Below are 144,179 nucleotides of genomic sequence, written 5' to 3' on the forward strand. Positions count from 1 at the left end.
TTTTTTGATCCAATCACTAAGCTGGCTTTTTTCACCTGGCACGCTATTGGCTGGTTAAGCACGATGACGACAGAGAAGTTTCGCAAGCAGTTCTTTGTTTACGACACACGAAGCGCAGCATCCGCAACTCTTGTCATAGCAGTTTTAGATGATTTCAGTAGTAAGCTTTTCTTTGAAAACTTAGCAGAAACTTGCCCTGGAGCAATTCCTCCAAAGAAAGGATGTATTTGCTTTACTGCTGAGTGGTTGTGGTAAAATTTTAATCTACCAGTTAGACCCACTGGTGGCCAAAAGAATCGAGTCATCCGGATGGGTGGTCTGATTGGTGGTAGGACTGTCAAACTGCGCGCAGCCATTTGAACTACGCCCCACTTATGCTGAAGAAAATGACAGCAGCCTTCCCAGAATAACGTGCAATCAATGATTGAACTTGGTCTGGCTATAGCAGGCAGAAAATGACTGTAATGGCACTGTTGCTATAAGTTCTACTATATATAGTATCATAATGTGACATCACAGCTGTACAGAAGTCCTGACGGCTCGTTAAAAGACAGTTTCTCAATAAATGCTGGGTGCATTTCCCTTTGGATTCCTAGCATTTGGAAGTCTTCTCTAAAAGCTTAGGTGCCATTACCATTAAATTCACTTTGTGGCCACTGGCCTCTGGCTGTGCAAGCCAGTGCGGTTTTCAGATGTGCATCACCTAGGGCAATGGCTTCACTCCTGTGTGTGTGTGTGTCTGTCTGTCCTGTGATGCTTGCTCTCAGACTCTGTGATTTTGTGGGGAAGAGGGACTGCAGGATTGACCTTGTGGAGTTTTCGCTCTGAGCACAGTGAAGTTACATTATACACTGAGACCTGTTGGGATTTAACACATCCATCAAACTGTACAGGTTTTAAACATTGTTAATTGAAGCTGAAGTACATGCAATGAGCAGCGTGGACAACCGTTATAGCCTTGTGTATTGTTTGTCCAAGCAAACAGTTGCTGCCTGATTTCACATTAGCATTCCACTGTCAACATTCATCCTTGCAAAAGTGACTCATGTGCTCCAAGGAGTTCCCAGCATCCTGGGTGTTACACAACGCTGTGGCCCTTTCACCATCTCTCTGTACCCCCCTCTGTACTACACACTAACACATACAGATAGAAACAGATCCACAGAAACAGGAAGGAGACGATTACAGAGAGTATAGACAAACAACCTCCATCTGACCCTCGTTCTGACCATAAAATGACCTTTGAAAAACTCAAATCCAAATGTCAACAAAAGATTATCCCCACAGAGTCCCGTAAAACAATTTCCCTGTGACTGATTGACACAGCTCTTGATCCAGCAGGACACTTGACAGGGAAGCATGAATATGAAGCGTATTTTGTAGCATTTGAACTGCACATTATTTGATGTTGATTGTAAGATAAAAACACATATGTTCAGAAATATGAATGGAGTATTTATTTACTGATCATCCAGTAACCTGCATGACATAAAAAGTTCTCTCTCTATTCTGGTTCCAGCTTTGAATACCCACTAGCCCAAACCAACAGATGCAAACACTTCTTTTTTCCCTCATCCATTTCGATGCTAAACTCAGACAGAAAAAGGTACAGTAATATCACCATGACCACCTAACCCTACTCATTTAATATTTGCGTTTTTTTACTTTATGTTTTTTATTTTTTGGAATTTAAAGGTTCTGTAAAGGTTGTGTAATGCTCAAATAAACCTTGTTATTAGCAACAACAGTGACCATTTGTGAACTGCACTCAGCATCCAGTTGCTAGCGTACTCGCACTCCGTAGGCGTAGGAAAGTCCGCCAAACAGTGAGACTGAACATGATTGGCCGCCATCATGTTAATAGAATCCTTTAAAAACTAATAACAGACATTTAGAATAACATTAGCTTGATGTTAGAAAAATCATTTCACTAGCCAAAGCCACAAAGCAACCAGCGGCTGATTCATGCCACGCAGTCAATCCACAGCCAGCTGACCAACCTTAGCTTAGGTAATGATGAGCTGACATTAGCGAGCAAGCAAGGTTAGCAAGCAAGCTGTAACTTTGCTATGCTGCATGGATCTGCGTGGCATGCTCATTGGTTGTTTTGTAACATTCGCTGATCAACTTAATTTGCAAACGGCAAGCCAGGCAGATCAGCCCTGGAGGTCTGGAGGAATTAGCTGACGTTATCCAATCAAGCACTTTTTTGCTAAGTCAATTAGCTAGCAGTTTAATTAAGCTACCATTAGCTAACTTTAGCCAGCTAAAACCACAATATATTTCACGTCAGTGTTTCCTCTAGAATTTTTATCAGCACCTGGGTTAAGGGGTTTAGCTCTACCACCAGCATAAACCCCAACACAGGGTTTCGGATCCCAGTCCGACTCCCCGTTGGATCAGCAAACTAGTTGCTATTGTTACATAGAACAGCCCCTAACCTCAGGCCCATTGATGGACCGCCGCTACAAAATGTATAACGGAAACACAGCATGTGTGGAATCTGTTTCTAAGCTAACGTTAGCATTGTTCCACACTGCTGGCTTAAGTGGAGCTGAAGAAAGGCAAGGGACTCTGGAGTTTGCAAAACATCCCATCCTTTGGATTCACCCGCAAAAATTGTCCCGAGTCCTTAGCAAAGAAGTCAGTCCACAGGCTATCATAAGCAACTGAGAAAGTCGGGGAAGGTCTAATTTTTTAAGTTATATTACAACCCATTTTTCCATTGGCAATACAAAAAAAAAATACATGTTCAAAGTTACACACAGAACCTTTAATTGATCGTGTCCTATTACTGTTGTCACTGCTGCACAACCAATTGCTTGGGGACAAACAACTTGATTCCACATCATCCAGAGTGTAAATAAGTACAGTAAAAATAACAGTAACACAGTCATATCATAAAGTGAATGCTATTCTGAGCCATCAGTATGTTTCATGTTTCATTTATTACTTGATTTGCTTCCATGAGTGCACACGCCGCTATTGTGACACGTGTTTATATATTTCATTTCCTGTACGCTTTTGAGGCCCTAAAAATACTCATCAGTTCATTAAGTTTAAATATTTACCCAGTAAATGCATTTCAGTGTTTTGTAATACCCTGTTCTGTGTCTTAGACTTTTCATTCCTGAGCTCTATACTAACACAAAAGATACTTTGTTTTTTGTTGTTAAAAGATTTTGTGCATCTCAAGCATTTCACTCTGTGCCTTCCAAGGTCATTGTCTAATTGTTTCTTGGATTTCAATGTGGAAGTCTTATGAGATCAAAGCAGATCTAGTTCATTGTCCCTGGAAAACCCCAATCTGTTCAAATGAGGTATTAAACACTAAAGTGTGTGACTATTTGTTCCAGCATTTGTGAATGTGAATGGATCCACACAGTTGAAACGGCACTATTGTTTCTATATGATGGAATGAATAAGTGTATGTATACAATTCATGTCTGCACAGGACCCTGCGCGCTGTTTGACCTCCTAGGACCTCTTGATCCGGTCATGTCCATTACGAATTCTCTGCTGTCATGGATTATACTCTGGCTCCACAAATCCTGACAACACCATTCCAGTGTTTGCCAGACTATGAACTCTCCTCCCACTTTCTGAGTTGAGGATCATCTGTGGGTGAGGTCATCACCTCCGTAGGCCCCACCCATTGTTATAAATGGACGGAATTTAGACCAACAACTTAAATCCCACTATATTTCCTCTAATAGTTTTCTTACAGGGTTGCTGATGCACATCCACTTGTTTGTGTGCAAGGTTAAAATTGCTAGCAGTACTATGTGTTAATTATTCTCTACGATATCGACCATGCCGTTAATAATAAATATCCATTAGATTCAGACTTGTCAAGTCACAGCTCAGCACATTTCCTGAAATCCCACGGTGATGCTAACACAGACATCTCAATCAATGAAAGCCACACTATTGCAGATGGCAGATGGCTTTCAGTAAGTCCTATTTGTCTCTGTGGTCATTATTCTGAAATGGGTATAAAACCACATACACACACATCTGCTGTAAGTACACATACACATGCAGCGGACACATACACACTCACGCACACAAACACGGTCGCGTGCAAAGGTCTGTCCCAGCAGTTATAGCAGAGCTTAAAGCCAAGCTAATCTGGAAGGCAGCTTGGATAGTGTTGCCAGTGGATTTGCATTGATACTAAAGCACCCTGTAGCTTTAATGGCAGCCACCGACAGTGTTAACAGGACCTTAGGACCTCTTCAGATCCCCAGCTCCACCTGTCACAACATATAAAACATCCCGCTTGATACAATGACATGAGATTTTGAAATGACTGGTGCCATGTGACTGTAGACCGTCTTGCTATCTTTATAAATGAAGATACAGAATAATAAAATTAAAGGAGAATATATTGTAATCATCCAGGTGGGATGTAGGTTAAATTGTTCAGAACTGAATTTAATGTAAGTTAAATTTTGCCTTTAACTTGTAATTATGAGACATTTTGTAATGCAGCCCTTCTAGATACTATTATCTGTATTATTATACTGTAACTTAGAGCTGCAAAGATATATCAAAATGGCAGAAAATGCTGTTTTCAGCCTCTAAAATATGGAGATTCCTGCTTTTCTCTGTGGCAACCAGACAACTCCGTCAGCAAAAGAATACTTGTACATGGACTGGGAACAATAAACCCCACCACCACCACCACCACCCTTAAGGGTATTTACCTATTTCTGGAGTCTTATGTTTGACATCACATGTGGCACAACATCACCAAGGGGATTTTCCTCTACTATGTCATCTTTATTTAAAGACGAAAAGTGTATCTCAGTCATGAGCTTGAATAATTTACTACACATAAATACACAATGAGCGGTGTGTCCTCAAATGATGTAGGCCTCTCGACTGTAGTGCATAAATGTGCACACTAGGGTGCAGTACAGTAGGATGTTGTACAGACAACATAATACGAATACAGACTCAGACTATTCCTGTTATTTCTGTGACAAGACACAGCATCAGCCTCATCAGCATGGACCATTTCAAAAGCAGGATTAAGGACTTTTTGAATACAGTTTTGCACACGTACTGTTTCTGAGCACTGATTTGTTTGTTTATTATTATTTTAATGTTATTTTATCATGTTCAGTTGTGTGTGTTAATCTGCTGTCTGGGCCAGGACTCGCTTGGAAAATAGATTTTAAATCTCAATGGGAATATTCCTGGTTAAATAAAAGTTAATACAAAAATAAAACAAACATATTATCGTGGTACACTTTATTAGTTCAACAAGCAAGCAAAAACAAAATGGAACATTTAAAAGTCAAAGGATAAAATTCGTTCATTTTTTTAAAAACTAAAAGTACACAGATTACACAAATGAATGATGGTTAATCAGCTGGAATAGATCACAAGTCTTAAAAAAATATTTGAAATACACCTGCCATGCTTCCTTTATACAACACCATAACATCTTCAGTGTAAAATCATCAGCACGGTGGTGAGAAACAGGATGACTACGACCTCGATCAGCCCTGTCACACTCCAGAGAATCTACAGATGAACCCAACTACACTGGGTCAGGTTGTAAATTAGAGTCTTGACACTAATGCTTTTGTTTTGAAGGAGTAATCTCATTTCCGGCTCATTTCATCTGCGCCGAGCTTTACGCTGCTTCTGCTGCTGCTGCTGCAAATCTGTCCCACAGAGCCAACTTGATTGTGAAAGCTACATCCACTGAACTCATTATCCCCGTCCAACGCAGTGTTATATTCACTCACGGCAGGTTTCGGTGTAAAAAATGTGTGTTTGTCTTTTAAGAGGCCGCTGTGGCTCAAGCCTCCGGTCCGTGAGCGCCGACGACCGCGGGTAGCCTCGGTGTGAAGCTGGAGATTTGCGCTTCTGCTGCCCTTCGCGTGTGATCCCTCCCCTCGGGTTAGGTTGGGCTACTGCTGCTTTCAAGTACCCCTCGGAAATATACAAACTAATCACACATTCAAATGTATTTAAGTAAAAAAAACGCATGATTTAATGCAGTAGACCCACTAATATGCTGCAGAAATTTCGCATACGTTTTTGAAAAAACATTTGAGTCAACCAAACAGAAGCAGAAGCCACAGGATAAAGAGAAATTGCATGCAGACACACAGCTTTTTAATGCTGACTAGTAGGCTAAACATGCAAAAATGAATAAAACATAAATAATAGAAAGGAGAAAGCCAGTGTTTGTTATTACACTATGCGTAAAAGCGTAAAAGCAGACGTGGCACATAAATATGAAAGCCTAATACAAGTTGGAAGATGATAACGCAAATAAGCAGACAGTACCTGAAAGCGGCGTAGAGCAGTGTGTGTGCGTGTGTCTGTGTGTGTGTGTGTGTGTGTGTGTGCGCGCGCGTGTGTGTGTGTGCGCTCGCCCGCCCGCTCGCTCTGTTTGTGAGGCAGAGAGTTGCGTGCGAAGAGCTCGACATGTCATTCAGAGGAATCCGCCACCTGAAACGCGAGGAAGTGAAGGCGACTCAATTGGGTATAAAGCATCAGCCAACATCTGCCCCGAGCAGTGCAAAGCTGATGAAAACATCAGCTCGGAGCACACACACAGGACCTCTGCGATTTATTTTATTTCCCTTGGATTTATCATTTGGCATCACCGAGTCGGTGCACCCGGGGAGACGCATCTCTTTTTCTGCACTTTAATGTGACTCCACAGCCAGCACTATACTGGAATTAACTGTTATCCCCAGGGATTTTGGGTCAGTGATTTTATTCTTTGGCGGGTTTTTTCTTTTTGTGTGAATGTATTTTATTGATTTATTCTTTGTTTTTAGGGATCCGGCATGTCCTCTTGCGTTTATAAATATTAAGTTGCACCGGTGTGTGTTGTGTTTTGTACATATTGTCAATTATGTGTAAGCTTTCCTGTGCCACACATATTAATGCTTCTTAATTTGTTTCAATTGAACTACAGCTTAATTAGATAATCATTTGCTTCATTAAGGGATGCAGGGATTTACCCCCCAAAGGACTTTCAATGACATAATGTGCAACAACCAGTCTTCCCTGTGTGAAGTTTCTCCTCAGCCGCCTTTAAGTTAACGTCCTCTCTGTCTCATCCGCAGCGCACCTGTTACCTCCACGGAGCGCGAAATCATGATCCCTCCGGGAGACTGCATGTATGCGGGCAGAAAGCGGAGGAAGCCCGTCCAAAAACAGTTAAGGAGCAATATGTTATATTTAAATCCACGCTTGCTGACAAATGGTTGCACTTTTTGTTAGTGTTTTTTCCCCCATATGACCCTGCAGGGACACGTCATCAGCCTTATGATTTGAAACATTAAAGAGTGGTTAAATTAGGCTATAATGAATCACAGGAAGTTACAGCTGCAACACCATGAATGTGTGAAAATAACGGTGTGAACGTCTGTTTGTATTGACTTCCAATGGCACCTAACATCTTAAAAATCACACAACACACTGGGATCATCAGAGCACTGTGGTTGCAAACACTATTATAATAATATAATGGCTGTGTACTATTATAATTTCACAATACAATAATATTTATTAGACCATAACCTGGTGATTTAATTATAAACCTACTAATCACTATAGGTTAATAGTAGAAGCCGCAGCCTTTTGATCCATAACTGTTGGCAGTGGAGTAACATTTAGTATTTACCGCAAGCACAGGAGTCAGTGTGTTGAGTTGACAGTGTTTTTAGCCGTCCATAGTTCTCACTGTGGAGGACACTTGTTTTTGGGGCCATCTTGTCAGCTGATGTCATGAATAGTGAATATATGTTATATAAGATTTGGAAGAAGGAAGTGGTAATTTAACAAGGCCTGCGGCATTTATAAAGTTTTCATGTTTTGCACTGCCTTCGCTGCTCATCTGAAAGGAAGTCTTTGCCACATCAAGTCACTCACACTCAGTTTAAATATATGAGAAGTCTGCTAGTTATGACACTATATAATGGCCACTTTGAATTATAATTCAGTGCCTCCAGTTATCCATTGATTTTTTGCTGTTTAATATTGAAATAATTATGTTGTTTTGGTACCTTTTAGTTCCTGGTTAATATCATTTAACTCACAAGTGAAGTAAACTTTAGCTGAATGATCAAACCATGACGTTGAGCTGTTGCTTTTTTTTTTGTATATTTCTCAATAGTAACCTGTGTAGATTATGGGATTATTCATCCATCAGAATAAAGTAAAGTTGAAGCGTTCATGTTAAAGTTGTCTGTCTTTGTGATGGACAGAAACTCTCAGCTGTGGAAATTGGAGCTGACCATTACACATGCGGTCAAGTTCAGCTGGTAACGCTGCAGAAGCCCATACTAAAATACTGAAATAACTCTGTGCCTCTGAGCATTTTACATGTTCTGTGCCACTGAGACGTATAATGCAACATGTCCAATACCTTTAATATCAGGAGTCGCTGAAGAAACCGCAACAGTGGATTAAGGGAAATAGAGATCTGTCACTTAATATTGTAAACCTACCGGATGTATGTCTGCAGGGAGATAAACAAAAGTCTTAGCTCATTTGTTTTGTCGCGTTGTTAAGAAACAAATGGTAAAGAGACTTGTCATTGGAGGAAACGCAAATCAGTGTGGTGCATTGTGTACTGGGGGAGGCTGAGTCAAAAGGAAATAAAGTTTAAAGAAAGAGGGACTTGTGTACAGTGTGGTTTATTGGGCCGTATGTGTCTACTGGGTTGGCATGGCAAGTCAAACACAACATAGTTATATAGATATTATTATAAGGAAGAACAAATGCTAAACAAATGCTAAACGTATTATTAACGTCATATTAATGTTCCATATAACAGAAGTGTTTGTTTATGTGTGGCAAGATACATTAAATACAGGATATTAGCCAGTTTAGAATTTAGAAAATGTTTATCACTAATAGTTATAATTAATAATAATAATAATAATAATAATAGACAAGGACCACCAGGGCAAGCTGACCGTGTGAGCTTTATAAAAAAAAAGCCTGTGTTATGTAGTGTGCATGAGATTTAACCTGACTTTAACAGTAGCGTGACTCCAACAAGTGAGGCCTTTTCTGTGCGCTGCTGTCATTTACTGCCTGTTGAGTCAATGTAGTCAAGTATGTCCCGACGAACACACATGATTTAGTACGGATCATTTAACCGAAACTATTCTTATTTTACAGCCGATTGCTTGCCTTCTGATTGTTGTTAAGGCTTTACGTGCACACATTCGGATGCCCATTTAACCCCATCTATCTCTCTCCCCTCTGTCCGTCTCATCATCAGGAAGCCGTCCTCTGCCAGTGAGAAAACCAACCCATCCAAGCGTCACAGAGACAGGCTGAACGCTGAGCTGGACCGGCTGGCCAGCCTGCTGCCATTCCCCCCGGATGTCATCTCCAAGCTGGACAAGCTGTCTGTGCTGCGCCTTGCAGTTTCCTACCTCCGCGTCAAGAGTTTCTTCCAAGGTAAAGGAGGTCAAAAGACAACAGTTATAGTAGCAGGTGGAGGGGGATTTGATTTATGTGTGTTTGTGTCTCTGAGTTCATAGGGAGTTGTTGAGTTGATGCACAGGGTTGTTTATAGTTGCAGTAAACTAGCATATGTTGTCCACCTCTGATACATATTTATTATAAAACTCACCCACTAAGGAATGTAAAGTGCTTCTAAGATATGATGCTACATGTTATTAGTAGTAATGTATTTGTAGCAGTAGTACTAATACCCTTGTTTCAGTATAAAATAAACATAAAAATATTTTACGGGGGGATTATCACTTTAAAGATATTCTTTACCATTTCACAAACATTGTCATTGTTGCTGAAAAAGTCTTCTGTACCCCCAAACTATATTAGTCAAACCCTTGTGCTGAATGGGTAAGAATAAGAGGTACTCCCTGACAATGCAATGGGCACAGAATAAACTGCATAGTTTGCATTATAGAGGGTGTAATCTTCTGCATTGTCTGGATACATTGTCTTCGAGAAAATGCTTTCTTTTTCTATTTTTTATTTATTTTTTTGGCCATGCCCCATTAACTGACATAGCAGGGAATGTGTTTCTTGTGTTGTCTAGTTCTCCTGTGTTGCTGCCTTTCCATTGGGATGTTTTATAATTTAAATGTTATGAAGTTAGCAAGGATGATTTAAGACGATGTGAAGGTCTGTGACAGCATTACTGTAGATACGAGCCGCTGTTTGTCTATTCACCCACCCCAAATCCCTATCCCCCCATTGTGTCTTGTAGTCACATGTAATTAAAAAGGTATATTGAGGCACACTTGTTTTCCCACCCTCCCGCCATCCCCTGAATGCCTCACGTCCTCTCCTTGTGTTGCCCCACAATGCACTTCAAATATTCATAGGTCGCTTCAGAACGTATTTCGTTGCCAGTGGCCTCAGCAGCCTCAGCGGCTGCCTTATCAACTCGGAGGCTACTAGCACAGCTGGATGTGACAGCTCTGAGCTAAGAGGTATTTTCTTATATATATATAAAGAAGGAAAGAATAAGCATCTTCCGGTATCTGCATCTTCCAGAGGTCCTGTGAGGCTCTCTGAGTTTCTAGCCCTGGGGACTCACTGAAAGCTGTTTTCGCGGAGAAGTTGGCAAGGGCTTTGTACGGTTCTGACCAGCTGAAATTTTTACTGCCATCTCCTCTTCGACACATGTGGCTCTCCTCTTTCACCTTCTGCTCCTCTGATCTTTGCGGTACCCTTAATCTCCATCATCCGCTGCCTTGGTTTGGCATGGCACCAAACAACTGGCAACTGTTGGCCGGAGTCATGCAACTTTACAAACACGCACACACACACACACACACACATAAATACACACACTTACTTGTTTTACCCTAAATGCTCATGTAGCTTAGCCATCACGCAAAGTTGCAGTACAGGTGCTAATTGGACTTATCAACCGTGCCTTTCCCGGATAAGAGATCACGCAGAGATAACGACCGCAACCGCTGCCTTAATGAAGGAGCACCTGTGCCAAGAGAGAGCTGCAAATGGACAAGGCCCAGTCATGTGTGTGAAACTACTGTATTATCTAACAGTGTAATCTAATAGCTTTCTGTGCTCCTCTTCCGGAGTTACAGAATGTTTCGTAAGGTGCTAATATTAACAGCACAGGTGGCATTTATCAGGGATTATTTTAGGATCTTCTATTCTGAACCCTTTAAACATGCATTAAAGCCAATGCTGCTCTGTTTGCTCCACCTCTGCAGGATGCCTTGTTATCAGTGGCAGTAGTGACCAGCTTAACTGGCTTTTGATGCTACACTAACGAGATTAATCAGAGTAGAACACGAGGGATTTGGTGCTGTATACATCAACAAGCTCCGCCCTCCCCCTCTTCGGTCAACTCACTTGACTCTCACAGTCGCAGTTTTTCCACTGATATTTAAACATGGACTGTGGCCAGAGCCCTTCCAGATAAGTCGAAGATGAGCACATATCCACATCCTTCCTGTGGTTTGAAACAATCATAAACGTCTTTTCTTTTCTTCCTTTTTGTGAGTGATTCACTGAAAACAAGCTATGAAACCACAATCTCAAGTGTCCCGTGCATTTATAAACCATTTTAAAGAAGAGGAATTAAGACTTATGTAGTCATGGTGATGCAGTACTTACTTTTGTCCACTAGGGGGACTGCGTGAAGTAGCACTCAGTCATGACTGATGTCGAACTCAGCTGTGATTAAGTGGGAACAGGATTTGGCTACAGGTTGGACTGTTTGCTTTGTCCTCTTAAAATATAGATATACTGACTTAGTTTTCTCCGTTGTAAGACAGTTGCAGGTTTAGAGACAGAGGAGGAGAAGTAGAAACTGATGTGGCAGGTGGTTTTGGGAGCACACTGAGATTCTGCCCGTTTGTCTGTGTTGCGTGACTACTCAAGGGTGGAGTACAGTGAACAGTATGTACCTATGTACTTTATGCAAATAAACCCCAAGGCTGTGTGTGTCGGCGTTCTTTTATGTCTGTCTGTGTGTAAATAGAAAGTGACTTCAGACAGAGATTCACTACAGCTAGTTTCCCTTATTCATCATATTCCTTGGGATTCAGCTGTGATGTGCTTGCGGGCACAATGAGTTACATGACCTGAGATGACTCCATGTGCTATTTCGGACCTCCCAAGCTAAAACATAAATATATGAACAAGATTTGTCTTATTTAATTCACTTTATTTTAATAATAATAACAATAGAAAATATAATAATAATAATAATAATAATAATGTAATTAAGTTTAGTCTGCCTTGTGCAGTTATCCACTGATGTACAAGAAAAATACATTTTTGACATGGAAAATATATTTGAATGTAATAAAAAAATTAATCATATTCCAAAACTTACAATCCCTTTGCTGACCATCCCTAGGTGTTCAGTTCTAACTGTCATAAAGTTGAACTACCTTGCAGTTGAGCCATAAAAGCTGATTTTATTTTAAATGGACAGCCCCGTCGGACAAACATTTGTCCTATATTTGTATATAGTGATGCTGCTGCTGCTGCTGCTGCTGCTGCCACAGTTATTATCTCCAGTTGAAAAAGAAGTGGGCCACACATCCAGAGGGCCCCTTCAAAAACATAAAATAAAATAATGATAACAATAATTAAAATAAAATCCAAATCATCAGATCGGAGCCTCCAGGCTTTGTCTCATGTTGTTTGTTTAATCTTTATTTTAGGTCAGGGTATCTATATTTTCAGCTTTTTTAGGCCGATGCCTAAGCAAGTAGGTCTGTGTGTGTGTGTGTGTGTGTGTGTGTGTGTGTGTGTGTGTGTGTGTGTGTGTGTGTGTGTGTGTGTGTGTGTGTGTGTGTGTGTGTGTGTGTGTGTGTTGACAGTCAGCAGGCTGTAATTCCCTTCTCTTCCATGTTAGGGCTCTGCCCTCGCTGTAATTGCTGAGCTTGTTAAATATTTACCCTAAGGATTAACTATCTCTCCTCCTTTGTCTTTCTGGCCGATTTGCCTTTAATTCTCCTCCGGTGTATATTTGGAGTTTCGCAGTCTGTTTTGGGCGATTCTGTGCCACTGTTTTTTATCTCATTATTTAAAACTATAATTTGCCTTGTTTTGAATAATTAATCAGGTTACGACCTTACATTCAGAAGGGATCAGGTATCTAAAGCAACTGGATTAATACAAAATGTATATCAAGGAAATGTGACGTGCACCTTTCCTTTCTTGTGCTGTGTTTCTGGACTAATGTGAAGTGAAAATGACTCTAACAGAGAGAGCAGAAGCCAACAGGGCTCGTGATGAGAATCAGATGGGAATTATGAGACAGGGGACCTGGAGAGACCACATAATAAAGGACAGACTCTCTTCCACAATGTTCAGCCTGTCCTCTTATTTAAAAGCCTAGGGTATTGCACTGCTATAGGCTCGATAACAGCTGATGTAATTCATGCTAATACATTAATATTAGCTGCTGGCGTGAGAGGAATCACGATAAATCTAAAGCGATGTTGGCGCTGCTTTTGTGAGCTTTGTTCACGTCTAATGTGGTCACATCCCGGGTTGGTGTGCAGCTTCATTTTACCCTTACACTCTCTGATAAAGCACAACATTTTCAAACAAGAATGCTTTGACAAAAGTAAATTGAAAAGCATGTAAGCTTGTGACTAGAGGATCAGCTGTTCAAATCCCTAGAATAGCTGGGAACATTTCAGGTGATAATCACACTCCCCTGGATGGCTACTGTTGAAGTCGTAAGTACTGTACTCTGAAAAGAGCATGTCCGTTACATCGACATGAAACCCTGACAGCTTCACTACAATGTGTTGTATATATGAAATTTGGGTGTGTGTGTTTCCATGTACATGTACTTTTCGTGGTTGCTATTTTGACTGTGTGCGCGATGAGGTGTGAGACTAGACTCTTATTTTGACAGCGTCTGACACCAGCTCAGGTCTTAACCCTAGTGGGACTGCGATCAGATTCCCCATCATACCCTAGGGGGAAAGAAAGCAGCATTGGCAGTAATCCATATGTATATCTCATTGCCCATATCCATCTATCTCTTTCTCCTCATCGTCATTCTTTGGATCTCACACAAGGAATGTGTCCTTCGTCTCTTCCAGCACACCAAATTCTCCACCCTCAGTATTTATTTATTGACTGACATGAATATGCTTTTGCGGACCTTCATTGCTTTCTGTTTTTGCATGTTGTGCATGTTCTCTCAATTTTCTTTTTTGCCACTGCCCCAGTTAGAGGGACACACACATAAATTAAAGTTGATTGATGCATTTCGTGTAATAACTTGAAGAGGGTGTTGGCTTTGATTCTGGGAGAATGGTGTGACCAACATCGAGCTTCAGTGGTATCACCAAATTGCAACATCCTATAACAACCCCCCCTTAACCCGACCATATTTGGCAGTAAACTTATAGACTTCTGCAGGAATGAGTCAGCATTTTTGCACTCAATGCCAATTGGATTTTGAATAGGTTTTTGGTTCGATGCCTTAAACAAGGTCTGTGGTTAACACAAACTTAAGACTTAGAGATTTTTACGTTTTGTTCTACAAGATAAAATACCTGAGTAAATACCCCACTCGTGATTTTGAAACGTGTACGCTTCTTTAAAAAGGAGGTTGCTAACAAGGAGCTAAATGAGACTACAAACGTCATCTCACCGCACTTTCAAAATCAGTTAGTGGGTGGTGTGGTTCATTCATAGCCTAATGTTAGCTTTTTATTTCTTGTGGTTCCATTAATGCTTCAAAAGAATCATAAAAGTGGTGTTCAAATGCTGAACTAAACAATTATGCAGCATAAACTTTTAAGTTTTATTTCCTGCAATAATCCAAAATCCAATTTAAAAAATCTCATTGGCTTTTTGTCGAGGCAGCCCAGAGCGATGCTAACTTCTGGGTCGGCCTACAAAGATTCTTCAGCCCCGCAGCACTCTATTGTTGCTTGTTTCATTATATTTTACAACTACAATATATATACAGTATATAAGTGGAATAATTGTATCTCATCCTCAATTGCACATTATTATTATTATTGATTTTAGATCAACATGCAACAAGTTGTGTCCTGACTGTCAGTTGGGTTGAAAAGGTTTTTGCCTTCCTTTGTAATATTGCATGTACTGTATCTAAACACCTTCAATGCATAATAATCCACACATCCAGCCACACGATTCAACATGCAGAGAGATCATCCATTTTTGTCCTTACTGTATATGCATTGTTTTTTTTCTTTTTTGAATGAAATAGACCTGCACCCTGACCTCCGTGAGATATCAACTACCTGGACACCATCTCTATATGACTTCAGTGCTGGATTGCTTTGCTCTCCGTAAATGATCCACACTGAAAATCATCGATGTCTTGCAACATATCATAACACCCCTGAATTTACCACTAAAACTAATCTCATGCCCAAATATAAATGCCTGTGGTGTAAATGTATCCACATCGCAGCAAGGTGTATTTATAAGTGTGTCTGGAAGGCTTCAATTAAAGCCCCGCCTTCTCTCATAGCTGTCAGTCCAGTCAGGGCGTTGACAGGGTATGGAAACACACACACAGGAACACACACACATACACACACACAGACACAAAGAAACACAAAATGTGATGAGAGACTCAAGTGCAACTCTACCTATCATGCCAAGTATGGTGACTTGACATGCAGACTGCCTTACAGCTATGCAAAATCCATACAACGGTGTTTAGATGTGCACTGTGTATCTGCGGTTTCAGTATGTGTGTTGTCTGCCTCTTAATGCTGGGTGAGCTATTATAAAAGAGGAAGAGAAAGGCCACAGAGCCCACAGACTCACGACAGGCATACGCCACATGTGACGTCAAACAGCAGACAGGAGACGGTTTTGTAACTAACCCACCATCGTGCAATAGAGGAAGAAGGGAACAAGTCAAAACAATCAGTCTAGATCTGTATTTTCTCATCTACAGATTTTAGGAGAATGTCATGGTTGTAAGCCCCCTCACTCAGACTATTTGGGTTAATCCCTTTCATGTCAAATCTGTTTCAAATCGAGTCAATACAAGTGTAGACTGTTCAAACTCCCAAAGAGCGAAGTGCTGCAGCGTGATAGCTGTTTGTGAATGGAGTCTTTGCTCACGGGTGTAAATGTGTATCAGGTCACATTATAGACAGACTTTGTGTTTACTAAACTCTCAGTGACCCCACATTTTTTCCTTCCCTACACTGTGCAACCCAAAGGCCAACCAGACTGCAGGGCAGAGACCAAGGCAAATCAGCGGGCAGCTTGGACGTGAAAAGGAGTGAAAAGGTTTAGCATGAGAAAGGTCAACATCTGGTCAATTCACAGTTGTTTTGAGTTTTTCAAACAAACTGTCTCCGCTCTCAAAATTTCCTGTAAATCATAGACTGCCACTCGCAGTTGTTCACATTCTTATATGTCGCGAGGAGATAGTATTGGCAGCTTGTTCACCTTCTCTTAGTCTCCTGAAGTCTATGCCAGTGCAAATCAGTACATGTTGTTACCCTGAACTCGTTGTTTAGTCTGCCCTCTTTTATTTGTTCTTTAAAGCAATAGAAATATGCTTTTCATTTTCTTGCTGAAGAGTTGAATAAAGAACGCTGAAATTATACTTTTTTGCATCCATGAGTGTGCAAGGGTCCGCTAGGGTCTACGTGCCATCAGTGTTGTCATCAGAGGGTGCATCATACAGTCTATGGGGAGTACCTGTAGGCTCTGTGCAGACACTGCCAATTTGTTGTGACAGCGTGGACTTGTCTGGACTTGTCCGTACAGCCGCTCCGCTGCAAGTGGTAGCAGAGTGATGTACTGTGCATGTATGGAACGTATCCTCCAAGCTGATGGAGAACTACTACGCGTCTGTGGTGGCTGTGTGCGCATCCGTTTGGGAGTTTCATCGAGGCTTCAGCAAGCAGCTGGTTAGCTTAGCTTAGCACAAAGGCGGTTTTTACACATCAGTGTTCATACAGATTAAACATCAAGAATTTTGTAGGTGCTGGTTGGCAGATTTTGTTACCTTTTAACACAGCCAGGCTACCTATTTCCCCCTGTTATCAGTCTCTATGCTAAGCTAAGCTATGTGGCTGCAGTGTATTTCTCAAACAGATATAAGGATGTCTTTAAAGGCTTGTAAAATCAGTCATGCGTTACTGCCTTTTCAAAATTTGACATTTGTTTAAGTCAGGGCATAGCTATTACGTCCTGAAAGTGTCTGCAGAAATTGGTGCTTGCACTCTGCAAATGTGTCGATTTTACATTTGTTGAGTTAAATTTCTGGCTTATCTTTACACAGACGGGCCCTTAGTACTTTTATGCATAAAAAAATAAAATGCTGCCAACAGTTGAAAATGAAGAAAGCTTTCTTCTCATGTGGCCGGGGAGTCTCGTTCACTGACCATTTCATTACAACCCAAATACTTTTGGTCTTTTCAAAGCGCCTATTGAGGTTGACCTGTGGCACTAGTATCATTCACTCCAAGGTTGTGACTATGCACTGAGTGCACAGCTCATTAACCCATTTGTTACATCTGTCTATACCTTTTTTAAAGTGAACACTCAAACTCACCGAAGGTCAAAGCCTTTGACCTTTTCTTTCGCTCCTGTTTTTTGACCACAGTCTTAGAGGGATTAGCAGATAGAAATCACCAGGAATCAGTTAAACTTCTTGGGTAATTAGTATCAACTTGACGAGCTGTGAATCAGTGCTTACATGCAGATTTCTTGATGCCTTAGCCGTAGGGGGATTGCATATTTACAGTCCTGCAGCACGCAATGCTTTAAAGCCTAAAGGATGTAAGGACTTTAGCCCATCATATCAGTTAAATGTCATATGTCACAACAAGCCTGAAGACAGATCCAAGCAGACTGACCAGTGCTGTTCTGGTGTTGGTGGCACGACATCTCCAGTTCCCCCTGAGCTGTTACAATACAAGACTTGCACATTAAGTAATAAAAGGTGCTGCTATGAATGACATATTTTTCTTAAAGTGGACCAAAGTGGCGTTTCAGCGTGCATGTTTTCTTGAGTAATCAGCCCTGTTGCTAGCAGGTAACATACTTATGAATTCTTTTGACAGTAAAGATCATTTGATGAAGCGTCTCATCCTGATTCACATCAGTTTTAATCATCAACACACATCACTAAACACTTATAAGACCTAGTGATGTGTATTGATTAAGGGCATCCAGTGAGATAATGGATCACAGCATACCAGTCTGTGTGTGCGTGTATGCGGTTGAAGCAGGGAAAATGTGCTCTTATGTGTGATTATCATCATCATGAGATGGGAATACAAATTCCCTCTGTCACCCCATTTCTGTCTACTTGATTTTATTAACTATTTGTCTTTGACCGTGGCTAACATGTGTCTCTGTCGTCCTCCTCCCTGTGGGGTTCTGCCCTTCTGTTTGTTTCACTGACCTCTGTGAAAGAAAATCACCTCTCATCTCCATGTGCTTCATGAAGAGTGCGTGATCAGGCTAAATGCCAGCGCTCAGGCTTTTCTCCTTCCTCTTTCCTCCACATGCGATGTCTGTAATTCCGTGCTACGGGTTCTATATACAAACGTAGATGTATGGCCGCTTAATACATTTCCAGTGTAAATGTTAATGTGTTCTCGCTGTTATGACTAACCTAATACCAGTGCTCAGGGTCTTATCATTCCTGTCCTTTATTTTGGCATGCTGTAACCCTGTTCATTTGTTGTCAGTGGGGTTGGACAGAAATAGGTTGATTGAGTATACAGTATATATTTTAATTTAAGCTAAAGACAAATATTTGTGCAGTATTTTAGCATCTTTAAATTCGGCCATTTTCATACTAAAAATACCCAGCGATAAGGTCAATATACTGGAGCAATATTGGGTCAATTTTACCTAGGACCCATGGGTAGAACCACTGGGAACCACATACACCAATCAAACCCAAGACAATGGGTTGTTTTGACAGCATTGGGATTAACTAAATTATTTTGTATGGCTGTGAGCTCTTATAATCTACTCTTTTACCCCAAATCTGTGACAGTTTTAAGGTCGAACTTGAGCTTTTTCTGCCTAATACTGGGTCAAAACCACCCATTATCTTTGGTTTGAGTAGTTAAGTTTATTTTGGTCATTTGTAACTTTTGAGATTTAATACACTGGTAATAAACAATACAAACATTAAGTCAATGCCTTTCTTGCATTAAAAAAAAAGACCCATGTGTCCTAGGTAAAGTAAACCCATTGTTGTCTGTGCTATATTGACCGAATGCGTATGTGTATACATGTTTCCTCTGTTTTTTTTCAAAGTGGAATAACTTTTGAAATAACATCAAGATCTTCATCATAGTCACTCTAATCCTGCATCACCACAAGAAAAGTCAATACTGTTGTTATATTTCTATTACATATTTCTATTTCCTTTGTTTGGGCTTACATTTAGTCATTATCCTTCCAATGGTTCCACACTAAATTGCACATTAGTTGCATGTCGGCTCACTCTCCCACCCTCTCCCATGTGTGTTTGCCCCCTCTGCAGTAATCAGCCACACAATAGCTGTTAACTAGCGCGACAGGACAGCCACGCTAATCCCTTGTATGTGTCGAGAACCATGAATGGAGAAGCCGCCTTATGCATTTAGGATCCTCACAGCTAACTCATTAGTTGCTTGAATCAAAGGCATGACACTGGCTTTGTCCCTGCCTGGCCTCTCGTGCCACAGACACTGAACTCGCTTGAGTGGAGTTGTACTCTGTTGGCCTGGGGGGCCAACGGAGCCCCCTGGGATCACAAAAGGCCATAAGTGAATTACTCAAATCAGTGCCGAGGGGGCCCCCAGTTAGACGCTAACTGTAACAGCTAGTGGCGGCCGTGCAGCAATGAGAGGTGTATTTGTGTGCAAGTGTGTGTGTATGTGTGCGAACAGACGGGTAGAGTGTGTGTTTGAGTTTGAGTGAGTGTGAATAGACAGCCAGGACTCATGCAGAGGGAGCAGAAGCCTTTGTTGGCCCAACACTATTGTTGGAAGCTGTCTTGTGTAATTACTGCCACAGCTACCGCCTAGCGCGCTGCTCTGCCTCACCAAGGGAAGCTCAAAGGGACAAGGAGGGAAGCAACAAGCGCAGCGAAGCCCCTGGAGTTCGAGTTGATAATTATATTATGGAAGCACTTTAAGCATGCAGCGGTGCTACAAACACACTGACAAATTCCAGCTGTTGTTTTACATAGTTTATAATATCATGGCATTCAATTAGAAATCTCACATGCTGCTCTAAAGTTCATAGGGTGTGCAAACTGTAGTTAATCTACAGCTATTGAATGGTAATGTTATTGGCGGACATATTTGTTCTGGTATTAGTTTGCAGTTTGTAGCTGTGCTATTTTTATAAGCACGCACTGTAGCATGCTTAACCCCAACTACACCCCTTTTGGCTTAGATTAACGATTTTCACATTGCCAATTTATATTCATCCCCACACACAACAAACAAATAGACTTTGTTGATCTCCATGCAAACATGCAATATGGCTTACACATTCAGGACCGCCCAAAGCCACATGTTGAAAGCCCATTTGATAACTCATTAAGCCTCGGAACATTCATTTTTTTTATTTGTTGTGGCATGCGGGCACTTCTGCATAGAAACAGCCTCCTGAGTTTAGGAAAAAAAAAGTTTTGCGACTGTTTATTGTGAGATCACTGAATTTGTAAACTGAATCAATTTTGCAACAATGCTGGAATGTATATGACCAAAGAAAAAGTCTTACATGTGGTATTTATTGGAATTAAGCCTTGTAGAAGTAACCAAATCAATAGTAGAATCCAATAATCTGATGTTATCATTGTTAAGCTTGTCTGTATCACTCAGTCGTCCAGTTTGCATGCTTTAGAGGCAGCCCACAATGGACTGATTGATGGCGTAACATAGATTCACTCCCCGTTGCCTCCAAGTGAACACCCAAGGCCTATTAGCTACAGCACAACCAATTTAACATTGCCACCCGCAGAAAAAGCTCACTGTTGTCAGTAATGCGATCTGTTGATGGCTAAACCGAGCGAGTGGAGCGGCTATTCACGGTGGCTGATGAATGAAATCAGCGACACTGCTGCTCTGGCACGTTGCTGATCAACATCTCACCGAGACAAACCATTTACCAGCAAAGTGTTGGTGTGAAAGGGAAAAATCACAAGAAAGGAATGACACAAAGTGTTCAATCCTAAACCAGTTATGGCTGTTACCTGCATACAGTGTTTGCTTAAAGGTCCCTTAATGTAAAAAGTCTGTCTTTAAACAAGCCTTCGGGACTTCTGTACAGTTGGGATGTCACAACTATATTATATATAGGTAGAAAGTGCCGCTAGAGTGCTGTTGCAGTCGTTCCCCGGCTGCAATGATGGTGAAGAGACAGCGAGAGCTTTTTCTGGGACGGGCGCTAAAACGTAGCGTTTCAGACAGAGGGTGAACACAGGTATATTCACACAGACAGGATGGGAAAAAATAATGTGTTTTTTGAACATTAAAGCACGTAAACATGTTTTAGTAGGAACCCAAAATACGAGTACGAACCTGAAAATAAACTAAATATGTCCCTTTTAAATACCAGTACTTATTTGAGTGATGGAATGACTGCAGAGGAACTGAAGCGTAAGCCTTTTATAAGTAATATTACTGATTGAATCAGGATCCTGTTTGTTCTCTGAAGACTCGCGTGGCATGAATTCCACATGTACTACATGTCGTCAGGTTGTGTCTGTATGCTGCCTGGGCACAGCGTACACCAGACCGTTTGTTCTGTCTGTCGCCTCCATTTATCTTAATTGAAGCATGCTTCAGTGTGCTACAGTGGCCAGGCCCGATCCCTGTTGTTGTCCCCTAATGTAAATCGATATGTTTCCATGCGGTTGGAAAGATCACTAACCAAAGGTGGCATCTGACCCGATACAGCTCAATACGCTAACTACCGTCAGCCAGATGAGGTCCCCTTTCATCAGCATTTGATATAGGAAAACAGGAGCACGTAACTCGCCCGAGCAAAAATAGTTCCACAGATCATGTCATATAAAGTTAGGGTTATTTGGAGAAGCTTTGGAGGGGAATAGCTTGTTTTTTTATTTTTTATTTTTTATTTAAATCTGAGTGTTTTGTAGATCGACCAACTGATATAAGATATATTGCTGTGCATGTGGCAAATCCTGACTTTCAGCGAGAAAGTAGTATGAGCTAATTAAAGATAACTAAAGAATGTGATGTAAGATGATGTTTAAGAGGGTTTGCTTGTGCGTTATTGGCAGGCAAGCCCTCGCTGCCCTCTGTGCCCCCAGAGCAGTCTGAACTCTGTCTGAACTGCTGCTCTCTGCCGAATTATGATCGAATGAGTGAGCCTAACAAAATATTTTTAGGGTGGAGAGAGAGGCAAGCAGAGGGCAGAAAGGGTAAAGAGAATCCTTTCATATCACTCACACACACACACACACACACACACACACAGACACACACACTCACACACACACACACACACACACACACACACACACACACACACACACACACACTTAAACTTGGGCGCCACAAAGAAAGACAAAGTAAAGCATCAGTTAAAAGCAGCAGGATGGTCTCTGACTTGACAGCATCCAGGCACATTGTTAAAGAGGAGCAGCTCTGCAGGGGCAAATGTCTCACCCAGACAGTCAGGTATCAAGTGAGCCAGGATGGCCAGTGTGTGTGTGTGTGTGTACGGGGAGGACTGAGCGAGAGAGAGAGAGGCAGTTGCGTGACTTGTGCTTGGCTCAGCCCTTCAGCCCCCCAGGCGTTATTTGTTCGCTAGGAGAAAGGAAGGTATATCTCAAGTGTTCAACAGTAAGCAGAGCCATGACGGGGCCCTAATGCTTACTGGGATTTATTTGAGATGTGTGCATTTGTGGGTGTATGTGCATGTGTGCACTGCAAGTAAATAATGGGCAGGGCGAGGGATTTCATCCTGTGTCCCCTCATGTATCAGCCTCACTTGAAATGTCATCACACTGAGTCAAGGAGGAAAGTGGGAAGTGATGATTTAGCATAATCACACAGGTGGAAAAATACACACACACTACAAAAAGGTTTCTCAAGACGCTATTTATTGCAGACTCATTTAGAAGGGTTTCCTTTATTTATAAATGTGTTCAATCCATTTATGTGTGCATGTGTGTGTGTGTGTGTGTGTGTGTGTCTGCATGCTGTATCCCTGTCCCCCCACTGGAGGTTTTCACTAACATCACCAGCACTAAAGGTTCGTGGTGAAAGCCCTCCGAGGCGTTCTGAGTGGCTTAAACTTTAGTTTCTTGCAAAAAAGAAAAAACAGGAGGAGAAAGAGTAAAAGAAGTATTGAGTGTTGTAGTCATTAATGTTGCAGTCCTTACTTGAGATGAGTTGTGGTTGTGTTGTCTGTTCATGACATGCTTTGGGCTTAACTGCACAAGTGGTGAAATCAGTCCGTCATCAGAACTGTCTTCAATTGTGTAGCGTTATAATAATCTACCATCATGTTCCTTTTTATTAAAAACAAATACAGAAGCAACAGTCCCATAACTGACACAGTCGTAGAAGTCTTTTATAAAGGTCAGTGCATATTTGATCAGGCAAATCGGTGCATTTTCAGACGTCCATCGTGGCTTCTGTCAGTTCTAATTTGATCAAATGAAATAGAAATCTTTCTTGCTGCAGCCCTGATTGAATCATGTACACCACTTAAGTGTCAGCTGGCATTTTGACTGCATCCATCTCTTTCTGTTCCTCACTGGTATTTCAAGTCCTTTCAGTGCTTCCTTTAACCCTTGCAGGTCTCAAATTTACAGCAACTGCTTTCGGTGCTTATACACCTCCGCCAACACTTCATCTGACATCATGTTTCGTTTTATACACTTCAGCTGGCACTAATCTCTTTTTAGCCTTTCACTTTAACTGGCACATCCAGCTACGGCAAAATGTATCCTCTGCACTTCAGCCGTCATTTCAACTGACGTCGTCTTTCAATTTCTACACTTGAGCTGGCACTAATCTCTTTCTATCAGGCTTCCACTTTGACTGACACCTCCAGCTCGGTTCATCCCCATCACCTACGCCGGCTGATATTTCACCTCCTTTCAGTGAACTTCAACTCAATCTTCCTCCTCACTCAGTGCTTAATACACTTACAACTCAACTTCATCTAGTGCTTACACTTAGCACACTGACGTATCAGCACTTTCGCATTTGGAATTGAACTGATTCAGTATTTCTCTTTTTTAAGAATATTTTTATGACTCTTTTTGCCTTTATTGTAGTGCAGCCGAAGATTGATAGGAAACAGGGGAAAGAGAGAGAGGGGGGAGACTGTCAGCCTCTGTATATGGGACACCTGCTCTAACCACTGAGCCACTGGGTACCCCAAACAGATTCAGTATTTCAAATATATCACTTATACTGCAACATTTCAGCAGCCAGCTTAGCCTTTTCTAGTTAAATATGACCTTTTTTTCTGTAAAAATGTCCAAAACTTTTATTTATCTGCAAGGATCATGGCTGAGCTGTCTGTCACGGAGGTTCCTTTGTGTTTGTGACCTCATTAGAAATGGAGCCACAGGCACCAAGCCCCTGGACCTTTCAGCGACGAACACACCGTTGATCTAATGACTTATTCATTAAGCAGAATGACACAACCACGTAAGAGATGGTACATGACAGAGAGCAACGGGATCAAGTCTGATCATCCTATCAGGTGCAGGATCTCATCACGGCTAATGCAGTGAAAGAAGTGAGGTCTGAGTAGAGTGCAGGCTGGGGTTGTAGTAGACAGCATGGTGTTTGTTGAATTCAAATTAAAAGTCAACTCGGAGGCTGCATTGCGGATATTTGCAACAAAAGCGAGAAGAACGAGAAGGAGGGAGAGAGAGAAAGAAAAGTAGAGAAAGAGAGAAAATGACAGAAAGAGGTGGTGGAGAGAAGTGTCAGACTCTGTTTCTGTCCCTGAGGATCGTGTTTAAATTGGCATGTTGCAGAGAGAGACTGAATTTAAACAGCTGCTGGCTTCACCCACAGCAACTCACACTCTGGGGCCCTCCCCTGCTCTAGGTTTGCGTGCGGAGCTGGGAAATTCTCCATGCTAATGTGCCAGGGTTTGTTTTCATCATCAAATTGCAAATGTTTTAAATATGCATCACACACGCACACACACACACTCACATATATACCCACATTTATCCAGTCAGAACAGTGACAGTCTAATCCTTGTTTTCACACAGTGTCAACTGTCAAATATAGAGCTGGAAGTGGCTTTTACCCATGTTTATTTTTCATACACCACTCCCATCATTTTTCAATCGTATTTTATTTCTAACGCGGTATTTCTTGACCTGTGATGGATCTCAACGCTTTCCCTGGCAGTGTTTCCAGATTAACACATGCAACAGCTTTTCACAGCGCGGGATAACAATTAGCTGGAGAGCAGAGAGATTAAAGAGGGAACTGAGTGGAGTCTCAGCATGTTTATATCTCGACTCTACAGCCTGGAATATAAAGCTTCCACACACAACACTTTTTTTTTTCAACATGGGACCTTTAGGCATGTTACCACAAAGGTCTAGTACAGTATCGATTCTTATAAATCTTAATTTCCTGGAAAACAAACTCAGCAAAAAGGAATTCAATAATTTTTTAATTCTACGTGTACTTTCGCCTGTCTTGAAATTAATGTAAAAACATTTATATATATTTATTTTTAAAGAACTGCTACACATGTCAAGAAAGTGTGATTTGAAACAGAAAAAAATCCATTTATTGTACAGAGACTAAAACTCACAAAGCAAAGTAAGTGTTATTCAATTCTTTTTCATAATGAATTGACAAATTAAATGTGAAAAAATTGTCATTCTAAGGTCTTACCCAGCTTGTCACTGTCAAAAGTCAGCCCGGCCCGGCAAACATCCTGACACTGAAAAGATGTTGATATGACAGCCAGCGCCGATGTTGAAAGCCTGTGTAAATATAGCAACAAAATCACATCTGAGACACATCCACTCGTCGTCCGTAGCTGCCACCTGCGTCACGTTGTGAAACCAGGACTTCTATCTGTCTGATATAAGTTCAAAAAAATCTGTTTTCTCTATTATTTGTTTTTACTGTGCATCGGTTTGTAAAAACTTTGAGGTTGCATGGGATGATGTTGAACTTTTCTACCTCTTGCATATTTCCGCCTGTCAAATGTTTGCTGGGAGGCCTTATTTGATTTTCTGGGGGAAAACAGCAAATCTTGGCTTAAAGATATGGATAACCCAGTTAAGAATGAAGCAGTGTGAAATGCTTGTTTGCTCAAAGTGGGAGCAAAGTCAGTGTCGGATTATGACTTCAAAAGTTCTATTAGTCAATTGCTTATTACTATAGTAAAAGAGTCTTTACATGCCGCAGAAGGATCCTCTTTTAGCGACCTTCCCTTTGACCTTTTTATTTTTTAACAAGGATAAGTTTCCCCCGAAACTCCCATAATTACTCTTTGATATCCAGTGCTCTAGTCATCCTTTTGTTTAATAAAGTACATATTGTTAAAGCACTTCCACCTTCGTCATTTTCAACAGGGTAAAATAATGACAGCTTTGTGGATAGTTCAATCTCCCTTTTGAGGGGGTGATAACAAAAACATCTTTTTTTAAACTGAAATTGAAGCAGTGATTTGTCCTACCATGAATAATATGAGGGTAAACAACAGATCGCTGGAGACTCCTTCCTTGTGACTCATGAGCAACTGGTTCTCAGAAAGGAGAGAGAAAGAGAGAGACAGGCTTGAGAAGGAGGAGGGGGGGGCGACCATAATAACATCATTGTGGCTGTTTGAAGTCGCATCAGGCCTATTTCCCAGATACAGTAAGTACAGGCTGTCTGCATGTCTACTGGCCTCTCGCCACTCAAAGGCCACATTCATGGAGGCGCTGCCGCCCTCACAGAGGGCAATTGGATCCACCGGATACCCTTCCCTTCTCACGCAATGTTGTGTAAACCCAGGGAAAATGACCTCAATATGTCCTAAACGAGTTAAGGATGAAGATGCCACACCCGCTCACATGTCTCGGGCATGATAATGTGGTGCTAGTTTTATAAATACCCGCTCTCATGCACACACAGAAGCAGCAAATGCTGATTGTCCTGTGTCTGTCAATGTTTCCAACTTGAGCTGATGTGCTGTTGGATCTCTTTAAAGATAAACAGATCATCCATACCATCTGTTCATATTTTAATCCTTTGTCTTTCCTGTTGGCCTAAACAAAAGAGTTGTCTGTGTCTTCTTATGGGAAGTTACAAACTCATGAGTGCAGTCTCCCTTGGAGAGTTTAAACTGATAGTGATAAATAATGACAGAGATTGCCCTACAGGTAGATTTATTTAATTTACCTTTACTCTTGGGGCTCTACTTTTAACGTACGTTTTTCACTCATTGTCACTTTATTCCGCTGTCATGGCAGCTGTGTACTTTTTTGTACTTTGTTTTGCCATCTCTGAGCTTGTTAATCTTCCATTTAATCCTTCCTCTCTTGTGGTGCCACCACTCCTTTGCCTGGAGGCCTGGACAACCTCAACCTGACTGAAAGCTGGTGTGGCTTCAGCCTGCCTCCCACTCACTTGTTATTGTTTTTGTCTTAGTGACCGAGGCTGCTGTCTCTTTACTTTTGCTGCTTTACTTCCCTCCAGCTTCATGTCGCCCTGCTCCCACTCTCACTTTCCCCTGACCACGACTTAGATGTGACCACGGTCATTAAATGTCTCTATGTAAAGCTTTGCCACTACTAAAAAGACTCTTTGCAATGAGGTCAACGTGTCACGAGAGGTGTATTCCATGAATGATTTTAACACGGTGCCGTGATAAAGAGGTGGATGGGGGTTGCAAAAAGGCAGAAAGGAGGCATAAAATAAAAGGACAGAAACCCCTTTGCATAATTCATTGGGCCATCACAATACCAATTCTCCATCCATCCATCCTTGGACCAGCATCTTTGTTAAAATGTCAGATGGGCCAATTCATGTAGAAAACCCTCAGACTTGACCTAATTGGCAGAACCAAAGATGAGGCTGAGGCTGCTGTGGTAGATAATTAACTCTGATTCAGATTTTCCAGCAAAATAATCATAGTCATTTTGTCAATAGAGTGCATATGGTTGACTCTTATCTATTTGGACAGACAAGCATTTTTCCACATTTGCAGGATTCTTAAAAATTAGTGAACGGACAGAATATTACAGAGATTCCAGCCTGTCTGTACAGCTAATAGATTCTCATGTAACACCTCCCATGTTTTAAGTCAGCAGCTGGATGGATAGCAGAGTCGAAACACCTGCCAAAAGCCTTCAGGCCTGAGCCTTTACTCTTGGCAAGCCTCTCCTCCCGCTACTTCTAGTCCTTCTCCTTCTCATGCAACCTCTACTGGCCAAATTCTCAGTCAATTTCCAGGCCATATTGAGGCTGTTTTGTGGCTTCCCCCTCCCCTGCTAGTGATGTCATGACAAAAAACACAAACTGAGATTTGATGAGCTGGAAAATCTCATTTCAGCTTGTAAAGAATTATTGTCCCCTCTGTGTAGACTGAGTGTCAAAATGTCAGCTTTGATTATACAGCTAGAGTGCAGGTAATAATATTTGAAACTGAGGTTTGTATGTGCTCATACATATTTACAGTACATCCGTGCATTTATACTGTTTGGGAATATGAATTTTGCAGGTCGAGAACAGAACAGAAACGCACACAAACCATATTCAGAAATGCGCCTAAACGAGTTGTGATGTCACAACTATACTATATATAGATACAATGTACTGCTACAGTTCTGCTAAAGTAATTCCCCGGCTGCCGTTATGGTGAAGAGACGCAGAGAGTGCAGATGCGGAAGACCCAGAAACACTGACCAGGCGAACAGGCGCTAAAACGGAGCGTTTCAGACAGAGGGTGAATACAGGTGTATTCAGACAGACAGTATGAGAAAAATAATGTGTTTTGAACATTAAAGCTTGTAAACATGTTCTAGTAGGAACCCAAAATATAAGTGTGAACCTGAAAATTTGTACAATATGGGACCTTTAATATTGGTATCAGGCTTCTGACACATCATTCCTCCAACAAATTCTTTTGTTTCCCTATCTTTCTAAACCAGCTCAAACCACTGGTACTCACTTTCTCTCTGCCCATTGTCTTTTCCTCTGGTTCCCTGTCATCCCCAGTTACTGTATATTCCTCCCCCGGCTAAACAGGTAGAAAGGTGATGAGTGGATAGACAGGTGTTGGGACAATGAGACAGAAACAAGAGGACAGAAAGGAGGAGACAGAAAGACGGAAAGACCTGGTCAGGACAGGACACTGTGAGGCTCCATCCCCTTCTTAAACACACACACACACACACACACACACACATAGAGAGACCATCGGGGACTCTCACCTGCACTAGCAACCGGCATCTTTAATTCACATGTGGTTTATGAGGTAAAGACAAAGCAATTACTTCCTAAGTATGCACCAACCACATAAAGAGATTGTTTTTATGGATTCCCATGGCAGAATGTTACCAGAACAGAACTACCGAACTGTTTTCTGCAATTGAAAAAAACAGTCATGTGAAATTTTCAAAGAGTCAAAGGTTTAATCTGAAAAACAGCTTTAGCCTGTGTTGCATTTCCACTCGGCAGCCACAGGTTGCATGTGTGTTGCCAGCAGCGGAGGAATGCTTTGAGCGCAGAGAGCCAAAAATAGACATGCTGACCCTTTAAAAGCGGAGTCTGTAACATGTTGTGGCTGTTAGGAGAGAGCCGCACACTGTCTCTTTAAGACAGGCTTTTGTATAGTGTAGTATTTCTGTAGTAGTGTGTACGTGTGTGTGTACATTTACTGTGTGTGTGTGCATGTAAAGCTGACTGAGCAGGCGAGGGGTTGCGTGACTACTGCAGACGAGGCTGTGACCTCAGGAAAGTGGTTATGAAAACGATCTGTCAAAGCGAGCGGAGAGACAGAGTGAGAGAGTGAGTGAATGGAAGAAGAACGGAGGAAGCGAGCAACATAGAGCGAGAGAGATAGAGAGAAAGAGAGGGAAATTAGTTCATTTACTTCCTATACTATCACTGGATGACACTGGGGAGCTGCCACACACATATTCCTTAAGTAATTCAATGCATATGCACTACTATGCTCTGTTTCTCTGTACTCTACCTCAGCAGGTGGAGGTGCTATATAAATACAGTTAAAGTATCAAAATGCTCAATCCACAGAGAAATGCACACAGCCTGTATTCAGGAACTGTGTCTTTAAATGACCTGTCATCTGTACGGTTGGGATGTCACAACTATACTATTTATAAGTAGAAAGTGCAGCTAAGTGCTGTTACAGTCATTCCCCGGCTGCAGTGCAGAAATGCTGAAAACACAGATGCAGAAGACTCAGAGATTCTGACCAATCACTGCAGACTGTGCTTTTTCGGGGGGTAAAAGTATGAACTATCACAAAAAGGGATCCTAGACAGAGCCACAAGGGAACGACACTGAAGGCCACTTCACACAGGGGAGCAGACGCCATTCAGAAATGTTTTTGTCACTGAGACTCAGAGTCGAGGAGAAAGATAGAGAAAGAAATTCAGGTGTCATATTCCTACACTGGCAGTGGTATGCTCCGAATATCCAGGAGAGATTCCTGAGGCTGACCACATGGAAACAATTGGAGACAGACAGGAGACTGTTGAATAAATCATTGATATATGCATATTTCTCCCAAGAGTGGCATCAGTCACCAACATTTTCATACATATTAAAGCACAAAGACATTTTATATTTCTCCTAAATACAGAGTGACGTGATGTGTTTTATGTTTCCGGTACATTTGGAATAATTAGAGGAAGAACATCAGGTTAGTTTCCATAAAGTGATTGTGGTGAGACCAGCGACTGTTTATGCTTATTGCTTGGTGAGCAAGAGAGGCTGTAAACCTGTAATCAAAGAAAGATGTAAGCCGGTCATTTTCAGCACATAGTGCATATTTTGTGAACCGAGCTTTCAGGACAAATGAGGAATAAATGTGTTTGAGAATGTGTGCATCAACAAATATAACAGCGGGACACATGTATTAGAAACTTGTAAATGCTAATTACAGGATGAATTTAATTTCTTACATGAAGGGATTTACAGTTTTACTTGAGTAAAAATACAACTATAAAAATTCCTGAGAGTCTTACAGTTTCCCCAGCTCTGTCTTGAAACAGGGGTAAGAAAAATAGAGAAGGGATAAAAGATGAGAGGGAAAAAAGAGAGAGAGAGAGAGAGAGAGAGAGAGAGAGAGAGAGAGAGAGAGAGAGAGAGAGAGAGAGAGAGAGAGAGAGAGAGAGAGAGAGAGAGAGAGAGAGAGAGAGAGAGAGAGACATACAGTATCTGCTATTGGTGCAGATTGCGTGTGAACAGTAATGCTAGCCTTCAAAGAGCACAGAGGAGCACATTGTATCCATGCATGAGTCGCTCAACAGGGACAGCGGCATGACGGAGGGAGGGAGGGCATACCAGGACAAGGGCCGGGCGAGAGATGGAGGAAGAGGGAGAGACTAGAGACGAAGGGTGAACGAGTCTGTGTCATGACAATTGTGATCTTTGTAACGAACAGGGTTGCCAGCTCTCACGCTTTTGGCGTGAGATACACGCTTTTACGCTCTGTCCCACAGTCTGAGGCTCCACATACCAGTCTTGCACCAAGTTAAGTGTATAAAGCAAAGCTGCACTGTGTGAAAACATATATTTTTCTATTCCGTAGCCTGCAGGTTTCCTTGTTACCGTTCGGCATTTTGTTGAGTGTGAAAGAGAGTCAACAGCAATATCAGATGTACACTGTAAATATCCGTAATTGTAACCTTATGCTACGGGCATGTGGAATCATTTCAGTGAAAATTAAGACTTTCTTTTTCTACGCTAAATAGAACCACCCAAACTTATGGTGATGATCAATTAGCATATGTTAAAAGCACACATATAGAGTGAAAAATATATCCCAGAATCTGTTGTGAAAGCTGGAAACCCCGTTTATGAACCCTTCTTACAGCAGAAAGTGCTTTGTAATGAGGTGAGAGCAGGTACAAGAGTAGCTCAGCATCTGTTAAATCCTGGGCAGCTCTGAGTATCTTGGTTCATGAAAAAGTAATATCCCATAATAGCTCACTGCTACAAAGTTATAATGCTATAATACCTGTCATCAAAAGGCAAAGTGCTACAATTTTTAAAAAGCAAAATAGACATCAGTTAGCCCAATGGGACTGAAAATGGCAGGGTGAATTATTCTCAGAGCCCAAAACAAAACAAATGCCTCTCTAAACTAAAAGGTTTTGAGGCCTCTTTTAAAGAACTCAGGATTGTGCAGTGCATTCCAAAGCTGGGGGATAGTTGAGCTAAAGCCCGATTTGCCACAGTATGAGGATTAGTAACGGGGTGCAAAAGGTCAAGGGGTCATCTGATTTGAGGTTGTGGAGTTTGGGAGATTTGGGTCAGAGCCGTTCTTTCAGGCGGGCTTCTCATAATGTACATTGATAGGTATTTAACTCTGTTCCAAAGGTGGATACAGTTACAAAAAATACCTTACTTCATTGTTTTTCCTGTGACTTTTTAGAATAATCTTTCAATCTTCAAAAGTTCTTAGGAAAATATCCAGATCTGTCAAAAAACAGTTTCTGTATCTGGTCTCAACAAGATTCATAGCTACCACATTTTCCAGGCCAGTGAAGAACTTGAACTGTGCGTGCGTGTGTGTGTATGTGTATGCGTGTATGTGTGTGTTTCTGTGTGTGTGTGTGTGTGTGTGTTGTTGTTATCGTGATACCATTTGTCTGCACCAGCAGGGAAACAATATCACACACGCATTCTGCACACACATACTGCCCTCCTCTCCAGGGTCAATATTTACAGTTCATCCTCTTCTGCAAAATCACTCTGTCACACTGCCTAACCATCACCATCACCCCCCCTCCCTTCCTCTCTCTGTCTCCCTCTGTCTCTCTCTCTTCCTCTCTCTCTGCTGCCAGTCACTTTTACTGTACGTCTCAATGGCTGAGCGTGATCAAGGCCAATTATGGTTTCTTTTGAGCGTGCAGGGCATCCTGTGGAAGCAATACATTACAGGCAACTCGTGCCAATCCATCTCTCCCTCCATATGTGTATCCTCCCCTACTTCTCTCTGCCTCTCCATCCCTCGTGCTTGTACTACATGTAGTAATTCATTCTATACACAGCTGTTGCATCCACTTGGAATGTGGGTAAATGGGAATTTAATGGTGTGTCATTCGGTATGTATATAGGGGCGTTTCTCTCCTGTCCTGTGGCATACCAGAGGATGTTTGATACCCCACTCATGCTTTCCAAAGAGGATTCTTGTGTTCTTGTCTTGCACGACAGTAAGTGGAGTTGCACCTTTTATAAATTGTCTCCTTGGATAATGCAGTAAACATATGGAAGTCATGAGATAAATTTGGTTCAGAAGGAAGAAAATATCATCTATTCAACATTAGGAACACTTGGCTTGATCCTGGCACGGGTCAGAAGATGAAACCGCTGCAGCCTCGGAGACCGGATGTTAGAAAGCAACATGGTATAATTCACACATCGGCCAAAACTAGTATTATTAATCATTTAAATCAGTGGTTCCCAGCCTTTTTTGTCTGATGTACCCCTACAGCCCTGTCAGATAAACTCAAGTGAGCCTTCATCCAGACTCAACATGCTCCAAATGTATATTTAAGTTGATTTTAAATTGGATGATATTCAACAATATTAATTATTTAGTAGTTTAATTATTTATGTAATATTAATTAATCATGTTATTGTTGCAATATTGTTTTGACAAACTCAATCTGTCACTTTTTAGGTCACATTGGACATTTTAAACCTTTAACCACTCCTTTTAGCAAAGTATTTTAACCTTTTTCCATTATGTGTAGCTATTTTAACACTTATCTGTTAGGTTTAGCTTATTATTTCTACCGTTTATTACCACTGGCTAACAATTTCTACCATTTATCTGCCAGACTTCTCTGCTCTTTTTACGCACTCTCAGTTGCGTTCAGGTGTTACAGCTAAGTCAACAAACAATGTAAATACAAAGCGTATGATTCTTAAAATGTTAAAAATATTTTACAAAAGGAACATACAAAATGTTATTTGAAATCTCAACAGCTGTTAAACAAATATGTATGCATTTATTGATGTGTGTATTTTTGGTGATACAGCGATGCAGATCTATAAATATTACAAAGCACTGACCTTCAAAAGCGAGTGTATAGGTTCAAAAGAAAAACCCACTTTCTATTGTTGCACGTCCGTTTCTGTTGAAGTGTTGGCGAGGCAGGAGGTAGGAAGGAGGTGTCGACACACAAAAACACAATGGTATGGTTTCCCTCTGCTTCTCCACAGGATGCTGACTACATATACAGACATGTGCAACACACACACAACGAACACAGAAGAATGGATCCACGCATGGTGCTTTTACTTGATTTACTGCTGCTGCCGTTACTTCCTCGTAAAAAGTACGATTCTGATCACCTGTTGAATCCGTTCTCAAACTTCCCATCAAACAGGATATGGAAAATGAGTGGAGGAAGTTTGGCTTTTTACGGTGTCTTCACACTTCTTTATTCCTCCATAATGTGTGGATTATATTCATATTTGCTACAATTTTCATTCTTCCTGTACTTTATAGGCATTTTAAAGCATTTCCATATGATCTCCATTCAGTCTTCTTTATATTTGAATCAATCAATATTTATATCGGACCAGGACGGTGGATAAGCTGTACAACAACCCTTCCTATCTGATTTCTTCTGGTTACCATCTTCTGGGTATTTTAATGAGATAATTCATGCCAAATTCAAGACGTAATGCCTATAAAATCTGAATTACATATTAATACCAGCTTCCTAAGATTAGTATAATCAAATATACGGCTTTTTGTGCCAGATTCTGATTCTGATTCTGACTTTTTAACAGTGTCTGGCGCCTAAATGAGCTGGATTTTGCATATTATTTGTCAATAATGCCACGTTTTGTCTATTTACAGTGATTCACGCATGTTTAAAAATGATTTGGGACGAAAAGATTGTTGTCTCTTTGTGAAACGCCGTTGGTCAATGAGGCTCGGGTGTAATAAAGTAGTTATAAATTCTGCAAGGCAACTCTCTGTCTGGCTTCCTGCCAATCCACTGTAGTAGCGATTCCAAGTAAAATACACAGAATACCTCAAAGGAACCGTCACATGTTTCTTATCAACCATTAAGTACACGCTTTAGTTCAGTTGTCTCGGACCATCCCCTTATCATCAGGATTGGTGCCGTTTTATTTTGTTTCATTGTCATGTTCGGTTCCCTTTTCTCATTCGTTCCAACTTATTTGCGGATCGCCACTATTTCCAATCAATGGCTCTGAAAGAAGAAGACATTGTGTGTCTCTGCTGCAGTATTAAGTCTATTTCTGACCTCAACTTATGTCAGGAAAAACACAGTGGCATGTTGCTGAGCTAATAATGTCTGACCGCTTTCCCTGTGAGCTTCACAAGTGCTCCTTTGGGAATAAGAGAGAGAGAACAGGTTGAGAGAGATTCAGAAAAAGAGGAGGGAAAGAGCGGAGCAGTAAGACTCTCCAGTGTATGAAATGACCTCGCTGCCGTTGCGTGCCACGGTTTGTTTTCAGAGCTGGCCACATGTTTGAACATTGCATAACTTCTCAGATGTGGTTTGTAAATCATGAAGTATTTTGGGCCGTAGAGGTGTGCGAGTGTGTGCGCGCTGACAGCCACCTTACCTAACAGCTTAAGCATATTTATCTTCATGTAAATATTATCCTTCATTAAAAGATCTTGCATCATAATGGATGCAGTGCTCATAACTGCTGATCACACCATTATAAAATGACTGATTGCAGACTGGTTGATGTAGGGAAAATGAATTATCCAGCCATTCATACAGTTAATCTCCCGTCTCTACTCCTGTTCGTTCCACAGCTGTCTGGTTGTGTCTCACTGTCCTAACTGTGGGAGCTGTGGCCCAATTAAAGGCTAATTAAAGGGCCAATCCATGAAAACAGTGAAGTCTTTGTAGTGCTGTTTGCACAGGTGGTGTGCATCACATGTTGTAATGGTGTCAGGTTTACGCATCAAGGCTGCACACATGGGCACGCATTAGCCGGTATGCACTGTATGCTTGTATGAACACACTAAAATGAGGCAGGCTGCAAGCTGTAAATAGCATGCTTTATTTTATAGTGTTAATTTAATGGATCTGTCAAACTGATCAACTAAACAGTTCAGAGATGTTCCACTTTGGCTGTGAACTGCTATACGATAAATCACCTCCACTGGACCTCCTTATCTCTTCTACTTGTTACTGTGTAGTTTAGCAGGATGTCCACCACATTATATATCCAGATTATGGAGTTGTTTGTTTTGGTATTAGTCATTGAGGGTACAGAATGCCAGGTTACAAGCTTTCTGGTTTTCACATTATTCATTTACTAGCAGATTCACTAGGGACATTAACACCAAATGACAGGACGTTATCAGCATCAAAAGCAATGCCTTGTTGTTGTTCTGAAGCTCCTGTTCAGGTGTTATAAACCAAAGATCAGCCTTAATGTTTCTCAGAGGGCTGGCATCAGTTGGTCCGACTGACCCATCCCAAAATAAAAATGCCCAACCACAGCATTTTAGACATGACACAAGAAATATGGTGACATTTAAAGACTAAAGTTTCCAGAACAGCTGCCATGTTTGTGAGATTTACAACCTGAAGCCCAGCAAGTGGTGCACTTGTCTAGTTCAGTTTAGGATGAGCTCTTCTAGATGTGGGGGTGTAAAAAGCCGACTTTCTACTGTGCAGTGCATTTGAAACAATGCTTGTGTCGAGACTTGCCAGACCACAATGAGCAAAGCAAAATTTGGGAGCTAGCTCTGCAGCTGTACTGTCCCGAAAGCATAACAAGTTGCTGATCAGTCCTCTCGAACAGTAAACCTCGGCGCTTGTAGAGTTCCATTATCCCGTTGTTAAAACATGGCTCATCTAAGCCCTGTTTTCTCATACTGTACTGTATGATCTACGGATAATGTCCGACGGAGTTTCTCTTTATCCCATGTAGCACACAAATGGAGATTCTCTGTGTCAGACGCACTCTCATTTACTAGTTGATTTAGTCGAGGGGTGGCGCCTGGGTAGAGCGTGCAGGAGGCAGACGCCGCAGTTATGTCGCCAGTTTGTAATTTGCCCATAAACAAACAAGTCTCTTGTCATTCCTTGAATTTGTCTGATGATTTCACTGTGGGCCCTTAGCGACAGAAGCTCTTGTCGTTTCTCCAGGTAGACATTTTCCGTTGCCGTCTCTGTGTAAATGAGCCTTCATCTTCACCTTTTGATGTTTGTTTTCATCCGGTTTAATGCTAGCATGATAGCAACGTGATCAACAGGCTTACTCGCTTACGGGGAATTCACACGCCTTGGGTTCAATCGGACATTACACAGACTTTGTACGAAGGAGCTGGCATAGTGAAGTCAGTTTAATGTTCGGTCCAACTGATCTGGACATTCTCACATACAGCTCCTCCGGGTAATGTCTAGATAATTTCATGTTTGCAGTGCATGTGTGAAAAGGGACACTACACAGTATAGGCCAACCTGATGCGAAATTACCCACCCAAAAACTCTCATTCAGATTTTAACACTCTCCAAATTGCAATATCCAGTCAATATCACAACAATCCAAGGAGGAAGCAGACTTTGTTTGTCTGCACGTTTACAGTATAATTATAACAATGTTCAAAATGAAAAGCGTTTCACTGAAAATAGTTTGGAGGTGGAGAACCAACCATTTCTCAGCAATGACATGTTTTGGGTACAGTCGACCATAATAAGCTGCACTTTCACCCTGCACCATCCACCAACACACACACACACACACACACACACACACACACACACACACACACACACACACACACACACACACACACAGTTCAACTGGTTTTTCCTGTCAGTGCTCTGATCTAATGTGGACTGACCACCCACACTGTAACCAAAACCTCCTCCACATGTGAGGCTCATCAACCAAACCTGCTCTTTAACTTTAAAACCACATTTGTCTTCAGGTGATTCAGCAACGACACAAGTCACAAACACACTGAGGATTAATCTAGAGGTATATTGGATCATTGCTTTCATATTTACTTGAGTTAAGTATCATTCTGTGTTTCCGCGAGTGCTGCCACGAGCATACAGGGGATATGCATTTCCACTGACACACGCTGGAGATACAACGCCGGGGTTGAGGTTAACCAGATGAGGGCTGTTATAGAGATAAGAGGTCTCATTTGGTCACGGAAGGACCAGCTATGGATTTAATGGGGATGACAGGTGAATAAATGGTTGAAATCCATTAACCCTCCCACGACACCAGCTTCAGCCTTGCACCTAACATTACACCGGCCTCTGTTACGAGCTGCTGTCTACTGCATGTGTGTGTGTGTGTGAGAGTATACGTGTGTGTATGTATGTGTACAGAGGCGTGGTTTAGCTCAACAGTCCCACCCTGCTGCACGCGATGCCTGGGAATCCGTGCCGGTTGAGGATTTACTGAACACGCTTTAGGGAATCCCAGTTCTCTTCCTCCCACACAGGCTTCACACACTCACACACACACACACACACACATACACACACACACACACACACACACACACACACACACACACACACACACACACACACACAACCTTTAGGATATAGAGATACAGAGTCAACACCGATCAGGTGGAATCACAAGATGGCATTCATACACATACACCACTTATAAAACACTGATGTGGTGCAGTGCAGCTCTCCCCACCTCCTTCAGGATGCAGAGCTGTCGTACCTGACACTGATCAGATGAGATCACACACAAACACAGCCACTCCACAGAAATGCACACATGAATCTGAACCTGGAACGGGCAATCAGAAGCAACGTCTCTCCCTCTTCTCTGCTCTTCCTTTCCTTTGTCAAATCCTTTTTTTTCCCTTTTGCTCCTCATAAAAACACTGAAGCATATAATGCTGTGTGATCACGCGCCAGACAAAAAATGTAAACTCGGCTCATATGTGATTTAACTTATAGTACAAAAAATACATACTGCATGAAAGAAGCCAGAAGCATAACAGTTTATGTTCCAGTTGGCAGCATATCAACCAGCTTGTTTGGCTTGGAGTCAAGGAAATATGAATATGAGACACAGAGAGCCAACTATGGTGTGTTAGCTGTCTCCATCCAACCGTCATGCTCCTTTAAGCAAATGTTTAGTATCAGAGGAGAATTAGCTAGATATAAATCTGTATAAGTTTTGCTTCCAGATCAGCAGAAAATGAAGTCTTAATTGCATGTCAGGATTCTTACAACAACAACGACAACAACTGTAGCGTCTGTCTATTTGCTACTATCACCAGAAGTCAAAGGGAAGGAGAAAAAAGTATTAGAAGTAGATCTTTTTTAAATTCTGAATATATAAGTCAGTATTCACATACATAATTTACTATTAAAATGAAGACTATTAAAGGTCTAATTTTCAGGTTTGCTTATATTTTGGGTTTCTACTGGAACATGTTTACATAGTTTGATGTTCAGAAAACACGTTATTTTTCTCATGCTGTCTGTCTGTATATATCTGCAAGCACCCTGCATAGTGCATAGTGTATAGTGGGCGACTGTGGCTCAGTGGCAGAGTTTGAGAGATTGGTGGTTCGATCCCCACCTCCCCCGGTCCACATGTCGAAGTGTCCTTGGGCGAGACACTGAACCCCGAATTGCTCCCCGTGCTGCGCATGGGTGTGTAAATGTGGTGTGAATGGTTACAGTAGATTAGATGGTATATAGATGTCCACTGCCATCAGTGTGAATGTCTGTGTGAATGGGTGAATGTGACAAACACTGTGAAAGCGCCTTGAGTAGTCAGAAGACTAGAAAGGCGCTATATAAGTACAGGTCCATTTACCCTCTTCTGAAACACTCTGTTGTAGTCTCTTGAAGCCCACCTCCCAAAAGAGCCCAGTCTGCTTGGTCAGGATCTCCGGGTCGTCCGCACTCTTGCTTCCTCAGAAATAGCACGCACTCAGTCACTCACCGTCTTTCTTTTCTTCTCTCCCCTTGCTGTCGTGACCTTTACCCTGCCCCCGTGATTCACCACTGGTGATCGGAGGTGAATTTCTCCATCGTGGCATAATAAGCCTAAATGTTTAGACAGGGAGAAGCTGTGACCGTCAAGCAAGGGGAAGAGGAGAGAGAGACAGGAAAGGAGAGATGATGTCAGGTGCTGACTTTCACATTGGGTTGTGAACGTGATGAAATGAGGGAGGTGTTACAATATCCTTTACATTTGCTGGAACATTTTTTACCTCAAAGACACACCTAAACGGCACAATCATGCAGCAAATACATACTTAACAACTGCGTTAGACTTTATTTCTTATGAGGATACCACAAAGTGATCTGAAAACACATGCACAATAACTCTTAAAACATACTTTTAATGGCCCATTTTGTAAAAAGTGAGACTTTCTGACTGTCTTTTTTTTATTATTAAGCAGGTCGAGGTGCTGTATGAATACTTTGACGTATCAAAATGCTGAATCCACAGAGAAATGCACAGCCTGTGTCTTTAAACGAGCCGTCAGAACTTCTGTATTGTTGTGATGTCACAACTATATTATATACAGGTAGAAAACGCTGCTTCGGTGCTGTTACTGTCATTCGCTGGCTGCAATTATGATGCAGCGATGCAGAGAGCACAGATGCTGAAAAACCCGGAATCGCTGACCAATCAGAGCAGACTGGGCTTTTTGAGGAGTGCTCTTAAAGAGATAGGCGCTAAAATAGAGCGTTTTTAGACAGAGTGTGAACACAGCTATATTTAGACAGACAGTATGAGAAGAGTAATGTTTTTTTAAACTTTGAAGCATGTAAACATGTTCTTGTAGAAACCCAAGTATGAACCAGAAAATGAGCATTATATGGGACCTTCAAATATGCAGTAATTATGAGGACTCAAAGCCTCCAAATTGGCCCAAAAACGAACTTTGGACAGTGATGGTGGTTCAGAGGAATGGTGTTCATCATCCTATTGGAAGCTATAGAACAAATCAACACGATACAGTCATTTGGTAGGTGGCGTGTACAATTATCTTAGAGATAACTGTACAATTAAAGTCAAAGCTGTTGCTCTTTATCTCTCATGTGCTAACCATCTGGCGCTGCGTGAACATGGGCCAGACTGGATTGGGTTTAACTCAGGGTCTGCTTCACTAAGACCCACTAAGTATCACAATGAAACTTGAAGCATGTTTAAGACACATCTGGAGCTCTCTCTGACTCTCCTTCACAGTACAGTGGAGCCACAAAGGATTTCGCCTTCCTTCTAACACGTACTTTTTCATGTTTTATTGTCCGGTGGGAAAAAGACTTTGAATCCCATTCTCTGTTCGTTTTATGACAGTTCCCACCCTGGCTTCTCTTTATCTTTTCCTCTCTTTCTGTCTTTGGATTCCATTCGTTTTTTTCCTCCCACCGTTTCTTTGTTAGTTCAGGACAATGGCATGCGAATCGGTGCTTCAATTGCAACACCATATAGAGCCACCCTTGGGTCTAAAGTATTCTTCCATAAACAAGTTCATGATGGTTATTAGCCCACGCCCAAACAGTTTGTCAAGTCATTATCCTAAATGAAAACAAATTAAAAGCATTTTGTTCTGTGCAAAAACACACAAAGCCAAGGCGGAAAGCTGCCTGGCAGCATCTTCCAAACGCCATAATTTTACTTCATTCATGAAATTACAGATGATCTCTTATTGAATTGAATTGTTTGAAAAGAAAAAAGCACTATGCTTGTCTCCTCCTTTCCCATTCTATCATTGAGGAAACAGTGTGCCATTTAAATTCACTTTCACACTAGTTTGCTCCTTTTCCACTCATGTTAAGTCTCCATCATCAAGAGCACAACCCCTGCAGCAGATCTGGATTCAGATCTCCCGGTCTGCACTATAAAATTTGGTCTCAAACTAGATGTGTCTGTGCTTGAAAGGACAGATTATAGCTGGCTATTTAAAGACGAGAGGCCACACTGGCAACAAATACCGAACGACAAGACCACACACTGTCAGGGGAAGAGAATGGTAAAGCGCTGTCTGTGTGTGTGGCACAGATATCTCTTATACGATGTCTAGTACTGTGTGTTTGTGCCAATGCAAGCATGCATGTGTGTGATCTGTCACTGATAATTTGCTGCAGGATGCTGAAACTTTCGTTATCTCCAGCTTTATTCCTCCAGAGACAGTGATATCATCAGCCTCATTTAAACATCCCTACTGTGAGCGCATTAGGAAGCCCTCCGTCTGAAGTTACACACCAGGTGTCCTCTCGGATCATCCTAACCGCTTTGGACTGAGACAAAGGTGTTTTGCAAGCTCTAAATGGGGCTGTGGTGCTGGTAATAATCACTGGTGTCAGTGAGGAAATGGATCAGCTGACCGCAGAGCTTTTGCTGAGCACTTCCTGCTGTAATAAAATGTGGATTGTGAGTGTCGATAAAGCCGGAGGGTGCCCTGTGATCCCTAACATCTCCTGCAGTTAACCTATTCCTACTAAGTTTCCATGAAATGCCCTGATGTAAGGAGCAAGCTCTGTTTCTTCTTCTGTTTCTTCTCTTCTCTTCTCTGCTCTACTCTTTTCTTTTCTTCTCATCTCTTCTTCTCTTCCTCCACAATGGAAAAACGACACACAGTAATTAATAATTATAAGCTGTGGCAGGCGATAAAAAGAAGCACGGGGGAGAAGAAAAAAAGAAGAAACAGGTTTCTCTCTTTTTCCCCGTGCCGTCCCTTTTGACATGTAAAGCGCGTAAACTTGGCAGGGCCAAATTTGTTGATTGCGGGCTACTGATGTGACCCATCTGGGGTTGAAACATTGTATTAGGTCTTCGCACGCTATTCCCGGCCACTCCCTCGGCTCAACAGTTCACCCCCCTTCTGTCACATGAGTAACAGTTGCAGTACTGTTGTCGGGTGAGGAGGATGTGGGTATTTGGTGTGTTTATTTTGTGTGTGTGTGTGTGTGTGTGTGTGTTGGTGTGTGTGTGTGTGTGTGTGTGTGTGTGTGTGTGTGTGTGTGTGTGTGTGTGTGTGTGTGTGTGTGTGTGTGTGTGTGTGTGTGTGTGTGTGTGTGTGTGTGTGTGTGTGCGTAGAGTGTATGTAATGGGAGACTGGCCTCCAAATGGACGGTCCAGACCCAGCAGCAGCAGCAGCAGCAGCAGCAGCAGCTGTGTGTCCTGTTGAAGTATCCTTGAGCAAGACACCACATCCCTAACTGTCTAAATTATAAAGGCATCCATGTTTGCAGTGTGTGTGTGTGTGTGTGTGTGTGTGTGTGTGTGTGTGTGTGTGTGTGTGTGTGTGTGTATTTTTAATTGTAATGAATGAGGATCTAGATAGGTGTAACAAATTCTCTAAACTACGCTGTAACTCTCTCTCTCTCTCTCTCTCTCTCTCTCTCTCTCTTCTGTGCTCAGAATAAGAAACAGCATTAATCAATTCCTAATTGAGATCCATAAAACACTTATTTAAGTCGTATTAGAATTGATTCAAATGATGTTATACTTAAGAGTATATAAAAATATAACAGATATAATACAAGTTATCATATCAGTCAAATACTGGTCATTGTCTCGTCTATTCCGATGGAAAGTCTTCAGATTTCACAGCAGAACCGATGAGTAAAAAAACGAAAACACACCACAATCTATGGCCTTCCTTATGTAATGGAGAGGGAAAGAGGCATGCCTTGCCTCGCGTGAGTTGAACACAGTGACACAGCAGTGTTTTGAGCTGCTAATACTTTCCCAAATCAGAGATATTACTGTTATTCCGGAGACATCCTGAAGCTATTGCAGAGGAATTTCTGTGGTCCTGCTCATAAATCAGACTTCAGCTGCAGGGAGAAAAACCTAGAGGACAGGCCTGCGTAGTGGCACACAGTATACAGTGCAGTGCAGCTCCGGATAAAAACACATGTTCTTCACTTCTACCTCAGATTTGAGGTGTCTCGGTTGTGGTTTCTCTGCCTGGAAATCACATGCTGTGTTCATGTGTTCAAAAAAGACATAATCTGTCTCCAAATCACTTCAAATTGCCCATTTATTTGAACATTTCTCTCAGCAAGAATGAAGAGTTATAATGTGTGATTTATGACGATGCAAGCTGAGTTAAATGTTTGGTTAAACCAAGCCGCCGCACTGAAGTTGACTTTGGAGCTCTCAGTGGACAAAGAAGCTTCAGTTTCTGGGTTTGAAACCACACGACTCATGAAAGCCTCCATCTCACGTCTCACTCAGCACTGCAGTCCGATGTGATTGGATGGAACTTTGATTATTTTATGGTGAAAGTAAGAACATCAGAGACTAGAAGAGATAAGAAAAATACAGTAGAGTAGAAGCAGACGATGCCAAATTGTTAGATGCACAAGTCGTAGAGCTGTTTCTCCACTACGGAAGGAAAAATGTATTCTATATTAAACAGCCTTGATTTTAATTTAATGTTAAGGCAATTTAAGGTTGAAGAGACTGTCTTAGATGTAGAGTACACCTTCAACTGAAAATAGCCAGAACTGAAGGTTCAGACAGGTGGGTACAGGCCCTGGTCCAGCTGTTTTACCCACCAGGATTTCTCTTTGAGCCTTTTCTGTACCTTGACCATTGTACTTACTTCTTGCTGGTTAAACTGAATGATTTGAAGTACAAAAACTTCCAGAAGTCACGTCAGAACTCTGCGCCCTAGCTAAGCATTGTTGGTTTGGAAGAGATGACAGATACAAGCATGCATTTCTCTTTGATTACATTTCTATCTCCAGCTTGAAAACAAATATCAGATGCACATGATCTCATCTTGTGTTTCATCCAGGATCTTTGAAAGCAGCTGTCTTTATAAGTAACATTAACCATAACAAATCAAACGATATAATGACTGGATGTTACCTACTATTTACATAAATCAAATTAGCCTGTGTAATCTTCCCTAAAACTTTTTCCACATTTTATGCCTCAGCATTGCAGTGCTGCTCTCTACCATCTGTAGAAGTACAGAGACATGAAGGCGTGCTTTAACATCTAACTCGATCTATGGCTCAGTACTGTCCCAGCTGTAACTAAGTTATTTTAGAACCTAAACTATATCTGCTAGTTTGGCTAAGATGCATGCCATTTACCCTAAATGTCTTGTATATTGTATAAAGTGAGATGCCTTTTTTGTCAAAGTATCAAAAGGCTCCATCCAAAGAGAAATGCACACAGCCTGTATTCAGAAACTGTGTCTTTGAACGAGCCATCAGGAGTTCTGTAACATGGGGATGTCACAGCTATACTATATACATTATACAGTAGGTATAAAGCGCTGCGACAGTGCTGTTACAGTCATTCCCCGTCTGCAAGGGAGATGCTGAGACTGGAGATGCAGAGGGTGAATACAGGTATATTCAGATAGACAGTACTAGAAAAATAATGCATACTCTCCCGATTCACGCAGGAGACTCCCGGTTTTTAACCCTATCTCCCACGGTGCTCCCGGTCAGTAACTTCTCCCGCTAATCTCCCGATTTCACAGTGAAGGAAACAAGTAAGCCTGTGGGGGATATTTGTCACAGTATCTGGCAACCCTGTAGTAATGCAGAGGAAGAAGAAGAAGTTTCGGGCTTCCGGTTAAGCCTCTCGGACTACACAGGACAGAGATCGTCTATGTCCATGACAGAGATGGATGAAGTGACACCTGACACACCGAAAAAGAAAAGAAAAATTTAAGAAAACCAAAATATGCAACACAGGTTTAAAATACAAGGCAAGAAATGACAAACTACACCTTGGGCTGATACAGTGATGAAAATAATCTCCCAATTTTTCACAACCCAATGTTGGCAAGTATGATAATGTGTTTTTTGAACAATAAAGCATGTAAACATAGTAGTAGAAACCCAATATACAAATATAAACCTGAAAAGGAGCGTAGTATGGGACATTTAAATGAAGGAAGTCCAAATTGTAAGGTCAAGGCAGTGGAACATACAGGTCCAGGTTTGTGTCCGTATGTGTGACTCAGGGACACAGAAGCTTTTGGGTCAGTGGACTCGATTCTGTCTGCTGACCCTACTGTGCCCGACAGTACTCTGCCATAGCTGTCCAAAACAATCCCTCTCATTCTCTGGTCTAAATACCCACATAAGCCCACACATCCTCTAACTTTGCTTCAGTGAGAAGCGCTTCATCTTATGGGGCAAGGAGATTTAAGCAAATGAGATCATCACCAGGGGTTTGACACACATATAAACACAAACAGTTAGTGTGTCACACGCATGCTCACACACAGAGAGTGAAATATAAAGGCACAAAATATAGACTCACAAACTTGTGCACCCCTAACACTAACCTTTTTGATTAAAGGTATAATTCAGGCACTCTGAAGGGAGACATTTAAAGAAAAAATGAGTGCATTAAGTCTCCAATATGAGCTTTAAAACATCCAATCCTACATTTTCCCATAATACAACTGAGTAACATCTTTTTTTTTACCCTTCTAGTTTTGGCAAAATCCACACATCCAGTTTGTAAAACACGATTTTTGTTCTTAAATTGAAGTCCGGGCTGAAATAACCCTGATGAAATTGCTATGACATCACCGGGGCTATCTTTTCAGACTGGACAACGCTCCTCCAGAATCAACTCAACAACAGTTTTACAGGCTAGGAAGTGTTTTCAATATTCCCTCGAGAGGGAACATAGCGGAGTGTGCGACAGTTGGCAGCTTGAGAAAATACTTTTCTTATTCAGAGCGACAGCCTGTTTGGAGAGGGCAGACAAGTCGGTGTTTGTTTACACTCTGAAAATTTCTTCAGTTGGGTGGGAATTACACATAACACACACACGTACATATATACACTCCTAGCATCACGCTAACACCAGATGCCAGGAAGTACAGTGGCGACTGAGTGGCATCCACAGCAAAGCCCCACCATGCGTGACTCTCTCCTGACTTTGCCTCTTTTAGCAAGCTTGCGTGATCCCACCATCACTCCCCATCCAGCCCTCCACCCCCACCCCCCTATGCTCTTCCCTCACACACGCACACACATACACAGACACACATACACACACACAAACATATATACACAACCACACGTATCGCCTGCTGGGTGATAGTGCAGGGGGGTATATGTGCTCCCTCCCTGAGCCAAATGAAGTGATCGAGGCAAGCACTGTTCATATAAACAGGCTTGGATTAGAGTGTTGTGATGACATGCAGGAGACACAGATGGGAGAATGTGAAGTGGACAGTCACGATATGTCCAGACAAAGGATATTTAGCCGCGCTCACCTCACTTATTTCTAACCGCGCTCCCGGTGCGCACATCTCCAGCAAATACCAGGGTGTATTTCTATTTTTTGGAAAGCTGATGCAACTTTGTCTCAGTGTATTAAAACACACTATTAAACTCAAACACCAACCACCTGTTAAGATGGAATTAGTTTTTTGTGCTGTACATGGTTGTAAATCTGTCCACACTTTTCACAACATTTTCATATTTCTTAGCGAAACTTCATTTCACAGGCAACGTCATGTTTGATGTTTTCGGGATGCCTCTGGGACATTTCCAGTGTTTCCCTGCTCTTCTGGCTCTTGGGACAACACAGGGACAAGGTGTTAGGAGAGGGATAATCAGATTACTGTTGAGTTGGCGTGTCCCTTAATGAAATTGCTCTGTCAGAGGCCAAAATGTTGCGTGATATTGTTGGTGAGAAGAAACACGGGAGATGGGTCCCTCGTGTTAAAGTAAAGCTGACAGGGGATGTGAAGTTAGATCAAATCAGGCTGAAACTGTTTGGCCCTGCACCACAATCAGGATTGGTCTTTAACCTTTGGGAGTTTTTTATTTTTTATAAACGTATGCTAACGTTATGCTACTGCTCGAGATTACCTGCTCCACAGATTGGACCTGGTCTCACACACACACACACACACACACACACACACACACACACACACACACACACACATGCACACACACACGCACACACACACACACACACGCACACACACACACACACTAGATACATAACACCTCTGATAGTGTCCACTTACTGACAAGTTAATGGCTGTCATGCATAAGGCATGATCAGCATCACGGCTATCACTTGATCCCCCTCAACCCTGAACACATTAACCACCTCACACCAATTTAATTACACATTGGTGGGCCTTCTGTGTGTTTGTGCATGTGTGTGTAGTGTTGTGGTGTGGATGATGTAAGAGAAATACTGTATACACATAAAAGTTGTTAATCCGTTTTTTTCAGCTGGTGTTTTTGTTGAAAGAAAACCATATCGCCAAATTTAGCATGAAAGGATTTTGTGTTTCTTTACGGGCTGAGTAGAACTTCTCTAAATAAAATAAACTGTTCAAAACCCCAGTGGATTAGCTCAAATGCATTGTCACAAGGCTAAAAACAAGTGTTTTCTTAGCTCATGCAAAGTTGATGTTTTTTGGATACATGTTTTTTACAGGACAGGGACATTTTGCCCCAGCAGAGTTTCAGCAAAGTACTTTGAGATTCTTTCCTTCCATTTAACTTTTAAGTACAACCTTTTTTTCATTAGTACATTATATCAGCCACTTCATACTCACATTTCCTCCACTAAGATGTTCCCTTCTTGAGTAAAAACTCAAAATGGACAAAATAAAGTTGTTGATGTCGTAAAGCACTCCGTGGTTAGCATTGGTTTAGCATTGCGTGCTGCAGCAGCATTAGTGTAGTTTCCCTCCCATATGGATTCAGCCTGAGGGACCATCTGCCCGTTATTATTTGCCTCAATGGGCCGAAACGGCACCATAATCTGTTTAACAGATTACCCTCTCGTTATGGAGGAGTTTCATGGATAAAAAAAAAAAGAAAGAAAGAAAAGCTAACAGGATCATATTCATGAAAGGTGTGGTTCTTTTTCCAGAAAACCTGTTGACTGTTCTGCTGTGACCACAAAACAAGTGATGATTGTTTTTGACTGGCCAACAGGGAGGAGAGGGATAATCTGAGGCTTGTTGCGCTTCTTTCGCCCTGTTATTTTCAATTACGTGAGTGACACTCATTGGCATGCAACACAAAGAGAGCAGCATTTTGTATGTGGAGGTGCACGTAGCACAGACTGCAAGCTCTGCTCTTTCTCCCGAGTTGTTGTTATGGATTTCTTTTTTCAGTATGAATGAGCTGGAGACTCAAAGGCACTGCTGCGTTTTCTAATGACAAACTCTTCAGCAGTGGTGAAGAGTGCAGGACTGCTGAGTGAAATGAGTGAGCTATGTAATAAACACTGTTTATTGTATACATCGTGAGCCAACAGTCCTGTGCTCTGCAGTATATTTGTTCCAGTCTAAATTTTGATGAATTGAATTTAGACCTTTTGGATCAAAGTCTGGACCCAAATAACTCAACCCTTGAGGAACCTTTGTCAGTCTTTTATGGCTCCTCTCCCTCTTCATCCCTCTTTTTCCCCCTTGCGATTCCATTCATATTTAACTCATTTAAAACATCAAATTCACCATCTGTTTCCAAGCATCTTGTTTGTTTATAAACCACGAGAGGTTTTCCTTTCAAAAGTACCTCTAATTAAACTCAAAATCAGCGAGATGGGCTTTACAGCAACGAGCAAATGTTCACATAAACTTTACAGTTTAAGAGGACATGCTGCACGTTCATTTTGAGCTCTTGAATCTCAGACTGCTCGTGAAAACGGAGATTGTGTGAGTACAGAAATAGAAGGCTTGTGCTTTATTGTGGCCAGGTGGGGTTCCTGAATGCAACTTTTATTAACCACCAGCTCCTTGAGAGAGCAACAAGCCACAGCCATGCTCATCAAAACAGGAATCCAAAGAAAAGCTATTTATAGTTGAACCACGCAAACACATACATGCATGCAGGAGCTCTTACAGTGATGCAGTGTGTGCATCTCACATGACACAAAGATTCCATTATTTTATACAATTTCTGCATCAGGAATGCATCAGTTCTTAGTATCACTTTCACAGTTGGCTGACCAGAAAGAAAAATCACTTCCTATCCACCAACAATCCAAAAAGAAATGTGTTTTTGTGCTCGAGCGTGGTAGAAAGTGAACTCTCTGTCTGCATCCACAGTTTTCCCACAAAAGTCAAAGTATGTCTCTCCTAATAAGGACAGGAAGTGTGTCTATATTCAAATGAGCCTTTCAGGGGAAGTTTGAGATAAATATAGAAGACAAGCTGAAGGGAGTGGAGAATGAGCCGAACTGTACATGCAAGCTTCGGAGCCTGCACACGTGTGTTGTCATTCGGCCTCCAGGCAGGGTTGTTGCCGGGCTAGATGTGACTCATGAGGGAGTTTGTATCCTGATTTCACCCCTGCTGAGCAGACTGAAGGCCAGGGTCGTTGTTTGTGCTGGTGGAACATGTCGGATCCCTGGCAACTGCAGGAAAACTGGAGCGTCTTGTTGTCTTCAATTAGAAAATACACTGTTGCATTCATTTGGGTACAGTCAAATTAAAAGCTTTCCTGCATAACTGGCCCATCTCACGCAACACATGCCTGAATGCAGCCTGTGTGAGTAAGCAGAGAGCACATCATTTCACGCTGAAGCACATTCTCCTTGGGCCTACATCCATTTGCATTCTGTTAGTTTTTCTAATTGTCTGTATAAATATTGCACCATGTCGGCCTTATGTTGTGGTTAATTTTCCCACGGCTCGGCGAGGGAGATTTAGTGTTTAGACAGCCTTTTAGCTGGCTCTGCATGTGTGTCTCTCCTTCTACGGGTTCATCAGTACACCAATTTTCTCAGCTGACAAACATCATGCTCACATTAAACATGTGCCCCACACAATAATTCATGTTCTCTATTTATAGAAGCAATTAGACTGACTTTCATATGATGATTGCTATAATAGTCCTCCAGTGTGTGTGTGTGCGGAGAGTGCACGGCGCCAGTTTTTATGATGCACCATGTAGTCAAGCCACATACAGTAGCAGCATACACACTGTCGAGCGGTTGCCATACAAGTCTGTTTTGCCCAAGGGCTCATGTGTGGAGGCACGTCATGCCTGTACAAAATGGTGACGAGTGCGTCTGCTTGCCAACCAAAACACAGAAGTGGAAACAATTGAGTTTACATCCCAACCACCAACCGGTGTGATCCCATTTGCTTTGTCATAATATCACTTCCCCTTCATTTCAGTATCTAGGCGCACAACCAAGGTTATTGTTTAAGTCGTGTTCAGGAATTGATTTCTTTCCTTCTTCACAGATAGACTTCCCCTAGCAACTCCACGTGCACACTCCCCTCGGAAATCACTCGCTCATGTTATAATCTCTGAAAGATGAATTTTTGTGATTCCTGCCCTGCCTCCAAGAGAAGTACTATTTGTAGACGTTGTTTGACTAGCAGACAAAGGGAACTGCTCTAAGCCCTTGCAGTCTGTCCCTTCAATTGTAATATTATATGTCACAGTGGATGCAAAACAATCGCTTCCAAAACAATACTGGAAAGATTATAGACTTTAATCCGACGTTAGTATTGGTATCAAGGGTGATTTACGAGGGAATCAGTGTGCGTTAAAAGTCTCATGTTGTAAAAAGTGAGATTTCCATTTATTTTTTGGTTATAAAGCACGTTGAGGTGCTATAAAAATACTGTTAAAGTATCAAAGAGCTCAATCCACAGTGAAATGCACACAGCCTGTATTCAGAAACTGTCTTTAAACGAGCCGTCAGGACCTCTATATGGTTGTGATGTCACAAATATACTATATATAGGTAGAAAGTGCAGCTACAGTGCCGTTACAGTCATTCCCCGACTGTAACGACACTGTACCAGATGCGGAAGACCTGGAAATGCCGACCAATCAGAGCAGGTTTTTTAGGAGGGGGTCTCAAAGAGACAGTCGCTCAAACGTTTCAGACAAAGGGTGAATACAGGTATATTCAGTATGACAAATATAACGTGTTGTTTGAACATTAAAGCATGTAAACATGTTCTAGTAGAAACCCAAAATAGAAAAGTACAAACCCGAGAACGAACGTAATATGGGACAGTTAAAAAAGTGGAAAAAGGCCGCTCTTCATTACCTTCAGAAAAATATGAAAATGGCATCAACTTTCTTCCAGTCATTTTTTTCCTCTTTGCCACATTGCAAAAACAAGAAACAGTTGAAATGGTAAGGTTTGGATTTGGACAGGCCAAGATCCGGACACTTGATCTGTGGCATAATGAAGTATTAGCTTCCATTACAGTGCAGGCTTAACCTTTTTGCGGAGCACCATTGAGCGCTTGCCAGCAGTCATCAATATTTAACAGCTGTTGCTATTATGAAATTCTTTATGGGCTAATGTGGCTCGCCGGCTTGCACGCAAGGCCTTGGCCGGCCGCCAGCACCCTGTCAGGAGGAAGGGGGGGGAGATTGACAGACGGCTCGCTCGCGTGACAACCAGCCCTTGATCAGCCAACTTCTCTCTCTCTCTCCCTCTCTCTCTTTTTCTATGTGTGTGTGTGTGTGTGTGTTGGTGCTGCTCTCTCTGCTGTGGATTTCCTGTGCCTGCGGAGAGAGAGAGAGAGACAGAGAGAGAGACAGAGAAGAAGAGCGCTGAGGGAAGGGGGCGGGAATAGGCAAAGGAAGTGGCTGTAAGCCAACCCAACCTCAACACACACATATGCACACACACTGTTTTCTCTACTCACGCAAGCCTTGAGAGAGGGGAGGGACTGCTGCGCTGCGCGGCGTTCACATGTTCAGCTCCAGAGCTCTTCTTTACAAGTTAAACACACAGGAGAGCATCAGCTGCCAAAAGGTGGCACCCATGCTGCTGAAATCAGGGCGATGAACACAGATATAGATAGCGTGGATGTGTGAGGGTGTCACTCAGATATTTGGCAGAATACATTTCTCCTGTAAGTTTGGACAAACTGTATTAAAAGTAGCAATATTGCATTATAAAAGTCTTACATTCAAATTGCGAATAGTAAACAATGGATGTATTATCAACAAAATATCAAAAGTAAAATAACTTATAATGCAAAAGTAACTACGATATATGCAGTGGTGGAAAGTAAGTCTATTTTCTCAAGTACTGCACTAAAGTATAGTTTTAAAGTACTTTATTTGAGTATTTCCATGTTATGTTACTTTATTCTTCTACTCTACTACATTTCAAAATGAAATATTGTACTTTTTACTCCATTACTTGTATATGATAACTTACTAATTACTTTACATGTTTAGAATACTAATGCAAAATATAGTCAACACTTAAATTATGATGTATTACAGATTGGACAACCTAGCAGTATATAAAGTAATTAAAATGAGCTCCACCTTGACAAGCTGCAACCTTGAAGTGATAAACACACATTAACGCATCATAAATTATAATACAATCATATTATATAATTCTGTTATGAGTCATTCTGCATAATGAGTGCTTAATATTCATGTTATGCACTATGGTTTTACTTTAACAGAGTATTACTGCACTGTAGTACTTGTATGCAGTGTGTTTTATTGTTTTTGTTGTTGTTGTTCAGTATGGAGCTGATTTTAACTGTTAAAGGTGTAAAACTGGGGAATTCCAAGGAGGATGAATTAAAAAGTCGTCTGAATATCTTTCAATTTAAAAGATTGTTATCATATCATCATATTGAATCATATAAACTTGACGAGTAGCTGGATGTACGTACTGTATAAACTGTTCTATAGGTTTAGTATTTAACTTGGTGATAACTGTGCGAGGGTCGGGGAAATCAGGGGAGGTCATCACGTGTTTGTGTTATGTTGAAAAGGGGCAGAAAAATATAAGTACTTTATTCTTCTTACCTGCTCCTTTCCATTCATGTTAATGTTAAAATGCATTGTCATTGTGAATTTAATTTATCAGTGTGTTTACAATGTAATGAATAGGCATTTTCATGAAAGGAACAAATAAATACCAAAAAAAACACTATACTGTTTGGCAGTTAAATCAACAACATCATCACCGGTTTTGTATATAAAATGAAAATGTAAACTAACTTAACAACAGCTATGAAAGGATTTTTATTCAGTAAAGTATCGGACTAAATGTTCTCAGTTACTGTCCACCACTACGTATAACATATGAATTAAACCGGCGGAGTATAAAGTCATAAAACAACTAGAAACACTTAAAAAAAGCAGCAATAACCACCTGTTTGACTGGATATGGAGTAGCATGTATGCATGCAGGCGGGCTGGTAGGTCCCAGGTTAAAAGCACGCAGCATCTGGTGTTGTGCCTATGAGCAGTCATGTATGAACACTTACCTGGAGTCTTGTAGGCTCCTACTGCTCTGGATAGGACCCCGAGTATCACCTACCATTCAGCTCAAAAATGCATGCTACTCTTGTACGCACGATCTATAAAGCGCTTCGAGTCATGCAACCCTCTTCTGCGGTGCTCTTCAACATAATCTCATGACTTTCCATGTTTGAATCTAATACTCTAATGTACAGGACTGCGCTGAAATATTCATCTCTGCCGTTCTTATCATTTTGCGAAGACATTTCATTGCGTTTCATCTCCATTATCTCCAGAATAAAAGCATGTCAGTGACATAGTGTCATTGTGGGTCCACAGAGATCTCTCTCTCGCAGAGATATCTCCCCCCTTTTAACCGCTGCCTCCCCCTCTTCTGTGTTTTCTCTTCATTTTTCTCCTTTCCGACTGTTATTGGTCGTGTGGGAGGAAGATGGTGTTGAAAACCCAGACTGTGCCATACAGATCCAAACTCACCTCACCCCCTAGAGGTTGCAGAAATGAATACCTGATTGGTGTGGACTGTGTCCTAAACTCACACATACATACACTCACACACACACACACACTCTTTCTTTTCTTATGTGCTCATTCCTGGTCTCTGGCAGCAAGCAGAGAAAAAGCTGCTTTTCCACCCTAACAGGAGCAATAATTCTTCTGGCACACAGCAACCGTATCACATTTTACAAGCGGTCATCGCGGATCGTTTTCTCACTTCTATTGAACTTCTTTGAACATATTAAGATCCTTTTTTAGGTTCATACGTGTATTTTTTATTTCTACTAAAACATGCTTCAACGCTGCTTTTTTTCTTATCCAGTCCGTCCGAATACCTGTAGTCACCCTCTCTTTAAGCTCTTTAAGCTCCCCTCCTGAAACAGCCCAGTCTGCTCTGATTGGTCAATGTTTCCAAATCTACAGCATCTGCGCTCTTGGAATCTCTTCCCCATCATTGCAGCCGGTGAATGACTGTAGCGTCATTTTGGCGTCACTGTCTACCTAAATACAATACAGCTGTGTACAGAAGCCGGTACAGAAGTTCTGATAGCTCGTTTAAAGGCACAGTTTCTCTGGTGATTGGTTTTGGTACTTTATCTATATGGCACCTTGACCTGCTTTATGATAAAAGGAATACATGGAAATCTCCCTTTTTACAATATGGCTCCTTTAATATCAGATTGTCTTGTCATTTGGGCGAATCAAACTCGTCTGATTCAATCATACACGCCAAAGTCGCTCTCTAAGCCAGTTGTGACTTAAATGGCGCAAAGCGAATCCTACTGCAGCTTGATATCGGACGGGTGGTCCTAACATTTTGTGTACTCAGTGGAAGTGGAAAGACAGACCTGGCCGAGTGAAGGAGCGAGACACTTTCAGCCTCTCCCTTTGGCAGCATGTACATCCCGCTACTTGTCACTTTTTACTTAACACCCTGTCCTCACACAGAGCACATAAACGCCTCACCATTACCTACTCTGTTTTCCTTTATGGACCAGAGAGGGAGAAAATAGAGGCAAAGAAAAGCAAACCTGAAGACACGGGCGGTGATGAATAAAGCCTGTATTGTCGGCAGAGGAAGTGCCTGTGCCGATAATTAATCATCCCGAGTGTTTGTCTTTCCTGACGCCGCATCCTCTCCAAAAGCTGCCGTAAGAGAGAAAACAAAAATACATGAGGCGTTGAAGGAGGAAAATAAAAGGCTTACTAGATTCATTTCCCTCTACTTTCCACTGGTTGGATGATATTGCGGTGATTGAAGAGAATGGTTTTGGTGTGTGTGTGTGTGTGTGTGTGTGTGTGTGTGTGTGTGTGTGTGTGTGTGTGTGTGTGTGTGTGTGTGTGTGTGTGTGTGTGTGTGTGGCTGTCTGAGTCTGTTTGTTTGTATGTGTTTGCACCAAGCGGAGGTGATGACAAAATACTTAACATTATTACTGGCATTGATGAGTTCACTAAGCTGACTGTCAGTGCAGTCATCAACCTGATTTTCAGCAGCGGAGGCACACTTTGCGACCGTTATTTTCCCAAATTAATCTGATGTTGCAACTGGGGAATGTAAAAAAAAAAGTTAATCCAGACTAAATGTATGGATGAGGGGGAGTGGCATTACTTTAGCGAGGGGATTAGCAAGGGGAACTCTTTCAGCATCACGAAATCGGTTGTCGATCGCCTGCGATGTCGAGTTGAACAAAGAAACGGTGGAGTGATGAGGAGGAGGAGGGTAGAAGAAGGGTGGATGGGGGAGGGATGGACAGAGGACAGGAGATGGTAGAAGGTTAAAGGGGGAGGAACGAAAGAATGGGGTTATCCGATGGGGGTGGGGACTACACGAAGCATCGGAAGATACATGCATACATACTTAGATCGTTTTTCGTAATGAGGCTATGGTGTGTGTGTGTCTGTGTGTGTGTCTGTGTGTGTTGCGTGACTAATCTGTGCCTGCTACAATGAGTGACGGAGCGAAGGGCTGATCTCTGGGAGTGAGCCACATGCCCCCTGACAGCACACCCATAAGAGAAACACGCAAACATGCCTCCAACACGCAACGCACACGTCACCAATGCACATGTGACAGTTCTGCACGCCACAGTCTTGTAGGCTAATTGCATGTATACACACTCTGGTGTGGTAGTAAGTAGGCCTTACTCTACAACATAGCATATGTATAGTGACTGATGGAGTGTGAGTTGCTTATGATATTTTTATAACTAACTTTTTTTTTCAAATATCAGACAGGGGCAGGGGGAGTGATGAAGACACAGGCTGACATGATTTCAATCAACCAGTACGACTTCACCGCACCAGTGTGCTTTGCATGTGCGTGTGCCTGTATCGTGTGAGAAGAATCCCGTAAAGTCACAAAATCCTCCGCTGTTTTGTCTTCTTAGACGGCCCCACCACACAGACTAATACCTGGTGTTAGCGCAGTGCCAAAGGAGACTGATGCAGTTAATGTGTCGGCCACATGTCTGAGTGATCTCTCACCGCCAGATCATAGAGGTTGAGGAAGAATTGGCTATACTTTAAATGTGATCTTCGTTGTAATCATCCTCAACGTTTCCTTTGTTGACAGAACTGTCTTAGGCTCTCTACCCTGAGCACAATATATTAATGTCAATGACCTTAAACACAGCATACAGTATATTAGCACAGCCCAGCTTGCTGAGGGTTCATAACTGAAAGAGTTCTTCTCTTGATTGTGGCTGCTCTTGTATTTCCACCTGCACTTGTAACCACAGACCGAAACATCCTTAAACCAACCGGTTGCATTGCCTAAGCCCCCTCGTCGCAACCAACTGACGCTTTTCTTTTTCTGTTTTTATAGTGAACCATGAGAAGCCCTCCAGGAAGCACGGCACAGCATCCTCTAACCCCGAACCCAGGAAAGAGAGCCTTCCACTGGGCAACGCAGTCAATGAAAGCAGCCTCCTCCTTGAAGTAAGAAAAGCACATGGCTGTTGTGTGTATGTGTGAAATAATTCTACGAACACTAAGTAGTATGTGTGCGTGCAAAGATGATAGCGTTTGATGATAGCGTTTTGGTTGTACGGTCGATGAAATGCTCGCTCGCTTGCATTTACGTGCCAGTCAGGAGACCATTTGTGTCTGAGTGTGACTGAGTGAGTGAGTGTGAATTGGGAAGGGGGGAGGGAGGGCTTTTTTTGTGTGTGTGTGTGTGTGTGTGTGTGTGTGTGTGTGTGTGTGTGTGTGTGTGTGTGTGTGTGTGTGTGTGCCCTTCGCCCTTTGCCCTGACCTCCTTTGCGGGGCTGTGGTGTTGCGTGACATAAGGGTGAGACAGGGGTGTCAGAGCTGATGAAGGAGGTGGGGACTCACACACGCTGGCGGCTTCAGCAGCCAGTCAAATGTGTGTCTGTGTGTGTGTGTGTGTGTGTGTGTGTGTGTGTGTGTGTGTGTGTGTGTGTGTGTGTGTGTGTGTGTGTGTGTGTGTGTGTGTGTGTGTGTTTGTGTGTGTATGAGTGCATCTCTGTCTGAATGCATGTGGTCGTGTGTGAAAGTGAGCAGAAGAGAGTGAGAAGAACACACCAAGCCTGTCAACAGTAATCAGAGCAAATGGGGGATTTGTTTTTTGTCAGTTGACCACGACCCTTTAATCACATTTTAAACACAGATTAATTCTAAGTGCATATGACAAGTCATTTCTTGTTATGTTGACATGATATCAGGACACCTAGTTGTACTTGGCTATGACCAATGATGAATATGCTGAGTATATTTTACACAAAACTTGCTAAAATATGTTTTTTTTCAATCCCTTGAAAGGCAAATGTTTTTGTTGGAGGCATGAGAGCAGACAGGAAGTGATAATCAGCATCACGCTACATGGGAATTACCTTCGCATCAGATCATTGCTGCACACTCAATATCCTAATGGCTATCTGTCGAACAACAAATGACACTGATCGTCGGCCAACAACTACGTGCCCACACACACATAAAGCCGAGCCGATCCACTGATGCTTCTGTTAACGTGTTAGGTTGTCTCAATGGGGCGGTAAACAAAAGGATAGATTGACCGTAGTGATGTGCCGCCTCCCGTTGCGTGACTCAACCTGCACCAGGGCCTCACGGCAAACTGTGCATTAGTTGTTATGGTGATGGGATCCCAGGAGTGGAAGCGGCGGATGTGTTTGCGTGATTGGTGGGAGTGCATGTCTTTGTATATGCTTGTGTGTTTTTATTAAAGGTGCACAGTTGGTCAATTAATCAGTTAGTTGTCAACTTAAATTAATAGCCAGCTATTTTGATAATTAATTAATTCTTTTCAGTAATTGGTGAAGAAAAAATGTCCAAATTCTCTGATCCCAGCTTCTTTAATATGGATATTTTATGCTTTCTTTCCTCCTCTATGACAGTTAACTGAATATCTTTGAGGTGTGGACGAAAAAAGACATTTAAAAGACATTTAAAACTAAAAATTTCACTTTTTTGGACATTTTATAGACCAATCAGCTGATAAATTAATCAAGAAAATCATTGGTAGATTAATCAATAATGAAAATAATCGTCAGTTGCAGCCTTCATTTTTATGTGTTGGAGCATTTTGTGTGTGTAAGTGTTGACATAAAGGAATTTTGAAAGGTTGATATTCAATATAGTATACCGTATATTGTATAATTTATGTAAACATTGCATTTGCAATATTATATATACATGTTCTATAAAATATGTAATAACTGATTAGGACAGATGAGGAGACACAAATGAATAAATGAGACAAAATGTAAATTATATATTTCCATCACGTTTCCATCATAGATTTTATTAACTTGAGGTTGACACTCTTTTAATAACGTCGTCTAGTTGTACTAAAATGTGACAAGTTCAGCTTACTTTAAAGAATCTAGGAAACAGATACTAAAAAAGTTACTTACGTTAAGTTTACTTCATATCTACTTGTTAAGTTTACTTTAAATCCTGTTGTATTCACTTAATTCTGTGAAGTTAATCAAACTTAAAAACAGCAAGTGTAATAAACTCGATCTTAATCTCAAACTTGATCCGCCCTGCTCTCCCACAGGGTAAACAGATGCTCAAACGGCTGCTCGAGCGGCTCACATGCAAATTAGGGGCGTTTCGACGAGATAGACCTGCCTCATTCTGGGTATTTGACCCTAATTGACACGCACCTAGAATGTTGCAAGTCCAGTTTACTTAGATTAACTTAAACCTCTTTAAGTTAATTGAGTACATACTTATATCAACAGGATAGGGACAGATAAGTAAAGTACACTATTATGATTAAAGTAAAAAATAGTTATTACCTTTTAGAGTGTACAATATTGGAGTACACTGTGAATCTTTACTGTTAATACGGATAAACCAATACTTGGATGTAACTACTGTGGTTTAACATGTTCCCAGTCTTAGGTCAGCATGCACACATTTGATAACTACTTCACACAAAGTACAGTGTCATTCGTTTTGCATCTATTTGCTCACAAACAAAGTATTGACCTGATGTACAGTGCTGCAGTGGTGGGCCGACCAACTGAGCCACACAGCTGGCTGTAATTTGTTTCTTATTTGTGACTGTGGTTTCACTCAAATGTCATCAATAAATCAGAATCCCGTATTATTCTAACCTGAGTATACGTGTGCAGGATGTGAGTGTTTTCCCGATGGCAGAAGGTCTCCGTGTTCGTCGCGACCTCATCATCACTGCTTTCATCTCACTCTGACAGCTAGACAGAGGGAAAACCAAAGACAGCCTGTCGAAACAATGAGACAGGGCTGCCACACCACCACCTCCCACCTCCTTCCCTCCTCTCCCTTGTTTCCAATTCCAGGGAACCAATATTTTATTTTGGGCTCTGCGTGCAAAGCGCCTCTTAAGATTCGTAAGTCAAAGCTTTTAGTCTCCCAGGGGCGGTTATGGGAGCCGGGGGCGTTGTAGTTGCAGCTATGTGGTGTAGCAGGCCAGCAGCAGGTGCCTATTTCCATTACCTAAAGGCTTTAGTATGCAGGGAAGAGAGGGAAATGTGAATGGAGAAAACACACCAAAACAGCATGCAGCATAGTGCAGCCAATATTTATACAATATTTCTTTCTTTCTTTTCCTTTTTTTCTTTCTCTCTTTCTGTTTATCTTTCCGATATAATAGATGTATAAATGTCTCTCTCTTGGTCTTTAGTTTGGTTGTTTTTACATATAAAGTATTTCATATTATTATAGCTGTATAGGCGTTTTGCAAGTCTTTCTTTCCAGCTCTCTCTGTGAAATGCATTGTAAATGGCCTATTCCAACTTAAATGATGGGTGTTCCCGTAAGAGTTTTGCACATGTGTAAAATAAATTCCTCTATAGTTTATTTGCCAAGCATTTCACTTTGGTAAGCCAATTACAGTAATCAACATACAAAATATAGTATTTTACCCGCACACACTCTTTCATGTCTCAGGACCGAGGCCTATTTGTTCCAGGAGAATAAAAATGTCAATGTCCTTAAAAAAGAAAATGGATTGCAGAAATTTACTGTTGACTTTGATGAGGACTGGAGAAAGGTGAACTGGCTAAAAAACAACTAAATGAAGCCAAATTGTAAATGTTGGCCTTTTTCCTACAGGCAATAAGTACAGTCAGGCTGTTTTCATGTCTATTGTTTGAACACGCAGGTTCTCCTAATCCCACATCACTGAGTCATTTATAAGAGTTATATACATTCATTTTAACTGCTTGTTAAAGACAAGCTCTGTAACTGGTTGTAAATTCAAAGTACTCTATACTGTATATGAATGAATTAGATAAAGTATCTCAAAGGTCCCACATTATCCGCAGAAGTCCTGACGGCTCGTTCAAAGACAAAGTTTCTGAATATGAGCTGTGTGTATTTCTCTGCGGACTTTCACAGTATTTAGATCGCACCTCCCCCTTCTTTATAATAAACAAAGACATGGAAATCTCACTTTTTACAATATTGGACCTTTAATTGGACAAACAGTATCCGTCATTACACAACAAGAAGTTACGCCCCCTAAACACCTTGTCTTTCCCTGGACACATGGTTTCTATTGAGTAAAGATCCCAGAAAATCACATTCTTGGTTTAAAAACCAGACATTTTTAATATTTTAACACTGACATGTTGGATTTGGACAAAAAGATAAGATTTTAGATTTTAGCTCCGACATGCTGTTTCCAGATGTTTGTACAGCCCAGAGTGACGGATATATCGAGTTTGAAAAACTATACTAATCTATATTGATCCCACTTCATGTTGATCATTTCAAAAGCTTCAGAGCAGTTCAAGGCACGCACACACACATCTTTGATGTCCAAAACTTGCTTAGCAAGCGTTGAGACAGCTTAATAGTCAGAACAAGTGCTTGTTTGCAAAGCAGCTATGTATTTGTGTATGTATTATCATTTATTTTTCAGTGCTTGCTGCAGAGAGCTGCGTCTGTGTTTCTGTATCTGAGTCTGTGGGGGATCGCCTTCCCCCTGACCATGTGCCAGTTGAACTTGTCAAACAACATCTGCATCTACACCGCTGAGCACCTGAGTCATCTTCTCATCTGGGCTCTCCCTCCCCATCATACATGCTTCCCACATATTGTCATATCATAGTCTAGATACTTTTCTGTCACAGTATGACTCAAATACCTCTGGGACAAATCGCTCTATTCACAGACAGGTATCAGGGGCTATTATGTGGTAAGGATGGAGCGTGTGCAGTGTGCAGTATTTGCTAAGGCAATCAGATCAATGTTGGGAGAAAGTGAGGGAGTGAGTGTGAATTTAGAGGCCACAGGGATACACACACACAAGGGAAGACCTGCGTAGTCTCGCAGTAAAATAGAGATGACAGACTCTGGCAGCAGCAGTCACGCAAGTCAAATAGCCTTGCAGTTGTCACGCTATCACAGCTGCGCGCATACACACTGCACACGCACACACACACACACACAGACACACACACAAACACACACACAAACACACTGGAAGACCCCCCCCCCCCCTCATCCACGTCTCCTTCCCGTGTTTTGTATTTTCTCTCACTTTCTCACTTCCATCTCCATCCCTCCTCATTTGACTGAAGCCAGTTATGTATTTATTTGAATTTTAATCAACACTTGTCTCTGTAAGCTGCGCTGGCCTAACATATGATTCCCCCATGTGTTTCACGGGTGTGTGTAAAAAGGGAAAGCTGTGTTTGTGTCTGGAGTGCCTCTGCTTTTAATCAAAGTGTTTTTTAATCACAAATCAAAGCATGTTACCAGTCAAACAGACTTAATTATCAAAGTTATGATGTACATAGATTCAAAGGGGAGCAAATTGGTGTGTATGTCTGTCATCTTTAAGTTAACTGCTTTAAAAAATTACCCTGAATCTAAAGAAAACACCATAAAAGTCTTTCAAAAGCAATATTTTGCATTTGCATATGAGCAAGTTTTATTTGGCCCACTCCGCTCCATAACCATCTGTCTTTCATTCCTGCACCACTGTCCAGTATTATTCAATCTTTCGTTCCATTTTTACTCTTATTTGCAGTTCTGAGAATTATGGAAAGAATGATATAAATTGAGCATTGTGCTATAAAAAGTCTGGCTGGAATCAAATTCTGGCTGTGTTTCGCATTCTTAAAAAATGTACAGTAACGACTGGAACCACAGTTGAGTCGTAAATAAAATCATTTGACTCTGTTGCACTTGTGTTTCTGCTGGGGGCAATCGTGGTGTCTAAATTTAGCTTTGCAAAGAAGGCTCCGATTGAATGCGGTTGTTTGTGTTTGACAATTATGTATTTGTTGCACTTGAGTTTATTTGCTGCATGAGTTGCCCTGAGTCACTGCTTATTCGTGTGTGTGTGTGTGTGTGTGTGTGTGCAGTCTCTTACAGGCTTTGCCTTGGTGGTGAGCAGTGATGGGATGGTATTTTATGCCTCTTCAACCATTGTGGACTATCTGGGATTTCATCAGGTGAGTTGAACATCTCTAATCTATTTCATATGACCACAGTTGTAAGCAACAGGTTATATAATGAAGGTTTAATACTCTATGATGAACATTTCAACAGAGAGACTAGTAGGTAGTGTCATCTTCCAAGCCACAATGTGTAACATTTGTCTGCGGGAGGATGTGTGTTGTTAGTTCCTCCCTGTTTACTCAGCTGGCCCAATTTATCATGTTCATAAGTAATTGTCTAACAACCTCCTGCCTGAGGCTAAGATAACCTGGATCCATAAAACTATCTCTGGATACATCTGATAGCAAACACAGCCAATAATAATATTCATCAGTTTCTTGTCTGGGACTTGTTTTCTCGTAATCATGATGACCAGATGTTCAAATTGTTGTATTTACTCTAAGATTTCCATACAAATTCAACAAATGAGACAAAACATGGTAATCAGTGAGCTTTAGAGGTGCTGATAGTTGGATCTTCTTACCTTCGGAGATGTATCCCCTTGTTTACAGTCTTTATGCAAAGATAAGCCAAGCTAACCAGCGGCCGGGTCCAGAGTCATTGACTGTATTGAAAATGGACGTAGCATTGTCGTCAGGGTCTGTTCTCTAAACTTGATCCAATCGTACTCGCCTACGGGAGTCTCCATCTTGTCAGACTTTAACTCTGCCTCAAGGGCATTGAACCGACGTTGGGGGGAGGGAGATGCGGCCGTCTGGCTGACGTTTACCTCCGAGGCGAAGTGAGGACCAGCGGCTAGCTGTCACTCAAGAGACCGTGCCCCTAATTAATTATAAACTTTAACCTCCAATAAAATAAAAACTAGCCTAACAAAAACGTTCACCCCCTCAGTGTTGTCATGGAGATATGACCTAAACATAGAGACTATAATGTTTTTAAATAGGTTTAATTATGCTGTGAAAACGGTCTGTTTAACATGTCAATGAAAAACTGCTCTTTTGTGCAAACCAATACTGAGTGGCCACTCGGAGAACTGCAGTTTTTGGCACTTCCGTACTGGATCAACCAGGAAGTCGCTGTGGTGGGGGCTGGGTCCAGATTCATAGTTGCTTGGAAAAATTAAATTAATGTATCATCAAACAGATGTCACAATTTTCATATTGGAGGTGTGCAACAGGTTAAGGATAATGTAGAATGAGCGACTCATTGTTGTGAATTAAACCTGACAGGGTTTGTGTTGGGGTCTTGAATCAGCCTGAAGGAGTTTCATTCTCAATAATGACCGGCTCTCTCCACATTATCCCACATATTCCATGGCTATGGATCGTTTGACACAAAATATTGATTTAAAAATGATTTTATTGATTTAAAAGTCGATGATGAGAACTGTGTCCATAGCAGCGGTCTGTTATTCAGAAATAATAAAATGCCTTATTGGACATAATTAGAATCAAGTGTTCAATAAAGCTGTGTAAAAACAATAATATCAATAATACTGATAACCCTTTCCACCCTGGAAGCCTCTCACATAGCCCTTCTCAGAGTTTTCACTCAACAAGTGTCAGAGGTCTCTGCCATTAGTCAGCAAGCTCACGATCCCCGTCTTCACCCTCAGACGATCCGTTCCCTTCCATGCATCCCCTTCAACTTTCACTCCTTTTCATCTCGCAGCTAATGAGCTAGAAGAGAAGTGTCTCTTTCAGTCTGCCTGATAACTCTTTCTAGAGGACAGGGTGAACCCACTAAGTCACAGCTAAGAGGCCACAGGAAGGTGAAGACCTCCATTTCACCCTGAGATACACTCTGTCGGTGTGTGTGTGTGTGCGTTTGTCTGTGTGTTTGCGGGCACTGATAAGTCACCAATGGTTTGGCTTTACCCAGTTGGTCATTAATTATGGATGATATCAACACGGGCTTGCCTGTCCTGCGATGCTGAAATCCTCTCTCTCTCCTTCAAAACCATGAATAAAGTGCTTTTCACTGTTAAAATACCCTCCTTTGGCCTCATGTCTGCACACACACACACACACACACACACACACACACACACACACACACACACACACACACACACACAGCACACTGACACTTTGGGGAAGAAATTCTTCTGCTACAGCGCTCCCACTTGGCTTACAAGCAGACGGGGGCAGTAACCCAGCACCATGAAATCGACATGCAAACCAAAGCGGCCTGAAAAGTCCTGCAACAGTGTTTGTGTGTGTGTGTGTGTGTGTGTGCGTGTGTGCATGAGTGTGGTGGGAGAGTGGAGACAGACAAAGGAAATTAAATACTGTAAGGTGCACATGTGAACAGGAAAGATGAATGTTAAATATGCTTAATAAAACTGCACAAAGGCACAGCGGTGCTTTGAGCTAAATGCTTACGTCAGTATGCTAACATGGTTGAGAAAAAAAAAGTTTGTCTACTGTGTTGCTAATTGCTAATCTTTTTTAAGTACTCACAGATCACCATGTCATGTCTCCAAAACATTATCTTAATCTCTCCCACGTTTTAATTCTCGCAAAGGAGCTATTGGTTGTTTTTTAGTCACATAGTTTGCCTCGAATGCCTTGACAACATGTCACATATTTTGAGCCCGCAGTCGGAGTCAGAAGGACACTTATCCCTAATATACCAAAGGAAAAAAAGAAAAGAGAATACTTCACTAAGTAGCACCACAAGAAAGCCCTGGAGAAGAGCAGAAAACCTCCACTGGCCTTTGATCCCATTTGTTACAGGGGTAGTTAGCCTTTGAAGGTCAGCGAAAATATCACTTATTCTCATTTTTTTCCCTCTTCTTTTCCTCTCTGTTTTTTACGAGAAACATAAACAATAGTCACTTGATCCGTCTGTCTGCCTGACTGCCAGTAGGGAACCGAACCACAGGATGAAGCGGCCGCCGAAGACGGTGGGAACAGATTGTGTTTTCAGAGGCAGGCGATCAAAAACCCTCGCGTGCCACCAGTGTGGAAATTATGGAGCGAGTGCAGGGAGGAGGGAGAGAGAGAAGAGAAGTTTGAACATTTTAGTGAGGAATCTGTCATGGAATGACAGAAAGCAAAGCTATTGCTGGAAAAGAGAGACAGGCATGACGAGAGTGGGCTGGAACCCGACTCACTTTGTGCATGCGTGTGTGTGTGTATGAGGAGGGCAAGCTGGGCTGGACTGCTGTTCAGAAGCTGGTGTCACGCGATGTTTGACAAACACAGCTGCCCTCACTGGCCCTACAGCAGCCCTTAGACTTTCACTGTACTGAGTAAATGCTCCTGTGTGTGTGTGTGTGTGCATTTGCTGAAATATACGCATACAAGTGTGCATGTATGTTTCTGTGACTTCAATTAGACATTGTGTGTACAGTAAGTAAGCACGCTCCCTGGGAATCCTGAGGCAGACATGAGTGTATCAGAGCAGCAACAACAGGAATCTCCCCTCCAAACTGCAGCTATACCAGCTGTACTGATGGCAGCAGTGGTCCAAAGACAAAGACAGTGCTGTTACCTAGTGTGATCATTTTCAAACTCATTATTTTTATTTCACCCTCTGTCTGAAATGTTACGTTTTAGCACCTGTCTCTTTAAGAACCTTCCTGAGAAAGCCCAGTCCGCTCTGATTGGTCAGTGTTTCTGGGTCTTCTGCATCTCCACTCTCAGCAGCAGGGCAATGGCTTTAACAGCACTGTAGCAGCACTTTCTACCTTTATATAGTATAGTTGTGACATCACAACTGTACAGAAGTCCTGACGTCTCGTTTAGAGACACAGTTTCTGAATACGAGCCGTGTGCATTTCTCTGCGGATTGAGTGTTTTGATACTTTCACAGTGTTCACAGAGCACTTCAGCCTGCTTTATATTAAAAAGAATACATGTTATTGCACTTTATACAATATGGGACCTCTAGGACTTAAAGGAGATGACATTATAAATAAAAAAAAGAGCCTAAACTAGAAATGTCTCTGCTTACCTGTCACAACTATCTATACATGCACAGACGACTTTCTCAACAAACATACTAAAATCGAATCATTTCTCCCCACAGACTGATGTGATGCACCAGAATGTGTTTGACTACATCCACATAGACGACCGTCAGGAGTTCAGACGTCAGCTCCACTGGGCCATGTGTCCTCCACAGGGGACTTCGGCACACCCGGACAGCCAGCCAGCTGCAGGGGCCGGTGGGTAGCTTATGCTGGTTTCTTTTGAGGCAGATCTCGAGTATGTCATCAATATAGGACTGACTTATCCCCAGATAAGTGTTAAAAGAGATGCACCTGTTTTCTTTGTGATATTCTTTGTCCTGACTGGGAACACACAAATTGCAGTTCTGATTAAATGAATCTCCTCCTCCCATCTTTCTCTATTACATTTCAGGTGAGGACTTTGTAGTGAGCAGCCTTTTCCATTCTCCAGAGGCCGGGGGAATTCCTCCGGAGCTCTCCTGCTTTCTCAACAGATGTTTCATTGCCAGAGTCCGATGCCTCTTGGACAGCACCTCTGGATTCTTGGTGAGTGGTTTGAACCGAACTGCCAGCTAAACCGAACAGTAACTTCAGTTTTCAGTGCACTAAAGTTTATACAAAACAGAAAAGTGCAGAATATGCAATGAAAATTGAGTATGGAGTAAATGTTGCCCACTTTGTGGGAGAAACCCAATGCCTGTGATAAATATTATGACCCCTTTGGTGCAGCAAAACTTCATTTTTAATTGTAGAAGCTTATGTACATTTATTAATAGTAAGCCTTATGAGGTAATTGGGTGCCTGGACAGAGCAGCAGAATAGGAGCCTGTCATGCCTCATGGCTGTGACTTGAGTGGTTTGGAGAACAGCGGTGGAAAACCTAGAGACCCCGATGACAGAGCAATAAGAATATGGGTTTGGACCATTTCCTCAGGGTCATTAGAGGTTACTAACACCAAGTCCACTGAGGCTGCCCTGGGGTTGGCTACAGAGCAGAAATTGTAGATGACAATTACACTGGAAGCACTTGTAGCCAAGAAGTGATCGAAGATGGTTTCCTGATCAGGCAACATTATTGTACTGAAGACCCAAACATTGTCATTCATGGCACTCATTCTGCTAGCAAATAAAAATCACAGAAAATCTCTGTTCCCTGTTAAAGAAGAAGAATAAACTTTATATTTGGCAATGTTCGTCGGCTAAAATATTGCAACTTCAATGGTGCAATGCTAATTAGCTATTGTTAACATGCTAGCAGGCTGAACTAAAACAGGGGACATGGTAAACTACCTTGAACTATCTGCTAAACGGGTAAATGACATGCTAAACATACGCATACGCTAGCATTGTAACTGTATGTTAGCATAATGATCTTAGCATTTAGTTCAAAGCACTGCTGTGTGTCTGTAGAGCCTCAAAGAGCTGCTAGCATAAGCTGCGTTCTAGTACAACTCTTCAAAGAATTAAAAGGTTGCTTCATTTCATACGTCAGTGGACTAATTTGCCTACAATTCAGGGGTCTTATGACTGCGGTTGAATCACAGATAAAGTGGGCTGAAGGAACCTTTTAGTTCCTTAAAATATGTCCCCGGGACTAAAAGTCCTGGGAACTTTGAGTCAAAGCACAGCTAGGAGGTAAAGTAATGTCTCCATAACTTAATTTAGACCCTGGTCCCTACAGTCAAAATTAAATGAGTTCCTCAGAAGGCTCCTCAAAAGTCCCTGGGGAAAGTTCCTGCAGTTGTAAAGGCGCTTTTTTGTGGTTAGTGTATTGTAGTAGTCTGTGTGTTTATAGTTATTTGACATAAAGACTCTATCTGATGTAGAGTATGGTTCAGGAAGCAAAGCTCGACACGATTAATGTTTCCTGGAATCAAATTGAAATCAAGTTTAAAATTTATTTTTTTAAGTAAATATTCACTTTCAAGGGACATGAAAGAAAACATTGCTGCTAATTCTGTTCAATATTCATCTGTGAAGGGACATGCACAGAAAAATAAAATGCAAGACATTTCAAAGAACAAAGGATATATAGATCATTGGATGTGTTCAAACCAGTCAATTCTCCTTATCTTCTCTCCCAGACGATGCAGTTCCAGGGTCGCTTGAAGTTCCTCCACGGTCAGAAGAAGAAGTCAGCCTCCGGGGCTCTGCTGCCTCCCCAGATGGCTCTATTCTGCATAGGTGTACCCCTCCTACTGCCCTCCATCACTGAGATGAAAATGAAGAATATGTTAATGCGGGGAAAGAACAAGGGAGGAGGTGGAGGGATGATCTCTGCACTGGAGCATGGGTAAGAGGCCTCATACAGGAGGAACATGCTTGCAGCTTTAACAAAAGTTGGAGGGATGATGCTTATTCACACCGTGTGCTGGTGTAAATCCTCTGATCGTTTTAATGGGGGTGCTATACTTTAATTAAAGGTCAAGCTTTTTAACACAAACATGATGTCTCAGACACCTTTGGTTGGAACTTGAGGTTTAATACAGTTTGGCAGCCTGTTACCTCCTCTGGATATTACACTGATTAGCCTGACGGGGGAGCTGGAAATAAAGGTCAAAATTGTAAACTTTCGAAAGGCCACAGCTATCAGCTCAGATACGCCCTGATAATTCCAACATGTTTTCTTTGGTAAAGTATAGTTTACATGTAAAGGCATACTCAACAGTGCTCGCCTTGACTAAGATCCATAAGGAAAGGGTACCCAAAAACATTCGAAACAGTGTTAGAAGCAACAGCTTTATGAACACCCAAGCATTTACCCTGGAGCCGGTGTCCAACACAAACATATGCCCTTTCCTCACCATCAGGCTCTAACACCAAACCAAATGAGCGCTGGATGCTTTTACCTGTGGCCAATTAGGAGCAAATACACGTCTCAGCTTGGATGAGGCCCTCTGTGCTTCATGCATCATTAACAACTTTGGGAGGCTCAGTGGCCAAGAGTTGAGCTGTGGTCATGGAGCAGAGACCTACCACCCCCTCTGCTGTTCATTCCTTCTCAGCATCATCCAGGTTTCTTAATAAAAATACCAATTACTTATAAGTGGGCTGCATTTTAGCCGGTTGGATTGTGAGGCCGTGAAGCTTATAGGGTTAGGTCTTCAGCACGAGAACACGACAACATACACATGGCGCCTGACTTGAAGGCAAATTACGGCAGGTTAGCTAAGACAAGGAGCATCTTCTAATGCAATGCACAATACTGGAAAATGTTATATTTACATAGCAGTTATATGTTATCTCTATAGTGTTTAATGAGAGAGCAGAGGGAAGCAAAGAAGTAGGAAGTGGTGACAAAGGGGAAGGGGGAAAAAACATTTAAAGTAAAATTTGGCAGTCTAACCAGACGTTTAAATCGCCTTATTTCATAATCATAATATATATATCCAATACATAATGATGGAAATGTATTTATAAATCAATAACACACTTATCTTGATGACCTATATCATTAAAAGGATCAGTCACATTGCCAAAAAATGTAGTTTTGAAACACTGAACAGCATGAAAGCATTAGCTGACACCAGTGATGAATTTCTCATTACTAACCAAGTTTTTATACACATGCAATATCCTGTCGTTGTTTTGTTTTTGGAGGCATTTAAAAAAGTTACTGAATTCAACTCAACTACCTTGGCCAAATTTGACTCATTTTGTGCAAGTGTATAAAGTAATAAACTCTCTAGTTTAACGTTTAATCATCTTAAGCCCTTTGTTGTGTCATAGCCTTACTGAAAGCTTCTCATATATCAATCAACATGTACTGTACGATTAGAAATGTAATGTGTGTTTACGTCGTAAATTACGCAATACTCCATGTTTAAGAGGAAATGAAGGTATACTGGAATGTTCTGCCTATAAACCCTGTAACCCAACTAACTTTGGGTTATGGATGTGGACTCTGTTCTCAATTTTCAGATGACATGAATCCTGGAAAACTTGAGTCATTTCTGGAAAGATTCTTTCGTGAACTCAGTAAACCAACCCTAGATATTTGGGCTTTGAGTCACTCATCAATCAGTAGAAAAAACATTCAGTTTGTGGACATTCCCATATGGTCTCGGGTGGATCAATGATATTTTATGTTTTTACAAATGTTATCTGTATAATTTTGTTGTTGTTAAATATGTTGTTTGCATAGCCAGAGTTTGAAACAAAAAACAATTTCCCTGATTATTAAAGTATTTCTGATTCTGATTCTGAAGAGACCACCTCCTCTTGAAGGTCCTACAGAATAATCTACACTGATTGTTTTTTTTCTTGTTTTCTGACTAATGATCTCCTTCTCCTAATCCCTCTCTTGTCCCCACCCTTCTTTTCTTGTCATCCCTCTCCCTCACAGTGAGCGAGGGGAACACCTCCGGAGGCACTCCTTCAGTGGAGGAATGGGCGACATTGCCGACCCTCTCCTCCTCTCCTGTCCCACTCCTGGCACTACGCAGCGGGGTCACCACACTCCCTGGACCCCACTCTCCAAAGACAACCTCAAGTATCGCCCTGAGGGTTACTACAACCAGGAGGAGCCCCTCAACTACTGCAAGTCCACCATGGCTTCCCATAAAGGCGTCAGCCCAGGCCTGGGCGTCGGCTGGCCCCTGCGGCAGAACTCAGGTCCCCTCAGAGGGGGCCAGGGTGTCGGCTACATCCCGTCTAACCGAATGAACAAGGCTGGCCAGTATGGGAAGCCTTACCGCCTTTCCCCAAGCTGCCAAAGCGGCAGAGGTGGCGAGGTGTTTGTCTCTAAGCTCTACGGGAACGTCCAGATTCCCACAGACCCAGACGCCTACTGCGTGGACCTGGTGAAGAACGAGAACGGCTACGGCGAATGCTACGATGGCCATCTGATGCCCGAGATGCTACCCATCAAGGTAGAGCACGACTCGGACTCTGAGAACGGCTGCGATGCCTACGGGCGACCCTGGGCTTGCCGCGACCCAGAGGCCATTGACCGCCGCTATGGCAACGGGGTATACGACCAGAGCGTCCATCTCAAATCAGAGGCAGATTATTACGATCTGCAGTACTCACCCTGTCAGCGAGGGAAAGCAGGAATCAGCCCACCCTACAACAACGGCAACTATCAGAACTATGCAGTCAACAACAGCGGGAACACACCCGGGCGTATGTTAAAATGTGACAAAGACTTGGGCAATAACAACGACAACAGCCAGTTTAGTCCTCAGAGACTCTCTCACTCAAATTCTCTATGCAACAACCAGTCTGTCAACCTCATGGACTCACACGTCTACCCGCAGGACCCTCACAAGGCGTACATGCACCAGGACTACAACAAGCACGGCACTTATGAGTTCAAGGGTCACGGCCTGGTCCATTCGATCAAACGGGAGCCCATGGACTCCCCGACGTGGTCTGAGAGCGCTCATGACATAAACCAGTCCATGATGATTGGTCAGAGGAACGTTATGCCATGTGTTATGAGCACAGGGCACCACAAGTCCAGTCCCTATATTTATATGCCATAAGAGCGATCGGTGCGAACACAGCAGATCATTTCAAACACACACACACACACACACACACCCACCCACCAACACACACACACACACACACACACACACACACACACACACACACACACACACAAACAATCAGTGTGCATTAAAGTACTTAGAGTTGCGCCACACGCACCAGCATTACAAAAGGATTCCCAGGATGTCAACATTTAATAGACTTCTTCTGCGTGATAAAGAGGTCATAAACAAGGCTCAGGTTCTCGTGTTAGTGTTGTGACAATCAAAAAAAATAATACTTTGAATCCACTTTATGGATAGATGATTTTCTTTTTAAGGAATACATTTTGTTGTCGGTTCCTAGCACTTTTGGATTTAGTGACAATGAGACAGATTATGTCTAGAAACACAATTTCATTTTGTTCTATGTGTTGTGTACACCTGGCTTTTTGTGGGAGGAACAAATACTTTGCTGTAAAAAGAGACTTTAAAAGAAACGTTGTGCACAGGAGATGACTTACACCTACTGCTGGTCTTATCAAGGGAGATGGCTGATCAGGAGTCAGTGATGACAACTTCAAGGATAACCTGCCTTGATTGTGGTTTTGCATGTTTTAGTGCTTTAACTATAAATAACCTATGCCTCATTACTCCCCCCAGTGATGTACAAATATAATCGACTGGTTTCTATGCATTTTAGACTCAACTCCAAGAGACTTGAAACTGAATAAATTGCAGTTAAATAAACAATATTTGGTCACAGTTACGTTATTGTTGCAGGGCGTTTTTGAGCATTCAAGGACTCTGGTATCTCATATTTGATCAGATGCAGAAAAGCAGTCTTTTAATGCATGACACAACCAAATTCACATCATCTTTCCCACATCTTTCTTTTCTCAAAATTCATTTCCTGAGTTGGATTTTCCAAGATGATAGCATACAACGCAATACTTTTGTCGGAGCCTCCTTGAATGCATCACAAAGACAGGTTTGTTCTCCTTGCAAATGCAGAATCCTTTGGAAAACTTGTGCATTTTTTAGTTAATGGACCAAAACATGTCACACTATTGGCCAAAGCTTCACGTATATACACAACATCTCTTTATGAAATTAGAAACTGATGCACACACATGAAGGCACACATAAGGTGGGAAAGGAAGTAGGGAAACCATCAGCTGTGTTTCAAAAGATCACGCTAGAATTTCCCTTTAAAACGCAGGATCTAAGACGGACTTGGACCGAAGAAAGATGGTCAGCGCTAGATGAACGACTATGTTAATTATAAGTTGAAGTTTTAGTTTGAACTGAAGGAAAACAAGGCAGTCTATTGTTAAAAGGTTCGTTGTAATAATTTCCGCATTTTAAGTCATGCATCTCCTGTCGAACACAGAAATGATGAATTGATTCATGTAATTTTATGTCAAAACTAATGTACAGTTTGGATTAGTGTTTATGGCAAGATAAGCATTTCAGCTCGATACAGCCTATCTCAAGGCAGAAACGACACATTTCCTTTGAAATGAATATACAAATATACACTCTTCTTGTTGTCTTTTGAGTCCGGAAACATCAGACATTGTCTTCACAATCAATGTTTTTGCACAGATAAATTAAAAGCACCAAATTGATTCAATGTTAGAGTCTCAGTTCTGTGAAGCTGCTGTTGTAGCTTCGAAATTGCACTACTGGGAGTAGTTCAGTTGAAGTTCAGCCTAACCCAGACAGGTTTTTGAGTCGACGCGCACAACTGTACATGGTGTCACTGTTTTGAATTTGTCTTTTTTTCTCTTTGTGTGTGTTCATTTCAATAAATGTTTGATGATTCGTAATTTATTGTAAGAGGCAAAAGTGTATAATTTAAAAACTACAGTTTTGAAGGCTTTTTTGTTTCACTAAAGTAAGTAAATAAGGCTTTTTTTTTCTTGCTCTCTTTTTGATAACTGTCTCATACTTGTCTCATGGAGGAGGTAGCTGCAAGGTAGCGAATACAGTGTACATATGCAGTGTCTTCCAATGTTTCTACATGTTTTTGCAAGTGGGACTTATCTATTAAAAGACTTTTCTTTATATGCAAACTGGGTGAAGTGTTGTTATTTTGCCATTGAGCAGATAATAAACCAGGTAACATATCACTGCCAGCTCGGTGGACGAGTAACATACGAACATTGGTTGGGTGCCAGGTGATGTTCAGGGGGAGATAGCAGGTCAACAGTCGATGCCACATAGAAGTGGTGTACATCGTCTGAAAGCTGGAACCTGAAAATGAGTTTAACATGCAGCTCAGCACTGTGTGTCAGGTTCTTCTAGTCATTAATCTGCAATAAAGCAAACACTATTTTGGTTAGGTACCTATTTAAATGTTGAAAGTTTGATACAAGTATAGTATTCCCATTCCCATGATTTATTATGTCTAAGTCCGGTGCAGACAGATGTCCGTCCTCCACAGAGCTGGGTCTGTCTGACGGTCCTGTCTATTATAGGGAAAGTTTTCGTTGCCACGGTACTCTACAGGGGAATTGTTGGGTCTGTGTTTATCATAAATAAGTCAAAGAGTTTGGTCTTTACCTAGTTTGTAAAGTGTCCTGAGATAACTTTTGTTATGATTTGGTACTATTAATAAAATTGAATTAATTTTAATTGAATTAAGTTTTTTTTAATTTTCAAGGTAATTTTGTGAATAAAAAAGTCTATATGAAGTGACCACATGATAGATTTTTGTAAACTCCTGTGTGAATTAAATACTTGACAAATGAGTACTAAGTATGAGAAAGTACTGAGTATTTTCTTATTTTATTAAGGACTTTAGTGCAAAATGAACATACTTTAACAGTCTCAACCTAGATGTTTGCATGCATGTGCAAACCAAACAACAGTCTTGAAATGACATCAATTATCAACAACTATCATTTTAGATGATTTAATTGAATATCACAATAACTCATGATTTAATCCCATTGTGATGCTATTGACAGACGAGGAATTATCATATTGAATTGAGTCCATTTTTTAATAAGAATGTCATGATCTCAGTTAAAATAATGTGAAATCTTGTAAAACATGTCACTCTACTAATTAATGGTTTCCTGCTCTTACAAAAGTTTTCCATTGTTAAAAAAAAGCCAAACTCTATTGTTCAGTTACCGTTCCTGTCTCTTTAGTAGCTTTTGAATTTTTCACGTAAATGTGGTCTCATCCTTCAGATTTGTGTCTCTATTAATAATAAATACTCAGCAGAACAGGATACAGTATCTCTAGCCACATAGCCTGTATGATTAATGTGCTGTAAAGTTGGCATGACAGCTCCTTCACACGATCTGGGAAACTCAACACCAGTCTCTCACCACTGTCTAGGACATGGGCTCGAGCCAGGGGAATGTTGGCATCCGCGGAGAGGTGTAGGGCAAGAATAGAAGCAGGGAACAAGAAGAGAGAGAGAGATGTAACCTTAAAGCTGTGGTGAAGTCCTGGTCCTCGGGATTCCCAGTAGAGCTGGACTTCCGTCCTACTAGTTCATTGTATTCACTTGGTACACTGGGTTTAAAATAGTCATTCACAATCTTCTTTATCCAATGATCCTCCCTCTGTACAGAGGAGCACAGTTTGGATTACAGTACGTACAGTAAATTGTAGCACAGAGAATGATCGTTAAACAATAACACATCCTTACTGTACATTATAGTGACTCTGAGGCCTCCAAAACGTCATTTTTCTACACTACACAGTAATGAAAATCAGATCTATGCAGACTCATTTAATGACCTTTAGCCTTCTACGCCTGTGTCAAACCTTTCACAGCATCACATGCAAATACTTTCCATTTCGACAGTATAGCTGAGCCATCTAATTTGCTTGTGTTGTATGTCAATTAGGTCAAAGAAAGCTTCAAGGGTCATGTGGTTACAGATAATAGGACACAAAATATAGGTTTGGGAATAGCTCAAAAGCTGGGAAACTGACAATTACATCACTGGGACATGGAAACTAGGCATTAAAATAAGAAAAACAACTGAAATCACACCACGGGAGTAGCTACTGCAGGAGTAGTGTTCTCTTGGGCACCACTATTTGGCACAGTGGCCATATTAAAAACTGCACATTATATGACTCTCTGGGACTGGGAAGATTTCTTTTTTGCTTTAATGCAACTATAACAAAATAACACAGTCAATAGTTGCTTTAGCTTTAATTTAACACAATTCAAGCTGCTCGGCCCAGTATATATTTAAAAGACACAGAGAGCAATATCAAGATTATTTTTGTCATTAAATTACGTGGGCAAGTTAGAGCCACAATGATATGTTTGTGTTATTGGAAGTGAGAGAAGTTAAAACAGCCATGTATCCGTAGCTCATACTCCATTCACAAGATCAGCGGTTCAATCCCCAGCTCCCCCAGTCTGCATGTCGAAGCGTCCGTGGGCAAGACACTGAACCCTGAATCGCTCCCCGTGCTGCGCATGGGTGTGTAAATGTGGTGTGATTGGTTTAGATTAGTCAGAAGACTAGAAAGGTGCTATATAAGTACAAGTCCACCTCTGACCTCTAGAGACATCAGGACCGGTGAAGCTAGAGATTCAAAGAGTTCTTGAGATGAGGAAAAAACTGAATTCAGATTTTGTACTTATTTCGCCTCTTGATCTCCTCCGACCGTTACCTGCCGCTGGGGTCGCTCACTGATTTGCTCTGATTTGAAGGAACACACATCTCCCGCTGATTTCACAGCTACAGTATCGTTGCTCCTCTCTCTAATCCCTCCCAGCAGCTTGTTTGTTCCACCACGGACAGAGTATAGCTTATAGGGAATTACAGGACACACAAGGATCAGTTAGTGTGGGGATTTTACTTATTGGGATGATTGAGTGTGTGTACGTGCATGTGTACAAGTGTTTGCGTTCGCATGCTTGTGTAAGTACTAGATGGCCCATGTGAACAGACTACTAATGAAATTACAGAAAATCCTGTTATGATTTCAGTTCGGCTATTTTTATTCAGGTTATTATTTTAACTCTTCAGCATAACGTCAAGGCAAACAAAACAACAACAACAAAACCTGAGAGAATATGCCTGAAAGTGGTAACTTCATGAAAATATAACGTATATAACTTAACTAAAGTGGCTAGTATAGTCTTTACTAGACCTACACCAACATGAAGGTTCACATTACCCTGCATCAAAAACCACAGAAGTCACTCATGTGCATATTATTAATAATGCATCTCTATGTCGGTCTAATGTATTTGTCAGTGTGCGTGAATCAATATATAATTGTCAAAAGATGATTGGTTCATTGGTGACTCTAAAATTGGCCGTAGGTGTGAATGGTTGTCTGTCTCTGTGTCCTGTGATAGACTGGCGTCCTGTCCAGGGTGGACCCCACCTCACGCCCGATGTCAGCTGGGATCGGCTCCAGCCCCCCGCGACCCCGACAGGGATAAGCGGTTGAAGATGAATGAATGAATGAATGATTGGTGCCCTCAAAGCTATTATTTCTCCATTTTAAACTACACTTCTCATAAGTGTACGCTTCCCTTGTTTATACCTCTGGTGAACAGTGTTTTGTTGATTCCCTAGGCAACAAGTTATACAATGACCCTATGCATGTGAGTAATGATGTTTGTACACCTGTGTAGACCCGGACAGTACAGTACAGAAGAACTGTTCTCTTCCTCTTCCTCTCTAAAACATGCACTATCCAATTAAGACCCTACTTCCTCCTCCAGATGAAGTCTGTTCAGTTTTTTGGGGGGGACCTTAACTTGAAAAGGTACAGATTGTACAGGTGCCTTTCCCTTTGCGTGCAGAGTTTGTAAACACCACGACACAGCTGGTTGTGACAGGTCAACTGTAACTATCATAATATGTATTAGATTCAATAATTAGCAGTTGGCGAGGACCAAAATATCACAGGACAAAGCGTAAAAAGGATAAAAGATGTTGATAACTCACAATGGACGATGAACAGACAGTGTTAAGATTAATCGCTCTGGCCGTGAAAACACTCTTTACAAGAGGTTTATTGTTATTTACTATATTGAGTGTTTTCTGTTTTACTCACTAGACTTCCACTTAAATATGGACACTGAACATTGTACATATAATGTTATAATGATACACACTACTATTGTTGTATAGTTTGAACAAAGGATAAGCGTAGCGCCTTTCTGTGGGGATCACGCTCTGTAACATAAATTACATATCCATTTGTCTCTCTTACATTCACACACATCTTCATAAGTGAAACAAGTAACTCATGCGAAACATTGTGTAGTATCTCTTTCTCGCTCTCCCCCAAAGGAGAACTTTGCTCATATCTCGCTGTAGTTTCACGACTGATGATGTGACAATGAGGGGGGGGGGTGAGGCTGACTTTAAATAAATGTTTAATATTCATCAGCATGCACGCAACCTTCCATCACGCCATCACGCCATATGACACTCGTTCTGTACAGAGAGGGGAAGGGGTGAGAATGACAAAGAGAGAGACAGAGAGAGGGAAAGAGAGAGAGAGAGAGAGAGAGATAGAGAGAGAGAGAGAGAGAGAGAGAGAGAGAGAGAGAGAGAGAGAGAGAGAGAGAGAGAGAGAGAGAGAGAGAGAGAGAGAACCTAGAGGTGAGAAAATCGAAGTTAGGGGTGAGAACAATAAAAAAAGAGCACATCCAATCAAGAGAGAGGAGTGGCCGCTTAGGGCAACTGTAGTGTAAGCAAAGTGTTTGATGCTTGTTGACAGCTGTATCTGTGAGGGGGAGTGTGTGTGTGTGTGTGTGTGTGTGTGTGTGTGTGTGTGTGTGTGTGTGTGTGTGTGTGTGTGTGTGTGTGTGTGTGTGTGTGTGCAGACCAAGACCCATAATCCTATACCATGCAAGGTTGCGTGACCGTTCATACCCCACTCTTTGCTGCTCTGCACACCATTTGCCCTAATTGGTCACACCCACTCTCACACACACTAATACACACTCATATAGGCAGATGATGCACCAATGCATAGACACAACAATGTCCGCATCTCCTCTCCCCATATCCCCCAGTGACAATGACGAGAATCCTTGAGGGTATATCACAGACACGCATGTACATACACTTATGCATGCACATTATCATGCACATATACACACACCCTGCTAAGCATATGGAAGACAGTCACGCAAACCCCCGCCCAAAACCCCCACAACCTTGCCACTTCTTGCTTTCTGACTAATGAACAATAAACAGCACCTTTCTTGCTTTATTACTTACTTCCAACCTTTTTTTCTGATCCATCCCCACAGCCCTTTCAGATGACCATCTGTCGTGTTCAAAATACATTCATTTTGACATGATCAAGTTTTAAATCCCACCACATATAAGCTAAGGATGTTTTTCAACCAGCTCCCCATTACTTCTGGCTTTTTATTTCAACATGAATTAGCTACAGTAATTCAGCCATTTCTCTAGTACTCTACGTGTTTCACCATTTTTAATCAAGTTATATCTAGTTATTGATCCTACTTTTAGCTGGCTATTTCAACAGATTCTGCTTTTAGCTAGCTATTTCAACAGATTCTGCTTTTAGCTAGCTATTTCAACTGTTTATCCTACTTTTAGCTCACTATTTCAACTGTTTATCCTACTTTTAGCTCACTATTTCAACTGTTTCTCCATTATTTTTAGTTAGCTATTTCAACTATTTATCTTACTTTTAGCTAACTATTTCAACTGTTTGTCCATTACTTTTAGCTAGCTATTTCAACTGTTTATCCTACTTTTAGCTCACTATTTCAACTGTTTATCTTACTTTTAGCTCACTATTTCAACTGTTTATCTTACTTTTAGCTCACTATTTCAACTGTTTCTCCATTATTTTTAGTTAGCTATTTCAACTATTTATCCTACTTTTAGCTAACTATTTCAACTGTTTATGCTTCTTTTAGCTCACTATTTTAACTGTTTCTCCATTATTTTTAGTTAGCTATTTCAACTATTTATCTTACTTTTAGCTAACTATTTCAACTGTTTGTCCATTACTTTTAGCTAGCTATTTAAACTGTTTATCCTACTTTTAGCTAGCTATTTCAACTGTTTATCCTACTTTTAGCTAGCTATTTCAACTGTTTATCATACTTTTAGCTAGCTATTTCAACTGTTTATCCTACATTTAGCTAACTATTTTAACTGTTTGTCCATTACTTTTAGCTAGCTATTTCAACTGTATATCTTACTTTTAGCTCACTATTTCAACTGTTTATCTTACTTTTAGCTCACTATTTCAACTGTTTCTCCATTATTTTTAGTTAGCTATTTCAACTATTTATCCTACTTTTAGCTAACTATTTCAACTGTTTATGCTTCTTTTAGCTCACTATTTTAACTGTTTCTCCATTATTTTTAGTTAGCTATTTCAACAATTTATCTTACTTTTAGCTAACTATTTCAACTGTTTGTCCATTACATTTAGCTAGCTATTTAAACTGTTTATCCTACTTTTAGCTAGCTATTTTAACTGTTTATCATACTTTTAGCTAGCTATTTCAACTGTTTATCCTACATTTAGCTAACTATTTTAACTGTTTGTCCATTACTTTTAGCTAGCTATTTCAACTGTTTATCCTACTTTTAGCTAACTATTTCAACTGTTTATGCTACTTCTAGCTAACTATTTAAACTATTTGTCCATTTCTTTTAGCTAGCTATTTCAACTGTTTATCCTACTTTTAGCTATTTCAACTGTTTATCCATTACTGTTGGCTAACTATTTCAACTGTTTATCCTACTTTTAGCTAACTATTTTAACTGTTTGTCCATTACTTTCAGCTAACTATTTCAACTGTTTATCTATTACTGTTGGCTAACTATTTCAACTGTTTATCTATTACTTTTAGCTAACAGCAAGCTGCCTATACAATATATACATTATTTAAAACTATTACATTTATCCATTTTCTTTAGCTTACCATCACAGTAGGCCTACAGTTGAAAATTATGAACCTAATTATTTGAACTGCTTATTCATTATTTTTTTAGCTAAGTTCTGCTCTAACTACTTTCCAGGCACGCTCAATAGCTTCATGTTCAAAGGTCACAGCTGATTCAATAGGCAGGTATTGAATATGAATCTATTTATAAGAAATGTGGATATTAAGTCTTCGAAGAATTGTAATTTGGATTTTGTCAAATAAATTGAGCTAACCTACTTCTTTCTACTTTCTAGGAGGCTACCCCCATGTAGCTGGAGAGCTTCCTCCATGGATTATCCCTGGTTGGGAATGACAGCTCTTCAAAAATAGATGAAAGGAAATAGTTCAAGAAGAAACAACATTCATGTTTTCAGTCCTAGGGATTTAAAAAAAAAAAACTGCTGAATGTGAATGCATTCAGTGAGATGCAGTGTTAAAATTACATGGTTTATGTACGTGCCCGGGGGCGACTGGCCAGTTGAAAGGTTGCTGAGTGCGACCTGGTGATTCATAAACTAGACATTCAGGCCCGGCTGACCGTGAGTCATACACAACCAAACAAGCCCTTTCTCTCACAGATACACAAAGTGTTTTACAAGAATGTCTCACTTTTTCAACCCTCTACTGTGTATCTTACATGCATCCACAAAAACATACATGCATGTATTGTTATTATTCTTTGTTATTATTATGCACTACACTTACACAATCAATCCCATGGGGCATGGCCAGCAAACATGATCTGAACCTACAGGACTAGTGAATGCTCTAATAATTTCCATGTGAGATTAGGGGGAGAGTACAGTGAGATTATAGAGCCACTGCCAGCACTGTCTGTTTTAGGCTGTGTTCATGCTCCAGTTGACTGATTAATCTGTGAGGGTTACACAAGGATAAATGCTCAAGCTCTCTCTTCTGTTGGCAAATGCTTCTGCCTACTGGCCACAACTGCACACTGCAGCTGACGAAGATCTTCCCTATTACAAACACAGCAAACACACAAAGTGAGGCCCCGCAGCCCATGGAGCACCACAGATAGTTTGTGCGGCCCCCAAATGTGACATGAAATACATGCATTATATTTTTAAATACTTTAATTAGCGTAGATTTAATACACTTCTCAACTACTGTGTCAAACTTCTTAAGCGTCTGTCAGGTTAGGAATGTAAAATGTAGAAACTACTGTTTGCATGTTAACTTGTGGCACCTTGTTAGACTCATGTTCCATCATCAATGCTAGTTTTGTGAGCGAAAGTTAGCGATTTCAGTGGGAAACTCGTGACTGCCTTTTTCCTGTATGGCCTCTCTATCATATGCTAAAAACAGAGGGCCCTCTGTCATCGAAACTTTGAGCACTTCACAGTCATTTCTTCACAATGATTGCTGAACTATCCTGCCACAGCAATGAGCACAACACTTTGTATTTTTATCCACACTAAGAAAAACAGTTTCGATTCATTATACTAATGTGCATTATGTAATATGAAATCGGAATCACAAGTCCAAATCCCTGTTTCATTGTGAGAGGTGAGCACCAACATGGAAGTGAGACACTCACTGATGCCTAGCTTTACACAGTCTGTCCATTTCTCCCACTGGACTAAGAATGTGATTCCTATCCTCAAGATGTGACAATGCCAACCTAAAACCTCTGAAGGGTGTGTTAAATATTTCGGTGCAGATCTGTTTAACATTACGGTTGTTAAACTGTGGAGGGGCGGTGTGTGATCTCTGATCTACAGCCGGTATTTTGCCCTCGACAGCAAATGGAAAACATCTGCTTTGTCATGTGGCATGGCCACAGGTGGAGCAGACTTCAAAGTTTCAAGAGAAGAGAAAGCAATGCAACAGCAGATTTCTGCCGTGTGTGAGTCATTGAGGATTGTTTTGGCCTATGGTGGCAAGCATTTAATCAATGGGTTTCATCCAGGATGATTGAAAATTAACCAGCAGAACGCCACAGATCCTTTTTGTGCTAAAAGTATTTACATTAAAGAAAGCAATTAGGTAGGACTGGGGAGACTGAGAATTAACAAAAGTACACACTTTATTTTTTTAACATATATCCATAGTAAATCATCTTACATTAAATTACAATAACTTGAATGTCATTCAACCTTGCATCTGTGTGGAGTTAGTGTTGGTTTGTAATGGGCTACAATCTGAATCAAGATGAAGGAGTTGATGATCAAGAAGAGCAATCCAGCAAGCCAGATCAACAGGAAGGTGTTGTAGCCTTCAAACTCCAGGAAGTAGGCTGGGGCCAACCAGATACCCTGATACAGGAGAGAAAATATAATAGTTTTTTTTCATACCAAAGTTGATTTTAGTTAGTTTATTGAAAACACTGAAAGACAGGATTAGTTTGTCTGCTGAGTAAAATAATCGATTAAGGTGAACAAGAGATTGGAAGACCAACATGTCCCCACAAACATGTGATCGTTCAATTTAATGTGGTGAAATGGTCGCAGTTTGAACATGTTGTTTATCTCGTGAAACGGGAATACTTGGTTACAGCAAAACTACTTGTTTGGGAATAGATAATCATTTGGGTTAAAATAAAATGAAGTTACAGACACAAGTCCGGGACGTAGCTACATACGAACGTAGAATAACTTTTAAAAAAAGCTTTTGATTTCACACTGGACAGCAGCGGCCTCCTGGGTGTGAGTCTTGTGTGACTTACACTTTGGCCTTATTTCTTGCCTAACAAGAACCACAAGCATGAGTTTCAATAAGCTCCTTACACAATCGACCTGTATGACTGTTTTGTTGGGGGGAGGACGGTCTGGAAAGATATCAATGCATTTACCACTGAAGATGCACCATTTTAAAGTCAGCATATATAATGGTAGTTTGTTATAATATTATTAAGAATAATATTTCATTGTAATCCAAAATGCAATAAATTTAATACCTGTCCAGCAAACCAGAGGAGCAGGAGTCCCACTCCCCGTTTTAGTGACAGACTCAGATGAGGGATGACCAGAGGGAGCAGACACAGGTACCACAGGAAGTACTATGAAAGAATAACAAGCAAACATTGCTGAGGGCTCTGAAGAAGGGTGTGAGATATTAGCTAGATAATAATATATTGTACTGTAATATTTACAGTGCCTGTGGCTGAAGGTGACACTGGAGACAAAACCAATTAAATCACAAGAAACATCGAATTATGATCCTGTGATTTCAAACAGAAAATGCATCATCTGGTCTCTACCTAGGCTACATCCACACTACTAAACATTAAATATAAAACACAGTTTCAAAACAAAAATGATCTGCATCCGCACAAGCGTTTTAGCTCCGTATCAGAAATAATCCTCGTCCATACAACACGCATCACATGTAAACAAGAAGCAGATTGTCTAATGGTACTATGCGGGTGAAAATCCCAGATGTACAAGCTGAAAAATACAGAAAAGTAAGACTAGAGATTTAGTTGCTTGGACCAACGACAAGGTGGAAATGTTACTGAAAGTAACACGAGTAATAATGGGGGTAATGGCAGTCAAAAACATAGATTAAGAGTCGTTGCAAAGCAAATACGATAACATAGTAAAGATGTACCGGGAGCATTATCCATTGCCGAAGGAAGCCAATGCAATTGAAAAGGAACACCTACAAGAGTGATACAATTTTACAAAAGGTATGTCAGCCTACCTACGTGATAAGACTGACTGATGTGGGTGTCTGGGTTATTGCTTCCAAAGGTTTCTGTTTCTGTCTGTCCAGCCTAAAACGTAACCCTGGATTAACCCCGATTTAGGGGCTTGGGAATGCCGGAGTAGTGTGGATGTGAGGCGTAGCAAAAGAAACGTGTTTTTAAACGAAAGCGTAGTCTTGAGGATGTAGAGTAACACTCTGTTTGCTGATGGTGGTTTAAGTACCTGTGAAGTGCAGACTTTGTTGAAAGACACAAAGATTGCGGTGTGCAGGAAGCAGCAGAATGCTAGGTCAGAGTAAAAGGCCCATGATGCTACCAACAGCAAGATGAGCTGTGGCAGAAATGCTGCCAGGCCAAGCCACTGGCTCCACCTGCTGTCTGCACGAAGACAAAACACAAAACACAAGAGAATATGACCAGGCTTAGAAAGCTGCATCATCTCCTGTAAGTTTACACTGAGGTACGAGGAAAATACCTATTAAACAAACAAACACTCCTGACCATGTACCCCTGCATGTGAGCTTGTCCTTTATTCTGGTCTTTGCTCTGTCTCACTAGGAGGCTTTAAATGGCTGGGAGGTTGAATACCTGTGGTGAGGTAGAGCATGTAGAAGTATGGAGAGAAGTTGTGTCTGATGTCTCTTCTGGTCAGATGGTACAAGTAGGTCTCATGAAGGAACTCCCATCCATACCTGACAGTACATGAGAGGATTATTAAAGTATTATTTCAAAGTATGGGATGCTGTGGAGAGGCTAATATTAAGTCATATCACACACTTAAATCACACATTTCAAGAACTTGCCTCCATGTTTTTTTTCTGAAGACGTTTTTTAACCAGATTTCACTGTTCCCAAATAACAGCCAATCACCTTCAAAGTTAGATTTGCTTTAAACAATTCATGTCAATAATGTAGATGCACATCTTCTGCTGTTACACCGCTGAATAATTCAATTAAGTATATCTGTAGAGTTCTATGGACTTTTTCCACTTGAAGAACAGAACCAGGACACATCTGCGTCTTGGAGAAATCTCCCTCCATGCACAAAACTAGCTGAGGGTTAAACACCACTTATAATACCTAATATTTGCTATGCAGAGTCAATAAATCCCAGTCACAATGAACTCCTTTTGATTGTTCGTTTGTGTATAATTTCTTTGTCCCTCTCACATGTAATAGAAGAGTACTGTGAGCATACAGAAAACTGCTCCGGCCACACTTGCAAAGAGGAACAGCTCCCGGTTGAGGAAGCTTCGCATAAACCCGATGAACCTCCTGCACTTCCACCCCTTTTTGTCCTCCTCTGAAGTGGTGTGTGGCGTGCGCAGGGTCAAAGCGATGGGCAGGGCATATGTAACGGGGTAGATCTTCATATGGACTGACAGACCGTAGAGTATGGCTGCCCACATCAGATGTCGAGCTAGAAGAAAAAAAGTTCAAAAATATTAACTAGATGTGTAAATACGATACCCTAAAATGAGCCATATCTGCGTTATTTTACAGAGCTGTCTTATTGAAGCTCCAAAGTTCCAGTCTACACACACAACATCCACCCGCTTACCTTCCATACAGAGTAACGTCCCCAGCACCAGGGCTGCCAGGATTGACTCAGCATTCCCTCGGCTGGATACTCCCATGGGCAAAGGGTTGAGGAGCCAAAGAGAACAAACACAACGTGCAGTCTAAAAAGACACCCACCAAAAACAATAACTTCATTTTCACCGTGCTGTGTTTCCAAGAAGGCTCGAAATGATTAAGGCATTTGGATTTTTGTGAATAAATAAATAATGAATAAAGTATCCTTAATAAAGAGTTTTTAAAGAACAGATTGATTAAAAAAAATGAAAACATACCTCAGATTGCAAACCTCTCAGACGGAGGATCCTGTAGATGAGCAGTCCTGACAACACGTCACACACAATGAAGAGGATCTTGCCAAACACCATGCTGAGATAGATGTTCGGTGTGAGAAGCCAGGCTAGGAGAGGGGTGTAGCGGTAGGTGGATCTGTTGTACGGGGACTGCCCCTGTGTGTGCAAAAGTGTCCCGTGTTAAATTCATGTAGTACAGCATGGAAGTACAGGCAACAAAGTGTATCATCAATCATCATCAATTACTATCAGTAGTAGTTTAAGTATTATCATGTGTTTTTATTTTCCTTTTTTGTAATCATAGTTGAAAATATAGGTTAACATATTTGACATTTTGTGGATGTATTATTTTATACATTTATAGCTAAAAAGTACACATGCTAAATTATGATATTTTTGGGCCATTGTTGTAGATGCATTAACACGCAATAAGCAGTGTATTTTAAAGTTTTAGTGGGTCGAGGTGGAGCTCCTTTAAACTGCGTCATATAATGTTGTGGAGTTTAATCTGTAATAATGTGTTTACTGTATAAACAAATCTGAATCTGAATCTATTTAAAATAAAGGTTTCCAGTTATAACCTGGGAAGATTATTATTAGAGAAACCAAAGACTCAAACTACTGTAAAAAAATAAAATAAAATAAATCTTTCTGTTAGCGGGGTTACCATCTGGAATAACTGTCCTGAAAATGTTAAATGATGCTGTACTCTAGTCGGCTTTAAAATACTTTATAAGAACGACATAATTTCTCGTTACTGTATGGAAAATTAAGTTGAATCTTTTTGTGCTATTATGGGTTATGCGCTGTGCACTAGTCTTTATTTTGTTGTGATCAGAAATGTAAGTGTACTGATTAGTTTCAAATGTCTGCGATCTGATCCTTTTGTATTTTGTATTATTTTTTAAGGTAAAAGCGGTAGGGGTATATAAGCTCCAAAGGCAGCTAGTACCTATTGTTTATTTTAAACAATGTAGAGGAGTAAAAGTAATAATACCCTCTGAAATATTTTCATTTTTTTAATATCCTGAAGTTTTGTTTGAATGTTTAGACATTTGAAAGGTAGTAAAGTAGAAATAGCAGAGCACAAAAAACATATATGGGTAACAGTGGAGTAACTAGCTTTATATGGCTCCTTGTGTCACACAGGTTATAAGACCTCAGTACCTCAGTAATGAATCTTGCAGCATCTGTGAACACATGGTAGTCAATGTCAGTGTACTTCACCGCCATAGTCCTGTCCTGGTAGTCTCCATAAGCGACCAAGGCCAGTCGTATAGCGAAGGAAGCCGTGAAAAGGACGTGTTTTTCAGTGACTTTGGTTATTAGCCTCTCCATCACCATCACCATCACCATCCACACAGACAGCACTAGGAGCTAATAAGTTAACTAGTTTGTCGTCTTTGAGCTCGAAAACGTGATCAAAAGTGTCCGTTTCTCTCCCATTTCACCTTGCCTCTAACGTAAAGATATTCCTGGTAATTTTTTCTTCATGTTTTGGTAATAAGCGGCTCGTTTATGCTTGAGCGCTTCAGACATTACAACTAGGAAGTTATACGGAAGTGCCTTTCCTAACATTTTCTTCTTCTCTGGCTTCTACTCTGGCCACCAACATGGCGACGCATTAGCACCACCTACTGTGCCGAGCATAGACATATAAAGAGTAGATGCCGCATCGAACGTTGGGCCGCGAGAAATGCGGCCGCCATCTTGGATCGGTCATCCTACCAGATAAGTTCTATGAGTGACTCGTTGAGCCTATGAGTTGAGCAGCAGAAGGAACAAGATGCCAGAGCACTGTGCAGCGTATTCCTGCTCTAATCTAATATTACAATATTACAATTCATAATCAGTACGGTACAGTACAGTTTTAAACAATTATAAATAAATCCATGCATTTTTAAATGTTATAGTGAGTCCCTCAGGCTGTGGCAGGTAGATAAATATTCAGCTGCCAGAGGAGCTGCTGTCCCTTATTTTATTATTATTATCTTGTCACAGTAGAGGCGTGGAGATTAGCCTCTGTGGGAATGTTAGTTAATTTACCCCCCGGCCAGATGTGTGTGTGCAAGCCTGTGTGTGTGTGTGTGTGTGTGTGTGTGTGTGTGTGCCTGTGTAGATATGAAAGGAGAAGCAGGGAGGAGAGGGGTTGTCGTACATGTGGTCTAGTGTAAATGGATTGCACATTTCCAGCAGTAGGTCAGCGGAGGATGTGCTGTGGTTTCATGAGAGGAAGACACTTCAGAGACAGTTCATCTCAGGTCACCTCAGATATTCTCAGTTTTGTTTTTTTAAATATTGAACATGACATTGACATGAATTATGAGATAATTTTTCATGTCATGTCACTTTTTTTTTTAAAGTTTAGACTATCAAAGGAGAAGTGACAGAATCTGACCAATATCCTTTGCTGTTAAACTGTTTCATCAAACAGGAGCAACATGATGTGGGGTTTATTATAAAGAATGAATTAGAGATTTACGAGGCAAGCGTGAACATGTATTTCCACTCTGTGCCCGATATTCTCACAGCTGAACAAAATGTTCCATACATTTTTACTTGGTTCTCCACATCTCCACTTAAAGCAGGACGAACGTCACATGTTTGTAAACCAGAACTGATGAGTCCAGGCTTTTTTAGTTCAGTTGTACCAGAGAAGTTGAAACAGTCTGAAAAGAAAAAATCATACATTTATTTAACTAAGGAAAAATCTTAAATGGTTTGTATAATTTAAAATGGATATTACTGAACTATGCCCCGTGCTTTTGTTTGCACATTAAATACAATTACTACATAATTAAAATATGTAATAAAGAAGACATTCACATAATTAGACCTTGCCTAAAAACAAAGGACACAGTCATTTTAGATACTATACAAAGTACTCCTACAACATCACTTTCTTTACCAATTAGAGCTACACTCAAATTGGTAATTGTGCAAGAACAAAACAGTGTGAAAATGATCGATTTAACAAAATTTTATATATATTTTTATACCACACACACTCGCTCAAATGTGGACCCTCCCTCTCCTCTCCACTACCACGACTATGCGACTGGCAGAGCATGGATCATTTCTGAATATTTATAAACATATAGGGTTCGGCTCTTGCTTTTTTTTTAGTGCTTTAAATGAAAGTGTGTCTGTTTGACTTGTATTTAGATGTGTCCAAAATGTCATCTCTCTCTCTGACCTAATTGTATTGATACTCTTGATTTATATGTATTTTAATTTTCTCTGAGTGTGTGTGTGTGCTTGCGTGTGTTTATGTGTGTGTGTGTGTGTGTGTGTGTGTGTGTGTGTGAGAGAGAGAAAGAGAGAGAGTGAGTGAGAGAGAGATTTATGTATTCATGTATGAAATACAGCCTATTAATACTCTATAAATGATTTCTCTTGTTGTGTTTATATTTATAGTGTTTGCAAAACACCTATCATACATCACATATATCATATATCAGAATATTCTATTACTGTTAATCCCACTGTGAATATTAAAATACGCTGAACCGTGTCCTGTCCTTACACTGAGTGGAGCGGGCGACCGGGCCAAGATGGCGGCTCCACCGCTCGTCAGCGCCAATAGGCCCAACGTTCGATGAGGCGTCTACTCTTTATGTCTATGGTGCCGAGGACGTCTATGACAGCCGCCATCTTGTGTCGGGGTTCCCAGGCGGTTCTTTGTTCTTCGCGCCTCTTTTGATGATTAAAACAAGCGAAGATGCCTCACTTTTGTGCTGCATATGGTTATAGTAACGGACGAACAAAGATGACAAAGGATAAAGGCATAACTTTTCAAAGGTAAGATTTTATTTAGTTATTTTGTATGTTACAAATGTTTGTTTTCGACAAATAACTGTACTGTTTTCATCACGTTGATGTTACAACTCTCTCCAACTACAGAGCAAGAGTTTGAGTAAGAAACTGTTTAAAGCCGTGTTGTCACAATGCTACTAAATACTGTAAATATTGCAATCAGGTGTATATATTGTACATATTGCAATAAAGTGTATATCTATTGTATAGCTAGTTCCTTCGCAATAGTTATTTTACCAAACTTTAGGGTCCATGCCTATGTTCCCACAGCCTACTGTTCCCACAGCCTTATGTTCCTGCAGCCTTATGTTCCCACAGCCCTATGTTCCCACAGCCTTATGTTCCCACAGCCCTATGTTCCCAAAGCCCTATGTTCCCACAGCCCTATGTTCCCACAGCCTTATGTTCCCACAGCCTTATGTTCCCAAAGCCCTATGTTCCCACAGCCTAATGTCCCCAGGGTCTAATGTTCCCACGGCCTTATGTTCCCACAGCCTTATGTTACCACAGCCTTATGTTCCCACAGCCCTATGCTCCCACAGCCCTATGTTCCCACAGCCTTATGTTCCCACAGCCCTATGTTCCTACAGCCTTATGTTCCCAAAGCCCTATGTTCCCAAAGCCCTATGTTCCCAAAGCCCTATGTTCCCACAGCCTTATGTTCCCACAGCCTTATGTTCCCAAAGCCTTATGTTCCCACGGCCGTATGTTCCCCTGGCCCTATGTTCCCACAGCCTTATGTTCCCACAGCCTTGTGTTCCCACAGCCTTATGTTCCCACAGCCTTATGTTCCCACAGCCCTATGTTCCCGCAGCCTTATGTTCCCACAGCCCTATGTTCCCACAGCCTTATGTTCCCACAGCCCAACATGGCGACGCATTAGCACCACCTACTGTGCCGAGGACGTCTATGACAGCCGCCATCTTGTGTCGGGGTTCCCAGGCGGTTCTTTGTTCTTCGCGCCTCTTTTGATGATTAAAACAAGCGAAGATGCCTCACTTTTGTGCTGCATATGGTTATAGTAACGGACGAACAAAGATGACAAAGGATAAAGGCATAACTTTTCAAAGGTAAGATTTTATTTAGTTATTTTGTATGTTACAAATGTTTGTTTTCGACAAATAACTGTACTGTTTTCATCACGTTGATGTTACAACTCTCTCCAACTACAGAGCAAGAGTTTGAGTAAGAAACTGTTTAAAGCCGTGTTGTCACAATGCTACTAAATACTGTAAATATTGCAATCAGGGGTATATATTGTACATATTGCAATAAAGTGTATATCTATTGTATAGCTAGTTCCTTCGCAATAGTTATTTTACCAAACTTTAGGGTCCATGCCTATGTTCCCACAGCCTACTGTTCCCACAGCCTTATGTTCCTGCAGCCTTATGTTCCCACAGCCCTATGTTCCCAAAGCCCTATGTTCCCACAGCCCTATGTTCCCACAGCCTTATGTTCCCACAGCCTTATGTTCCCAAAGCCCTATGTTCCCACAGCCTAATGTCCCCAGGGTCTAATGTTCCCACGGCCTTATGTTCCCACAGCCTTATGTTACCACAGCCTTATGTTCCCACAGCCCTATGTTCCCACAGCCTTATCTTTCCACAGCCCTATGCTCCCACAGCCCTATGTTCCCACAGCCTTATGTTCCCACAGCCCTATGTTCCTACAGCCTTATGTTCCCAAAGCCCTATGTTCCCAAAGCCCTATGTTCCCAAAGCCCTATGTTCCCACAGCCTTATGTTCCCACAGCCTTATGTTCCCAAAGCCTTATGTTCCCACGGCCGTATGTTCCCCTGGCCCTATGTTCCCACAGCCTTATGTTCCCACAGCCTTGTGTTCCCACAGCCTTATGTTCCCACAGCCTTATGTTCCCACAGCCTTATGTTCCCACAGCCGTATGTTCCCACGGCCTTATGTTCCCACAGCCCTTTGTTCCCACACCCTCATGTTCCCAGGGTCTAATGTTCCCACAGCCTTGTGTTCCCCCAGCCTTATGTTCCCACAGCCCTATGTTCCCACAGCCTTATGTTCCCACAGCCCTATGTTCCCACAGCCGTATGTTCCCACTTTTGAGATGTATAACACTGTGTGACAGATTGGGAATGCTTTTTAACCCTAACCCTAATACAGAGGGCCTAATTTTTAAAATAAATCTTATAATGTGGGAACATTGGAATGACCGAACATACAAGCCAAGCAGGTAGATGGCTATTCATCTTTCATATTAAATGTAAAATTAAATATTAAAAAAAAAACCTTTGCTTGTAAAATACATTGTGTACATTGTCCATAGTCCTCTACCCCGTACCAAGATGGCGGCTCCGTTGACGCATTCGCTCCCATAGGCTGCTGTATACAAGGGCACTTCAAGTCTTTAATTCTACGCTTGGCTGTAAGTGAGATGCATTCACTGACATGTGGTTCTTTTGTGTACTGACAGCAAATCACTCCTGTCTCTCTCAACACTCCTGTGTTGTTCCATTGTCCTATTATGCAGCACATAAATCTGTCTATGTATAGTTCAAACCTGTTATTTCTGCCCCTGTTTCTACAAGCAAACTGTTTCTCTACACTAGTCAGGCAGGACCCTTTCAGATACATTTAATCCCCTTACAATATATATATTGAATAGCTCAGTCTTGACGGTTCAAACAATTTTGTTCTCCAAGAACAGGTAGAAATAAACTCACTTAAAAGTAGTTCCTGTAATACATTATTTATAAGGAAGAATATGTGTATCAGAGCGTTAAACTACTGTTCAGTTTAAACATTTACAGTAAGTAATATGTTAAGCAGTGTAGTATTACCACTTCACCAGTGACTGTTCAAACTGCAGGATATCCATCGTATCAGACATGGCTGAACCAGATCTAAGAAATGGTCAATACGTTATTTTTTTATATTTTTTTCTTGAATGAGACAACAATATTTGTGAACCACACACTTTTATTCCATGTGTAAAAGCACAAGGATACGTACAAATGACCTGGACTCAGTGGTAGTTCAAGCCTTCGTGTAAGCTCTTGTTCTTTACGCATTATATGCATAATGGTACAATTACAAATAACTGCGCTTTGCTTGATTACAATTCCAATAATCATCGAGAACATATCTAGCTGACAATGTGATTTCATCACATTATTCTCTTTGGTTAACTGTATATAAAATGTTGCAACTGCATGTTTTGTAGATAAAGTGCAGAGAATCTTGCATTTGTCATATACCCATATGGTACAGTTTACGTCTCTGCTAGCAGTTGGAAAAAAAGAGGCATAACAGAAGTCGTTATAAAGGCACATTCTTTCAAAGGGTGTAAAGTTTGAGATAAGATAAACTAGATGTTACTGGTATAGAATAACCCGATCAGGGCGTGAGGCTGCAGCAAATAGGGCCATGTTCATTAGAGACAAAGTCAACCAGATCTTAGGATGAGATTAGGTGAAAAAGATAAACAGTGCAATAAGCTATTGTTCAGAATGAGCACAGAATCATTTGTTTACTCATGTAAGAAGTGATGTAACCAAGAAGCTACAGTTAAGAAAATCCAACACCACAGGTTTTACTCATCATCCTGGTGTTGAAAATATAGGACGGGGACTCAGGGTGTGATTAGCTGTAGGAAACTCTAGAGCGGTGATTCTCATCATAGTTCCAGTAAAACCAAATATAATGGTACACTGTTGCAGGAGTAGATGTGTTGTAACGCCCCTCCAGTTGCGAAACACTGCTCTAAACAATGCAGTGCTCACTCAGGGGAGCAGTAACGACCAGCAAAGAGAACGCTATTGGAGGGGTTATGTCGGATGAAGAAGAGGAAGGGGTGGTCTGCGATGAAGCGTTCTGGGCGCATTGGCATAGAGCGCAGCATCATAATGGCAGCAGTGGCAGCAGCAGCCTCGGTTCCCTCCTCGTTGACCTCCACAAAAGCCTTGTGGACAACTTTGGACAGTACCAGGCCATTGGCCGGAGACATGCCTGTCACAGAAGAGAAGGAAAAAGATGACTTAAAATAAATATAATGCCTAGTCTCACCCTACATTACAGTAATGTTGAGCATTTTAACAGGAGCCAGTTCACGTTTCAGGTGTCTGTCTGTTTAAATGATTATGAATATATCTGATATGGTCCAGGAACATTTCCTACCAGAGAAGTCACTCATTGCCATGTCAAAGGCATCCACCATGCCCATGCTGACCAGGACATTCTTCAAGTCATATGACTCCTCCATCTTGAACCGAGGCAGCCCCACCTGGACCTCAACTTTATCCATCATGTCTGGACGAGTCCACTCCTTAAAGTTCTCATAGGTCAGCTGCTTCTCCAGCTGGGGGTGGACACACAATTATTGATTTTGATGAATAGTTTGTCCGTGGTTTCTATATGTGTGAAGTGCAAGTGTGCGTCCTACCTTCTCCAGACCTGTTGTGTTGTCCTCCATCTCATTGGGTAAAACGATGAGCATGCTGAGCTCCTCTCCTTTGTAAGGCATCTCCAGGATCTTTCCAACAGAGGATTATAAATATTACAGCAATTATACAGTATATGGTCTGACAACTGTTTGAATATTTCTGAGTTAACTAGACACTTTATGGGATTACATCCAACAAACAATCCTTGAAATCACAGCCAATCTCATTCGCACTCCAAGGAAATCTCATTAAGTCTTGTTTGACTTCATTATCAAAGGTTTTAAATGATTGTTTTCATTGTTGCCTGTTGACTGACAGACATTTTGACCGACATACTGTATTAACTGAATAATCAATTGACGTGTGTCTCTACCTGGCACTTGGCATCAGGGATGAAGGTAAAAGGGAATTTGGCTTTCAGGTGCATCATCTTCACCGACTTGGTGTCTTTCTGAAAACAGCAGAAATACATACGCTTGAAAAGAAACTTAACACCAACTGATATCTTGCACATGTGAAGTGTGGGTGTGGTCAGTACATAGTGACATCATTTTTAGGTGTGGTCAGAGATGCAACATACGTCAAAACTTTCAACCAGAGGGGGCAGCAAAACGAAAAAGTCTCATGTCTGGTATGTTCGCTACAGGCCCTTAAAGCCTATGTAGACACTACTGCACGCATAACGCAGTCCGACCAGCTCTTTGTCTCTTACGCTGGACCTAGAAGGGGCCGTGCTCTGTCAAAGCAGCACCTGTCCCACTGGATTGTCAGATCATAGCCTATGCATACAGGGCAAATGGCCTTTCTCTACCATCCGGAGTGAAATGCCACTCTACCAGGAGTGTATCCACATTATGGGCCATCCTGAGACACCCCGGTCAGTGAGGATGAACTAGAACACTGCTTTTCAGCCCAGCATTAAGTTACTCTTTAACTTACACTGCAGTATATTTATGCTACATTGAGCTACAGTATATTTTGGATATTTAAATTAAATAAAATGACCCCTTTGATATAAAATGATTGATGGTCCCTGCTTGAAAAGTTGCTACAGTATCAAGGCTTGCTGTTGAGTTTCTTTGTCAGTGTTTCTGTTACCCACTGGTTAAAAAGCGCTTAATGTGGCTTCAGTGTTTTCTCCACCACTTGAAGCAAATTTTTATTAGTCTGAGCAAAGTCCAATTTTTTACTTTGGTTAACCATTTGTCAACGCACAAAGCAATGTCTGATCAGAATGGCTGTACCACTACAAAGGTGTCCACGGACTCAAATTCTGCTTACTTAAGCTTACTTACAAACACTGTGGTCTAAGAAAAGGTGCCTTCCTACAACAAATGGAAGCATCATGGTACCGCACAGTTCACATGAAACTCGGGCGGAGTGAGCACACCATTAGTCATTGGCAAGAGCTTCATGTTTGGCTGTGTTAGCAAAGTAGTCACCTCACTTGTGCATGCAAACCGTCCAAAGTGAATTGCACTCCAAAAAAAATACCAATGTTATGCAATGTTGCTTAAAAGAACTTTTTTCACCATTTGTCCCTTGTTTCAACTATTTCATAAGGTCAAGTTTCCTGCCACGGCCCTGATGTACAATTCTTTTCACTACTTTAAATGAAGAACTCAGGATTAACGTCCATGGCCTAAGTGGTATATGCCACCATGCAATACAGTTTGAGAAAGCCATATTATATATTTAATGCATTTTTTCAATCCGTGTTAGTCAGTTGAATGTTTTCTTAGAGCAGTGTTACCTTGTTGAGTTTAAACTTAGCATCAGTTGTGTCACTCTCCTTAAACTGTTTGTTCCAGCTGCCTTTGAAGTAGATGGCGTTGACCAGCACCATCCTGGTCATGCTGTCCACCACACCCTTTGCCAGCAGATCCTTGATTTTATCTGGAAAACAAAATTGACAACTACATGAAGAAATGTCACATGAAAGCATGTCTGAAGTGTTGCAAACCGGCAAGCTCAGCTGACATGTTTCAATGTTTGTTGTGTGTGTATGTCAGTGTGATCCACCTTGTGTCTGCTCCTCCACCCATTTGTTGATGTTGAGCCTGGCCGCCTCTGCGCCGGCTGCGAAGTCCACAGACTCCAGCTCTGCGTTGTAGTGCTTCTTTGTTTTTTCTAAGAAATCCTGGAACCATCAACAACACGTTTACTCATTACTGACTACAATTCTGATTACCCAAACATCATACTCTATTTAATTAACTTTGGTTAGTGGAATTAAAATTCAATAAAGTCAGAAAAGTATTTTCACAGCTCGACTCACTTGTAGGCTGGCCTGCTGTCCACTCCCTCATTCATAATTCCTTTTTACAGAGCTTAAAGATTTCTATGTGAGCCTCTAATCCACTCCAGCCTAGTAATATATAAACAATGATGAATACACACATGCAGAAACACACACACACCTCAACAAACTGGTAGGACTGCTCCCCGTACAGTCTGTTGGCAACACTGAGGGCATACGGAGCGTTAGCCTTGTTGAGGGCGCCCAGCAGTTGGGAAAAGTCCCCATGGACCTCATCCTTACAATCCTTGGTTTTCAGGCACTGCGGATAAAGTGGACAAGTGTTACAGAGATGAACTGAACATGTGAGAGACCAGTCTATTAAAACCAGTCCATTAAACTGGTCAGCGGACCTCGTAAGTTATGAGACTACGGACAAATTAACCATAGTTTTCCATGTAGATTTTTGACTCTGGTGCTCCATGATATGCATTTGCATACATTAGGTTGAATGATGGTGGGTAACAATGTAAGATATCAAGGTAAGATATTTAAAATTTGGATATGCAAAAGGAATCAGCACAGAACAAAGTATAAAACGGATATATTGGTCCATAATTGTCTACTGGGAGACATGGATGACTTGGACTTTCTTATCACTTAAGGTGAGATTAGATACAGTACATGTTTTTTACTAACAGTGTACTCCTTTTAAATTGAAGGCTTTTAGTAATTCTTCTCCACATGCTTTACATATTGTATCTGAGAACACCTAAATCATGTACATGTCAAAGGTAATACATCCCAACAAAGTCTGAACAATATGGAAAAGGGCAACATAAAAAATACAATTAAAAAACTGAGATGGAAAATGTCAGGGAAACACCTCAACACCTTTAAAGAACCCAGGGAAATGCCAAAGCGTGGACGAGCCTTTGCAGAAACATTCACATGAAGACACACGTCATCCCTCCACCATGTTGTTATTTACATGGTTATCTTCAAAAAACAAACACCCAATAGGTCACTCGGCTGGGAACCGGAGGGTCGCCGGTTCGAGTCCATGTGTGTGCATGACTGGAGTGTGGATTGGTGGCTGGAGAGGTGCCAGTTCATCTCCTGGGCACTGCCGAGGTGCTGTTGAGCAAGGCATTGGCAGCCCCCTTGCTCTGACATCTCTCCATTAATTGCATGCATATAGGTCCTATTTGTGCATGTGTGTGTATTTCGGGCCTGTGTGTGTGTAACGTGAAAAATTTCCCCTTGCGGGATTAATAAAGGAATTTTTCTTCTTCCTCTTCTTCTAAATTTGTAATAAACCACGTACAAGGGTGTTATCAGAGCAATAGACTAAGAAATGTCTTATATATTAAAGGGTTAAAGTGTTATATCTAATCACACTGGTTTCCAGCAGCTGCTTATAAGAGATAAAAAGCACACCAGGAAGTCATCCTAAAAAAAAAAGCCTGGACTACATTCCTGAGGATTATGTAATACTGTGTGGTTTCAAGCTGTTGGACAAACCTTCAGTAGACAGCACACAACTAGGGCGTCTCCTTACATTTCTGTGTTTTGTTTTTTTCAAATCCAGTTCAAGACGGCCGCCCATTGGAGATCAGCAAGAAAAGCAGAGTCACCTCACCAGATGAACACCAAACCGTTAGTAAAATGCCCCTCTGTTAGTTTATCATTCCTCTATAGATGACTTTGTTACCACCTTTAGCAGATGTAGTGGCAGCCTGGACTGGACCTGCTGCTGCATCTGCATTTGCATCTGCCCTGCTCCTGAACGACGCGACTTCTCTGCCTCAGTGAAGCAGAGGACCTATGGGTGCAAGTGGTAGTGTTGACTGTTACGTTGGACACTGTGTGTCTCTGGCTGTGAGCAGGAAGTAATAATATCATCATCCTAGCGGTGATGCGTCGTATTCCACAGGCCTTGTACAGCACATTAGCCTCAGAATGGGAAGTGGATCACAGATTATGCCTAGCCAACAGCTGATCAGAGAGAAGTGATTAAAATCATATTTTTTGTTCAGTAAAACACTTTTATGGAATTAGAAACCCCTTTAGAGCACAGCGTTAAAGGATAAAGGATAAGCTACATATTACACAAACTCAAATATTGACTTAAAATGGTACTAGGAATGCAATTTTGGCCAAACTGACCTAAACATTAAACACATTTGACCCACTTTTATATAATTAGTCATTTAAAATGAATTCAACTTTATTTCAGCAGAGGGCTGTGGGGATGCTCCAGGCACAAAAGTTTAGAAAGCACTGCTTTAAACTAATTCAACAAGACATCTTAGTTGTAAAGCTGAAGACATATTTCTAGAAAATATTATTTGCCAACTGTAACAGGCTTCATTAGCTTAGCTGACCAATATGTACACATCATGTTCTTCCTATGTTTAGTAATCACAGTAGTAGATAGGCTCAAGTTCGCTGACTGAGAAGAAAGGTTTTATTTAGATGCACATTTCCAGATTGGATTGAATCCTTACGTTAATGGTTGGTGAAAAGATAAATGAGCTTCCACATCAAATTCGGATGATGTCATTGCTGACCCACACGTTGATTTACTTATTGCCTTTAAAGAGACTGCAGTAGAGTAGTAGTGCAGGGAATATGTTGGCCAGGGAAACCAGTTCACACAACTGGACTTTCTGGTAACCTGCTGCTAAAAAAAGACTCTTTGCAGCAGTCGCATGTTACTTTCACCTCTGCTCTCTTTCACCACATGACTCATGGCACAGGCAGGATCACCTGATTTGTTTAAACTACACAGTCAGTTGGATATTTGTCTTGGTGCCGTGGACGTTCTCCAGAAATGTTCTGTATCTGGTACCTCATGCAGTAAATTGATCGAAGAGTCGACTTTAAAAAAAACCTTAACCCTCTCAACGACACAGGTATTGACGATCATCTCGCCCACTGTGGCTCCTGGTGCAGCTGCAGTCTAGCTGAAGCCTTCACACTTGGCTGAAAGCCGAATACGGAACAAACCCAGCCTTTACACACAAGATACAGTCATTCAAAACAGGTTGTATCACAGCTCCTTGCTTTGAACTCACAGTGAACTATTTAATAAAAGGCAACGCCAACATTGCCTCTGAACCTGCTAAATGACCTGGTAATAATCCCACTGTCAACAAAAAGGACAAAATACTGTTCATATCTACTATTATATTATTGTGAACAACCTTATCTGACTGTCCTGCTCTTTAAACAGTTGCAGTCACTTTCTTTATCACTCCCTTCTGTACTCTCTCCCACTGTATTATCATTTCAATTGATTAGGAGGAACTTGGTGGGTTTAGGGTGCAGCCCTGCCCCTCCCACGTACTCACATTTCCACCACTCCAGAGTTATCTGGGTGGGGTTTTGCTTGAGCAATCCTTTAGAAAAATGTAAAAAATTCTTGATTTACACCATGTAAACTTGTAAACTTGGACCTAAACTCTCCAACATCTTTAATAAGTATCTCACTGTACTGGTAAATTGCAAAAGCCCTTCTGAATTTCATGAATAAAGGTATATTATTGTATATACATGATCATTTTAGGTCCCAAAACCACTGAATAGACATAGATAAACTTTGACATCATCAGGATTTATTGTCTAAGTCAGAATAATTTGTTCCAGCTGAAGAACGAATGCCATTCAGTGACTCAGCTTTGAGAACTACTCAATCACTTCTGACACCCAGACAAAGGGACATGTCTGCTGAACATAGCATAATGGGAACTGATAAGGTGTACAGATCACTCTACCTGTGTCTTTATTGCCCTTACACTTCTATATTGTGCTTCCCGTTTCTATAGTAACACAACACGGAGCCAGCCCCCCTCCCCGTAAAACCTACTCAGAGTCTTAACAGAACAGATCTTTGTCATTGCTGCTGACGCTGAAAGAAAAACCTGGTGATTCATACTGAATGAGGGCTTCCACGCCTCCAGTACTTCACTCTGCCCTTCATTCCTAAGAAATGCATCTCGCTGTCTTCACTGTTGCTCTATGCTGTTGTTTGAATTTGGTGCTGGGTTAACTTTAAGGTCATTTAATGTAGTGTATTTTACGTATTTATTTATTTTTCGCGTGAAATCTGAAAGATTTTGTCCACGAGACGGACAAAGCAATAATACCGTTAGTTATAAGCATCCCAAAATCGTGTGTGTGTGTGTGTGTGTGTGTGTGTGTATTATACCTCGGACATCTGTGTGGCTGTGTTGCCTCTGGCCCCCAGCATCACCATAGCCAGGGCTGAAGAGATGCTGAAAGGGGAGTAGAAGATATTTTTGGTCTTGTCGACATCTCCGAACTTTTTGAGCAAATCCAGAGAGAAGGTGGTGTTGGCCTTGGACAGAGGGTTTGGTGACGCCATTGTGTCTGAAACAAAGAAAGGAGAGCAGAGCATTAGTTATTACAAATAATGTTTTTAAAATCTTTACCTGATTAGTATTTCACTCTCAATTTGGGCCAAAGTCCACTGAAATATTTATTCATTTACAATTACAGTACATCATAGTCCCTGAATATAAATACTAAACATATTAACTAGTAGACTAAACAGGTTTGAATCAACCGTTATTCACTTAATATAATATATAGTATCATTAATAATGGAAGACTTTGTTGAAATGAGCTGCATCCTTGGTGGTGTGTATTCAAATATACCATCACACATTTAAATATGTCCATACATTACTTTATTCAATGAGTACGGTAGGAAAAAACGGACACAATGTTAACCCTTGTATGGTATTCGGGTCAAATTGACCTGTTTCAAGTTTTTACAAGAAGAAATATGTCGTATAAATTCGTTCTACCTGAAACTCATTGGCCTGTGCTTATTTTATGTGATTAACATGTATAAATAAGCAAATAAACAAACAAATAGCGCACACGTGCTGCTATTTCCCACACATTTACATCCTTCATATGGTCTTCGGGTCAAATTGACCTGCATACACAGAGACTCACAGAAAAATGCCCCCACACACAGACATGCCCCCACACACGCACACACACACACAAAGATATTCCAATATTAAAATCTAAGCACAGAGAAGCTTTTTGCTCTCACTTCCCCCCAGTCTTTACCCTTTTTACCATATGTCTACCTCCACCACCACAAAAAATAAATCACATTCACATTGTTAATTGTGTCCTAGTAGAGACTCATTGCAATTATTAAACATATACGTTATCTCTATTGTTTGAAATTGAGATAAAGACAATATATATCAATGGTTTATGAAGTAAAATTGTATTTCAGACTTGTTTTATGTCCTGGGTCAATTTGACCCGAGGGATAGAGGGAGGGTCACAAAGGTGAAGACCACAGCCAATGCATTAGAGATCTCCATGGGTCCACCCGATCTTGGATAGCACATGGAAACTGCGTATTATGTTACATTAAGTAGCTTTATATTACAATATACTTGCAATTACATACACTAACATGAACTCTTCTCTATTTATAATGCCAGACTATGAGTCAAGCACGTTAAATGGCTGTCAAACTGGACTTTTCACCTGTAACACAACTCACGTCCCGTTTAACCTGTCAGGTAAAAAGTGCTTTTACATCCTGGATCCACTTCTTACTGTTACATCAACTGTTTACAAACTAAATGATCAAATCCCACCGTCACAAACTGAATGAGACTCATCCTCTACTTACTGTCAGACACTTTCCTGATGGTCCTTGAGTGGTCGGGAGTCTTTCTGTCACAGGAAGACTTCTGTTTCAAGCATCAGTTTTATTATTTACAAGATGATATGGACACGCCCCGAAAATGAGCTTCCGCATTCGCATACGTCATTGTACGGAAGCCGAGCGCGTCCTCTGTTGTGTACAGAACGGACGCACCTGTTTTGTTTGGTCGTTGTTTAATAGGCTGCGTCCACAAAAGTAGAACTAAATATATATTAAAAAGTTACTGTAAGATTAATGTAGACCTGTTAAAAGACGAGATATTATGTTAAAACTGCCAAATGCATACTACAGAAAAATAAAAATGATGAGAATATGAATTGGTGCAGGATATATGTAATTGCTGTTATAAAACTTTAATGTCAGATGTTGATTAAAGCGATTTTATGAGCCTACGGACTAAGACAGATACCTTGGCTAAATGGATGGAGTAGGATGGGGGGACATCTTATTTCAGTAGATAAGAAAAGCTTCGCTGCATCACCATGGTAACCGTTAGTATTTTATTTTTATGAATATTAATATGAGAATTATTGCAGATTCATATTCATTAAAAAAAATATGTGAAGCACTTAAAGTGGTGTGTCTTATTTTTAGGGCTTAGTCATACAATGTGATACTGGTTGGAGTCATTTGGTCACATGACATGTAAGCTATTGAGTAAAAAAAGGATAATTTCTGGATGTTAATATTCATTGTGAGGCTTCGATCCGAATGAGAGAACTGGATGATGCGGTTAAAAAAATAGTAGGTAAGGCTCCAGAGGGGCAGTCGTCCCCCCTCATGGCCCAAATGTTGCCCTCTAGGAGCCAAAATGTGTGCTAAAGTGCCCTCTAGGAGCCAAAATGTGTGCTAAAGTGTCCTCTAGGAGCCAAAAACACGTGCTAAAGTGCTCTCTTGGGACCCAAAACGTGTGCTAAAGCACCCACTAGGAGCTAAAAACCTGTGCTAAAGTGCCCTCTGGGGACCCAAAACGCGTGCTAAAGTGCCCTCTAGGAGCCAAGACGCCTGCTAAAACGCCCACTAGCGTCCAAAACGGCGTGCTAAAGTTCCCTCTTGGGAGCCAAAAACAAGTGCTAAAGTTCCCTCTTGGGAGCCAAAAACAAGTGCTAAAGTTCCCTCTAGGAGCCAAAAACACGTGCTAAAGTGACCTCTTGGGAGCCAAAAACACGTGTTAAAGTACTCTCTTCAGTTGTGAGGACACGCTATATCTGCCCTTTTTTTCCTTTTCGCCCCTGCCCTTCAAAAAGTCTTTGCACGCCACTGGCTTCTGTACAATGACATGCTGTGGAAGCTCATTTTCGGGGCGTGTCCATGTCAGCTTATAATAAAACTGACGCTTAAAACAGAAGTCTTCCTTTGACAGAAAGGCTCCCGACCACTCAAGGACCATCAGGAAAGTGTCTGACAGTAAGTAGAGGATGAGTCTCATTCAGTTTGTGACGGTAGGATTTGATCATTTAGTTTGTAAACAGTTGATGTAACAGTAAGAAGTTGATCCAGGATATAAAAGCACTTTTACCTGACAGGTTAAACGGGACATGAGTTGTGTTACAGGTGAAAAGTCCAGAAAAGTTTGACAGTTGTTGAATCTGGTCGACTCATAGTCTGGCATTATGAATAAAGTACTATCAAATGTAAGTGTATGTAATTGTAAGTATAATGTCATATACAGCTTCTTAAGACCACACAATAAGAAGTTTCCTTGTTGGAAGATTAACACTTTCTTGAATGTATGATATTTCGTAAATATATTTATATGCGTGCTGGTCCGTTTGCATACACACCACCAATGATGCAGCTTATTTAAACAGTATGTAAGTGGGTAAATGTTAGGGTAGGGGAACCAATTGTTATTTATAAAGTAAACTGAATTAACCCTGCATAGTGTGTTTAGTATTTGCTGAACTCAAGACTGATTCTTAAAGATTTGGAAGTTGTTTGAATAAATTGTCTATCAGGTATTTAAATTCAGAGACTGTGAATGTAATTGTGAATTATCAAACATTTCAGTGGACTTTGGCCCAAATTGACAGTGGAATACTAATCAGATAAAGATTTTAAAAACATTATTTGTAATAACTAATGCTCTGCTCTCCTTTCTTTGTATCAGACACAATGGCGTCACCAAACCCTCTGTCCAAGGCCAACACCACCTTCTCTCTGGATTTGCTCAAAAAGTTCGGAGATGTCGACAAGACCAAAAATGTCTTCTACTCCCCTTTCAGCATCTCTTCAGCCCTGGCTATGGTGATGCTGGGGGCCAGAGGCAACACCGCCAAACAGATGTCCGAGGTATAACTCACACACACATACACACTCTCTCTTTCTCTCTCTATCTCAAACACACACTTTGAAAATGAACAGTAATAACGTTGCACATCTCATGTGAACACACCCGTTTGGAACGACGCAACCATATAATTACATCGACAGAAAAAAGCGTGGGTTCTGGTTTTGATCTCATGGGTAAATTATTTGTTGTCACACACAAAATAAACACTTCAATTTAATGAAGAGATGAAAGAACTAATAAAGCATAATATCCTGAGGGCTGATCATGGAATTGCCTCAAACAGTTAGCTGATTGAGCAATACAGGCAACACTTTTTTTTGCTGCTCCTCCAAGAAAGATTCTCACCGATTAATACTTTTTTTTTAAAAACCTGCAAACTGGTAGGGTTGGTTTTCACACAGCCTGTTGGCAAGGCCGAGGGCAAACCCAAAGTCGCACCTGTTTTGTTTGGTCGTTGTTGAACCTGCCTGTGTCAAGAGTTCTGCGGATTAAACTGCGTGTGCATGCAGGGCCAATTTTTGTCCACCCCTGGAGAATTGAATTAGTCTGAAGCTGTGGTTCCCAACGATGATCCTTCATCAAATCTTGTTCTTTTTCCAAATGTGTTCATTTGAATTTATTTTGAAGTCATGCTATTTAAGACTATTTATCATATCAAAGTGGGTATTGGTTCAACATTAAGTTTGCATTTCTATATGGTAGTGGCTGAAGACATTTATCTATTACTTTAAACCAACTGTCAACGATGTATCCATTACTTTTAGATTTTTTTAAATTAAGAATTCTTGTTTACAATTTCTCCCTTCACTTTTGGCCCTGTGCTAGCTGGTTCACCTTTCCCAAGGCACACTGAGGTTAATCACTGCTAAGATGGTGATATTATGCCTTCCTGTACACAGCCAGAGACATGTGGTGTCTAACTAACAGTCAACAATTGCACCCCTAGGTCCTCTGCTTCACTGAGGCAAAGAAGCCAAGATATGCAGAAGCGGGACAGATGCAGGAGCAGCAGCAGCAGCAGGTCGGGTGCCGGATCCCACCACAAGTCCTGCAGGTGGTAACAAAGTCAGCTAAATCAATTTGAACTGATAAACTAACTAAGGGGCATTTTACAGACCTGGTGTCATCTGGTGAGGGGATCCTTGGAGACAAAGTGCGGGTGGTTGCAGAGATAATTTCACGCATGTTTTCACACTGCTTTACTTGCTGATTTCCAATCTGCTGCTGCCTTGAACTGATTTTTGAAGAAATACAACAAACTTGCAAAGGAAGTTGTGTGCTGTCTATGGAAGGTTTAGTGTGTAGTAATCAGTTTGAAACTACACAGGATTACACACAGGAATGTGGTCCTGTTTTTATGGTGTCTTAATGGTGTGCTTTTTGCCAGTCGTGACAGCGAAGCTGGTATTGTTTTCACCCCTTGAGTGTGTTTGTGTGTCATCGTGACAAAATGTGGTCCTACACCTACTGCAGTGGGAACTACCACAGAGGCAGCTTTGAGTATTTCGCTAGGTGTTATTATTATTATTTTTTGTCTGTCTGCAGACAGATTTTGTCACCACATCAGCATCACAACTATGCAAGATGGCAGAAGTAAGGGTACAGGAAGTAGGAGTGGGGCCAATGCTATTCCATCCTATTTCCTAACCCCTACTTCCGGCGACCTTGCTACATGTTCAGTTCATCTCTGTAACACTTGTCCACTTTATCCACAGTTCTTGAAAACCAAGGATTGTCAGGATGAGGTCCATGGGGACTTTTCCCAACTGCTGGGCGCCCTCAACAAGGCTAACGCTCCGTATGCCCTCAGTGTTGCCAACAGACTGTACGGGGAGCAGTCCTTCAAGTTTGTTGAGGTGTGTGTGTGTGTGTTTCTGCATGTGTGTATGCATCATAAGCAAGTGTGGTTTTGTTTACATAGTATAAGGCTGGAGTGGATCAGAGGCTCACATAGAAATCTTTAAGCTCTGTAAAAAGGAATTATGAATGAGGGAGTGGACAGCAGGCCAGCCTACAAGTGAGTCAAGCTGTGAAAATACTTTGACTTTTAATCCCACTAACTAAAGTAAATCAAAGAGATTATGATGTTTGGGTAATCAGAATCAGTAAACGTGTTGTTGATGGTTCCAGGATTTCTTAGAAAATACCAAGAAGTTTTACAACGCAGAGCTGGAGTCTGTGGACTTCAAAGCCGGCGCAGAGGCGGCCAGGCTCAACATCAACAAATGGGTGGAGGAGCAGACACAAGGTGGATCACACTGACATACACACACAACAAACATGGAAACACTTCAGGCACGGTGTCTAGTTATGTGACAGTCATATATGTGTCTATTTTTGTTTACCAGAAAAAATTCGGAATCTGTTGCCTGAGGGTTCGTTGAGCAGTTTGACCAGGATGGTGCTGGTTAATGCCATCTACTTCAAAGGCAGCTGGAACGAACCGTTTGAGGAGAGTGACACAAATAATGTTCAGTTTAAACTCAACAAGGTAACGCTGCTCTAAGAAGACCTTCACATGACAAACACTGACTAACAAATGTCAGTTTAAGTCAGTAAATATGGCTTTCTCAAACTGTATTGCATGGTGGAATATACCACTTAGGCCATGGACGTTAATCCTGACTTCTTCATTTAAAGTAGTGAAAAGAATTGTACATCAGGGCCGTGGCAGGAAACCTGACCTTAAAGGTGGAAATCAGGAAGAAGGAGGGTTAAATTTGATGCTTATTATAAGGCTATTTATTGGACATGTATTGCATATTAATCAAGACATGTAGGGAGCGTTTCCTAATAGCTGTGTGTCAATCATGCAGACATTCCTCATTCACTGTTTGTACATATTACGACGAAAAATCATGCACTGAAAATCAGGTGTATTCTATATATTCATTACAGTAGAAATTATGCTTGACTGCACACATTACGTTTATTCATCGAAAAAAATATTTCATCCTTTTTTAGAAGATCAGGGCTTGTTATTTTAATGCCTAACCCTTTATTTTCTAAACATAACCGACCACGTAATGGTAACTATACTCCACTAAAAAGAAAATCATGAGAGTAGGAAGGTGCCTTTTCTTATACCACATGGCATTTGTAAGAAAATGGTTGCTGCTGAAAGAGATATTTTTGCTGATTTAAACCCAGCCCAGTGTTATGGCAGTGTGTGCACTATGTGCAGATGAACAACGTTTGGCTTCTCTCCATGGCCGCAGCACCTTAGTTGATTGCTAGGTTATGTTGTCTGGACTCTATGTTAATGTAAGGTTACCAAGGTTGCTGACCCCTGCTGTAGTGTGAGTTAAAGTGTAACTCAATACTAGGCTGAGATGCAGTGTTTTCCTGCTCCCCTCTAGTTGAAAGTTTCAAGTATGTTGCACCTCTGAACACACCCAACAGTGATGTCACTATGTACTTCCCTCATCCTGCACGTCTACATCGACAATGTGACGTGTACAAGATTCTAGTTGGTTTTAGGTTTCTTTTTAGGCTTATGTATATTTGCTGTTTTCAGAATGACACCAAGTCGGTGAAGATGATGCACCTGCAAACCAAGTTCCCTCTAATCTACATCGATGAAGCCAACTGCCAGGTAATGATGCAATTTAATTAATCAATCAGTTAATACGCTATGTCAGTCAATGTGTCTCTCAGTCCATCGACCAACAGCTAACTGCTCAGGCAACATTTTAGAACCTTTGTAACTGGAGGCTAGTTGTCTGGATTAGCACGCTAACTCCCTCGTCTCGACCTGGACTGCGGTCATTCGTGTGGTGGTGTTACCATAAGTGACAAGATGGTTTGCTCCTCGATCAACTGTACCAACAGATGGTTTAGGAACACAACATGTTAGCTTTGTTTTGCCAGCTAATTAAATAGCAGCACTTGCATCATGACCCGAATATAGCCTACTATCTATGGCACATACACTAGATGCTAATCTGGAGCATTCGGGCCGTGAGGGTCTGTGTTTTACAGTCTATGGGCAGTCACTGTGTTGAATGCTAATCCTGTATATATCAGCTAGGTGGGTGTATCTCCCTCCCTCAAAAATCAAATCAATGCCATTTTTTGGTAAGAGGAAAAGAGGTGGCGTCTAAATCTGAACCCTGCGGCACACCTTTGGTAACATTGAGAAAGCTGAATGACAGACCACTGAAGTGAACACATTGCTTACGGTTGGAGAGGTAACTGGAGTTCAAACCAACAGCCTAGTCAGACAGACCTATACCTGATGATCCATGCCATAAAATACCATGGTCAGCAGTAATTGATGCCTTGGACAAGTCAAGAAAAAACATAAGCACAATAGCTCTTTGCGTCCAAGGCTTCCACAATATTCAATATATACTCTCTGTTGGACAGATCCTGGAGATGCCTTACAAAGGAATGGAGCTCAGCATGCTCATCTTTTTACCCAAGGAGATAGAGGACAGCACAACAGGTCTGGAGAAGGTAGGACACACACTTGCACTTCACACATAAAGAAACCGCAGACTAACTATTTATCAAAATCAATAATTGTGTGTCCACCTCCAGCTGGAGAAGCAGCTGACCTATGAGAACTTTGTGGAGTGGACTCGTCCAGACATGATGGAAAAAGTCGAGGTCAATGTGGCGCTGCCTCGGTTCAAGATGGAGGAGTTGTATAACTTGAATGATTTCCTGGTCAGCATGGGCATGGTGGATGCCTTCGACAAGACCAAGAGTGACTTCTCTGGTAGGAAATGTTCCTGGACCATATCAGACATATTCTAGTCATTTAAACAGACAGACACCTGAAACGTGAACTGGCTCCTGTCAGGTTAAAGGAGCAACAAGTTCATACTTCTCGAAAATCAATTTGCACAACAATCCTGTCATGTAGGCTGAGACCAGGCTTTACATTTATTGAAAATGATCCGTCTCCTTCTCCTCTGTGACAGGCATGTCTCCAAACAATGACCTGTTCATATCGAAAGCCGTCCACAAGGCTTTTGTGGAGGTCAACGAGGAGGGAACTGAGGCTGCTGCTGCGACTGGTATGGTCATGACTCTGACGAGTTATGTCATCCCGCAACACTTCATCGCAGACCACCCCTTCCTCTTCTTCATCAGACATAACCCCTCCAGTAGCGTTCTCTTTGCTGGCCGTTACTGCTCCCCTGAGTGAGCACTGCATTGTTTAGAGCAGTGTTTCTCAACTGGAGCGTCGTTACAATACATCTACTCCTGCAACATTGCACCATTATATTTGGTTTTACTGAAACTATATTGAGAATCACGGCTCTAGAGTTTCCTACAGCTAATCACACCCTGAGTCCCCGTCCTATATTTTCAACACCAGGATGATGAGTCAAACCTGTGGTGTTGAATTTTCTTAACTGTAGCTTCTTGGTTACATCACTTCTTACATGAGTAAACAAATGATTCTGTGCTCATTCTGAACAATAGCTTATCGCACTGTTTATCTTTTACACCTAATCTCATCCTTAAGATCTGGTTGACTTTGTCTCTAATGAACATGGCCCTATTTGCTGCAGCCTCTCACACCCTACTTTAGTTCATCTGTTACGTGTAGTATTCTTAAAAATAAACACGCATGGCTCAAAAATATTGTTTTTCACTTTTTATTAAAGAATAATTGTATTGAAACTCTAAAACTCAGGAACAGAAGTGGAGACATTTGGTCGGATACTGAATCGGTGACACCAATCTTGAAACTGTGCTGCTGGGTTGAAGTTGGGCGTGGAGCTTCCGCATCTTGCCAAAGAATACACTTATGACCTTTTATTAAAGTGAACGGGTGAAGAGCTGAAAGAACTAATTCAGCAGGATATCCTGAGGGCTGATCATGTAATGGCCTCACACAATTAGCTGATTGAGCAATGCAGGCAGAACTTTTTTTTGCTGCGCCTGCATGAAAGATTTTCACCGATTCATACAATTTTAAAAAAAAACTGTAAACTGGTAGGGTTGGTTTCCATACAGCCTGTTGGCAAGGCTGAGGGCAAACTGAGAGTGTGTCTTGTTGAGCTCACTCAGCAGTTGGGCAAAGCTCACGTGCACATCATTTTTAACGTTTTGGGGTTGCAAAAATCAAGTAAGAGTAAAAGCAGACGTCAAAATAACTACTTGAGTAAGAGTAGAAAAGTATTGACTGAAAAAATGACTTAGGTAGTAAATTACTTTTTAGTCTTTTAGTGGGTGTGGATACGACTGGAACTATTTCAACCACAGAAGATCTTCCTCGTGTAAAGTAAAGAAGAAGAAGAAGAAGAAGAGTTCCTTTATTAATCCTGAAAGGGGAAATTTATTTTCAGTAAAGCAGTCAACATTAATGTAGATTATTTGTGAACCGGTGGAAAGCTCTCACTCTTTCCCACACTCTCAACTCCCTCGATGATACAGTCCATCCATTTTTTTAATACTTTTAATATAGAGTCTACATATTGAACCTTTGACACAGCAGACACTCACTGCTCTCTGTCAGCTCTTTAATTTGGCTGTAGTGCTGACTCAGCTCTGTGGACAAGAGACCAATATTAGCATTTAATGGTTATTATTACTTTTAATTTAATCGACCAGCCCCTCAATCAAACTCGGTAGTCGTAGTCTACTACGGTCAAACCGGTCTCAATCAATCAATCAATCAATCCTTTATTTGTTAGTGACAGTGCACATTAATGAACAACAAACAACATATCATTGTAAAAGTGCCGGATTGTAGCAAAGATGCTAATTTGCATCCGTAGTCCCTGCTAAAAACAATACAAATACTACTAAATAACTAAATAAAATACAAATAGAAGAGACAAGACACACCGCACAATACATGACATAGTCAGGAGGACACCAGACCCACACAGGATACAACAATGAAATAAAAGGTCATGTGCAATATGATACAGTCGAGTCAGTGGTCGCACTTTTGATTTGATTCAAGCCTCTTTTTGAGTTGACCTTTGAAAGAGGAATATGTGGGGCGTTCCCTTATTGTGGAGGAAAGACTGTTCCACTATTCTGTCTCCACCTCAGAAAACACGGTCAAACCTATGGAAGCCCATTTCCGCCAGTCTGATGGGAAAAAAAAGATCCTGTAAGTCATTATAATGAGATACTAAGTCATTATAATGACTTAGTATCTCATTATAATGACTTAGTATCTCATAATAATGACTTAGTATCTCATTATAATGACTTAGTATCTCATTATAATGACTTAGTATCTCCTTGTAATGACTTAGTATCTCATTATAATGACTTAGTAACTCATTATAATGACTTAGTATCTCATAATAATGACTTAGTATCTCCTTATAATGACTTAGTGTCTCATTATAATGACTTAGTATCTCCTTATAATGACTTAGTATCTCATTATAATGACTTAGTATCTCCTTATAATGACTTAGTATCTCATTATAATGACTTAGTATCTCATTATAATGACTTAGTATCTCATAATAATGACTTAGTATCTCCTTATAATGACTTAGTATCTCATTATAATGACTTAGTATCTCCTTATAATGACTTAGTATCTCATTATAATGACTTAGTATCTCATTATAATGACTTAGTATCTCATTATAATGACTTAGTATCTCATAATAATGACTTAGTATCTCATTATAATGACTTAATATCTCATAATAATGACTTAGTATCTCATTATTATGACTTAGTATCTCATAATAATGACTTAGTATCTCATTATAATGACTTAGTATCTCATTATAATGACTTAGTATCTCATTATAATGACTTAGTATCTCATTATGACTTAGTATCTCATAATAATGACTTAGTATCTCATTATGACTTAGTATCTCATAATAATGACTTAGTATCTCATTTTAATGACTTAGTATCTCGTAATAATGACTTAGTATCTCATTATAATGACTTAGTATCTCATAATAATGACTTAGTATCTCATTATAATGACTTAGTATCTCGTAATAATGACTTAGTATCTCATTATAATGACTTAGTATCTCATTATGAGATACTAAGTCATTATAATGACTTAGTATCTCATAATAATGACTTAGTATCTCATTATAAGATACTAAGTCATTATAATGACTTAGTATCTCATAATAATGACTTAGTATCTCATTATAAGATACTAAGTCATTATAATGAGATACTAAGTCATTATAATGAGATACTAAGTCATAATGAGATATTAAGTCATTATTATGAGATAGTATCTCATTATAAGATACTAAGTCATTATAATGAGATACTAAGGCATTATAATGAGATACTAAGTCATAATGAGATATTAAGTCATTATTATGAGATAGTATCTCATTATAATGACTTACAGGATCTTTTTTTCCATCAGACTGGCGGAAATGGTCTTCCATACAAACCAGCACTTGCGTTATTTCTGAGTATTACGGTAAAAGCCTTTTTGATGTTGCAATCAAACCAACGCCCTCTGGTCGAGCAGCGTTAGCCCTGTTAAAAGGTAAAACACAGTATTCTCCATCTTGTTTCTCTCTCAAACCATTTGACTCGTCTTCATACCGGGATATATTTTAAATAACACCCCAGTCCACGTTACTAAAGGTCTCTAATGCAGCTGTGTGTTGTGTTTTCCTTTATACTCCTCAGTCGCACATGCTACTGTTAAGCTAGCTGAAAAAAGGCGATTATAAAATACATCCGTTCGGCTTCCGTACGAAGAGGAAGTTCATTTTCAGGGCGTGACATTTCGATATCAGCTTATATTAAAAGCTGATGCGTCAAACTAAAGTCTTCCTGTGAAGAAAAGACTCCCGACCACGCAAGGAAACATCAGGAAAGTGTCTGACAGTAAGTAGAGGGCGAGTCCCATTCAGTTTGTGACGGTAGGATTTGATCATTTCAGTTTGTAAACAGTGAGAAGTTGATATAAAAGCACTTTTGCATATGAAGTGTGTTGTGTTACAGTTGAACACAACACAGTTTGACAGAATCTGACTCATACTCTTGCATTATGAATACAGTGTTGTAATAATAGTGTATTTTGTTGTAAGGATAATGTCACAAAGGTGCTTAATGTAACACAATAAACAGCTCCCTTGTTGAATGTATGATGTTTTGTAAATGTACGTATTTGTATTGATGCAGCTAATTTCAACAAAATCTTCAATTATTATACTGTATTTCCTATAACATGCTATAAAAGAAACTTAAAAGATAATTTAATGGTTGCTTTGTTATTGCTTTTTTCATGTATTGTTTTTACACATTGTCCATTTACATTTTATATACTCACTTTCTTTGCTTTTAACTTGTATGTTATTATTTTTTGTTATTATGTATAATTTGTTACTATTAACTTGTTAGTTCTTTATGTAGTTTTTATTTTTTCTGCCCTCCTTTCTTTGTATCAGACACAATGGCGTCACCAAACCCTCTGTCCAAGGCCAACACCACCTTCTCTCTGGATTTGTTCAAAAAGTTCGGAGATGTCAACAAGACCGGGAACATCTTCTACTCCCCTTTCAGCATCTCTTCAGCCCTGGCTATGGTGATGCTGGGGGCCAGAGGCAACACCGCCACACAGATGTCAAAGGTATAATACACACACACACACACACACACAGAGAGGCACACACACTTTCGGTTCATAAAGCTTTATTGGCATCATCATCATTTGAAATGTGTTGCTAAAGCACAGTTAGAAGATACAATGCATTCAACTGACACAATACATGTTCTATAACAGTTTTATATAATAGATAATGAAATAATATACATACAGATAATATAAGCAGATGAGATGCTGGTGGTGGTGGTGGTGGTGATAATCGAATATCATACGTTGTACAAGTAAATTCTACGAGTTGCCTCTTTTATTGTGGCGGGGAAGAGAAATATTTCGCAACCCCATTGCGAAACATTGCACATTCTTTCTTTTCTACCAGAAGTAAAGCTAATGTCCGTTTGACTTTGGAAATAAAGGCAGTTCTTTTCAAATTAAAAAAAAAATCCCTCCCTAATATTCTTATAGTTCATAAGACTTTGTATTAGACTTTGAGAGAGTGGACTTGTGCAGGTACCTGGGCCTTCGGATCAATAATAAACTGGACTGTTGGGATATAATCCACGCCCTTTACAAAAAAGATAAGGCTGTGCTGAAGAGACTCAGGTCCTTTGGGGTGCAGGGGACACACCTGAAGACATCTTTTTGGTGTGTTGAGCTAGAGCAGCAGCATCACAGCCGCTGACAGGAAGAGACTGAGAAAGCCAGCTCTGTCCTGGGGTGCTCGCTCGACCCCGGGGAGGTGGTAGTTGACAGGAGGGTGATAGCGAACCTGTCATCCATGTCGGACACACCCCCTACATGAGAAAATAAAATCAATGAGCAGCTCCTTCAGTGACGGACCGACACATCCGCGGTGTGTGAAGGAGAGGTACCGCAGTTCTGTTATTCCTGAAGCAGTCAGACTTTACAACCTCTTTCTGAACACACACACACACTGTTGACCATCACTTTTGTTTTCTACTGTCACTTTTTACCTTTTTTACTGTCTTTTTTGGCTGTTTTTTAACTGCCAGTTTTTTTTATACTTTGTACATAGTCTATTATTGTATTTTGTTTTGTTTCATCTGTTATTGATGCTTTGATATTTGCATCTCGCATCATCCTTTGCTGATGTAACAATGTAAATTTCCCCACTGTGCGGCTATTAACGGATTGTGATATCTGATCTTATCTAAGGAAGTGTAGTCCTGTCTCTGCAGCTCCTTCGCCACACTGACAGCACAGCCTGTCCTCTCTGGGTAGCCAGGTCTGTGTCTGCCCTTCTCTATAGCCAGACTGTGCTCACTCAGTCTGTACGTGGTCAGTGTCTTCCTCAGGTTCTTATCATTTACTGCGTCGAGGTAGTCTGCCATAGTATACTAGTGTTACTACATGTTCCTAGTTTGTGTTTTGAGTGCATATTTTTATTTCTCTTTAGTTATCATTTGGTTTGGTCTAATCCTCTGAGTGATAGTGTAACTGCTCTGAGGCTGGCTGAGGTCTGTGTCCTGTGACTCCTGATACATGTTGACCTATTTTTGGAAAGAATTTCTTCCCGCTTGAAACACAAGAACGCGCCTCCCGACCGCAGAAAAATGTAAATATTGTGGCGAGCAGCAATCCAACCGCTTCTCGTTGTCTAAACAGCTTAATGTCTGTTTCACGCTTTTTACAGTTGGCATGGTGCGAGCGGCGGGAGCGGTGCCCTAGAGCGTCTGGCAGGGGTGTGTCAGACTTTTTTGACTGGGTTGGCCCAAGTGGTGCACTGACTTAGGCAGGGGGGGCATGTAGTTTGCGCATGTTCACACAAGCCGGGACAACATTAAACTCTCTTTCAGAGGCTGTAGTGTGCTCAGTTAATTTTACAGTGAAGATGTAGTGATTGTATTTGTATTTGGCCTAAACATAATGTATGCAAATGCATATCAGTGAGCACCAGAGTCAAAAATCTACAAGGAAAACTTTGGTTAGTCTCATAACTTACGAGGTCCGCTGACCAGTTTAATGGACTGGTTATAATAGACTGGTCCGTCCCATGATCACTTCATCTCTGTAACACTTCTCCACTTTCTCCACAGTGCCTGAAAACCAAGGATTGTAAGGATGAGGTCCATCGGGACTTTTCCCAACTGCTGAGCGCCCTCAACAAGGCTAACGCTCCGTATGCCCTCAGTGTTGCCAACAGACTGTACGGGGAGCAGTCCTTCAAGTTTGTTGAGGTGTGTGTTTGTGTGTTTCTGCATGTGTGTATGCATCATAAGCAAGTGTGGTTTTGTTTACATAGTGTAAGGCTAGAGTGGATCAGAGGCTCACATAGAAATCTTTAAGCTCTGTAAAAAGGAATTATGAATGAGGGAGTGGACAGCAGGCCAGCCTACAAGTGAGTAAAGCTGTGAAAATACTTTTCTGACTGTATTGAATTTTAATTCCACTAACTAAAGTAAATCAAAGAGATTATGATGTTTGGGTAATCAGAATCAGTAAATGTGTTGCTGATGGTTCCAGGATTTCTTTGAAAAAACGAAGAAGTTTTACAACGCAGAGCTGGAGTCTGTGGACTTCCTAGAAAACGCAGATGCGGCCAGGCTCAACATCAACAAATGGGTGGAGGAGCAGACACAAGGTGGATCACACTGACATACACGCAACAAACATTTCAACACTTCAGGCACGGTGTCTAGTTATGTGACAGTCATATATGTGTCTATTTTTGTTTACCAGATAAAATTAAGAATCTGTTGCCTGAGGATTCGTTGGACAGTTTGACCAGGATGGTGCTGGTTAATGCCATCTACTTCAAAGGCAGCTGGAACGAACCGTTTGAGGAGAGTGACACAACTGATGCTCCGTTTAAACTCAACAAGGTATCGTACGAAACCTTTTCCCGTCAGTTTCATAAGATATCATATGAACCTGTTTCATGGTATTAAATAGACGGTCATATTTCATAAGTTATCGTTACAATTTTTGTGCATAACTTTGGTTGAACGTTTCAAATATGCTGCACCTCTGAGCACTATGTACTGACCTCATCCGCTCTACACTTGTACATCAACAAGGTGACGTGTACAAGATCTTATTTGGTCTTACGTTTCTTTTTAAGCATATGTACGTATATTTGCTGTTTTCAGAATGACACCAAGTCTGTGAAGATGATGCACCGGATAACCGACTTCCCTTTTATCTACATCGATGAAGCCAACTGCCAGGTAATGATGCAATTAATACAGTATGTAAATGCTGGATGGTGTTATACTTCTAAGGCACTCAAGCTAGTAGTAGAACACTACATGTCACTTTCACCCATTTACACAGTCAAACCATATATATATATATATATATTAACATATATACTCTCTGTTGGACAGATCCTGGAGATGCCTTACAAAGGAATGGAGCTCAGCATGCTCATCTTTTTACCCAAGGAGATAGAGGACAGCACAACAGGTCTGGAGAAGGTAGGACACACACTTGCACTTCGCACATAAAGAAACCACAGACAAGCTAATAAAGATAATAATTGTGTGTCCACCCCCAGCTGGAGAAGCAGCTGACCTATAAGAACTTTATGAAGTGGACTCGTCCAGACATGATGAAAAAAGTCGAGGTCGATGTGGCGCTGCCTCGGTTCAAGATGGAGGAGTCGTATGACTTAAAGGATGTCCTGATCAGCATGGGCATGGTGGATGCCTTTGACAAGAAAAAGAGTGACTTCTCTGGTAGGAAATGTTCCTGGATCATATCAGATATATTCATAATCATTTAAAGAACAGACACTTTGAACCTGAACTGGCTCCTGTAAGCCCGTGTTTCCATCAGTTGTGTGCAGAACCATTGTAATCAAGGACGCACATCTACTGAGGGCGTGTACAGTGATAAGCCTGATGTTTTGTGTGTGTTATTGGGGTGCATAGGTGATCTGAATGTGCCATAAAGCAGCATCTCTAATGTCGAGTGCTACTTATTATTTAGTTCCAGGTAAAAGTTCTTCTTTCCAATGTGGGGTGATTTCCTCTCGTCAATCAATCACATGGTGTTGTTTACTTCGGAGGATTATAAGACAACAACACAGAGGTCTGCTGTGTGCAGACGGAAAAATGTTTCACTCCTTCAACCTCGACAAAAGCCGCGCAGATTGCCTTACTTCTTGCGTTCTTACCTTTCACAATAAAAGCTCTAGTAGAAACACACTTCGTAGTTAACTGTTTATCAGAGGTAACTCTTTCATTCAGAGCATTTTACTAAAAGGAAACTTAATAAAGTATCTGACAGTTGTTCAGTGTCAGCTTTTCCTGGTCAGAAATCAAAGGAGGAGTCACTTTTATTTTGTATTGACGTCACTTCACTCTGCAGCAGAAACAAGACACGGGACTTCTCCGCGAGTCTTTATTTGTTCGCAAACTAAAAACTGTAGCTGCTGAACATTCACCTGTATCTTAACACATATCTTGCTAAATACTATTTCTCCTTTGTCCTGATGGCTCTCTCTCAGAACACATTTTCATGTCATTTATCGGTCACATCCCCCGAGAAGAAGGCTGACACACCCACTGATGTTGTCATGGTCCAACCTGCTCACACAAAAAAAAACTAGCTATTTTCAGGTACCAGATCGCAACGAACTTTTCAGGTTCTTAGCCAAGTTATTTTTGATCAAAATACTCTGGCTTGTTCAAACTCTAGTGAGCGAACTGGAACTGACCCTGTCAGTCGAAAAGCGCCGGTTTCAAGGAGAAACAAGTTCATACAGAGCTTCACCAAAATCCATCTGTTCAACACTCCTGTGAGACCAAGCTTTATCTTTATTTTAATAATCCTTCTCCTTTTCTTCTGTGACAGGCATGTCTCCGAACAAAGACCTGTTCGTTTCAAAAGTGGTCCACAAGGCTTTTGTGGAGGTCAATGAGGAGGGAACTGAGGCCGCTGCTGCCACCGCAGCCGTTATGATTCTGGAATGTGCGATGCTCGGTGGTCCAGAACGCTTCATCGCAGACCACCCCTTCCTCTTCTTCATCCGACATAACCCCTCCAGTAGCGTTCTCTTTGCTGGTCGTTACTGCTCCCCTGAGTGAGCACTGCATTGTTAGAGCACTGCATTGTTAGAGGGGCGTTACAATACATCTACTCTTGCAACACTGCACCATTATATTTGGTTTTACTGAAACTAGGTTGAGAATCACGGCTCTACAGCTAATCACACCCTGAGTCCCCGTCCTATATTTTCGACACCAGGATGATGAGTAAAACCTGTGGTGTTGGATTTTCTTAACTGTAGCTTGATTGTGTGCTCATTCTGAACAATAGCTTATTGCACTGTTTATCTTTTGCACTTAATGTCATCCTTAGGATCTGGTTGACTTTGTCTCTTATGCACATGGCCCTATTTGCTGCAGCCTCGCACTTCTTTGGTTCATCTAAACCAGATACCGTTATGTTATCTTAAACCTTTCACCCTGGAGTCCTGTGTGTGTGTGTGTGTGAGTGTGAGTGTGAGTGTGTGTGTGTGTGTGTGTGTGTGTGTGTGTGTGTGTGTGTGTGTGTGTGTGTGTGTGTGTGTGTGTGTGTGTGTGTGTGTGTGTGTGTGTGTGTGTGTGTGTGTGTGTGTGTGTGTGTGTGTGTGTGTGTGTGTGTGTGTGTGGTGTGTATCCTCTATGCCAAACATCTGTGTCATGGTATTGTAACCAATGTTGGTGACAAATGTACTCAATTACTAACAAATAAATAAAATCTAATCTTCTAAAAAAACAGTAATCATTCTGCTTTAGGGAAAAAAGTATCTCTTACTTGTTTGTATTTTTAAGCCCCAGATGCAGCGAAGGTGCCCTCACAAAGCAGATAGTGGAAGGAGAAGAGAATACCTGCCAGGCATCATACCCACACTGCACATCCAGTTAGCCAGATCCATTGCTTGGTTACCTGACAGTTGCTCTTCTTCTTCTAACATTGATTCAATGACTGGGCGGCTGCAGATTTTGTACACTGCAAATATATCACTGGGGCCTCAACTTCTGCATACCCTGAGATAGATGAGTTACAGTGCCTATAGAAAGTCATGATATCCCTTTGAAATAAAATAATGATAATACTGCAAAAAATATATTTTTCCAGCGTGATTTACACATTTTTCCTTACAACATTCAAGTGCTTTTTTTTATTTTTTATAAAAATTAATAAAAGATTAAAAACTAGAATAGCAGTGTTGGAAACGTGATGAGCCCTTTAGAATAATCATTGCAAACATTCTCAGGTTTAACCAATCACCTTCCAGATCACACAGCAAGTTATTTTGCCTCCATGTGACGTCAATTGTGGTGACTTTGATTATTACTTCTGTTCCTTGAGGATTCCACTCCTAGTAGTGCACGGTAACACAAATAATTATTTACCATGGTGGGAAATATGCTTTCAAAAGAGCTCCGGGATAAAGCTGTGGACAAGTTAGGGGAAGGATATAAAAAGATTTCAAAGGCTTTAACTATCCCTCTGAGTACCGTTCAGAGTATTGTCTAGAAGAGGAAGGCATATGGCTCCACCCAGACCTCGCCTAGATCGGGCCGCCCCTCCAAACTGGATGACTGAGCCAGGAAAAGATTGATCAGGGAAGCTACCAAGAGGCCCATGGTGACCTTGAAGGAGCTACAAGTCTTAATGGCAGAGGTTTGTTGATCTGTGCATGTGACAACAATTTCACAAGATCTACATGTTTGGCAGGGTGGCAAGAAAAAATGTCAAACTGAGAATCCTAAGAAAACACATATTGGAGATTCTGATGTCATGTGGCAACAGGTTATATCGTCAGATGAGACCAAAATTGAACATTTTGGGCTGAACTCCAAGTGCTATGTTTGGCAGAAACCAAAGACAGCACACCACCCAAAACACACCATCCCTCTAGTGAAGCATGGTGGTGGCAGCATCATGTTGTAGCTTGTTTCTCTTCAGCATGGACTGGGGAATTGGTCAGGATTGAAGGGAAAATGGATGCTGCCAAGTAAATCCAAATTCTTGGGGAAAACCTGCGGCCCTCTGTTAAACACTTGAAAAATGGGCAGGTGGTTCACCTTCCAGCATGACAAAACACAAAAACAACACAGTGGCTGAAGGACAGGAAGGTGAATGTCCTAGAGTGGCCCAGTCAGAGCCCGGACCTGAATCCTACAGAACATCTGTGGATGGACTTGAAGAGTGCAGTCCATCGCCGTTCACCGCAGAATTTGTGGTGCACAAAGCTGGTAGAGACAGATCCAAACAGACTGATGGCTGTAATTAAAGTAAGAGATGCCTCCACAAAGTATTAAATAAGGGGACTCACTACTTTTCCATCACTTGAATGAATCACTTGAAGGCACTGATAAACTTGAGGCTGATCATGCAACATGACAATAATGTGGTGCTCCACCAGATGGAGCTCATCTCAAGATTTCTTTATCATGGCTGACCAAACTAAAGGTGTGTTTGTTTGTGTGATGCACCTTGTGTCTGCCTTTGCTTCCAACTGTATTTGTTTTGTAGTGACTGTATACTAACTAACTGTTTATTTAAAGTCAACTCTCTATAAAAAAATATGACACATGGTGATTCATACCACACTTTTTATTGTGTGTGTTAAAGAAAAGCAAACAGTCTGCATTCAATGGCAGCAGTAAATCCCTAATGTAAACACGTCTGTCTTCACTCCATGCTCAGTATGTATGTTTATGCTAAATATCAAAACTGCACTTTTTGCTGGTGATAATACAGCAGGTAGTATAATTCAGTGTTGATGATCTCAGATGCTTTTATTATAGTATACTCTTTGGTTTACTCAGTACATTAAACAGATGACAGATTTACATGTTCTCTCTAGATGAAGAGGGTTTGTAAGATATTCAGGTGAGATAAAGACAGACAATATCTCTTTACTTAATTACAGGAAAAGACTGTTCGTATACATGTATGTTTATTTATCACCACGCTTTCCATTTTGTGACGGATGATGGATGAGATTATGAACTTGATGTGAGGTTGTAATAGGTTGTAAAGGGATGACAGAATTTGGGAAGAGAAAGCAGTGAGGGACATATAGAAGGTGGACAAAGACAGAGTCACTGAGTAAAATGCATGCATGCAAAATATTTCAGATTTAACCCCACTGAGCCCCCATGTGCACCTTTCTTGTTCAATTGAGCACCGTGGCTTCCATTCAAAGGCTCTTTTTTACAAAGTGCTGGTCTTGAAAATGTAGGACAGTAACACAGATGAGACTTCACACATACAATCTAAAGTAAGCCAGTGATTCTCCATTTTCTTCCAGCAATGCCTCTTTTACGGTAGCTACAAAAGATATATCCCACCCCTGGCTGAATCTCAATGCTCTATATGGGTGAATTACAGCACAGCGGGTAAGTTTGAAGTTACTGCTAACATTTCCAATACGAGTCAATCAAACAACCACAAAGATAAATGACAAACATAAAATGATCTAAAAGACACCCAAAACAATTAAAAAGAGACACAAAACAACCACGAAAGAGTACAAAATCACCAACACAAGACGCAAAACTACGGCAGTTGCAGTCAACATAGACAGATTTTTTTTTTACCAACCCACACGTAAAGGATTAACCTTTAGGCTTTATTAGGCTGTTTTGAGGGCGAGAATGCAATGCTGAATGAAGTGCTTGGTGCAATATACAAAGGGAAGTGAAAGTTCAGGCAAATGCAGCATCAACAAAAGATTTTACTTTCTTAGTTAACAACAAATGTCTGAAAAACGTAATGGAACTGTGCATATAGGCCTGACTAACAGTGTAGATAGGCCTTATGGTTGATTAAATCATATTGAGGGGTCTGTATGTTACACACGCACACACACACAATCACACACACATGCAACCACATGCGCAAGATACTTAAAGCGTAAGTGCGACTTGCGCACAGGAGGATGTGCGAGACAGTAAAGCACACGTGCGAGTTATAAAGCATGCATGCACTTCAAAAAATGATCCATACAAAACTATCATAGACATGCAAAATTACCAAAACAAAACAAAAAAAAGGCAAAAAAAACAAACAAATCGACCAAATGGAGATGTAAAATGGCCACAAAGCCAAAGATATTATTACCAAAAGAGACACAAAGTGACACAAATCAACTAAAAAGAGACACAAGTTAATGAAAAAGAGACATAAAACCTCCATAAAGAAACACAAAAAGACTACAAAGCCAAAAATATTACCTAAAGAGACACAAAGTGACAAAAATCAACTAAGAAAGAGACAAAAAACATACATAAAGAGCCACAAGAAGACTACAAAGCCATAAATATACAAAGCGATACAAAACGCCCCGAAAGATGTGTCTTTGAAACCGTGGCTTTTGTTCTTATGAGGTGGGGGCCCTTTACAGGTCTGTGCCCGGGGGCCCGTTGTCTCATAATCTGTCCATGTCTTCAGGATGTAAAGCAGTGCTCACTCAGGGGAGCAGTAACGACCAGCAAAGAGAACGCTACTGGAGGGGTTATGTCGGATGAAGAAGAGGAAGGGGTGGTCTGCGATGAAGGTGGCAGGAATCATTAGTGTGCGCTCTGATACGATGGCAGCAGTGGCAGCAGCCGCCTCAGTTCCCTCCTCGTTGACCTCCACGAAAGCCTTGTGTACGACTTTTGACAGCACCAGGTCGTTGGCCCGGGACATGCCTGTCAGCAGAGGGGAGAGAGTACATTGCTTTAACATGCACACTAAATCAGTAACACAGACGACAGTGTGTTTGGCATAACTGATGTCCTGTTTTCCTCGTGCTTATTGTTTAAATTAGTATTTGTAGAATTTGGTTTATGGACACATGGGAAGTGGTGATCTTTTAGTTGCCTCTTCGGGTACGTTGGGCTCTCACACAGCTTAATGTCTCACCAGAAAAGTCACTCATTGCGACATCAAACACGTCCTTCATGCCCATGCTGATCAGGACATCTTTCAAGTCATACGACTCCTCCATCTTGAATCGCGGCAGCTTCACCTCGACCTCAGCTTCACCCATCGTGTCCGAACGAGTCCACTCCATAAATTTGTCATAGGTCAGCTCCCTCTCCAGCTGATGTGGATACAATATCAGTTATTAATCTGTCTGTTTCTAATAGTGTATTTGTTTACCGTATGCGTGCCCTACCTTCTCCAAGCCTGTTGTGTCGTCCTCTATCTCATTGGGCAAGAAGATGAGCATGCTGAGCTCCCGGCCTTCATAGGGCATCTCAAGGATCTGCCCAAAGACACGCCATTATTCTTTTAATGTCATTTAAAGATTATCTAATTAGTTACAGGTATGGACATTCTCCTAAAAACAACAACAAGTCAGATGGTCTCTATCATTGGAAACAATACTTCTGGATCTTGGTAAATTTTAAACTTTATCATTTATTTAAAAAAGCCCAGAATCTCAGAAAAAACATGGACATTACCTGGCAGTTGGCCTCAGGAATGGGGGTGAGAGGGAATTTACTTTTCTGGCCCATCATCTTCACCGGCTTAGTGTCATCCTAAACACAGCAGCAAACAGAGGTGGCACTTTTCATTTTGACATCATGCGTTCAACTTATGATGCTAGCAAACAGTTTATTATTACGACGAAAGTGCGATGTCTTAACATTTCTACATCTAGTGAAACCTTTTGCATCTAGTGAAACCTTTTGCGAGACATGCAAAAGGAATGTCCTGGGATCAATCGAACACTGGCCTTGTGCGCAAACTATTTTTTTCCTGCTGCAGTTTGCACATCAGGGTCACTTTCAATCTGTCCATTTCCATCAGGAGAAATCAACACAGCTTTGAGACGGTCTGATGTCAGCGTGCCCTGCACACGCCTGCACATTACAGAGCTCAGGTTAACTGTGCTTTCACAAAACCAGACTGCTGCCTTTGTCACTCATGCAGTGCTGTTTTTGTGTTACCTTGTTGATTCTGAACTGAGCGTCAACGGTGGCATCCTCCTTGAACTTTTGGTTCCAGTTGCCTTTGAAGTAGATGGCATTGACCAGCACCAGAACGGTTGCGCTGTCCACCACACCCTGGAGCAGCAAGTCCTTGATTTTATCTGGTGAACAGTAATGAGCAGAGACATCCTCATTAAGACAGAGACGCAGACAAATGCTCTAGCAATGTTTCACCAACAGGGGAATTGTATTTCTTATTCTATTACAACATCTAGAAGTACTTATAGTGCTGGAAAAAGTAAAGTAAGCACCAGAGTGCTATAACATAAAATCAGAAAAGTCAGAAGGTAGAAAATTATATAAATAAAATAAAGAGAAAAATACATACACCCATATAAGGACATAAAAAAGGGGTCCAACAAATGCCTAATTAAACTGTAACTAATAACTTTCTTGTCTAATTCCCTCCCTAATAGTTATATTTAAATATATACCATGATCTGGTTTGAAAACTCTATTCTGATTGGCCGCAGGGTGTCCATTAAGAAAAGGATATTGCTAGAAGAGGTGTCCATTATCAGGAAGTAATGGACGCCAGGAGGCCGAAGGACGGTTGCCTCCCTGTCATCCTTTTATTCCTGATAATGGACACCTTGAAGAGCATTATCCCACGTATACCACGGTCACACACGGAAAAAAATGAAAACAATTAATTTATTTGTTTTGCGATCAATATCAAAACGTTTTTCCCAAGCCATAATTTAAGTGGTGCCACCTGAGGGTCTGACTAATACCTTGAACAATCCCTACTATCAGCTATGCGTGAGATGGTTCTGAACTCACCAGTGACCATAAACTCCTGACATTGACACCTCGTCAAGCCTTATCCCTTAAGTTAACTTTAAAACTGAAGATGGAAGATGGCAGACGTGAACGCTCCACTCATACATTCATGTTTCAGGTTTCAGGGGATTTCTTTCGGTGTGGCACAAATGTCCCCTTGGATTCAAGGATGAACTTCAAAGGTCAAGGTCACTGTGACCTCACAAAATGCATTTTTGTGGATAAGTTAAAAATCCTTACGCTAATTATTTCATTTCACACAAATCTCTGAAATGATTCCCCACTGAACTGCCAGTATCTGATTGGCTGGACGACTTTGAGCCCCAACACAAAGGCATTACGTGGAGCCTGACAAGCAGAGCCCAGATGGATTTCCGCGTGATGTTCGTGTAACCAGCTGCTGTGAAAGGTAATTGGGTAGGGGCCTCAGTTAAGTTCCCAGTCTATGTAATGCGCTGCTGAGAGCGTAAATGTGAGATGCACCTTGTGTCTGCTTCTCCACCCAGCTATTGATGTTGACCCTGGCCTCTTCTGCTTTGGCTTTGAAGTCCACAGACTCCAGCTCAGCATTGTAGTGCTTTTTGGTTTCTGCTAAGAAATCCTGGAATCAAAAAACAACTCATTTAAATACGCACACATCAATTAATAAGTCACATTAACCGATCCGCAGAGAGGAAATACTTTCATTTCAATTTCATTCAAATGAGATTTTCCAGTCTTTTAAACAACGGTTGTTATTAAGCCCGACGAACAGCACTCTCTTACTTTGAAGCGCTGAATGATTGAAGGAACTGAAATAACTAATCTATCATGATATCCTGAGGGCTGATCATGTAATTGCATTATACAGTTAGCTACTTGAGCAACACAGGCAGCATTTTTTATCCGCACCTACATGAAAGATCTCAAAGCGTTATTGGTGCTTCTAATAGATGTGCTGAACCGTGAGAAGCAGTTCACTTTCTCACCAATGAATTCATGAGTACAACAGGCTCACACACACACACACACACCTCAATAAACTGGTAGGACTGGTCTCCGTACAGCCTGTTGGCAAGGCTGAGGGCATACGGAGCGTCTGTCTTGTTGAGCTCACTCAGCAGTTGGGCGAAGCTGGCGTGCACGCTATCTTTACCATTCTGGGGTTTCAGGCACTGCGAACAGCCAGAGAAGACCTGCATGTTACAAAGACACACTGAGCCGGTAGAAGATGAAGACAACGTTGTATTACGTGTTGTAATGTTCATGTGGCCTTGATAGGCTTACCTGTTAAATGATGAGAACAGACACCAAAATCATCATTAACCCTGGGGCTCCATGGCACAAACACTTTGTTGAGGCAATTCTTACCAAGGGAGACTATTCAAATCTTTTAGTACCCGTAATACATTTACATTTCATGAATCCATACTGCAGTCTTGTTCCAGGGTCAGTCTTTTGTTTTTGGACAATGCTGCCGTATTGTGTGCTAGCATGGAAGGCTGCCCAGTGATTTGGCATAACATGGATGATTTTATTGTCATTGTTCTCGCCATTTACTGTAATAAGAAGGACTTTAGGCAAAACCTCCCACGATCCAGAAGTTTTCAGAAGTTTGATTTCTCTTTACGAGACCCACAGCACCTTTTGGAAAGAATATGGAAAGAGGCAAAAAACAGACCAAACAATCGCTTTTACATTCATATCTTAAAAAAACACTGTCATCTTCATTGTGGCCCAAAGAAAATGCAGGATGGTGTGCTTTAGTTGTTGTGTCACGACTCAGAGTTTTCCATCTTCTGCATAAATCAGCTTGTGTTGCTTTTTTTAAGGTTCACAATAATGATAATTAGCGAGTAAACCAGTGGGAAATGAAGTGTGAAAGAAAAAGATCAGATTTCCTCATGAAGTCACCCCACCACGCCTTATCATTAATCACTCTCAATCACTTTCATTTTGGCTTTGTTACCACCTTGAGCAGATACCCTGGCAGTCTGCTGGACACTTGTAACTGCATCCGCAACTGCGACCGCGTCTGCATCTGCGACCTCATCGCCGACTGTGTTTGCGTCGGCTCTGTTGGCGTCGGCTCTGTTTCCGGCTGCTTGGGTTTTTCGGCCTCAGTGAAGCAGAGGACCTGGGGGTGCAAATGTTTGTCTTATCATTAGGCTCACTGTTAAGTTAAACATGGTTGATGGCTCTGGGGCAGGATTACACTCTTTTGCTAAAGTCAGAAGTAAAACTCCATTGTAAATTCATTAGAAACTATCAAAGCCTTCCGTTAACTACCACAATTTAAAGCCAATATTACAAATGAAGTGTGAAGCTTTCCCTTGCTTTGGCTCTGGAATGCTTGATAATGGAAATACTCAAGTAAAGTAAAAGTACTTCAGTACAGCACTTAAGTTACTTAAGTACTAAGATACTTTCCACCACTGAAATTCAATCAAAGCGGGACCATATTGCTCCCCTTTTGTCTTTGCTCCTTTGCTGTGCTGATCATTTCTGTGTCTGCAACACACAGAGGAACATTTAACGGTTCCTCCTCCTGCAATCCAAGGCAGAACCGAACAGATCCCTTTATTATCGTTGTCGCAGGGAGACAGAATGAGTAATAAATGCATGTGCGGGCAATTTCTCCTGCCACACCTGCCTCCGTCATGCTGGTTAGGGTTAGGTTTTCCCAGTGGAAACTTGGAACAACATCTCTTATACCATTCTGTGCCTGACGACAACAAGAAATGCTCAAGTTTTTAATATTATTCAGAAGATGTCTCTTCTTTCTTTAAGAATACCTCAGAAAAACTGTGCGTGCGGAGGTCAAAGCATGGACCCACGCCCTTTTTCTTTTGATGTAATAATTGCAAAATTCCAACACCATGATGAACCGGATCAACTGACTTGCAAGAACATCTGAATGCGTGCCTGTACAAACACTTCCAAATGGGTGTGTTCACATGAGAACTAACTTTTTTATATGTTTATTTTCTCTATGTGTGTGTGTGTGTGTGTGTGTATTATACCTTTGACATCTGCGCTGCTGTGTTGCCACAGGTCCCCAGCATCACCATAGCCAGGGCTGAAGAGATGCTGAAAGGGGAGTAGAAGATATTCCCGGTCTTGTCGTCATCACTCAACTTTTTGAACAAATCCAGGGAGAAGGTGGTGTTGGCCTTGGACGTCTTGGATGGGGTGGATGTCTCCATTGCATCTGATGCAGAGCAGAGCATTAGTCATCACATTATAAACTGTAGCATATTGTTTCATCTGATAAGTGGCGCCCTCATATTTGGAGGACACGTTTCTCTGATTATGTGAAACACAAAAAGCTTTTAAATAAGTGCAAATTGTTCAGTTAACTTTTCAGCCACAAGGAGAGGAGAGAGTGTTTCCTCTTCTGCATTCTTGCACTTCTTACGGGGATGCTCAAGGACCACATGCTCATATCTTCTACTCCCTGTTCCTGCCTGTTATAGGGAAGGTTCTCGTTGCCACCGTACTCTACAGGGGAATTGTTGGGTCTATGTAAATCATAAATAAGTCATAGAGTGTGGTCTTTACCTAGTTTGTAAAGTGTCCTGAGATAACTTTTGTTATGATCTGGCACTATTAATAAAATTGAATTGGATTGAATTGAATTTAAATGAATATTCATGAATTACAAGTCTCTTGCCTCTATTAAATAACTATTAAACAGTTTAAGCTTATAAAATGTAAGTAGCTTGTGCACACATACTATAACACTCTTTTGCTTTGCTTGATTTTACAATACAACTTTGGCAGTGTCCGCCAACAATCCCTTCACACACACACACACGTGTATGTACAAATCCCATTATTTCTTTAGATTCTTAACCAAAGGTGAAACGTCTCCACACAGATATTGCACATCAGTACTCGACCACCTTTCGAAACCAGGTAAAAAAAGGGCATGAATCAAAAACAGTTCGTTTCCTAAAGCCTGACAGACACACACTATATTTTGCTGTCACTCTTATCATCAAAATCAAATGAGACATGTGTTGTACTTACAGACAGAGACTCCTCTTCAGGGGAGCAAGTGACCTGGGTTGATTCGGTTAGAGAGAGAGGTGTTCTGTTTGAGCCATCTCTCTGTTATTTTATTTTGACACACCCATGCTCATAGGTCCTGTTGCAGCTTGAGAATGTTTCCAGAAATCACACCCATCAGCGAAAGACACACCCACTCATTTTATGCACTCTTTCTACATGTCTTGTGTCAAAGGGTGTGCTTTGTTACTGTAGAGTCTGCTTAACCACAGACACCCAACACAAGCATAAAAGCCATGGATAGATGGATGTTTGTTACCAGCTGTGACAGAGATGCTGGTATTGTTTTCACCTTGTGAGTCTGCATGTTTGTGTGTGTGTGTGTGTGTGTGTGTGTGTGTGTGTGTGTGTGTGTGTGTGTGTGTGTCATATCAAGGGAAGTCATGGGAACACAAAGTTGGGACCACTTTACGCCCCCTGGCCTGATTTGGGGTTGTGACTGGTGTGATGGTCTCTATAGGATGCAAACATGACCAACCATGCAAGGTGACACTAAATAAGATATTTAAAGACATTTTCAATTTTTTTTCATTTGTCTTATAATGTTTGCTCCATAGACTGTATAAAAAATGGACGTAGCCACCCAGTCGGGGTCCGTTCTCTCAACTTGATCCAATCGTACTCGCCTCCGGGAGCCGCCATCTTGTCAGACTGTGACTCCGCCTCATTTCCTCTTGCCAATAAAGGGCATGTATGTGACGTTGGGGGGAGGGAGATATGTCAATCTGGCTGACGTTTACAGAATTGGCAACATAAGCTTAAATTATACAGTATCACCCATAGCTACAAAAATTCATTTTAAAATAATTAATCATATTTATCTTTGCAGTGAATTCCTCCAAGTAAGATTTAACCTTGAAAGCATCGGATGCTGATTCTACAACGTTCCCAACTTTTTTGGAAGCAAGTGGAAGAACGGCTGAAAAAAAAAAAAAATTAAAATGGCCGTAACAATCAGCTCACATGTGGATGTAATGTCTGAAATAGTTATGAATAGAATAAATGGAAGTTTGTTGGTGAACACAAGTATCATAATGGCCAAATATTATATGCACAATGCTAAATGTATGAAGACTCCCCCATCTTTAAAGCGTTTCTAAATTAATTCTTATTATACTGTAACTCACTTAATGATATGAGCTCTAAATATGCAAATGAACTGCTTAGAAACTTGGAATTGTACAATATAAGTCTCCCTTGTATGTATCTACTACCTAATCAAATAAAGACCAAATGACTGTTTTATATTCTGATTTGTTTATCTTTTTAATTCATACCATTTTATTATTGATTTTGTATCCTGGGCAGCTGTGACTCAGTAGAAGAGTGGGTCGTCCTCCATTTGAGAGGTTGGCGGTTTGATCCCCACCTCCACCGGTCCACATGCCGAAGTGTCCTTGGGCAAGACACTGAACCCCGAATTGCTCCCCGTGCTGCGCATGGGTGTGTAAATGTGGTGTGAATGGTTACATTAGATTAGATGGTCTGTAGATGTCCACTGCCATCTGTGTGAATGTCTGTGAGAATGGGTGAATGTGATAAACACTGTGAAAGCGCCTTGAGTAGTCAGAAGACTAGAAAGGCGCTGTATAAGTACAAGTCCATTTACCATTTACCATCCTACTTTCATGTTTTTTTTTCTCCACCCATGTTGATTTTAGAAACTTTAATCTGCTCTATTGTTGTAGATTTAGAAAAATTAACCTAAAGTTTGAAAAACAAAAATCAGTGGTCTGTGGGGTAAATCTGATGATATAGTGAGTTGTATTTGGTTTAAATGGGGATAAAACCATGAATTCGTTGTTGTTTCTTTACTGTTATTAACTACTTTAGTGACTTCCTTAGTGACCTATCACTGAAATGCACCTTTCTCTCTCTTGCACATTAAAATCCACATAGTATATTGTAATATAGTGTTTATCTGCGATACTGTACTTTTATTGTTCATACTTTGTATTTTATATTGTACCTTATTTTTAGTACTTCTGATTGCTTTGTACTGCTGCTACGATGACCTAATTTCCCCTCTGGGATAAATAAAGTTATCTATCTATCTATCTATCTATCTATCTATCTATCTATCTATATATCTATCTATCCATCTATCTATCTATCTATCTAACTATCTATCTATCTATCTATCTATCTATCTAACTATCTATCTATCTATCTATCTAACTATCTATCTATCTATCTATCTATCTATCTATATATCTATCTATCCATCTATCTATCTATCTATCTAACTATCTATCTATCTATCTATCTATCTATCTATCTATCTATCTATCTATATATCTATCTATCCATCTATCTATCTATCTATCTAACTATCTATCTATCTATCTATCTATCTAACTATCTATCTATCTATCTATCTATCTATCTAACTATCTATCTATCTAACTATCTATCTATCTATCTATCTATCGATCTATCTAACTATCTATCTATCTATCCATCTATCTATCTATCTATCTATCTATCTATCTAACTAACTATCTATCTATCTATCTATCTATCTATCTATCTATCTATCTATCTATCTATCTATCTATCTATCTATCTCTCTCTCTCTCTCTCTCTCTCTCTCTCTCTCTCTATCTATCTATCTATCTATCTATCTAACTAACTATCTATCTATCTATCTAACTATCTATCTATCTATCTAACTATCTATCTATCTATCTATCTATCTATCTATCTATCTATCTATCTATCTATCTATCTATCTATCTATCTATCTATCTATCTATCTATCTATCTATCTATCTTTAGTGCTGCTGCTGAATTACAGCACAGTGCAGTTCAATACTATGTGAGTGACAGCGCCCCCTCCTGGCTGTATTAGCGCACTGCACCTGCCGTGAACTGAATTCAACCGAGCAAACATGAAAGGGACCTGGGAGGAGATGCAGTGGATCAACAGCAATAGGACTCTCAGGCGTCGGACTTTATGTGAAACGTTTTAATAACATTACTTTGTGAAAAGGGACGGATACTGGCCTCCTACGGTAAGCGAACGTCGTTGCCATTATGCGTTATCTTACCTTTGTCCACACAGGCTACCCGTCCTAGCTCACCAGCTAACACGTAGGTAATGTGATATCCAACGGTTTTTCAACGGTTTGAACCCCGTCCAAAAAACCGTCGATTTAGCGTTGTCTCGCTTATTAATGGCAGTGTATTTGCAAATAAAAATAAAAGAAGAGCTTAGACAAACAATTGGGAAATTCCGCTCGATTCGGCATAACTTTTGTGTTATAAGCAGCTATCATTTTAACACAATTTTACTTTGTTTGGACTGTTAGGCAGCTGTAACGTTAACTAGCCTAGCTAACGTTAGCTGCATCAGTTGCAGTGATTCTGAAATTATCTGTACCTAGTTTTTCTTGGTGGTTACTTCCTAAACATGGTTGACTGTAATAAAATGTCTTAGCCATTGTAGCTACCAGTTGTGCTTCATAAACAGGACGTTACAAAAACTACATTGCCACATTTTGTTAACGGAGTTCGTACTGTTCATTTAAAGGACGTCATCTATCGCAGGTAGGTTAGCTCCCCTGATAACCTCAGCTACTGTACCGAACAGTAGCTACACCATTAGCCACTTGACTCAAAACCTTAGTTAAAGCAGGATATTTTGGCAGTAAGTGTTTTGAATAGCTGCAGGCAAGAGGGAGTGAGCAGCACGACTTAGGTAGTTACTCAGTATATTTATAAATCCACTCCTATGTTGTTTCTATCTGTTTTTTCTTTTGTTCTCTGACATTTAGATATTTATTTTAACATCATATCAACCAATTACATGTGCATTTCCAACCTGTTATCAGGTTAGTCCTGCAGATAAACCACTGATGCTGAATTGATGCCTGTCAGGTAGCTGTCTCTCAGTAAGCAGAAATCCATTTCAGGCCCAGCTCTTCCATGAAAACAAACATCCACTTCCTTTTATCTCAAATCAAAGCATCTTAACTCTCCCTTTTTGCAGCATTCACCAGGAGGGGACAGGCCTTTATTGGAATAAGTGGATCAAACAATCAATGGACAAGACACACTGATTCTCTCCAGATCTTCAGGCTTTTCCATCATGAATTTTACACCTAATACACGACCCCATAAATTATGAATGACGTGTGGCTCATGTCAATAATTCATATGCCCTTACAGTCTGGTAACCTTATTTCAGGATTCTGTTTGCTGATGAAGGGAAGCTTATAGTCATTATTTATAATGATAAAAACAGTGAACATCCCAAACTATTCTCTTCTTTTTTGTACAGGATGCTCAGTGTCTTCCTCCGCCCCTCAGAGTGAGCGTTACTGCTTCACGTCATCATCACCCAGCACCGCTGAAGCAAGGCAAGGTCAGTGTGAAGAACCTTTTTGACAACTGCAGTGGCGGTGCAGGAGCACAGAGCTCAGGAAAAAGATGGCATCGCCCTTTGTGCCTGTCCCTGTGCCGTTGGACAGAGTCTTGTCAGGAGGTAGCGGCAAGCTCCGGCGCCCGCATCGAGCTTCATCACTAGGCAGCGTCTCGAGCATCTCGGCCGGGCAGGACCACGGAAGAGGATATGAAGGATTAGGTACGCAGCGTCAGTCCCGTTGCATGGACAGAGGCAGCCGGAGCAGGACACCACCACCCCAGAGCCCGGTGGTACACGCCAGGGTGAATGGGACTCTGGAGACCTCCATGGAGTACTCCTGCTGTCCCCGCTCCATATCGGATCCTGCTGGGAGCCAGCAAGGCGAGGAGAGGCCTATTACCCCCACTGTGCTGGGGTACGAGGTCATGGAGGAGAGGGCCAAGTTCACGGTATGACAACCTTTCTTGAATTTGTGTATCTGTGGCACAACACTCCAGACAAGTTATGTTATTAAAGTTTATATTCTATGTTATTCAGCTTATATTGACATAGGTTGACAGCGTGTGAACCTATTATCAGTTTTCCTCGAGTTACAGTGGCAGGAAACTTTAACAAAGGGACAGACATGCTCTCTGAGGACAAGCATACTAGAGATTAAAAGTCTAATGTCAACATTTACTCAGCACACAATGAAGAATAGAAGAAGAAGAAGATACAAATCATCTATACAAGTTTAGCAACAGGCAACACCTCTATACTTTTGCTTTTGTAAATGCGGCTTTAAGATTATGTGTTTCTATGTTGTCTTATCTCCACTGCAGGTATTTAAAGTCCTGGTCAGGAAGACTCCAGATGAGAGCTGGGTTGTTTTTAGAAGGTACACAGACTTCTCCAGACTCAACGACAAGGTGTGTTTGGGTGTTTAACATGTTTATGTTTAAAGTATGGGCAGTCCCAAATCTCAGGCCTGTCTGAAGATTTTTATATTGCATGCACGGTATTTGTACATCAGAGTGTTGCTTTTATCATGCTTTCTTTTGTTTTTGAGTGCACTGTGGAAGAGATTAGTGCTACACAAAGAAGCGCTCTGTTCCCAAATAGCCAACAGGCCCGAGCCAACTAGGGAAACAGGTCTCTCGTGGTTTTGGGAAGGGCAGTTTGGTCACAGATTACAAAAGGGGAATATTATTAAACCATGTGATGATGATGATGTATAAGGAAAAATAACCTACAGCATTATGTAAGAATCTGCAACAAGCATACAAAACGTATCTGTGTAGGCCTGTAAATTATTGATAGAACCTATAATGAAATGCACAACCTTAAACCTTCTCCCCCTCAAACAAGCATGTGCTGCAAGACTCAACTCATGTCTGTGCAAGAGAATGAAAAGAAAGATGCTTTTAAAGTCTCTTGTATAACTGCTAACTGGATCTCTGTGGTTTGAAGTTTAGTTTTTCTCATGTGTCCCGGTTTGTACTTAAATATCGGCTTTATTTTACTCTTTATGTAAGCAGTCATCTAATTTGGAGTCATGTTAAAATCCCAATATTTCCTGATCGTTTTGCTTTATACTAAAAACTTTTAATTAACAAAATAACAGGAAACTTTAATTGGGAAAAATGTATAAGTAATGTATCCACTGTTATTAGAGGTGCTCCTTTGACCACTTAGGCTTGCAGGCTTCTAAAACAGCAAACAAGGACGGTACAATAACACCCAAAACACTCCAAAGATCCACTCTCAATGGCTTCTGTAACATGAGATATACTTATAAACTAGCAGTCTTAAAGTAAAAGTACAAATACACACAAGCAGGTGTTCTGCTGACGCTCTGTGTAATTTAAAATGTGTGATGTCCATGCATGACAATAGCCTCATATTTTCTTTACCACTGATTTGTATTCTACCAGTGTAACTGTATGCGAGAGATCATGTGAGACTTAATTCATTATCTGTGCCTGTGTTTTTTAGCTGAGGGAGATGTTCCCAGGCTTCCGCCTCTCGCTGCCTCCTAAGCGGTGGTTCAAAGACAACTATGACACCGACTTCCTGGAAGACAGACAGTTGGGACTACAGGCCTTCATGCAAAACCTGGTTGCACACAAGGACATTGCCAACTGGTATGTGACATGACATGCAGCATTTACATTGAGATATTCAGCCTTTTTATGTAAACTATGTGCTTTGCAAAGTACTTTTTATTAGAGTAAAAAATGTTCTGTGTTACTCAGCACACTGGTCTGTTCACAAACAACAACCATGCACACACATTGATGTCACATCATTTGTTCTCCTTGACAGCCTGGCAGTGAGAGAGTTTCTGTGTCTGGATGACCCACCTGGGCCTTTTGATAGTCTGGAGGAGAGCAGAGTAAGTGTGCATATACACATGGAATTATGGGTGTATGGAGAATCTTGAATGTTTTCTCCTCTGGGTTTTTTCCTTTTGTTTCCACCATCAGCAAATCTTTTTCGTTCCTCTTTTCTCTGCCTCCGTCATTGTCAAGGCGTTCTGTGAGACTCTGGAGGAGAGCAACTATCGTCTCCAGAAGGAGCTTCTAGAGAAGCAGAAGGAGGTTGCTTCCCTTAAGAGGAGGCTGGAGGAGAAGGATCAAACCATCCTTCTACTGGAGAGGCATATCAAGTCAGTACACACACACACACACACACACACACACACACACACACACACACATATAAAAGGAAAGATATGGGAATAAAGGTTAGACACGTGATAAAATTGAGTCACATCTGGTTCACAGCAGGAACAGGCAGAGGGAGATAGTAATTCAGGTCCACACACAAGTTCTAAAATATAATTAAATGCAGTAACGATAGTCGATAAGAACCTGGTGGTGTGTGTGTGTGTGTGTCTCTGTCCCAGTGGTGAGTGTGTAAGCCCAGAGTCTGTGTGTGGACTGTCGGCTCTGGGCAGTGAGAGCAGCGCAGATGCAGAGTCGTCGGCTGCAGAGGCTGATCAGGACGTGCCTGACGACACTGGGTAAAAAACGCACACTGATCACACATGCCATATGGAATAAGAAAACACAGAGACCAAACACAACTCACACAGCCATTTCCTCGATAAATCTCACCTTTCCACTCTACAATTTGTAATGCTTATGCTTTTCGGGAGTGGCAGAGGTGGTCATTGGTAAGGTTAAGTGATAAAAGCGGAATACTCCATCAATCACTTATAAAATGCAGATGTCTTCAAAGGTTGAGCAATCATATTTCATTTTTATTTTACGTGAGAAAGGGAGCTTTCCCCCTGCAGTGTTTAAGTATTTGCACTGTATAAAATAGCACCCTCCGGCAGTTACCAGGCCTAGTGTGAAAAACCATGAATGTACATGACAGCAAAGCACAATAAAAAAAAAATCCCACGCTGGGCTGAAATGGAAACCCTATGCTGTGCTGCAACACATGTCTTTTGAAAAGAGATATAAAGAGATATTTTGCTGATTTTTAATTCAGGCCTGTCTCTGTGGCGTTGGAGATTTTCCTACGCATAATTCAGATGATTTGGGCAGCTCTCTGATCCTCTGTGACGGGGACAGGACAAACACATTCTGAACACAATGCTTACATTGCCATGACACAGACATGGATTCAAATGGGTAAAATATCCTTTTAAAGAAATGTATTTTAATATAAATTTGGGTCCAGCCTTTGATGTTGTCCAACTAAGCCTTTCAGAAGAAGAAAGGGAATTCTACCCTATTAGCCACTGGAAGCAGCTAATGTGAAACAGATGGAGAAAGTTTACATAACACATTATTACAGGGCAGTAACAGCGGTGGAAAACATTTATGTGGGGTCGTTGCAAAGCAAATATAGAGACATTAGACAGGTACAGGAAGCATCATCCATTTCTGGAAGAAGCCATGGCTAAGGGAAAGATCACCCACACAAGAAGGTTGAGATCACAAAAGGTATGTCAGAGATCTCTGTTCCTATCCATCCAAACTAAAAGTCCATTAAAAAAAACTCTGACATGCAATTCATACAAACGTGCACATGCAAGATAGTCTTATTGCGCATATTACCAGGTTAAGTTCATTGCCACTGGTCCTGTTATGAGTCACGGCCCTGCTGGTGTGATTGTGAAATCTCCCAACTGTATAAAGTTTTATTGCTGTATCACAAACTGTCATCTGATCTGATGTTTCTCCGTAAACATTCAGATTTACCCCTCATACTGTAGGCTGAAAAGTTCAATCAATCATTTATTAATGACCACTCGACCAAGGGTGGAGGAAGTTTCCTCCGGTATAGCATCGTGGGTTGGCTCAATACAGCAATGTCAGTAACATCCCATAACACACATGAACAACAGATATTATTGACATATTACAAAGATGAAACTCACAGACAGATTGATACAGAGTTTTCAGTGCAGTTTATCTGCCAGGGTTAGTGACAAGTGTCCAGAGTTCTTACTGCACTGAGAAAAAAAACAGATATTTGATGTGCAGGGACCTAAAGTAGTGTGCCTCCTACAGGGCAGCAGCTGGAAGAGGTGGTGGGCAGGATGAGAGGGATCGGATCAGAGATTATTATTTGCTCTTTTGATCGTGTTTTGTCTTTGATATTGTCTGGGATAAAGTGATAATAATAATCATGGATGATAATAAATCACTACCCCCACCTCGCGTCTTAAAAATCAAACAGAAAATAGTCCCAATAACCTAAAGACAGTGTAGAGACAGTGACACTATAGAAGTTACTGTGTGTTTTTGACTTCATTGGCATGTACGTCTGTAAAGATACCAGGGGTTTTTTATAACCCGTTTTTTTAAATGTTCCACTTCTTGTGTGTTTTGCCCTTACATTTCACAGCAGTGCTGCCCCAATGTGAAAAAGAGCCCCATAACATGTGAGGTACTTCATATAGCAGGCCACCTTTATGGCAAACTGTCTTTTCATTTCCTGCTTCTCAGTAAAAATGCATCCCACTATTAACTCTTCTGTAATGGTGGGGCCTTGTCCTGTGGTATCAGGATAATAAAGAATAGGTGCCTATTATTTTCAAGTCTTGCCTTAATACAATACTCACACATGCTATATGTGCAGTTAATTGTTGCTGTCATTTTTCCTCCTGTCAATACTGGACATACATAGGAGAGGAGTATTGTTTTAAGATCTACTTGAAATAATACAAACTTATTTTGTATGTGCTTGCAGTCAGGGTGTTTTTCATGGTTGGGGTCATTTCACTTTCAATGCAACTTATTTGGGAACACAATGTTACATCGCCTTAAACTGCAGTGGTTTTATGGACACACATTTTAAAGGTCTCATATTTTATTATTTCATTATAAAGCAGGTCACGGTGCTATAAAAATACTATGAAAAGTATTAAAACAATCAATCCACAGAGAAATTCACACAGCCCGTATTCAGAAACTGACTTTTAATGAGCGGTCAGGACTTCTGCACGATTGTGATGTCACAACTATACTAGGGCTGCTCGGATATTACAAAAATCAAGATTATTTAACACGATGACTCATTGACTTTGGTAACATGTTTTTATTTAACTTAAGAAGCAAACCGTTAAACATTACATATATTTCAGATGGAAAACAAATATAAAAAATGAATGTGAAATAAATATAATTCAGTTTGAAACCACATCCCTATTTCACTAAATGTTAATGGTTTTCCAAGCTGCAGTATTATTTAAGCCGTTGAAGTTGAGAAGTTTTGGATGTGATGCACAGATTTCACCACCAGGTGGCGCCTGTGAGTCAGAGGCAGGATTACAAGCAGGAGTGTGTAGAAGAGGAATTCCTGTTCTGTATTTGATCTTTAGGGCCCAAGCACCAACAAAGTCGCGAGGACCCTATTGTAATTGGAATTATTATTATTATTATTTTAGTTTTCTCCTCTTAAATCACATTTTTGAGGGCCCAAACGTATAACTTTTTTTTAAATTTGCACACTGATCAGAAGTGGTGAAGAATTTGATATTTTATGGGTCTCAGTCTTGGGCGTGGCAAATTAGCTCAATAGCGGCCCGTTAAATATTGCCAAAGTCGAGCCCCTCAATGCGCTTTCACCTACATGTATGGAAATTGGTAAGCGTGTGGAGAATGCACAGAGACACAACATATCCTCTTGGAGGTATGCCCTAAACACAACAGGAAATCCGCCATTTTGATTTAAAGATGTCATTTTTGGACGTTTTTTTCCAAAACTTTGCTCTGTACTTTAACAAACTCCTCCTAGAGATTTCCACGGAATGACTTTAAAGTTGGTCTGTACACCTTCAAGACATTGGCGACGCTAAATTGCGGATCATACGCGTTTTCATCATTCAGCCTGGCCTCAAACTGGCTCCCACGCCATAAACCTAGAAGTGGTCTTCAATATGGCCATACGTTGTCCAATCTGTCCCAAACTTCTCAGGCATGATTGGACTCTCGGCCTGAACACATCTATGAGACAATATTTATGTATAGTCATAGCGCCCCCTGCTGGTAACAGCTAGGGAATTACATGTTTTATACTTTGATGTCCTTGGCCTGACTGGTTCATCACATCCTCCTCAAAAGTAGTGATGAGAGCCTTAAGACGTGAATGATGCTTCATTGTGAACATGGGGCGATGTCGTGTAACGGCACAGCGAATTTCGATGAAAACGCCATGACAAAAGACACTACTGAAACTGCACACCAGGTGTTCAGATCGTTTTCAAACTTAAGATGTTTTATAAGAGATCCGCCCTGAACACAGATGTAGGACAATTTTGAACCATCATCATAGCGCCCCATACTGGCGACAGGAAGTTACATTTTATATACTTTGATGTCCTGGTCCTTGCCGGTTGAACACATCCACCTCAAATCCTGTCAGCACATACTTAAGACCTTAATGATGCTTGATCATGTAGCTTTTGGCTTTTCATCAAACTTTGTTGTCGTGGCGACCATCCCTCGCTGTGAAACAGCAAGGGGTTGTAACTTCATCATACATTGTTCCAATATGCCCCACATTTCTTATGATTCATAACAGTCCCGGCCTAAACACCTCTGAGAGGCCTGAGAACAACTACATGCCAATATCGTCTAACAGACACAGCGCCACCTACTGGCAACAGGAAATCAGACTTGTAAATCTGATCATGTCATACATGAAATTCCCAATATCGAAAGCATGCGAGTGCCGGCGCCCAGCCACCTCCCCATCATGCACAGGGTGCGAGGGTCCGTTCATCGCTGCTTGCAGCTTTAATTTTTTTTGTGTTTGTTTTCTGAATGACGGAGTTATCAAAAATAGAAGATAATGCAAGTAGCTTTATCTGCACTCTGTCAGTGTACGCGCAGATTTCAGAAGAGAACACATGCTGGTCTTTCTTTGGAAAATAACATTCACAACATATGAAACCACGTTGCAGTATCTACCTGTGTATTTTGGCTGCAACACATCCTAAACAGACTTTCTTAAACTATATTCAACCTGTCAGTAACTTAGCAAAAACTGGCGGAGGTTCACCTCTTTAAAGAAAAGAGGTGCGCTGGATTTATATCACAAGACAAAATGAGAGCATCCTTGTGAAACAGAATGTGGCACAATGATCGTTTTATCTAAAGTTTGTTGTTTTCCTAATTGTTCGAAGCCAAAATCATAATTGAAAATAAAATTACCACCAAACCGGACATGCTGGATGATGTTACAGGCAGCATTACCTTCACAACCGCGTCTCCAGACTCTTTCCCGTCTGTCACATGTGTCTGTGTGAACTCATCTGTGAAGAGAACGAGGCACCAAGTCCACCATATGCATAACCATTCCTCTTTTGGGATTTTTCTTGCCTTTGCCTCTCCATCACACCTGTTGTCACTTTCATTTGCATCAAAACAGGTGAAAATTATTCACAATCACTACTTGTGCTTCCTAAATGGACAAATTGATATCCCTAAAGTTTAACCGACTCGGTAATATACTGTGACGATTAAGTTTTCCCTTCATTTTTACAGCGACACCGAAACACAGAATAGACTAAAAGAGACAGGCGCTAAAAGGTATATTCAGACGGTATTAGCAAAACTATGTGGGTTTTTTTGTTTTTTTTTTACGTTAAAAAATGTTAACTTGTAGCAGAAACCCAAAATAAGTATGAAGCTGAGCACAATATGGGACCTTTAAAAGAAGGATGTTTTAACTCCAGAGGCTTTTGCAGGCCGCAAAATTATGTTTACTAGACACTGCATTGAGTATTAGTTCCAGTGGAATTGATTGTCCAGAAAATGATTTACCCCAACCGTGGTGTGTTTTTATTGTACCACAATGTCCTGTGCTCTGTGGTCCCCTGCATCATACTGTGGCTAACACATGCTATCCGTGTCTCTCTTTCACATGATGACGTGTGCTTACTAAGTG

General features: G+C 41.0%; 6 protein-coding genes across 9 annotated transcripts in view; 3 read left to right on the forward strand and 3 right to left on the reverse strand.

Moving 5' to 3' along the window:
• The first annotated feature begins 6,497 nt into the window (after window positions 1–6,497).
• On the forward strand, window positions 6,498–75,192 carry LOC310963696 (uncharacterized protein). Its single transcript, XM_083936599.1, has 9 exons — window positions 6,498–6,734; window positions 7,101–7,193; window positions 9,269–9,450; window positions 57,669–57,781; window positions 63,688–63,777; window positions 67,760–67,898; window positions 68,095–68,228; window positions 69,767–69,975; window positions 72,028–75,192. Exons 2-9 carry the CDS (start codon window positions 7,132–7,134, stop codon window positions 73,166–73,168), a joined length of 2,070 nt encoding a protein of 689 aa, XP_083792725.1. The 5' UTR covers window positions 6,498–6,734; window positions 7,101–7,131; the 3' UTR covers window positions 73,169–75,192.
• Window positions 75,193–84,193: 9,001 nt separating this feature from the next.
• Window positions 84,194–89,169, reverse strand: pigm (phosphatidylinositol glycan anchor biosynthesis, class M; the record flags this gene model as incomplete). The annotated part of the gene is made up of 8 exons (XM_083935745.1): window positions 88,791–89,169; window positions 87,606–87,779; window positions 87,314–87,434; window positions 86,923–87,172; window positions 86,341–86,444; window positions 85,976–86,130; window positions 85,003–85,104; window positions 84,194–84,361 (listed from the first exon to the last, which is right to left on the reverse strand). Exons 1-8 carry the CDS (start codon window positions 88,977–88,979, stop codon window positions 84,194–84,196), a joined length of 1,263 nt encoding a protein of 420 aa, XP_083791871.1. The 5' UTR covers window positions 88,980–89,169.
• A 5,210-nt stretch (window positions 89,170–94,379) lies between these two features.
• Window positions 94,380–103,917, reverse strand: LOC310963426 (leukocyte elastase inhibitor-like). Of its 2 annotated transcripts, XM_083936265.1 has the most exons (10): window positions 103,786–103,917; window positions 102,307–102,488; window positions 99,811–99,918; window positions 98,275–98,415; window positions 97,877–97,994; window positions 97,608–97,750; window positions 96,228–96,305; window positions 95,854–95,943; window positions 95,589–95,769; window positions 94,380–95,420 (listed from the first exon to the last, which is right to left on the reverse strand). In XM_083936265.1, the coding sequence occupies exons 2-10, from the start codon at window positions 102,481–102,483 to the stop codon at window positions 95,191–95,193; spliced, it is 1,266 nt and encodes a 421-aa protein (XP_083792391.1). In that variant the 5' UTR covers window positions 102,484–102,488; window positions 103,786–103,917; the 3' UTR covers window positions 94,380–95,190. The 2 variants fall into 2 exon arrangements, with proteins under 2 accessions (XP_083792391.1, XP_083792392.1); XM_083936266.1 differs by lacking the exon at window positions 99,811–99,918.
• Window positions 103,918–105,146: 1,229 nt separating this feature from the next.
• On the forward strand, window positions 105,147–121,679 carry LOC310963550 (uncharacterized protein). Its single transcript, XM_083936414.1, has 19 exons — window positions 105,147–105,228; window positions 105,932–106,113; window positions 107,061–107,168; window positions 107,830–107,970; window positions 108,245–108,362; window positions 108,463–108,605; window positions 109,632–109,709; window positions 110,483–110,572; window positions 110,657–110,837; window positions 111,043–111,265; window positions 114,867–114,925; window positions 115,489–115,670; window positions 117,701–117,841; window positions 118,128–118,245; window positions 118,344–118,486; window positions 118,754–118,831; window positions 118,991–119,080; window positions 119,161–119,341; window positions 120,462–121,679. Exons 2-19 carry the CDS (start codon window positions 105,937–105,939, stop codon window positions 120,692–120,694), a joined length of 2,484 nt encoding a protein of 827 aa, XP_083792540.1. The 5' UTR covers window positions 105,147–105,228; window positions 105,932–105,936; the 3' UTR covers window positions 120,695–121,679.
• A 1,520-nt stretch (window positions 121,680–123,199) lies between these two features.
• On the reverse strand, window positions 123,200–131,495 carry LOC310963424 (leukocyte elastase inhibitor-like). Its single transcript, XM_083936263.1, has 10 exons — window positions 131,384–131,495; window positions 130,375–130,562; window positions 129,324–129,488; window positions 128,386–128,526; window positions 127,856–127,973; window positions 126,548–126,690; window positions 126,059–126,136; window positions 125,770–125,859; window positions 125,514–125,694; window positions 123,200–125,299 (listed from the first exon to the last, which is right to left on the reverse strand). The coding sequence occupies exons 2-10, from the start codon at window positions 130,555–130,557 to the stop codon at window positions 125,073–125,075; spliced, it is 1,326 nt and encodes a 441-aa protein (XP_083792389.1). The 5' UTR covers window positions 130,558–130,562; window positions 131,384–131,495; the 3' UTR covers window positions 123,200–125,072.
• A 2,801-nt stretch (window positions 131,496–134,296) lies between these two features.
• The window catches only part of snx16 (sorting nexin 16), a 13,454-nt gene continuing 3,571 nt past the window's right edge, over window positions 134,297–144,179 (forward strand). The window contains exons 1-8 of one of the 3 annotated variants that reach the window (XM_083936582.1): window positions 134,297–134,436; window positions 135,705–136,237; window positions 136,610–136,696; window positions 137,763–137,911; window positions 138,093–138,162; window positions 138,299–138,435; window positions 138,676–138,792; window positions 140,634–140,675. In XM_083936582.1, the coding sequence (XP_083792708.1) occupies window positions 135,854–136,237; window positions 136,610–136,696; window positions 137,763–137,911; window positions 138,093–138,162; window positions 138,299–138,435; window positions 138,676–138,792; window positions 140,634–140,652 (963 nt within the window). In that variant the 5' untranslated portion in view covers window positions 134,297–134,436; window positions 135,705–135,853 and the 3' untranslated portion in view covers window positions 140,653–140,675. The remainder of the gene's footprint in view (window positions 134,437–135,704; window positions 136,238–136,609; window positions 136,697–137,762; window positions 137,912–138,092; window positions 138,163–138,298; window positions 138,436–138,675; window positions 138,793–140,633; window positions 140,676–144,179) is intronic. The other 2 variants (XM_083936581.1, XM_083936580.1) reach the window with 2 other exon arrangements.

This window comes from Echiichthys vipera (assembly GCF_963691815.1).
Source record: "Echiichthys vipera genome assembly, chromosome: 21".
NCBI classification, from domain to species: Eukaryota; Metazoa; Chordata; class Actinopteri; order Perciformes; family Trachinidae; genus Echiichthys; species Echiichthys vipera.

Excerpts from the sequence above, each read along its gene's own strand:
- LOC310963696 (XM_083936599.1), top strand. The coding sequence starts at position 7,132 with ATGATCCCTCCGGGAGACTGCATGTATGCGGGCAGAAAGCGGAGGAAG. Across the intron at positions 57,782-63,687 it reads AAAGCAGCCTCCTCCTTGAA|TCTCTTACAGGCTTTGCCTT; the intron begins GTAAGAAAAGCA and ends GTGTGTGTGCAG. Across the intron at positions 69,976-72,027 it reads ATCTCTGCACTGGAGCATGG|TGAGCGAGGGGAACACCTCC; the intron begins GTAAGAGGCCTC and ends TCTCCCTCACAG.
- LOC310963426 (XM_083936265.1), bottom strand. The coding sequence starts at position 102,483 with ATGGCGTCACCAAACCCTCTGTCCAAGGCCAACACCACCTTCTCTCTG. Across the intron at positions 98,416-99,810 it reads TGCCACTACATCTGCTAAAG|TGCCTGAAAACCAAGGATTG; the intron begins GTGGTAACAAAG and ends CTTTATCCGCAG. Across the intron at positions 95,421-95,588 it reads GGCAATGAGTGACTTCTCTG|GCATGTCTCCGGCCAATGGC; the intron begins GTAGGAAATGTT and ends CTTCTGTGACAG.
- LOC310963550 (XM_083936414.1), top strand. The coding sequence starts at position 105,937 with ATGGCGTCACCAAACCCTCTGTCCAAGGCCAACACCACCTTCTCTCTG. Across the intron at positions 114,926-115,488 it reads CATCAGGAAAGTGTCTGACA|ACACAATGGCGTCACCAAAC; the intron begins GTAAGTAGAGGG and ends TCTTTGTATCAG. Across the intron at positions 115,671-117,700 it reads CCGCCACACAGATGTCAAAG|TGCCTGAAAACCAAGGATTG; the intron begins GTATAATACACA and ends CTTTCTCCACAG.
- LOC310963424 (XM_083936263.1), bottom strand. The coding sequence starts at position 130,557 with ATGGAGACATCCACCCCATCCAAGACGTCCAAGGCCAACACCACCTTC. Across the intron at positions 127,974-128,385 it reads AGTCCTACCAGTTTATTGAG|GATTTCTTAGCAGAAACCAA; the intron begins GTGTGTGTGTGT and ends TTTTGATTCCAG. Across the intron at positions 126,137-126,547 it reads CTCAGTTCAGAATCAACAAG|GATGACACTAAGCCGGTGAA; the intron begins GTAACACAAAAA and ends TGCTGTGTTTAG.